We start from the raw sequence: 115,994 nt of genomic DNA, 5'->3' as shown, positions 1-115,994 counted from the left end.
CATTTTTAATGGCTTCTCTTGGTTCTGTGTGTTTTGGTTTGATTTTTAAACATCCACTTCCACCCTATCTTGGATACAATAAGTGACACACTTGAAAGAATTCTCCCTTGCCATAGGGCGTAGATGTGGGCATTCTTTCTCTCAAAGGAGAGATTTCCTCTCTTGCTCAAAGCAGCTGTTTTGTTTCCAGTGCACTGATCTCTCTCTTAGTATTCAGCTGCTTTTCAAAAACAGACCTGAAAAACCAGCCCCAAAACCCTCATCAACAAACCTAACCCTCCTCTCCTTAAGCTATGTTTACATGTAGTTGTTTCTTAGCTGTGATCAGGAGTTAGGTATGTAAGACTATTGCTACATCAAAGGTGGTTTTTTTTTTTTTTTTAAGTGTTTGCATTCTAGAGTAAGTTGAAGCCAGGTTAGAGACAATGATGCTTTCTTCTTTCCAGGAGCAGAAGGAAATATAAGAAATAGAGGAGATGGCCTTAATTCAGGTCTACTGGCAATCAAGGAACCATAGATGTGCTTACATTCCACACTTATTCTTTAAAAGGGAACTTTGAAATGAAACAGCGTAGAAGCTGATCAAGGGTTTGGGTGCATGATGTGCATTTGATTGAGTTCCTGAGCAACTTAAAGTTCAATTTTAAAGACTTTTTAAGATGACAATGCATTTTATCTGTTTTGGGATGCATGAAACAATGGGTGCGTGCTTGCAGCGGCTCAGCCTGCAGTTTACAAATTCTCAAAACTGCCAATTCATCTGTAGCACCTGATGCCTACTGTATTTTCAGCTTGAGCTGTAGCTGCTCATGCTTTATGTATTCCTGGTTAGCCAGTGAAGGAGGGAAGTGAAATGGGGATCTGTTCTGCCAGTCTGACAGAACAAATGGTTGGTTTGGTTCAGACCAAGAGCTCATCTAGCTAAATCTGTCTCCAGAGGTGCCAGATCTATGCGTTGCCCAGAAAACGAGTCAAATGTCATGATTTCTCTCAATAGCCTTCTCTAGATGAGTCATCTCAGGGCCTTTCCTGAGTACGATGTGAGTTGTCTGTATGGTGATGCCCAAAGTTCCCCTTTTATCCACAGGCTTGGACAGTTGTCTTTGGAATCCATGTAAACTTGTCTTGGTTTTGGTTGGAAAGGAATTCCTATGAGTTACCACTTGTTTCATGAACCTCTCATTTTTTGAACTTGGCTTCTGCTGATTTGGTGACCCCTCGTTCTTGTTTCAGAGAGATTAATCCCTTTCCAACATTTCTGTGCCACCTGGACTTTTGTAGACCTTTTCTCTCTCTCTTTCTCAAGACTAATTTTCCTTTCCTAGTAATCTCTATCAGCTGATTCTGCTTTTTCTGAGTGCTATTGAACTGATATTTTTTATGGAGCAATCTAGTTATGTGAGGCTGCAATCATCTTCTGGATAATTTTCTCAGAAAAAGATTCAGCTAAATTTATAGAGCTTTGGTATATAAATATATATACGTAAAAGCATAAAGAACGTCTGCCAGTACAGTTACATAAAAGACAAGATCTCAGGAGGAAGAAATTGCATCTGTAAAACTGCTCAATAATGAACTAATCTGATACTATAAAATATTTCATAGTGTATCCTGTTAACGGAAGATGGCTCAGTCACTCGTGAAGTGCTCGCAATTGGATAGATCTGTGTCTCTACCAGGGGATGACCAACTCGAACCCTTTTAATTGCAGTCAAGGACTAAGGGATGCTCAAAAAGGAAAGTAAATCTCCTTTCACTCTGAAGTTTCTTATGAGCAATAGCGTGACCTGAAATTACTTCCAAAATTAAGAAAAAAAAATTACATCTCTGATAAGGAAAAACTGCAGTTACCTGCACTGACAACCCACAAACTGCTAAGGAATTCACTGACAGAACAAGTTTGTTCTGTTGACTGGCTTGGGGTGGCTTCCCTCTTGAATGGACCAAGAAGTTGTAACACCGATTTAGGAAGTGTCAAAATGCGTCACTATATTTAGCATGTGCTATGTGCAACTGTCGCAAGTCACTTAAGTACATAACATAACCTTGCTAAACGACAAAGAAAACAGGTCTGGAAGATAATTACTGAAGACTGATGGGTAGTCAGAATTTTTGCCTGTGGAGTCTTGAGCTGATGAATGTTTCTGGACTTCCTACAGGACTGTTCATCGTTTTGTCTTTAACCAGTGCTTGCTGGGGGGAATGACAAGTGAAGTGGGACTGGGCAGGGAGAGTAGGTTGAGCTGCTAACTGCCTTTAGTGTTTCGTTATAAAAGTTGCAGAAGGTGCAGAGGGTACCAGTCAGCTAGGCTATCCAGTGTAATGGGGAGAGGAAGAGTTACCTGAAGAAGAAAGATACAATGCAAAAGAAAAGAAGAAGAAAAATACATGCAAATAAGACTATTGTAAAAGAGCATATTTGGCTTATTTACCTTTGAAAAGGAAAACGAGAGGCTAATGACTATAAAGGGGAAAGAAGGGGGTGTTGCATAGCATGGCGTGGTATAACATGAGCCGGCAGTGTGCCCAGGTGGCCAAGAAGGCCAACAGCATCCTGGCCTGTATCAGGAATAGTGTGGCCAGCAGGAGCAGGGAGGTGATCGTGCCCCTGTACTCAGCACTGGTGAGGCCGCACCTCGAATCCTGTGTTCAGTTTTGGGCCCCTCACTACAAGAAGGACATGGAGGTGCTGGAGCGCGTCCAGAGGAGGGCAACAAAGCTGGTGAAGGGCCTGGAGCACAAGTCTTGTGTGGAGCGGCTGAGGGAACTGGGGTTGTTTAGCCTGGAGAAGAGGAGGCTGAGGGGAGACCTCATCGCGCTCTACAACTACCTGAAAGGAGGTTGTAGCGAGGTGGGTGTTGGTCTCTTCTGCCAAGTAACTAGCGATAGGACAAGAGGAAATGGCCTCAAGTTGCGCCAAGGGAGGTTTAGATTGGACATTAGGAGAAATTTCTTTACTGAAAGAGTGGCCAAGCCTTGGAACAGGCTGCCCAGGGAAGTGGTGGAGTCACCATCCCTGGAGGTATTTAAAAGACGTGTAGATGAGGCCCTTAGGGACATGGTGTAGTGGGCATGGTGTGTTGGGTTGACGGTTGGACACGATGATCTTAGAGGTCTTTTCCAACCTGTATGATTCTATCATTCTATGATTCTATGATCTGCACCCCGGATACCTTGTACGTGTACGTTTCAACAGCATACTCACTGTAGGGTCTGTTGTGCTCTACACAGTGTAGGCATACCGGTATTGCTGATGGATTCATCAACTGTCTTCTCCACCTAAGGTACCAAGGGAAGTGCTGAGACCTACCTCCAGCCAAGTAAGGAGAGCAGCATAACCCACATTCTCCACATTCCTAAACACACAAAACCAGGTATGGAAATGACTCGGAGGTGCCCCCAGGTGTGTGTTTCAGAGAGTTACTTTCACAGCGTCTGCTGTGAGTAACGAATACCTGCGAGTCCCCGTCCTGTTCAGAAAGCCAGCTCAAATTTTCTCCTGCAACCGGAGATGAATACGCTTCACAGCTGATACCATCATACTGGAGATACCTGTGAAGCCACCTGCTGTTCAAGTGGATACTTGATTTGGCTTTGTCAGCAGCAGCATTAAAAAGTTTGTTAAAAAGTAAATTAGCTCAGCAAAGTGTAAATGTCGGTGTTACCCTGTCTGCTTATCGCCTCCATCAACAGGTCGGTTCTGATCAGCCCGGGGGGTGTTGTGTTGCTACAATAGGTGTTTTACATGATCATTCAGCACCCTAGTAACAAGCAGGTATTTGCAGAGTATTTTGTGCTGGTTTTCTTCTGAGAGGGTGTAAAGGATTCTTTAAATGCTTTTACTGCAAGAAATACCCTTCAGCAGAAACCGTGACAGATTTTAGTCTGCTGCCCAGCTCGTTTCAACCACAGCTTACGGCGAGGCCTTTCTGGTTCTAGTGTCAGCCGTGTGCAGCAGCCTGGTGTGACTGCCTGTGGTCCCTAGGGGGGGGCTGCCGCAGTGTGACCCCCATCCTGCTGCTAATGGAAGAGGGAAGCTCTGGAGAGGGTATCCTCTCATATGGGCTCTCAGAGCTGTGCCTTGTCGGGTTCCACATACTGGTGATTATTTTGCAGAGGCAGCGCGGCTCCCTTTGCTCACGAGCGGTCAGACAGGAGTCCTGGTCCTGCCGCCGCCAGCCTCAGCCCCTGCCGCCTTTCCCTTTGAGACTGGAGGGCTTCTCCCTGCCCGCCTTGGGACCCTGGCATGAGTGACTTGTCACTGTGCTGGGGGAAGGAAGGAGCTGCCTGCTTGTCCTGCAAGAAATTTGTATTCCTGCTCCTTCAGGTCTCTGTTTTCTTCTCTGTGAGGCCACGTGCCACAGGGCCACATAGCAGGAGAGGAGCTGAGACGCAGTTCCTCAAGCAGCAGAAATACAGGCCAGGCTGTGGAGTAATAAGAGTTTCAAGTTTGGTGTGTGGCACTTCCTAGGTCTGAAATTCAGCTTACGATAAAAACCAAAGAGTTTTTCCTCTGTCATTGCTGATGTCTTCCTAGCTGCTCAGGAAAGGACTATTTTGTCAATGAGCCTACAAGATGATGGGGAAGTATGAGCCGCACTTGGTGTGTCTCTACTTGGGGTAGTAAAAACAGAATTGCCCAGCTAGGGTTAAAATTTCAGCTATGCATAGCTAGATATTAACAACCAGAAACTAACCTACCCCTTGCAAACCCCTTCTGTAGATACTTTATTAACCCGAGACCTCACGGATGTGCGAGAGAAAGGAGAGGGCTGCCCCGGGGGAGAGGGATCTTGTGCACCGGGAACCGCTGCTCCAGGGATCCAGTTGTTGAAGCTGACGGATTATTAAATCCCTGCTCTCTCCCTTGCCTTGGGCCTCTTTTCTGCCTTAAATCTGCAATCCTACTTTGGCAGCCAGGCCCTAAATCCGTTTGGAAGCTGAGAACGGCGCAGGGCGCAGCGCGGTGCCGCAGGGCCGGGCCGCCTTCAGCGCCCCTCGGCCGGCCCCGCCGCCGCGGGCGGGCACCGCTAGGGGGCGCCCGGGGCTCGCGGGGCCCGGCGGCGGGGCTGGCCCGGCGCGGCGGGGGGGGCCCGTCGTGCATAACGGGGAGTTCGTTTTCACCTCAGGCGTTAATCACCGCAAACGGCTGCTCGGGTCGTTCGCGTTTGGCAGCCTGGGGCTCTTGTGCGTTACTGCTGACCCGCCTGTACTCCTGTGTCCCTCCCCCCCGCAAAAAAGCTGCGTTTTCTCACAGAGGCTTGCCGGCAGCCGGGCAGCAGCCGGGCCACGGTGCAGCTGTCCTGTCAGGGGGCTGAACCGGCTTTCTTCAGCGGCCAGGCGGTTCTCTTCCTTTAAACGTGTTTCCATGTTGTACAGGTCCTTCCCATGCCACAAACCTCTTCCCCATCTCTGATTTCAGAGGGTGACCACTTCACCAGGTAACAGAAAAACCGCCTTTGGCCCCCTCAGCGCCGAGCGCACAAGAACGCTAACTCCTCCTGGCCGCTGGCCCCAGCTTTCCCGATGCAGCTCAGCGGGCAGTTCGCCTCCTCCGCGCGTTGCGGCTCACACAGAGCCTCGCGTCCCCGGAACCCCGACGTCCTTTGCCGCAGGGCTGCTGCTCAGCCGCTTGGTTCCCAGTCCGCCCTGATGCATCCACCTACCCGTGAGGAGAAACCCCATGGACTTTCTTCAGGTGCAGTGTCGCTGCGGACTCCCCTGATGACCTTTATAAAGTCACTTAAATAAACCCTGCAGAACTCGTCCTTATGCTAAATACCCAACTAGCTCTACTGCTGTCATGCAGAACAACGGCCATTTGTCACAAAGAAATGCACCGGGAGCAGATCCTGTGTGTGTCCTTCTATATCACGACATGTAAAGCAGTGACTGTAAAACTATTCTATCCCACAGAGCTGCATACAATTGAATCTTGACGTTAAAATATTGTGAAAAGCTGCATATTATGTTTCTGAATAAATACCAGAATATTCTCCTAGGCATTTTCCACTCTCTATTTAAACATTTTTTTTGCAGGAAGATACTTGGAAATGTTACAAATATTCAGTATCTTTATTTGAACTGCAAAATAGCAATATAAGACGCAGAAAGTCAGACCTGTGGATTTGATAATGGTAAATCATTATCAAATCCACTCATAGGTGAAGCTTTGAGACATTTTTGTATTTTTCTCTCATTTCCAGCTGACTTGTCTCCATTGATCCACAGACACATGAGCAGCACGACAGAGGCGGGAAGAGTCATTCCTGATGAGAAATGGATTTTTTCCCCCCACGCTCATTATTGTAGAGGACTGTCAGTTTCCCTTGGCAGCCCGTACAATGGGCTTGCTCTCTAATAAATGCAGATAGCATTAAATTAATGTTTCATTCCCATGGTGACAAACAGTGGCATCCAGTTCCAGCACGGGATAATTCAATGACAATATGGCAGCAAACAAGTACCTCGCCTGTTATGGGCTAATCAGAGATGCATAGTGTTTGAATTGGACTCAAAGCATCCGTATAGCTTGGAGTGAGTTTATTAATCTGGAGACACACTGGTGAAAATGAGGTGGGAACCGGGAAATGAGAGAATGTGCATTAAAAAAAAAGCCAAAGCGCATAAAAATAAGCAGTAAAGCGTGGTCAATTCTAATAAACATTTTCCTTCTACGTTTCATCCAGCGCTAACCAGAACCTGTGCAGGAGCTGTCAGGGGAGGAGAACTGTATCTGCACCCGAGTGCAGGAGCATAAGTATGCATGGAGGTGAAAAAAAGGATCCTTGGTTCGTGTGCTTCGTTGATGAAGCTGGTAGAGATCGGGCTGCCAGCCTGGCGAACGGTGGAGTTTGGCTTTGTCGTGTTCTTTGATCAAAGTTTGGTAACCTAGGATAAGGCAAGGCTGTAGAGAACCAGACCCAGAGGTGTTTGGAAACTGTTGCATGAAGGAGCTCCAACAGACAAGAGCAGGTATCCACAGCAGAGAGACTCTAAGGGCCGTTGAAGCTGCTGAAGCCTGAAGGGTGACCCAGCACCCTGCCATGCTGCTGGGAGGGGAGCTGCTGGTCCTCGGCCAGACCTGGCTGCATGTATTTTCAGTGAGAGCAATGCTTCAGTTAGTGCTTGGGATAAAATCTTATGGGTGCTAGTTGCTTTTTTCTTTTCATCAGATTAGTTATTTAAAAGCATCTCATTTGTGTCCCCTAGAATTATTCTAAAGATTCTCATCACGCTTGTTTTTTTTATTAATGAAAGCTCTCGGAGCCACATCTGGCATCTTTTATTGATCATAATCTCATGGCTGAAAGCTCATCTTGGTAGCTATAGCAACAGAATTTTTTTTTTTCCAAATGTCAACATAACTCCACAAAAAGTGGAGTAAGGGGGAGCAGATCACTTAAATTACTGAGCAGCTAATAACTCTTTATCTGTAACCAATTCTGAGTTTTCTGATTTGATACAGTAAATAATGAATGGAAACAAAATCTTTTGACAGCTACATCTGCTGTGGAAGCTCATGAAAGAGAATAACATGGATGCACATGGTGTCTCGAGAGTCCTTTTTTGCTGGTTGTGCATTGCGGCTGTCCTCTGCTGGGCTGCAGGCATCACGGGCAGCCTGAGGGCACGGACCCCGGAGGAGCGGCACCACGGAGCACATATTCGCAGACCTCCCTCCGCCACCCAGCCAGGCAGGGGTCTCAAACACTGCTGATGGCAGCAGGGCTTGCTCCAGCTCTCAGGGGCAAGAAGCACTCCTGGAATGTGCCTAAGGGTTAAGGTGAAATGATATAGACTGAAATGATAACTTTCTACAAGTGCACTCTGATGCCTAAAGACCCCTGTGAGGTCAGCACCACCAGGTTGTTCTTATCAGAGATTTTCTCGGGAGGCACAAGTCACCTCTGAACCGGGCGACCTGGCCTGTGTTGTGGGATGGCTCTTCCCTCAGATTCCTGCTCCAATATTTGGCTCTGAGAGAATTCGGAGTGGTGTTTCTTCATCCTGCCTAATAGCAGCATCCTGCTAGCACTTGAAAATGATGATGCTGGGACAGTCAAATGAAACAGTGGGTGGATGCTGTTGCCTCCCTTGCTTTCCCTTAGGGCCTTCCAGCAAGGCAAGTGGAGAACCGCCCTCAGCCTCCAGCCGGAGCAGAAAGTCAGATCCAGCTGGGGCTGCCTGCCTTTTTCAGATCTGCAAGAAACTACATACAGGTACAAATGGTATTTCTAAAAAATTTCTAGAGATTCAGCCCTTGACATCATCTTTTCAGCAGCTGAAAAATACAGCCCTTTGGAAGTGCTGGAGAGCACAGCCCTGAGAAAATCACAGAGGGTGGAGGGCAGGCTCCTTCCCTGGGGCTCCAGGTAGGTGCTGGAAACTGTTCCCATTAGCTTCCTGATCGGTGATCAGTGCAAAATGCTTTGATGGCCTTAATGTGTTCCCCCAACTGGTGCTTGGGTTACCCAAGTCCCACTCCTGGCGTGGGAGGTTTCCCTGGGGTGCGCATCCTCGGGCAGCACCCCACAAAGTGCCTATACTTATTATTATTATTGAAATCAAGCTCACAGCTGGAAGGCAAGCGATCCAGGGGCTCTGCCACTCTAAATATCACCTATTTGACCCCCACTTCTGGGCAGTCCTTCTCCCCCACCAGCAAGGTGGCGCAAGGCTTTCCCTGCAGATGCCCTTTCCACCCAGGAAACCCAATAGATCAGCCTCTTCTTTTCATCCTGCTCAAAAAACAGGGTGGGTTGGGTTTGGTTTTTTTTTCCAACGTCTTTCCTGGATTATGTTAAATCTCCATCCATCCCAGCGCATGGCTGTGGCTGGGCGTGAGTGGCCACTGACGCCCGAGCGCAGCCCCAGCATTTTTTCCCAGTGCAGATGGTGCAGCCGCTCATGCGTGTTAATCCCAGCGCCAGGTCACTGAGCGGGAACAAGGCGAGGATTGTTCCTCCGGAGCCTGGGGGAAAGCGAGAACGCAACACAAGGGAGGGGAGAGGAAAGATGCGCCGCCCCATCCCAGACAGTGGCAGAGGGTGAATTGCATCTCCGTTTCGCTCTGGGTAATACCAAGGGCTGTTCGCTGGAAGAGATGCTGGAAGAGTTGCTAAGACCTTGTTGCTGCTGTATAAAAGGATGAGTTGGCACGCGTTGGCGCTGACTTGGTGAAACATGTTTCCCCTGTGCTGCACCCACAGAGCACCCCGGGGAAGGAGATAACCATCAGGAAAATATGTAACTATGGCGCTGCCAGGGATTTGACGCAGCAAAATACTTCTGCCGTTATCGGTTTCTGCTGGTTGAAGCGCACCTCCCTGCTGGGGCAGGTCCCTCACTGCTTTAATGCTTAGAAATTTGATGAGGCGAGGTGGTGGGTACAACGTCAGCGGGGTTAAGGATGGGCTTCGTGATGCCCTGCTTCGAGTTCAGCCAGTCGAGTGCATCGCTGTGAGTAGTTTGCAATTTCATATGGTGAGAGCAGAAATGGAAGAGTAAAGTATGTCCATAAGAGTAGACAAAACCAATGCGGCTGGAGAGAAGTTCAAAGAGAAAATAGCTCATGGCTGGGGGAAAGTCAAGGGGACTTCTTCAGAGAAATGGGTGTTGTGTTGGGCTGGAAAGGAATAAAGGTTTATAGAGCTTTTCTTTCCTCAATTTCATTTCTTCCCCTGTCCACACATTTCCTGAATGCTATCCCAGGAAAAGCTTTTCACCTTCAGCAAATATTTTATTGTATTAGCATTAGCTTAGGGCCTCTAACAGAGCAGAGCTGCAAGAGTTTGCCTGCTGCTGTTACTAGCAACGGGCAGCGTCATTGGCGGGATCATCAACACAAAATCCAGCATCCATCGGGAAGTTTTGGACTCCTATAGACCTCGGATATTTTAGAAAAGATTAATGAGACCACTTTTTGTTTTAATTCCTGTTGTCTCTTTACAGCAGTGCAGATTACACATCACCGCACACATCTAAGATGAGCCTGAGACAACTTCATAACCCAACATTTAGGTGTACTCCCAGCAGCCTCCTCTAATCCTGTAAGGATCTAGTTCTGTTACCTCCTGCTTTTCCACACCCGAAGTCATCAAAGTCCCTACATGCCTGTCGCCGCAGAAGTGCGTAACTCCCCAGCACTCACAGGCAAAGCCCGGTGCCTCCCCGCAGCCTGTGTCCTGATGGATGTCGCAATGCGGGGCACATCTGACAGGTTGTCTCACAGCTGGGGCAAGGGAAGGTGCTGACCCCTCTTACACACAGATTATGAAATCTTGGTGGCAGGAAACGTGTTGCAGGGAACATTTCAGTATTTGGTATTCAATAATTATAGGAGTGAGGATGAGAAAGGGCTTTTCCACCTCTGCTGATGAGTGGTGACCTCTAGACCAGAGACTCATACTGACTTGACACAATAAATATTTCTGGACTCTGTACAAAAAAGGGAGAGCTTTAGCAGGTGGAGCTGAGAGGGCAGCGGGAGCCTGCAACTGCCCTTGGGTGAAGGAAGGGGCTGGACCAGGGTTTCCCACATCTTGGCTGACTGTTTTAACCACTAAACCAGTGGGTGAAAGTAGCAGCAATGAAAACCAAACCCAGCCCCTAAATGAACCAAAACAGAAAGTCATGATTCATGTATGGGTCTACAGGGAGGATTCCCTACTCCCACTTCCTACATACCTTCAAAGAGCTGAAAAACCTCCCCTTTTTTTTAAAGATGGGATTAGAAAGAATATTTGCAAAGAAGTATTTAAGCCCTCGTGGGGAGCAGGGCTGGGCTCTATCCTCCCCAGCAGCTATTGCAGCCGCTGCCTGGGCCACACTGCGCTCCCTGCACTGGCTTTTCATCTTGCGGGTGGGTACCTACCTCTTCTGTGTCCACTGTGTAATTGGGATGTTATGAATGCTAGCTGAAAAGTTAAATATCACAGGGTGCTATGGCAGCCTAAATCATCCCTGTGACTCTAGTCTGTGTTTGTAGCTAGCTGTGTGTGATGATTGTAGCAGGATTGTTTTCTAGGCTTGGAGCCTGAAAATGCCAGATAGAGAAGGAGGGCAGGGCAACGCATTTAGCAGAGGAGTTAGGTTTGTCTTCTATATATATTACTGATATGATAATTTGTATTTGACTCAGTCAGCATTCATTTAATACACATGCATTAACAAATACTCATTAATGTCAGGTGGAAGCTGACTGTTGTCTAATACACCAAATACCTCAAGTTACTCACGGCACTACACAATGTATGCAGTATTTATTCAGGTATAGATATATAAAAAAATACATATGTATGTGCATATACATGTGTGTGAATGTATGCATGCATATGGATTTCTTATTCCTCGAGACAGTTCTGTTCTGCTGATCCTTTGATACAGACAGCCTTGCAGATGCTCTCTGGTTCAAATGACCTAATTCACTTTACGCCGTTAGTGTGGGGTTAGGCAGGGCTGTTCTCCGCTGCACGTGCAGCCCTAGCCCACGCAGCCTGAAGTCACCGGCAGCCCCACCAGTGCACGGGGAGCCCGGAGATCCCCCCACTCCAGGGAGCAGAGCAGCTGCAGCGGAGCATCCCTCCGGCCGGTGGGAAGGGAGCAGCTACCCTGCCTCAGCAGAGCATTAGCTGCATAAAACAACTCGGCGCAGATTGGGCCTGGTGCCAAGTATCAGAAAAGCTCACATTTTATTTAATATGGCCACTTCCAAGGCAGAGCCTTGAGTTGGCAACGGTCCTGCGTGGCGGGCTCCCTGCTGTGAACTTGCTGCCCGCTCCATGGAGCGCAGTGAGCGTTCACTAAGGAGCACACGGCGCCCTGAAAACGCAGCGTGTCATCCTAACGCTGTGGCTGGTCGTACCGCCATTGCTGGTACGAGAGCAACCCACCGGCTGCTCGTGCCGGGGCAGGCCGAGGGGGCAGCTGGCAATTCAGGCACCTCGCTGTCAGGTAGCATCGGTGCCTGCTGCCACTTCTGCCCCGGGGGGAAGGTGGTAGGAAGCTGCTTGCTGCCACCTCTCTTTCTGCACAAGCATCCACAGAGGTTCAGTAAAGTGGAATATGTTGTCCTGTACTCTGATTTACTTGGAAAAAGATATGTCACTAAATATTGACTCACTCTGCAATGAGACTAATACTTTCCAAACAGCTGCAGGTCTCTCCTACCCTCTAAAGTATTCTTGTGGGGGAGCGATGTGGAATACGTTCCCCTCTAAAATGTTCTTTTCATTTGATGTGTGTGCTAATGCGTGTGCAATACTGTCACTGAGATTACCCCAGAGTGTCACATGTTGGAAACTCTGTACGGTTTGTTTCTGTAATGACACTTCTTAATGCTAAACATTTTAAAATATCTTTAAAAATGAAAAACAGACTAACTAAAATATTGGGAAAGTCTTGCTTGAGAGAGGGAAAACAGCTCCTGGGGGAAAACCATTTTTATTGCTCTTAGTTTATGAAACACTTCACAGAGGTCAGACTTCTTTTCTGTGTAAAGATTGCACATGGGGGTACAGAATGATTTTCTGAAAGTCTCATAGTGTCTTAGTAGCAGAGGTAGAATATTTGTTACTTAGTAGGCATTAAATAATTAATGTTAATAACTAAGATGCTGATGGAGGGGATGGGGTGGTAGGGCTGTGTTCAGACTAAAGCACCTTGCTCTTAATCTGCCTCTTAAACTGCTCTGAAACAGATTTACACAACATCTTGCCTCTGCCTGCACGATTCAGCTGTGCTAGCTGAGCCGTGTCCTGGCCCTCCCTATCTCGCCTTGCAAAGGAGGGCAGGCCTTTGCCCACAGGAAAGGGAATTTAAAAGGAAAAAAAAACAACCACCCCCAAGCCCCAGGAAAGGGCATTGTGCTTTGAAGGGAGCCAGCCTGCTCACTCGCTGCCCGGTGACTCACGTCCTTGGTGGCTGTGAGCAGCGGCCACGGCACGAACCTGAATCAGGGTGTTGACGGATGCCACGGGCAGCCGTGGGCACGTTGGGACTGAACGGGAGGTTCGGGTCTCGGGTAGCAGGGCTCTGGCACATATCGCTGTTCCTGTCCCAAAACAGGCACGTACCAGACTCGACAGAGGCGCTTGGGGACACTGCGTTTGCTTTGCAGGCACTGTTTGAGCGCTCCTGGCTGTTTGCGACAGTGTCCAGGGTGTCATCTGTGCGAGAGCCATAACCTTAATTGCCCGATGGTTTGGCAACTCCAGAGGTGCCGGAGGAGGTTTGCGGGAGGAGGTGTTGAGCAGGGAGGAGCCCGTGGCACCGGGTGCTGCAGGGAGCGGTGACTCAGCGGAGCGTGCTCCGGCCCCGGGGCGCCCCGCCACCACCCAGCTGCCCCGCGGCAGGCGTGGGCGCGCGCCGCCGCCACGCTCCTTCCTGGAAGGAGTCTCTGCCACCCTTCCTCTTTAAAAATGATGAAACTAGGTTGTTCGGAGGGGTATTATTCATGGTCGTATTTCTCTAGATAAACCTTGAAGTTGGGTGTGATGCCAGCAAAGGTGCGAGGTTAACAAGTCAGGGTGTCGAAGTCCGCTCTTCCGACTTGACGGAAGCCTGTATGAATTTCACTCTCACACCATGACATGGGTATGTACCTCCAGCTGGCCCTCAGCTTTTTGCTGGTACTACTTGCCTAAGACTCATTGTAATTGTATACTTCTCGAATGACTGGCTTGGATAGATCAAATCTTTGATGTATTCCTACCAACCTGTGTGTGTGAACAGGAGGAAGCATAGAAGCACTCATCAGGACAACAGTAATTAGTTGCAACTTCCGAATTGAAATGCATAATTAATGCTGTGTCACATGCTGAGTATCAGTCATGCAATTGAGAAGGTTGTGGTGGCAATTCCAGAGTTTTAGGGCAATGGCTGTGCCAAAAATCCCGCTCAGCTTGTACAAATTATCCTGGGCAGTATTAGTCCATTCTGCAGCATCAGGTAGAGGGACTGTTTGCAACTCTCAGTAACTCTTGCAACCTGATCTCCAAAGAGATCAGGCAGTTCCTCTGTCCTGGAGCACATCTCTGGGTGATAAAGTAACCCTAAGCCCAGATGAGAGCCAGCTCTCTCGTTGCAAAACCAGTCAGTGAATACTGGAGGTCCTCCTGCTCATCTTTCCTTGCTTGACATCTTCTCCTGTACAACCTCCAAGAGCCCCCAACCTTCCTCATGAGCTTCTCCCCTTCCACAGAGCGTGGGGAGCAACAGGAGGCGCAGGGCTCCAACCCGCTGACCCATCAAAGAGGAAGAGGAGAGCGGTGGCAGTGCCCGAGCAGCACTTCCCTCCATCGCAGTCACCACCAGGTTATGTGGGTATTGCACACACTGACGGTGAGTGTGTCTCCATGATGGCACCTGGGAAAAGACGTCCTCACCTGTCCTCCAAACGTGGAGCATCGAGAGCCCCGCAGGTCCTGTGCTCTGCCGTGCCCGAGGGGCTCAAAGCCTGAGACCTTCAAAAAATCATGTTTTCTTGCTCTTGGAGTCAAACACGGCCAAGTTTACAAATGCCAACAGCCCTTACCTGCCGCCTACCAGTTTGGGGAACAGATCTTGGACTTGCCTGTGCCATTGGAGATGTATGAACAAAACTGATCTGTGCCTGCCTCAACGCCCGTGGCTCAGCGATGCTGTCCACTGAAACCGCCGGGTTACACAGTTTGTCCATGGGTATCCTACCTTCATTATTGCACATCCAAAATACCTGTCCCGGATCTGAGGCACCTTTGCAATGACTAAGCTTGTGAGTCGCCTACCAATAACATGTGCCATTGCAAATGACATCCCGAAGCACAGCACTGCCTGGCTGATGCCACCGCGTTCATTCTCTGGTCCTGTCAAAGGTTTCTGGCATCACAGGGGCGCTGCCAAACGTCTTGGATTTGGGAACCCAACCTGGGATTTCCTGGTGTTTGGGTTTTCTCAGGAATGGTGAATGTTGGGGCATTTTCATGGTCACCTCCGAATGCAGGGAAAGGCCAGACTAGCTGCCCACTGAACAAGGCGGGGACAAAAAAGTGGTGTCCCCACTGAAGCTGAAGTTTAAAAACACGCTGCTTTTAATATGCTAAGGCACTTAATAAAGGAGGGAGCTCGGTGCTGGTGCAGACAGCGCAGCGCTGTGTGCCTGTCAGAGGCAGGAGAGGGAGGGGGACGGTGAGCTCCCCAGTCTCCCTGTTAGCACCGCTCCTGCTCTTTCTTTTTGATTTTCAAGAAAGCAAACTTGTTTTTTCACCAAATGCCTCCCACCTCTATACCCCAAACTCCTCATGGCCTGTTACTGTTTTTCCTAAGCATTTTGAACTAACTGCTGCTTTCAAACCTGTCCCCAAGCCTTGCTGGTACTGCTGGATCAGCTTCCGCCTCTAGTGGTCTTCTTACAATATTTACTGCTCCCACTTTGAATAATGGGAGATTAATTTAATTCTGCATCTTTCTCACATAGTAATTGTTATTAAATCTCTGAATCCTGATGCAGTATTATCAAGCAGCTTCCACCAGCTGCTGCAGCCGTAGGGCCTGATCCACAGACAACTGATTTCTTTCCTTTTGTGGAAGTAGTACAGGACTCAAGAAGAACCAAACATTATTTTCACTGCAGACTTTCCATAGGTCACTAAACCGATGCCGGCAAGTGCCACTATTATTCTGAACAGGGAGGCAGCCCCATCCCAGCATTATGAACTGGTTTGCGAAAATTACCGATTTTTTTTCAGTTCAGCAGCTGAACCAAAATGTTAATAAAAGAAACAAAGAAACAAAGATCAGAGTGAGCAGTATGTAAAACTTGCAGGTGTTCCTTTTAGGTTAAAAAGCTTTGTTCACATAAACCATCCCCTCTGACCCAAAGCAAAACATTTTCTTTCCGTGCATTTATAAAAACAAAAATAAGGAGAGGCTCCTTACACAGATCTGTTCCTATACACATGAATTTGTCCCTCACCAATAGTACCTCACACAATAGGTGGAAAAGATGGCAAAATAAGGGAAATTTAAACCCATATCTGCCGTTTAGGGTCTGGAGTGGGCTGGCCCAGAGGGGTTGAGGACAGCCGTATATTTGGGGGCCAAATGCCTTGGGAGAGACAGTTATTCTCTGGCTCTTCTCCTCCCCCCCCAGCAGGTTTCCAGGAAATCATGTGAATAAAAAAAAGCCTTTGTAAGGAGAAAGGAGAGAGGGTCACGGAGACAAGCTGGAGAGGACGATGCCAGCCAGCGCCACGCTGACAAGTCCTCCCTCAGAAAGCAGCTGTGCCCCCATTGTGCTGGGTGAATGACAAGGCTCGGCCAGGATGTCACGCTGACCCGAAGCGTTGCTGCTGTGTCCAATTGACCAATAAATCATGTCTTGTTCGGGGATGCTCTCCTGAATAGCTGGGTAGTCGTTGCTCGTTGGCTAAATGCTCTGTAATGGGTGAGGTTTCACTTGGAGTAGATGTGAGTCTCCAATGCCTAGGAGAGAGTGTTTTCCAGTGGTGCAAACTGGAAGAGCCTCCGAGCGAGCGAGGCCAAGAGCATCCTGCAGCATCCCCCCTCTGTAGTGGGAAGAATTGTCACCAACAATTAATCATGTTTTTGTTTGGTTTTTTTTTTTCCTAGAAATAACTCTTTGGGTCAAATTTATGAACAGTTTTGGGATAACTGAATTACTTTTGGGGGAGAATTTGCAATTTCCTTCTAAGAAACTGCTGAAATCTACCTGTTAATTACTATTAGCAGCTCTGAGGATCTTTTGGGCAGGTGGAGACCATGTAGAAGAGACAGAAGTGAGACAAAACATTTTCCAAGCAAAGATATAATTAGGGATTAGGGAGACTGATCCTACTGCATAGTATAATTAGGAGATTATGGCGTGGCACTGCCCTGGATTAGACTTGACAGAAAAATCTCTACCCTGCTACATAAAACCTTCCAGGTTTTGAAATGGAAACCTGAAAACAAAAGGTCTTCACTGTATTAAACCCGTGTCCTACAGCAGCCTCGCACTGCTAAGGCTTGCATGTTGAGGAGTGAATGGAAACCTGTATGGTCTCCTGGGTTAGAGGCAGAGAAACCCCCGACAGGAGGTGACCACCAGCTCCATCTGCTGCTTCGCTTCCCTGCAGGGAATCTGATCCCAGCTGAGCCTCCTCCGGTGTCCCCAGACCCCCCAGCCAAGCCTTTCTCTGAGCCCCTCCTGGGGGTCGGCAGCATGGGGCAGTGGGCTTGAGGACCCGCTGCTCTGGCTTCTGGGCAGGTTCCTGCTGGGATCTCCCCTAGGGTTTGGGAAGAGGCTTGAAGGGCACCTGCCACCCCCCAGTCCTGGGCATCGTGTGGGAGGACAGAACCACTCCCTTACGTGGTAAGTGGGGCCAAGGAAGGCACCCTGTGGGCCAGTGGCCAGGGAGAGAGGGAGAAACCCGCCTGCCCACAGCCCTGGTATCGCAGAGTTCTGCATCAGCCAAGCCAGCCCCTAAATCAAATGTAAAATTGTGAGAATCAGCTACACGGATTACATTCCCTTACCTCCTACCCTAAAGCATTTCTAAAATAAAAAAAAAAATTAAATCATACCTCTAAATGGACCACCAGCAGGATAGGCTTGGTGTGCTCTTGGTACATTAGTTGATTAATTCTTGCTATAAGTCAATAAAACACTCCAGTGAAGCATCCCCCGAATCAAGCTGTAAGACCAACGCTGCCATTCAACCGCAGAATTTTTGTGGTGCCCCGAGCCGTAGATTCCCCGAGAAGAGGGGAGTGGGGAAGCGCAGTGCCCTCCCGCAGCTCCGAGCACGTTGCCGTGGGTTTCTTTGTCACGCAATATGGTCGCAGCAGCAAGGCTGCCCAGTTCCCACAGTTCCCCAGTTCCTTCTTCTCTTCCCGTACCACTTTTTTCTTTTATCTAATATTAATTCTTCAGCACAGAAGCCACCTTTTTACTGTGTTACATCTATTACTTGCTCACGGCAGTATAGGTTGTAAATGCGAACTCTCAGCATTTCCCTCATTATATACTCTCCAGCACACAGGTGAATAATAAAATAATAATCTGCATCTTATGGTCAATTAACAAGAATAAATCCATGGATGAAACACATGTGACAAAGGCCCGGTGTGAGAAGGCCCTGCAGCCTCCGCAGGTCCAGTTCCTGTTTCTCTTTTTGATGCTCAAAACGTCTAGTAAAGTTGCAACAGCCTTCACATGTAAGTGCCAGATAATAAGAGATGCTCTAGACCAAATCAAAGGCTTCTTTTACTTTTGGGAGCATTGATTTTAACAAGGTCATTTGTCTTTCTTTTGCTGTGCAATCACAGAATGAAAAATTGCAGAATTTACAGAAAATAGATAGTCATCAGCACATCATCTTGTCAGACTATGATTTGTCTGGAGACCAATGATTGTCAGATTTCCCCAGCCTAGGAAGCTAATCTGAACACTGTCTGTTGTCTAGTAATTTTGCTAAACTTCTCAGCACTCACACCAAGCCAAATATTCAGGATACTGAAATGAAGATATTTGAACATGTGATTTTAATTAAAAATTATTCCAAAGCAAGTGCTTGGATTCTCAGATTCGTCCTCTTTTAAGGTATTATTTGGAATTGTTCTGCAATTTTATCTATAATATGAACTAAATCTTTGTGATACACCATAGGCTTGTACAGTAAAGGTAATTGTCTCCCCTCTACATCATATTTTCGTTGGTCAGGATTATTAACCCCCTGAGTACCTTACTTAGCCTTTTGCTATCTGACAGCTCAATTAAAAAGTTCTTTGAAGTTGTAAGTGAAAAAGTAAAGGAAGACTTAGAACTATAAAAAATAATCTGTCTACTTCTATAAAGGCACCTCTCGGGGGGATATCAAATGACTGCAATGTACAGTCAGGAATAAAAGGTAACACAGCAAATTGGAGCTGTCATTTCATCTCCCATTAAGATTAATTAATTTTCCTTTGACAGGGATAGCAGTTGAGCTTCAACATAACGACACATGATACAAAAGCATAAAAGCTTCTTTTAAAAGTGCATATTGATAGCCATCTGCCTGGGATCCTACAAGGTACAGCAGATTTTTTTTCCCACATTTGGCCCAGCAGGACTATCAGGTGGTTCGTCGGAGGCCACAGAAAGGCTCAGGAGCTCCTGAAATCGGAGTGCATCCCTAGGTCTGGAGTGGTTTTTTGGCTTTGTAAGATGCTGAAGATCTTACTGTTCATAAAATACCTGCCTGCTTAGGGAACTTTAAATGTGAGTCTTCTCAATTGTGCTTGGGATTAATTAACCCTTGGGAGAAAAAAGTCGTCTTGTATATCTAACGAAATGATCTGAAAAGATCTGTATTTAAAAGAAAGCCTACCACCTGCGTGGCAGCCCAGTGCTGCGTAACAATCCTGTCACCGCTGCACGGTGGTTGCTTTGGGGTTCACCCAGAGCCCTGGGGGGAACTTGTTCCCCCAAAGATGCCCCTTGCGCTGCAGGAGCCCCAGCTCACCGCTCAGCCACCCAGTTCAAGGGGCCTGACTTTACTTCCAGGAACTGGGACGAGTTTCTCAGGCGGTCCCCCCTGGTTTTCCAGCAGATGGCAATAACCCACAACGGGTGCGCGGGAGGAGCGGGGGCTGCGCAGCGGTGGGGCAGGCGCCTCCCCACCAGCCCTGCCACATCCCGGCGGTGGGGAGAGAGGGGAAAAGCAGGGAAGAGAGAGCAAGCCAATGAATAATAGATTACTAAAATCTAGCCAGCTAGAAAGCACATACACAGGAGAGGGGAAGAGTGCATAATTCATCTATAACTGCTTGGGGGGGGATTTTAAATAAGGAAGAGAGACGGGTTGCACATTCCCTTTGTTTCTTTTTTAAGTTTTCCAGTGGTGGAAGCATGTTCTTGTTCACCCATCTGGGCCTCAGGGCTCGAAGGTGACCCAGCCACCGTCCTGCCGTCTGTCAGGTGATGTGGCTGGTCACAGATGGGATGCCAAGGCGTGACTGAAGCATGACCGAAAAATGACTGTTGCCTGTAATACTGCAGGCAAAAAGTGGTGAGCGTAGAGGATGCACCTTTAAAAAGACAGGGATAAAATCCTGGTCCTATCTTGCCGATGGCTATTTCATAGCTATATGAAAACACTGTGGAGGAATTTCTATCTTGTGATTCACAGTTAATCATCCTGCTCACTTTGCAACCCGTCGAATTTATGTTAGGTTGGCTTTTGTCAAGCAAATGGAAACCTGTTTAACTTTCTTGTGTTTCTCCAGAATAAACAAGGGAACAGGAGAGAACAACACAGGTCGGCTAACCTGGAGTCTATAAATGATGTTCCTTGGGAATAGAGCATGTTTGTGTCTAGAAGTGATGTTTTTGTGTGATAAACTTACACCCTGCATTTGTCAAGATTAAACGCCTCAAAATTCTTATCGACGTTACAGAAAGCAACAGAAATATAGACCCATGCTGCCAGCTCAGAGGTCTGTTTGTGCCAATACCCCGTCTCTCAAAGTCTGAAAAACCCAGCTCTTCTGGAGGAATAGCAAATGCGACAACATGCCCTGCTTTCCCGTTCACCGGGGGAAGCACAAAAGGCTGGTCTCTGCTCTAAAACCCGAGCATTTATAACCGCCCTTGTTCCACGGCTACCTGCGTACAGCTCCTTTTGTCTTCTCGTCTCGCTACACTCTTGGCCTCAGTTGAAGACTTTGGCAGCAAGTATCATGTTCTAGTTTGTGTGAAAAACTTTCTCAGTTTCTGCTTTGTAACATCTCTGTATCACTGAATGTTCCCTTCTTTTTTTCTTTTCTTTTTATGATAGAGTGCAATTAGAAACTTTTGATCTGCGTTCTCCTTACCATGAAGTTACATTTTTCTTATCGTGTTTCCAAAAATGAATTTTTTCAATCTTTTAAAAAAAGGCATAATAAAGTGAGAAGAATGGGCAATACCCAGTCATAAAACACGCAGAAAAATTCTGAGCTACTCTTACAAGAAAAGGAAATTCTTCCAGTTTTATGTCTCCCTTGCCCTCTTCCCAGAAGGAAATTAAAAGGGCTGAGGAAGATAATTGTTTTGGGTGGGTATGTGATTGACATCCCAATAATAACGTAATTGAAAGAGCAATAGTTGAAGACCTACATCTACTAAAAATAGTAACTTTTTATTATTTACCCACCACTGCATCAGCAGGCCTGTTTTAAGTTCTGCTGGCATGACAGCTTCTCAGCCTCCACAGCGACGACCTGTTTCATGACTATTTTTGAATTATGGTGTGTTCAGCACCTAATGAGACACTCAGTCTGTGGCATGGATGGAATATGTGGTCCAGATTACCAGCTCTGCATTTATTTTACTACTCTGTTATGACGAAGCTGATGCGGGGAGGTGAGTCCCAGCGTATCATTCACTGCCGGATGGACTGGCACAGAAAACTGCAGTTTGAGAGACCTGCTCAGAAGTAACTGCCTTGCGCTTTATTTTCTGACCAGGAGACAAGATGCCTATAAATACCATGTTCTTTTTAACGATAACTTGTGGTTTTTAATGCACTAAACAATTTCCATTAAACAAGTAAGGAGTAGGAATGGATGATATATTTCCCAGTGAATAGTAAAATCACAAAAAATACGGTCTTGTTCATTCAAAAACTTCATAAATTTGATCTGAATTCATTTGAACAATGCTGCCTAGGGAGAGCAAAGGAAAAGCAATGTCACCGTATTCCCATCACGGAGCTGGGGGAGGGAGCCGCCCCTCTTTGAACATTCACTCTCAGCCTGAAAGACGCAGGTTCAGTGTCTGCTTGAGGGGATTTAAGCCCCCTCCACCACCTCTTTCTTAGTCCTCCATCGCTAACCGCCATGCCATTAAATATTCCGGGGTGCTTGCAATCCTGTTGCTGCTGTTCCACTTAGCATTAATAATTAAATCTTCACTGGCAGAGGGACTGAGCTTCAGATATCTTCCATCCTCGAGGAGTGCTCCAGGCTGAGAAGCATTCACCTCCTTTGTTGAAATGACTGCTCATATATTTTCCACCCCCTGGAACGGAACGGTGCCAGCCAGAGGGACTGAAGGTGGCCCACTTTAGAGTGACTGTCTCATGGTTAGGATGCTAATCTGGAGGAGATGGTAAACATGATTTTAAATCCAGTTTCTGCTTCATTTGAACTGAACTACAAGGTCTTTGTTTTGCCATTAAAACTCTCACATTTAAATTTGTTTTGGCCCAAGTCAGGGCCTGTTTTTAATTTTGTTTCCCCCTTACTTTTTTTATCTCGGCAGGAAGCCTGAGAACTCTCCCTCCATTTTCATTAATTGCAAACATAATGATAACAAAACTCTGAGCCAGTGAACACCTCTCACTTGGCTTTGGAGTTTACTCATCCCTAAGGTATAGCTATTATTTCGTAATTGGAAGCACCTTCTAGGTATTCTTTTATCAGTAGTATAATAAATACTTACAGCTCTGCTATTACTTCCTCGTGAACCTGCCTTGGTGTTAACAGCTTTTATCTTGGCTCAGCTGTTTGCAACAGCTCTGGGGCTCCTCCCTCCCAGGACATAGTTTCATCCCGACCGAAACCAGCATCCTACACACCGTCACGCTGTCGTTAGGGCAGGCAGGTGCTGCACCATATTTCTTCCCACTCTGCAGGAAGAGATCACGACCTCAGTTATGTAAAACAGCAGATGGAGCTTACATATTAGGTACTGCTAAAGTCATGACCTAGTATGCACAACACTTCTAGACTTTCTAATTAGGGACTGAGCTCATTAGAACTGGCTGAAATGTCCATATATTGGACATGGTTTTATTTTCACGGGCTTCAAAGGAGATATAAGCCTCTCCCCCTTCCAAAAATGTTTATATTTGCCATCAATATTTTTACTAAAAGGTTTAGCATTTATTAAATTGAAACCTATTAAATTGCAATTTTCAAGTGAAGTCTGTGATTACATGAATCAATGGTTTTGATGAAAAATAAGAGAGTTTGGGAATTGGCTTAATGACAGCAATAAAGGTAAGAAGTTTTCACGAACACTTTAGGGAGTGTCAGCACAGTGAAAGGCTGAGGCTGAGGGAAAAGGCATTAGACAACAGCTATGGTGAAGAGGTGCAATGCAGTGCCACGGCTAACATAATCTTTCTTTTCCCCCTTTCTTTTTGATGGAGCAATCGTAAGTCATGCTATGATCTAGTCCAAACATTCCAGGACATCCTTCACATCAGCTTGGGGTGCAAACCTACGTTGGTCCAGCCAAAACACTACAAACTTCCATTCTTTCTAATGACACATCAATTTTACTATTTAAAAAACACGTAAAAATAATGGAGACCCAGCCAATTCCTTTTTATGAGTTTCTCCCATAGTTTGCTCTCCAGTGAAAAACTTGAATGACTCATTTCTGGCTAGAAGCAGCTGAGACAACAGAACCAACGGCAGCATTGACTGCGTCACCTACAGCTTTATTGCTACGCCAGCCTTAGAGCAATGAAATACCTTCTAAGGGTTTCTTTTCCTTTTTCAATGGAAAACAATTGGGCAAACAGAAAGAGCATGGAAAACCAGCAGAGAAACTTGCAGGAAAGCAAACATAAGACAAAAAGAGGACCTGGATTCCTGAAGATACCTCTATTTGAAGAAGGAGCGACAGGATTGGAAAGAGTTTGGTCCCTGAACTCCAGTGACTCCTTGGGAATGGCTACGATATGCTGAAATTACTAAGAACTCTGAGCCAGCACATAGTTTCCTTCATACCAGCCCACTCTGGGACTTGAAATAACTTTTTTGTCAGAGGCAAAACACAGAACTGAAAGCATGTCATGGAAATGTCATAACCTTCTACCTGACTCCTTCTGCAGCAGCTATTGGCACAGAAGGTTTGTTTTCTCTTTTATGAAGCAGAATTAAATAGAGAGGAGTTGGTGCAGGGGCTATAATGGAACAGAGGAACTGGAGAAGGAAGAATAAAAGGGGGCATCTCTACTAGTAAATTAAACATGGTCATAGGCATTGGAACTTGATCATCTGTACTGTGAAATTGTTAGAACAGTCCTTCCCATGGTTTTGTTCAGAGGCTACTTGCTGTCTCCCACACACGTCCTGCGATGAGACCTTTCCCAATAGGAAGTTTAGATGTGAGTGTTTAATAGCATGGCTGTGGGCCCTTCTGGGCCGGTTGGCCTCACTGTCCGAGAGATGCTCAGGCCTGTTTGACTCACTGGTACAGGCACAGCCGTAGAGAATTCTGGGACCTTCATATCCTTCTTCCTTTGACAGAAGCAACCAAGTCACATGTTTTTTCTAAATGTATCTAACAGCATCTTGAAACGAGTTAGATTTTTTCTGATTCTAGTGCTCTCTCTGAAGCCATTGAAAGTCTCCACTCTCTTGATGGCAAAGAGCTTTTTTTTTTTAAAAAAGGCCAATTTGCATCCATTCCGCTTAGAGAGAAAAGCTTCTATTGGTGTTTCATCTGATATATTTACAGAGAGGGATCAAAATCCCTCTTCACCTTTGTTACGTTCAACTAAATGCAAAATATGGAAGTGGTTAGGGACCTTGCAGAAGACGGAATGCACTGCTCACTTATTTCAAATAGTCTCTTCCATGCTGAACGATAAAAAAAATATATTTTACCCTTGCTACTACTGGCTATTCCAATTCTTATTTCTATCATGGGTAGAAAGCAGCTCCTAATTTTCAAGTCACATGTATTCACAGCTCAAACAGGAGAGCCGTCCTGCACATACAGTATTTCTTGCAGCAGTAGCTTGCCCAGTCACACAGACAGCCCTGGACACTAAAACTGTGCCTGTACTAGTCAATAAAACAGGCTAAGGCTCTCCTCTGGCCCTGGTGAACTGGCAGCATCTGTCAGCTAAACTCTTTCACCCTCAAAACCAGAGTGGATGCATCCAAGATGCCTAATGGGAACAGTCTCCAGTCCGTGCTAATTCTCAAACTGCTTGAACATGGAGAGATTCAGTTTGGCCAAAACCACATGCCCATACCATGCTAGGGAGCATGCTAACAATTACACACGGTGGATGGCCCCCTTTGTTTACCAGCACAGCCACAGCCTTAGACTGTGATTTGCAAGAATGTTACTGAGTTGAATATCACAGTTACCAGACGAAATATTTTCCTGAATCACTGGGATCCATAGAGCGAAACCTCTTCCATCAGGATTGCTCTCTAGCTCTGTTCTCTTCAAGACCAACCCCATGGCAACCAAGCAACATCTTTAAGAGAAAATATCATGCTTACAGAACAAAAGATTTCAGAGATAAACTGAAATATAACACATGCATGTCTATTTTTCTCAGGTAGGATTAAATTCACTTCAGGCAGCTGAAAATTAAAATTCTACGTCACTCAATTTTTTCTCATGAATTTGTCTAATTCTTTTTGAACATGAAAACTTTTGGCATTCACCAATTCCAGTGCCAATGATTTCTGCTCTTTAACTACATCAACAGACTCTAGAGTGCAATCAATCTGATCACGGGCGCCTACTTTAAGATGAGATAATCATTCTCCAGGCTCCTTTGTAGCAAATACAACTCCGCCGAATATCAAGGCAGTTTAGACATCTACCTTAGATGCAGATATGTACTAATAGACACCCAAAAAACTTGGGCAGGATGAATCTCTTCCCTGACTTTTAGCTATGCCTGTTAAGCAGAGACGAATCCCATCCAGCCTATCAATTTCTGCTGTTCCTCAGAAATAGCATTCCGTGTAAACCGGACAACCTCACATAACCTCATTTGACCTTCAAAAGTGGTCAAAGATGGTAGCTCAAACCACGGCTAGATCAAGACGCGACTAGTGCAGAGCTGACTAAGATGTAGCTTAGGCAAAGGTCTTAAGTCAAGGTAGCACAAAGAAATGTCCTCCTTCACCCATTGTCTGCTTTAGCGATCCTGTCAGAAAATGATTCGGTACCTTTTTCTGCTGTTAATTCCCTGCTGTGACTCAGAGGTATCCTTTCATGCTCAGCACAGAAGTGATACATTTCGGAATACTATGCTCAAGAAGAGAAAAACAATAAACAATTTAACTTCACAGGTAAGTAGTGAGCCTGGTCTTGGCAAGAGCAGAATTAAAGGATCTTTTTGACTAAAACAAATCTCACTTTGTTCTTTGGTAATGCTGACAATCAGATAGTTGTAAAAAACTGTTCTTTACTTGCAAACTGAGACTGCTAATACAAACAATAGGCACATTCGAATTTTTGTCACAGCTTCCATTGGATGACCTCAGAGAGAGAAACAAATACTGAACACCACAATGACCGTGTGGCCAATGAACAGAACAAAGTGAAAAAGCATGTGTTGGCCACAGCCCATTCTGGCTAATAGGATTTACAAAAATAATCTGCTGGCAAGATGGAAAAATCTTACAAATTCCTCCCTGATTTTTCACAGTAAAACAAATGATCTTCTCCGAACTCTGGCTAAAAGTTCCTCCTTAAGGCAGAGAACATTCCTTTGTAGTGTCACGGTGAGATAAGTTCTTCACTGAACTGAGAAGTCTGGGTTCCTTTTTCTATATTCTTTACTTTCTTTGTTCCCTTTTCAATTGATTTTCCTTAAAATGCGCAGTTATATAAATAAAAATGGCTCATCTGTTAGCTGAGTCAGGAGATGGGGAGTAAATTGACAAGTTCATGCAAAAAGCCCACAGTATCTGCACTTTGTTAAAAACTGCTTTTGTAGTAGTGAGAAAGAACAGAAAGGAGGAATTGATTGTGTGTATATATGTAGGTGGTAAAAGTACTTTTAGATAGAGGTGAGAGGCTAGAAGCTGTCAAAAAACTGAGAGTAGGAGCAGAGTAGACAGGAGATGCCCCAGGTAATGTGCTTTATATCAGGCAAGTTGAATCATTTTATAAAATACACTTGTAAGTAGTATTTGAAGTAAAATAAAAATATTTTCTATTTATATCAGAACTGCTTGCTTAATTAAGTGCATTCCTTTGTCTAAATTCAGAATGGTTTCTCTAGTGCATATCACTACCGAGGTTATAGGACCAAACACAGAGAAAAAGTCTCCGAAAAAAAGGAGGGAAAACCCAAGGAGGCAGCAAAATGAGCCAGGTGGATATCTGCAGTATCTGCCTGTTACATGTGAGAAAGCTTTTTGTGTTTGCCTTCTCAGTCATTTCCGAAAGAAAGAATCAACTTAGTTCATAATGAGATTAGTCTGTTTGGTAAGGGGGGGTGGCAAACAATGAATAAACAACCGGGATTTAATACCGCTCACGTTTTAAGCAGCACATTTCTGTTGTCACCTAACATCAGTCCTGGCATTATGAGTAACAGGACAGCAATGTCCAATCTCAGATATGCTTTTCAAATTAATTAAAACATCACACGCATCTAGAATTACTGCGACTGAGGCATAAAAAAATGGACAGCTGAACTTGTAGAGATTTGAAATAGAGGACTCAGAAGAAAATAAATAGCAAAAAAGTAAAACGGGATTTTGCCCTTCAAATTTAATAGGCTCAGATTTTTATACACATGACCCTGGTATCTCAGGACTTTGAATCTCGGGAGAGAAAGCATCCTTTCTATGTCTAATTCAAACACCAAAAACGGGTTTCTCCAAGACTGGATTTTCAAAACTATGAAACTTGTTTTCTATGGATTTGTGTTTTATGATAGATTGTTAAGTATTGGGTCAACTTTTTCTCCGCAGTTGAGGCATTTATAATGTCACTTTCTTACGTGGCTTCTCCTGAACCTCTACGTGGCTGCCTGCTTTCACAAAACTTGTGGGAGCTTAATTACCCTTGAGACAACTCCCTTTTGGCAAACATAGTTAAATTTGGACAAAGGTTTTGAAAGATATGGCGTAACAGGACAGACTGACACAGTTCAAACACTGACTTTTCATAAGGAATCAGTTTACAAAGATAGAGATTGATGTCTTTGAGTTATGATATAAAACATTCAGAATGCAATAGATATATGAATTAAGAGTCCTGTAGTTTCCACCATAGCTCACATACACTACATAAAGCAATTGTAGCTGGCAATTCTTTCAACCTGAGATTCAGGAGGTCACTACGTGTACTGGATCTTTTCACCTAACATATACATATAGTCCTATCCGAGGAGCCAATATGACAGCCATCCTACATCTCCAGGAAAAACAGGTCATGGTGACTAAAGGTTGCGAACTCTAGCTCTTTCTACTCCAGTGAAATGATAGAGAAATCCCTCATAGGCAGAATACGCAAGAGATGCTAAAACTGGAACTTGGGCTGGACAGTTTATTTGTAATGTGGAATCTTTCATGACTGCACTCGGGCGGGGACTCAAAATTACATATCTTCTGGCACCTTCAGCTCTATTATGCATGTTGATATTATGTGGGACCATTGGTTCAACACTGACTCACAGGGAAGAGTGCCTCAGACTGAATCACTAATGCCATATCCTGCAGCACTCTAGTGAAGCCTTGGCAGTAAGGAAAGATAATTACAATGTGGTTACCGTGACTGATTTTTGAGATGCTTTTATGTATACCTCAGGCATGTCAGTAGGTAAAATGCAGTCAGCTTGCTCAGAAATACCCAAGCGTCCTAAGTATATTATTTTCTGCCACAAAACTGAGCACAGAGATAGAATCCTATTAGATGAAAACATCCAACTGAACACCATACCCTGAATAACTCTGTATCTTTTTCATATACATAAAATTTACAAAAGAGTAAGTATGAATACAAAACTCTCTCCTTTTACATGTTTCTTTTGCCTTTTAATGATAAATAATGGACATCTATATACAAGATGTTATTTCCCTTACAATAGAAATACTAGCCTGTAGTCTGTTTTTCCAGATTCTGTGAATAACTGTTGAACGAGTAGGTGTGACAATGGTATCAGCCTTACTCCATCAACAGAACTTTAATAATGACAGCCCAAAGTCAAATGATCCTTGGTGTCAAGGGGACATTTTCACAAGTATTCAGGCAAAGATACACAGAAGCAAAGCTTTAAGATATTTGCAGTGTTTACTACTTGTCTTGCATGTTGTCACATACCACCTGACATGAGGCATCAAGGAAATATCGATATTGGAAATATCATTCAATATGAAAATGTGTCCACATGTTCAGTTATACCTATTGATGCTATTTTTATCTTTTCCTCAAATAGAGTCTCTTTTTCTCTCTTTCTCTTGCTTGCACTCCTCAGGTCTCTTCCCATTGCCTTTTTTTTCCTTCAGCAAACCTGTTCTTCCCACCTTCTGAGGATTTTACAGTCTTCAGTTCTTCCGAGCGTTAAAATAATCAAAGAAAAAGTTAGGGCCAACAGTAAGTCTTGATTAGGTTTAATAAAGCGCAGACAATTTACACATCTCAGTGCCATTGTTTCGAGATGTTTGCAGACTCATTCAAATACCACTGTATCAGTTACAGTCAGTTCATGCTTTCAAGGCTGTCTTTGCAACCCTGAGGACTAGATACCATTTTTTTAAAGAGAAGGATAAGATTACTTACAATTTGAAAATGCTGTGAAGGCCACATCAATGTTCCCAAACTGGATGTTTGACAACTTTTGCTAATATAATAAGAAACACCGAGGAAGTTGACTCGGAATAACTGAATAGGACTATTTCTCATTATTTCTTTGTGGTCACGCTATTTAAATATTGTGGCTTCTTCACTTATCAACTATTAAACACTCAGACAGACCCCTGGTTGCAGCGAGGAAGGGATGTAGTTTTTGTTTTCCGTCTGTTCTTTTTATTACGGACAGAAAGGCCTAGGTATTTCACATTACCATGTGAATTAGAAAATGATCTTATCACTCTGGCAGTCGCACTGGGCTACTTCAGCAGCCTGTAATAAAGATGGACGGCAGAACGGGTGGACTAACCTGTGCGCTCACCGATTTCAAATTATGAGCAACATCCCCTCCGGGGGCCAGGCCCCACTGGTCCTCAGGCTGCAGCCCCTCGAGCTTTTCCCGCGGGGGGCGGGCTGCTGAACCAGCCCTCTGGCCGGGCGGGGAGCTGGGACACTCCGGCGCGCAGCAGGCGAGGTGCGGGGCTCAGCGACTCGCCCCCACTCGCTCTGCGGGCCCCTACGGCAAGCCCGCCGTCCCCGGGCAGGCTGGGCTCTGCGCACCCCGCCGCAGGCCCGGTGCGGCGCCCACCGAGACCCCGGCCCGCGCCGCACGCCCACCGCAGCGCTCCTCGGGGCGGGGCCGGGCCGGGCCGGAGCGGCGGGAACTGGGGTGCGCGGCGACCGCCCCCCGCCACACCCCCCCACCTCCGTCTGGCCCCGCCCCGCGCGCCCCGCCCCCGGCACGTGACGGGGGAGCGGTGACGCCGCCGTGCCCCGGAGCTGACACCCGGCGCGGGGCCGCGGCTGGCGGGGAGGGGGAGCGCTGGGCGAGAGCAGCCGCCGCCGCAACCGGAGCGGGGCCTGGGCCCGGCCGCGCCGCCGAGGCAGGTGAGGGGCCGCGCCTCCCGGCCCGGCGGGGGGGAAGGAGGAGGAGGGCGGTGAGGAGCGCGGCGCCGCCGCGCGGGACAATCGGGCAGGGCAGGGTGGCCCTGCGGCGGGCGGACGGCACGTCCGCGCCCGGGCTGGGGGCGGCTCACGGCGGCAGCCCCAGCCCCCTGGCGCCGCCCTCCCTCTCCCGGGCCGCCGCCGGGGAGCGCCTCCCGCGCCAGGCGGGCGGCGGGGGGTCTGGGCGGCGCCGCCCCGCGGCGCCCCCGTTGGCGGCGGCGGCTTCGTTCCCCAGGCGCCGCCGGGAGCCCCGAGTTGGCCGCGGCGCCGGGAGGCAGCTACGCACCTGGGCGCTGCCGGTGGGCCTGCGGTGCCGGGGGCGGCGCGGAGGCCGGGCAGGGCCGCCCGACCTGCCTTGTGCAACCGCCGCTCACCTGCCGGGGCCGCGGCCGGCGGGAAACAAAGGGAGGTGGCGGGCAGCGGCGGCTGCGCGGCCCTTCCCGGGCGCCTCCGCTGACCCGGGGGGGGGGGTTTGACGCCCTTGTATCAACTTGAGCGCGGCCACCTCGGGTGGTTTGGCTGGGGTGGGTCGGTGCGGGTTTGCTGCGCTATTTATAGCCGGTCGTTGGAGTCAACAACTTAACAAAAGCCCGCAACGAGGAGTGAGTGGGCTGGCGATGCGCTGGAAGCTCGTTAAGGTGTGGGGTGCTGCAGCGTGGCTGGAAAAGTTGTCCTGACAGTTGTTTAAAGTGCATCGCTTATTCAGTACTCTGAGTCACAGGCAATTATTAAATGGTTACTTATTATGCCTTTAGTTTTTAAGGAAGTGTGAGCCCTGGGAAGCTAGTTCACTTGGGAGTAGTGCTCGATTTCTAACCTATGTTAGTAATCCCTGAGGAAACGGTAAAGGATTAAGCTGGTTTTCATAAAGCTTATAAGTTGTCTGTGTTTTGTCTATATTTGTTATTCGCATTTGCATCTTTGCATCTATTTTTATACAGCTTTTGCATGCTTTAGATGCACACTTTGCAGATGGTGGTTTTTACAGGCACCGGTGAGGGCTGGTTGTCTGCATGAAAATATCAGCTGAGGAGTTAGTTGTGCTGGATAAAGAGTGGTGCGGCTTGGGAGGGAAGTGTCAATAGGGCTGAATTCTGGCAAGGTATTGTGGGACGAGTCTCCCAAGCAGCGGTCATGCACTACGGCTTGAACCCCTAAGAAAACTGCGCAGGGAGAAGCAGAATCATAGAATCTATTGAGCTGTAGCCAGGGTATCTCATCTGGCCTGAAATGATAAGAATTTATCCTAATTTAGCTTCAGTAATTGAGTTTATTTCTGTATCAGCGCTGCGGAAGGGTTCATTTCAGTAGTGGGTGAAGTTTGATGCTGAAAATGGAAAAAGATTACACAAGTCAACTGCTGCTGCTTTGTAGGACACCGTGAACAAGGTCACATGAAGAATTTTAAGGCAATTGGTTAATATCCTTTTTTTAATAACTTATCATCTGTTTGTATTATAAAGTAAGTAACAATTCCATAACCATGGGGGGAGGTTTTTTCCCAAGAGGAAAATAAAAAATAGCAAAAAGTCTTTTTAGTATATCTCAAGTCTCAATTACCTGGTTCTAGAAGATCAGGAAAAAATACTCTGTGCCTGATAATTTCAAAAGAGAGGTATGAAACACCTATTGTGTACCTCCTGATTTTTTTTTTTTTTGGTCTTTTAGTTCTAGGATAGTGCTGAAGTTAGGGGTGATTGTACTTGATATGTTCTATGATCATATTATATACACATCATATATGATTATACCTGTATACACATGTCTGTGTGTCTTAGGACCACGTTTCTTTCAAGATCATTCGCGTGTGCTTCAAGATGGATTTAGTGAGCATCGTTCTGCAATTAGGATTGAGTGCTGTAAGGAGGCAGCCATGTTGCTGTAGGGTTTAAGTTGCCCTGGGAAAGGCCTACCTCTGAGCAAACCTAAAGCTCTCCAAACCCAACCCGTCTAAGGGTGGCTGAAGCTGTCACATTGAGGTCTAATTAGAAAAGGTCCCCATTTGTGTGGATGTACATGAAATCGAGCTAGAGGCAAATGTTAGCGTGCAAAACCCCTGATGCTCCGTTTGCAGCCCTCCGCGGGGAGAGGCTGCGGAGGGGCGCGGTGTGGGCACCGAGGGTTGCCAGCCTTGCTCAGCCTTAGCTGAGTTCCCATCGGAAGTCGGAGCCCAAAAAGATCCACGCGTGGGTATCGAGCGAAAGATCCTCTCGTCGCTCGCTTCCTGAGCGTGGCAGGTGCTGGGCAGCTCCGGGTCTCGCTCCCAGGTGGTGAGCAGCCAGCACTGTGCATGTAATCACGAATGTCCCCTCTCTTCAGGGCAGCACAAATGCTTTGTGAAAGGGTGGAATGTATTTCCACGTGGGATGTGGCTCACCTTAAATTAGTTACCCTGTAGCATTTGGGTTTTACTTTACCAGAAGAGAAGTGTGGCCTGAGTCTGTTTTTTGGTATTCATGAGTAAGTTTTTTTAGGCCTTTGCTGTCAGTGGGGCCATTCATTGTTATTAATCTTTTAATTAGGTATTGAGGCTTTATTTAAGGTATTAAAGCTTAGAGATGTTCTCTGTGAAAGTAAATAATTTTTCATGCTTATCATCCTCTAATTAGGGTTCTTCAGCCTTCTTTACCAAAGTGGGTGCCATCCAGCATTACAGGTAATGGTAAAGGTGACCACAGTGACATTACAAGGTCTGACCTGCTGTATCGCTTCTAGTATCATTGACTAGTAGCACAATGAAGTCAGTACTCCAAATGTCAATATTGTGAATTCACATGTGAATTATTTTAAGCCCCTTACAGTAGAGGTTTGGCCAAGGTTTCCATGGCTCTTTAAACAGAGTTCTATGAGACAGATACATGAACCCTGGAAAGGACATTACAATTTGCTATCCCTGGGCTGTGCATAGGGTACAGGCAGTCTACCTTCTGTGGCACAACAGCTGCATTAAAAAAATTCAAACAAAATAAAACTTAATTCATTTGGATCTGTGAAATCAAGGCCATGGTAGCTGTTTGCAGCCCTACAGGGTTAATGTTGATATTTGCTGAACTTACTGAGGAAGACTTCCCACCTATACCATAGGTATCTCTTGCTTCTCTCTGTTGAGGTGGAGAATTAGAGCCTTGCTTGATCCTGATGACGTGATCTGTTTGTAAAACTGTTTTAGTGTTCTGGCCAAACACAGAACACTGCCTGTCTCTTCTTGATCGTATGTTCAACATTACCAAATGTTTGCTATTGACTTGATAATTTTGCAGCTTGCATGAAAGAACAAAAAATTGTGCCGCTTATTTTGTTGTTTTTTTTTTTTTTTTGGAAAGGGATGAGGCTGTAAAACTGACTTCAAAAGTGGATAGAGCTATTTTTGTAGCTACTGTATTTTATTTAACTTGTATTGCTCAAAATTCTGTTATTTTTTTAAGCTTAAAATGCAACTTATTGAACCTCTCTGTCTTGAAAAAATGTTAAGCATGCATTCTCAATAAACAGTTGTATGGAACTGGTAAAAGAGAAATGAAAAATCCAAGCTTTTAAACACTTGGTAGCCCTGTGGGAAACCATAGGCTTATGTTCTCTTTTTGGTTTCTGTATGGGAGAAAGAAAACCAGTGTGAATGGGTCCTTGTCCTACATTTCAACTTCCAAGGTAGCAGACCTTGGAGGTAGACTGTAACTCGGAAACACTTGCATTTTTCTGGTGTATGACCTTGAAGCGGTGAAAGGGGTTGGTAGCAGCTTTGAAGAAGTGTTGGGAGGAGTCAGGTTTAGTAACAAGGGAAAAATAACATTTGTATGGCAGAGCTTCCAAAACTAGGAAGAGAGTGGGAACGGCTGCAATTCGTTCATGTTTACCTTCTGCTACAGTTGCTAAACAACTGCAGAGCTGCACTTAAAAATACCTATTTATGTAGAACAGCAGGTAAGCAAGTTGCTTTGTACAGAGGCTGTAAATAGGCTATAATGCTGTGAATTTCAGTGTACTATTTTATGGTAGAGAGAGTAAACACCAGAATCCTAGCATTCTTTTCTACTGCTTTGTGTTCCTACTGTCAGCTTTGTTGAATATGGTACAATCATACCTTCTGCCAAGTCCTCAATAAAATTGTAAGTCTGACTTTGTGATTCCATTTGGAGTCTTGTAAATGATGGTAGCTTTCAAGTTACCTGTAGGAAGTGCTTCCTGGAAGTAAAAGAAGATGGACTGTGGGAGAGAGAAAGACACAGTTTAAAGATGGGTACTTCTGTCTTGGTATCATATTTGAGCTTTTTAGCTGCTGCTTTTTCTACCGACTTATGTGGGAAATGTATTTCTTTTTTTTTCCCAAGGCTCAGACCAAATAGCAGAAATGATGAAAGAAAAATTGAAGAACTGTTAGGGGTTTCTGCTTCAGCTCTCCCAGAAGTCCTTTTTTGTTGTTGTTTCTGTCCTTAGTCCTGTTTAGGGTAGCTGAGTTCACTCTGTGTGTGTGTGCCTGCATGGAATTGCATTAGTTCCCCTCTGTGGCAGAGTAAACGCTACAAATCTCATCACAAAGTCTTAACTTGCAGAGCTGCAAGTTTCTACATAATTTTTCTAATTCATGAAACATGCATTTTTTTAAAAAGATTCATTTTTTAATCTTCAAATGTGATATTTAAATGATTAAATGTGGCAGCATTTTACTTGAATTCTCCTACATTCTATTTGAATGCTAGAGATCTTCCCCTTTACTAACATACTTTGATTTTCCAGATTAGGAAATCATATCTTTCATGTTAATTTACTATGTTGTGTTCAGTGTAAGTTGGCAAGACTGATGCTTATCCACTCATGAATTGTGACATTGATGCTATATGATTAAATAGGGAGAACTTGTAGTTCATGGGTGCAGATACAATTGTGGCTAAGATTATAAGATGCTAAAAGTCCTTTTCAAAATTTTCATGTATTACCCATTCATTTTTGGTTTTGGTTCATAATCCTGTTTCATTATTGTTGGGTTTTTGTTTGTATTTTCTGTTTTAGCCCTTAAACTTTTCGTTAGATCAGGCTTTCTGTAAGGTAAATACCACAAAAAGCTCTCTTAAGAGCAAAGTAAATATGCGGAATTTAAACCACTGAAACCAAAGTATCTTGGAAATGTTACATACTTTTATTTAATGCTACCATGGTTATAGATGAAATTCTATGTTGCTGTTATACTAGCAATTTAAAGAAATAAATAAAAAAGTGATTATACCACGTGTTTTATAGACAACAGCTAGATGCAGAGGCAATATGATCTGCAGCCTCAGCTGGTGTGGGTTGCGTAGCTCCCTAGTCGTCGTCTTCTCCATTAGGTGAAGGTCAGCAGGCTCTGCGGAGTGTGCAGTGCGTGTGGGTCAAGGATTGCCAGCCCGTGCTGAACTTGATGACTGGGGTGTAGCATTGGAGGAAGATTTAAGGGATTTTGTAAGGAGTTTTGAGCACTCTGAAGTAACTGTTGAACTGAAAGAGGAATCAAAGTGAGCAAATAATAATCTTCTCCTTTTGAGTATTTTGGTTAAAACCAGTGTTGTAACACAGTTCCATGAAGCAATTAAGGCTGAGTGTAAGCAAGAGATTGACTCTGACTAGTCCCCCCACCAAGCCCCTGGTGATCAGCGTTATTTAGTAATAGAAACAACAGGCTTAATGAGCAACTTGATAGCAGGAAGCTTGTGTGAATAGGAGAGTTAAGTCGGTTACTAAGTTGTTCTACTGACTTTCTGTTTTATCACTGAGAAAGGTAGCTGAACATCTTGCATTTTTCCATCAATTTATTAGTCTGAGGTTGACATAAATTGAAGAGGCAGGGTTATTTTTGAAATTATTTTCCTCTGAAGTGCTCTTAGACAATTGCTTTATTACATATATATGTTTTTTTTCTTACAGCTCTGATTATTAACAGGAAAATAATACTTCTGAAACAGAATGTGGCTTACCTTTTGCCTGAAAAGGTGAAATCTTTCCAAATAGAAATGGCTGATAAAGGTGGGAAGATCCTTCCAGGACAATTGTACATTGAAGTGGAGTACGACTATGAGTATGAGGCCAAGGACAAGAAAATTGTGATTAAGCAAGGGGAGAAATACATCTTGGTGAAAAAGACTAACGATGATTGGTGGCAAGTCAAAAGAGATGAAAATTCCAAACCCTTTTATGTGCCAGCACAGTACGTGAAGGAAATACCACGAAAAGCGCTGATGCCACCTGTTAAGCAAGCAAGCATGCTGCCAAATAACGCTTTGAAGTTGACACATGGATTACAGAGATCAACTGAAAATGTGAATAAGTCACCAGAGCTTTCTAGTTTTGGAAAATCTTCTCCAGTTCAAGTGTCTTGCTTAGTTCGAGATGCCAATCAAAATCTGGGACCGAACAATAGCCCTGGTCAAACTCTTGGTTTGAGTCTGGACCTTGCCCAAAACAATGGAAAACTAAACAATGAGTTGCAATCTCCCAAGGTTTCCAATCAGTATAGAACCATCTCCATGGGTCATTTCCCGTGTCCGGAGTTCTTGGAAATAGAGAAGACCAGCTTTTTGCATGAACAATCTTGTGATTCAGCAGGAGAAGGCTCAGAAAAAATTCACCAAGATTCAGAGTCTGGAGATGAACTCAGTAGTAGCTCAACAGAACAAGTGCAGGTAAGCTAAAAAATGGTCCCTGTAGATTTGTGTGTGGTTTTTTTTCTTTTGTTTCCTTATTGCCATAATTGCTTGCTACTGTTTTGAGATTTATTCCTAATAAATTCAGATTGTTTAAGTAAAAATGTCATACCTCAGCATGAACTGGTTATTGAAGTCTAAACAGTTGATGTGTATAGCTCTATTCCTTGCAGAAATACTTTGCTTTGGGGATTAATTCCATTTACGTTATCCTGTGATTGAATGTTACAGAAACATTTTTGTTCTTTCTTTATTACAATTGTTTTGAGGTGACACTGAATTTGGGTTATATTTTCTTCCAGAGGAAGTGAGCCTACTGCAGTAACCCCTCACTTCTTGGCTTGTTGAAATAATAGTGCTAGTTACTGTCAGCTTTTCCTAAGTATGTGTATAGATGCATCAATTTACAGATCTTATGCTATTAGTGGGTTTAATAGTTTAAAAATGGTACACTTAAGATTTATATGGAGTTTGATTTCTGGCTTGATTATTTTATTTGTAGACTCTTGTTGTAATGAGTCAGCTTTGCCAGTTCTGCTTCTCACAACTTTACTCTGGATTAAAACTCAAAACATGTGAGTTTGTTAATTAGTATGGAAGAATCTCAGGAATGATGTACTCCCACTTCAGGCTAAAACTGAGCATTGATGGCCTTTTTCCTTAGTGAAGTGGTTTCTCTCACTTTTTAATTTTTTTTTTTAACAGGCCTCCCCCACCCCCAAGAAAAAAGATTAGCACTCTGACTTAGATAATCAGGTCACTTCTGATATGGGTAACCAAGTTAATTAGTCTATTGTAATCCAGGTTTGTTCTTGAACTAATGATGTATGTGTACATACACATAATTATGTATGTGTGTATACAGATAGTTCCCCCACCTCTCCCCCCCCCCGCCCCCATCTTTCTGTAGGGGGATGTTAAATTATTTTAAAATTCTAAGGTTAAAAGCTCCCTCGTCTTGAACTTTCTTACTCTGTGATGTGAAACTGTTGTTGCTTGGGTACAAATTGATCATTATAGTAAATCCCACTTGCCAGCATGTATTCAGAGTACCAAAGGAACTCACTCAAGTGTGGTATTCAAAGAAAAGTTGATGCTAACTTTAGAAATAAAAATCTTATTATGGAGAGCTGTGAATCATACTTTGCTAATAAGACACCGTTAAGAGAAAGCTGCTTGGTTTTGAGTGAATGTGGGAAGATCTTAAAGATACAAGATTGATTGGGTGATTTATGTAGTCTTGAACTGTATGAGCTCATATATATATATTTATTGAAATGCTCAGAATCAGTAGTTTTTCAATGTCCTACTGTACTCTTGGCCTCATTCTTGAAATTCAGAGTTTCTCTAGTTACGGGACTTCATGCCTCTTACATTTGTATCTTTTACGACAATTTTATTTTAACTTCCACACACATTCTGCCCCCCCCCCCCCCCCCCCCCCCCCGCAAATAATAAGGAATAAATAGGATTACTGAATTTAATTTCTTTTTTTTAGTAATTTCTCACTTACGCAATGTGAAGATTGATCAGTTTTCTTGCACTTTCTTTACAGCAGTGTCCTAGCTCACTGTGGTTGATATGAGCCACTTAGAACTTGTAAGGATAAAATAATTACTAGATAATTATTTTAGAAGGATGCATAGTAGTCCATTTACTGCCATAGTAATTGATTGCCAAACAAATTATGAAAACACTAAGGAATGTTTAGAAAGTATCCTACTTCAAATAGTTTACCACTCTGAAGTTTATATTGTATGTTAAAACAGTTCCTTCTACTGTGTTGATTATAGTTTTATGCATCTCCTTCTCTAAAGTAGATCAAATTAATGTTACATGGGTGTCTTTTGTCAAACAATAAGAACTATATGGCCTGCTGCTCGGTTTCCACTGGACTTTGTGCCTGTTGATGCAGTGACACTTAGTCTTTTCACCTTTCTCCCCCCTCCAACCCCCCCAAATACATTTAACTCAACGCTACAACCTATTTATAAGTTTGGATTTGAGTGGGGCAGCTATGCACATATTTGTAGACCTCGCTGGGTTATGGAAGGTCTGAAGATGGGAGTTTTCACGGTGCTTAAAAACTACAAATCCTAAAAATGCTAGATTTTGGCTGTGGAAAAAGCATGGCAGTTTCTGATTGATGTTACTGAAGAACTTGCCATTATCGTGGTTTTGGGTGACAAGAATGCGGATGCTCACTGTGCCTTGCAGTTGTCGTACTTCAAAACTGTGAAGTAACTTAATCTCATCATGTGCAATCTCAAGCTCTTTAAATGCAATGAAAATGTTTGACATTTAGTAGCCATAGGGATGAAAGCAGTAGTAGCGCTGATGTCACCGTTAGCTCAGTCTAGATATTCAGAGTGCCAGCCTTCTCACTGGAACAGCCTCGCATTTTTTTTAGAATTCTTTCAATAATGAGCATTGTTTAGTAGAAATCAGCTGTGCAGAAATTAATGGCTCAGAAAGCTGTTTTTATTGCTCTTAGTCTGTAGTGAGAACATCAAGTTCCCGGCTTTCACGCACAGACAGGATTTCACTTCACAAGACTGACTGTGGTTCTCCCTCCCCTGCCTGCTGTGGAGTTCAGTTTTATGCAGTCTGCATTATAATAAACTCTAAGCTACAGATGTTTTCTCATAAATTTGTAAGATTAGATGCTAGAATGACCTTAATAATAATACCTTTGTGTAGGTGATTTTTTGGGAGGGTTGAGGTGATGGTATTCAGCCCTAGCCCAACCTTCAGTGTGTTTTCAGTATCCTGAGTACAAATGTATGAGGTGCAGAGGAATGCTTTTGTTACGAGATTCTTCTAAGAGGTGGTTACATTATTCGCTGAAGACTATCCTCCTTCTCCTTTCCAGTAAGGAAGTGCAGGTTCTGCAGCTATACAGTCTCGACCTCATAGGCTTGCTGGCTGTGGAAATACTGGAAGATCCAGAGTCTCCAAAGTACTGCATAAAGGAAGAATTTTTTTAGCAGCTGAAATATTACATGAAATGAAAGATAGAGAGGTGACAGTGTGAGCAGAAGAATTTGCTAATGAAGATGTAAGCAAATGATCTGGTCAAAAGAAAGATCAGGACTGGGTAGTGAATATTCTTGACATTTTATGCAAAGGAATTCCAACTATTGGGTGCAACTCTGGTGCATAAGGCATTGAAGAATCAGATGTTAGTTTATGGACTTGTACTGTAGGAAGGCTGGAGGTAATTAGAGGAAGTAGGACTTGAGAAGAAACAAGCTCCAATTTAACCAGATTTAAATCTCTGGTGGAGACAGTAACTGCAGGTAGAATTAGAATTGAATGAAATGGTTCAGGGGTGCACAGCTGGGCGTAAGAACCACTGACACAGTGGTGGTGCTTGAAGCTGTGAGAATCAATGAAATTCAATAAAATTTTAGCAAAATGTTGTCAGGCGTGATGTCCTGATCCCACAGGAGGGGCAGAAAAGATGCCTCAGAGAGGCCAGGGATTGAGGGGAAAAAGGAAAATTTTGAAAGAGGAGAATTCTGTAGCAGAAGACAGACAGTACTTGAAAGAAGCAGATGGGAGGTCCCAGCAGTAAGCAGTAGAGCCCTGAGTAATTGTTCTGAAGAAAAAAAATTACATGTTTAGGCATGCCTAAATGGGAAAGAAAAGTTGAAGCGAAAGTGGAAGACCTTAAAAGTGGCCTTGAAAAGGAGCTTTGGGCAGTGTTTGCAGGTAAAATCTACTACCAAGTTTTGAGAGAGGACGTGTGCAGATGGGGAAAGAGTTGGGTAAGTTCAGAGATCATGTCAAGAATGGTTAGGTGTTACCCTTATGAGGATGATACTTTGGAATAAAATCATTACAGACAGAAATTAAAATCTGCTTTCAGCAATGCTAATGCATAACCTATGTGAAATAACTTCGTTTCTGCTAAGTGTTATCTCCTCTTTTGTCATAGGAGCCGTAGAGTGTATTTAAGAGTAAAATACATACACTGTCTTAATGTTACTTTTTATGGTTATTAAAAGTTACTTTTAGTAGCAGGCTGGTTTTAATCATTATAAATATAGACAGTGACCTATTTGCAAAGATTGTTCTGTCTTTCATCCTCTTTAGTAATTGACTATTGCATAAACTGTGTAGCAGTAAAGGGGATTATCACTAGGATGGCTGTTTTGCTTTGATTAATTCTGAGTAGTAAAGATCTTACAAAGAGATCTTTGTGTCTTACCTCTGGAATTTCTGTGGGATTGCTGTAACTTTTTTTAATTGAGAAAACAAAATTTTTTGTGTTTCTATAGAAGATGTGAGAGCACGTCTTCTGGAGATCTTAGCATTCTTGACTTCGTCACTTAGTTGAAAGACCAGTGGCAAATCATTAGTGTTAGACTGCCTTGCTGGTCAAACATTAAACCTTTAAAATAAATGGCTATTACTGATTTTGTGGGGCCCAGAATTAATTTGCTTCTATTATAAGAAATTTCATGCTTTGTTTTATTTCATTCATTTGCCCAAGGAATAAAAAATTTGACAGTATGAAGGAAGCACGCTATATACAAGAGTTTTTTTTCTTAATGAAACTGAGCATGTTTGCAGATTCATGGTGGCATGTATAATGTAATATTTTGAATTACGTTTTTAAGTACCATCTTTTTAATCTCTTAACTCCTTAAAATCAGCATTTGTTATTCTAATAATGTTAAATGCTGAAATATGCCCATTATAATGAGGTGAAGAATAACGTTCAATGACAAGGAACTAAAAGCTTTATAATTTAAGGAAAACATTAAAACAATTTCTTTTTTTTTGTAATTCCAGTAACTGCTGCTAGAACTTTGTAAACAGCTTGAAATGTTTTCTGAGTTACTTCAGTAACTCTGAATGTTGTCTGTCCAGATCCTTTAAGGAATACTTTTCCTGGCTTTTTTTTTCCCCTACCCAGTGACAACAGGTCTGGATAGTTTCACTTTACAGTGGTGCTGTTTGTAAGTCAGCTAGCAGATAGAGTCGTCCCTCTCTGTCAGAGTGAGTAATTCTGGTTTAGGTGCCCTAGAATGAGAAGGCGCTGTGTCCCACTAACACTGCCTACAGCCCGTAGGCTCCACTGAACTACCCTGCTCCAAATCAGATTGACCTTCTTTAAAAAAACAAAAAAACAAAAAACCCAAACCAAAACAAAAAACCAAACACAAGTACTATCCGTGTGAGGCAACTGTTGAAAAATCATAACCTGGGAGACAAGTTAGTTTTAGTTGACTGGCTTTTTCTAATACTGGTGTCTGAACGCTCAGCTGAGTAAGCTACAGATCTGCTGGGTACACGCAGTTTCGTGTTGTGCTTTGAGAATTGAAACAAGCATCTAGACCTCTGTTAAAATTCTGCAAGTGCCAACAGAGTCTTCCGACTTTTCAGCCCTATTTACCTTAATTTCATGCAGAAAATGATAAAGTGGAACTTCCAAGGCATCAACTTACGTTAAGAAACCTGTGCCTTTCATTCTGGTAGAACAACGTAGTAGCTCAAATGAAGCTCAAGCTGCACTGCTTAAGGAATAACAGTCATAATATGGAATTGATTTTTCTTTTTTTCATCCAGAAAAGTGTAATTTCTAGTGATGGAATATGAGTTTTGGTGCCTGCTGTCCCACCTGCCTTTTCTTTTGAAGTAGTGCAAAATACCACCCTCAGCAGGGGTGATGGCAGAATCTTTAGGGATGGTGGAGTAAATGCTTTAACAGAAAAGCAGCCCTAGGAAAAGGGAACGGGTGTTTTGTCTGACTGCTGCCTGAACTGAGAGCAGCTGGAGATACCGGGGACTTGCTTGTTCTCCGTTGGCAGTGCTTCTGTCGGTTTTAAGTTGGGAACCTCCAGACGTAGAACAAACTTAAATTGCATTGTGGTAAACAAAAACCCATTTGAGAATATTTGATCATATCTTGTTCTTGCATATAATTCTGAATATAAACAATTGCATTTAGTATGTCTTTACCTAGTTACTATCTAGGCACTTCTTTAATATTGCAGTGCTTGCCTATGGAATAAATGTGCTGTTATTTTGTAGAATTCTAAGGAAAATGTCTTTTGTTTCACAGCAGTGTGACAAAACAGTAGGGAACGTATGACTCGATAGAATAAAATGCAGAACACTTTTTTTTTTTTAGGTGGCTCTCTCTGGAATAGTAGACATTTGTGCTTAAAAAAAGGAAGGTAAAATCTGTGTGTATCTAGTACCCAAACAGCTGATATTTCTCTGACGTGCCTTGCCAGATACGTTTGATTTAAAAACGATAGAGAGAAACGGCTTTTGCCCTTACGTGGGGCTTGTTCTAATGCTAAACGACAACACTTTTGGGCAAAACAATCCTTCAGGATAGTAAGAATTGACGATTTTCAAAATACTCTTGTGATGGTGAGTAATTGGGGATTACATTTAGTGTTAGATTGCATTTATCAGTTTTGAATTTAGTCTATCTTAATATGGCTTCTGAGCTAGTTCTTGGGAAAGACGGTAACTTTTTAGTAGGTTGTTTTATGCTGGGTTAATGCAGAAAAGCAATCAAACAAGCATAGAGAATGTCAGTAGTAGGAAATGGAGCAAAACAAAAATGCAGAACTCTAATTCTGTGGTATTTCTGCATTTTAAATAGCGTGCAGTTGCTGGCCTCTCTCCTCTTGAAAAGGAGATAATAGTGCTGAAAATAGCATAGAAGAGGTGAAAAGTATGAGCAGAGAGATGGAATAGTTCCTGTGTGAAGGCTTTGCAAAAAACCTCACATGCTAGCAGGTGCACATTTAGTACTGCATACAGAGGACTCCTGATTTTTAAGTTGCTATTGTAATTATTGATACTGAAATGACTGAGGGATTGTTGAAAAGTAAAGCAACCTTAATTTTGTGGTTCCCTCCCCTCTTTCAACAGTTTTTATCTGCTTGTCCTGTCCTTTCTTTTGTAAACTCTTTTGACAGAGACTTAGAGCTTGTGTACAATGATGCTCTGAAGACTGGCATAGGTGTTTGGAGTGTATATTTTAATTAATTCTAGTTCTCCATCTGATAAAACAGTTTTGTAAATGAAAGCTGAAAGTTGAGGAGCTGTCTGATTGAATTGAGCTTATTGCTTATGTTGGGTTTTGATGTCACATTATCTGGCTTCAACTTCTGTTTGTAATCAAATTCATGATTAGAACTTACTGACTCCTATCTTAAATCTGAAATAACATATTACGTTTTGAATTTAATTAACATAGTTCTAATTGTTCCCTTTTTTTAATGGTTTGTCTGGGACTTCAGTTAAATTAAGTAGTGTCCCTATATTCTGTTTAAATGCAGTGCTGAAGAGCAGAGTTTTATGTACGTTTTCTGGTGGTGTCTAGCGTACGCGGTTGCTATCTTTCTCTTGCTTTCATGGATTATCGTTCAGTTGAATCTTTGTGCTGCTGTAGTCACCACCTGGCTCTACAAATATTTATTGCCAGTACAGCACTGAGATGGAGTGGTACTGGCTTAAGCGGTATTGTCATCAAGTATGTCAATAGCCCATACACGCTCCTTTATTGCAGCTTGAATAGTCATAAATAGTCTGGTGCGAAGTCTGCGAATCTGATGGATTGGAGGACACGCTTGCCTTTTTAGTGTCACTGATGTGATGGGACTTCTGCAACCAATGTGCTAATGTAAAGACATATTCTAATAAAATACTATGTCTGATAAAAACAAAAATATGGTTAACACACTTTCTGGACTCTCAACTGGTTGTTCAACATATCTAATAGTGTTGAATACACATTTCTTTTCCAGACAGCTTGATGGATTGCCAGGATATTGTTTAGAAATGATTCATGCTACAACAGAAACTTTATACCATGTTGCACATAACCATTGTTTGTTCTTTAAGTATTTAGAAGAAGCTTTATCCTGCGGTAAAGTTTTGTAACACTAAATATGAGGTTTTTGACTGACTTTGATTTGACTGCTTTTCCTGTTGAGATTGCATAAAGGTGCTTTCCCCCCCGCCGATGATCTATCAACGTGCTTGGCACTATCCATATCAATTCCTGGTTATCTGCATCCCATTCAAAGAGCTAATAGTTGGCTGTCATGCATAACTGCATTGTGCTTTAGTCACGGGGGGCTATATATGTATGTATATATATACATATATTGTCTATTACATAATTATATATATAAAGATATAAACAATCAGGGGCCACTATTCTGTTTCTTGGTAGCACTTTGATCTTGATTTGCACCTCATATAGTGCAACTGCCAACTTTAAACTCCTTCACAAAAACTTCATGAGATTTACTCATCAGTATTGTCCTTTTTTTTTTTAATCCTCCAAGTAAATCCATTTGTCCTGGCTGTGACTTTGTCCTTATCCTCCCTCCCAGGTGCTACACTCTTAACTTTTAATGGCATCTTCATGCTACCCTGGGGCCCTGTACTTTTCATACCATAATGTGTGTTACTCCTTAGTGCTCACGCCCACAAGCTGTGCTGGAGGACTTCACCGCTTCCTCCCAGGCGTGCTTTTCACAGCCGGGCTCTGTGGCTGCCTTGCTTTAGGCGGGGAGCTGGAGCCTGAGCTCCCCGGAGAAGAGGCGGTGTGGCCCTGCCGGTGGCCCAGCTGTCGGGCAGCCCAGCTGTCGGGCAGCGTTGTCCTTCCCACCCTTCGCTCACCCACGCGCTGAGCGCAGCCGCTCGCGCTTGTGCCCGTGGCAGACCCTAACCCGTCATCCACCATAGTCTTCGCAGTAACAAGCTACAGCCTTCAGCTTTATTTGCTTTCCTTCCTCTTGCCTTTGCCAACCTGAAGGGTTATGTTCTTCATGTGACTGCCTGAGAAGAGAGGACATTTAGGGTGAGGGAAGTAAAACTTCAGAGATACTTTTTCTTGTTATTCTTCCATGCTCTTCTCACATGGAGAGCCCTGTCGCAGTTCCTTCTCTTCCCAAGTTTGAGAGCACTTGTTCCTTATGGGTTGTGATGCACCAAGGTGTAAATTTTCCTTCAAGTTTGTTTACTTTTCAGTATGTGTAAAAACTGTATTGCATCCCTTTTTGCTTTTTCCTAGTTTATAAGTTGCTATTGTAACCATCAGTTGAGCAAAACTTGCATATGTGCTTGTGCTTGATTTTTTTTTCTTTTTTTTTTCCTTTTATGGAAAACCAGAAAAACCCAAATCCCAAGTGCTTAAAATCTAACTCTAAACTATTTTATACTTCTTTTCTTGCTTTGTAAAGCTCTAAAGCCTCAGCAGATTTTGTCCAAACTTACGGTGTGATGATACCCCATACAGCATTTGTGTGGGCTGTAAGACACAGTGCTTTCTAGCTGCTGCATGTCTTTGGCATGCTGTTTATGAAAACAAATAGAGAACGTTGTGGGGTAAGAGGATGTTACATTGACAATTTCTTTCCTTGCAGTTGATTTTCTGAGGAAAGCTTTTGACTGTAGCTTGAAGGGCTGTGTCCCACTGTGTCCATAGGTGGTCTCAGGAATTCCATACACTTACCCTGCTCTCGCTTCATCTTCTCGCAGTGCCTCCTTACTGTCTGTCCAGGCACTGCTGCTTTGCTTCACCATGTATTACGACAAACTGTGATTTGAGCACTGAGGACCAGGCTTCTGTGTGTCCTTGGTATGGTTGGATCTGGGCTTGAGTGCAGCCTCAGACTTGTTGTAAAGTAAATAAAATTCCACAAATACTAAATCTTTTTGTATCTTCTTAACTGTCATCTGAAAAAAAAAAAGCTGGTTTAATGTCTAATTTTATTGAAGTAAAGCGGTAATCGCAGACTTACTTTATTTTAATATCTGTTTTAATGTTGAAACACAAAGTTAAGTGACAAAAGTATAGTTATTTACTCTGGATACTGAATTGCAGAAATAGCTGTTCTTAAAAATGAAAGAAATTCTTGCTAGTGTAAGGAAAATAAAGGGGAAGAAAGAGTGCAGAAATGCATGGCTGAGTGTTTCGTGCTTTCTGCCCTGAAACTGGGTGCCAACAAACTGTCTGCAAGTAGAGAGAAACAGACTAAGAAGTACAGTCAAAGAACAAATATGTCTATTTTTAGTTGTTGTAGGGGGGAAAAAAAATGCAACCTGATTGAAATTCCCATGAAAATTTTATTGCTTTGCTTAGTTCTGCTGTAAGCAGTATGTATAGCCTTTTGCTGAGTATTTCTGGGGTTTTGAGATGGTCTTTAACAGTAGAATTCTGTACTTGCCTTTAGCATTTTTAAAAAAAAAAAAACCAAACCTCAAAAGTGATCTTAAAAAAAAAATCTCTAACTTACTGAAGTTAGGCATGGTGGGTTGGATGTATTTCTAAAAATATTCATCCTACTATTTGGTACACTTTTGCAAAATGGAATCACAGTGTTAAAATTAGAGTGATTCTGGCCTATTCTAGCTCAGTTAAAAGTTGAGAATTAAAAAATATCTTAGAAGCACCATGGCATAATTACTTACAGGCTTTTTTGTGTGGTCTTAAAGAGCTACTAAAGGAAATATTCCTACTTTGCTCAAATCTTGAAATAACTCTTATATAAATGTGCTAACTACTAACACTTACTTTGTTCATCCTATTACATCATTTAAGGCAGAATTTTAAACTGAAGTCTTGACTTAAACTGTTATGTGTATGTCTTGTCTGGCATGAGGCTTGCCTTTCTACTTTATCCTTTATTACGAGAAAAAAATGTTATGTGTCATGTAATAGTAGATGTCCTTTGTCTTAAGTCGTTGAAATACATGAGTTCGAGGGGGTTCAACTAGTCCTAACAGAACTTCAAAGTTTTGATTGTGTGCTGGAGCATGTATATTGTGGAGGCAGCGCCTTCTGAATTTAGAAGGACTTATGACATTTTGTCTTAATTCTTCATATCTCTCTCCCTTCCAATATAAATGATGGATGCTAATATATATGGGATTTTTATGGTTTATTTGGAAACTTTAACATGCAAACTAAACAGCTGAGTAGGTGTGTATGCTGAAGGTGACAATACATAAACAGCCAGCTTCTGGTCCTGTTAAGAGCCCAACTTGTAATGGGAATTTAATTTTAAAATGCTTTTCCAGTGGAGCTGTGAACTTCATTTCCATAAGTGCCAAAATCAGAAGTATTTTTCCTGGTCAGAAGGATTTTAAGCACAAAACACATCTAAAGTATTAGAAAAACAAGAAATATATTCATTTTAATGCCAAACATTTTTCCCCTCTTTTGCTTTTTGCCTTAAGGTTTGTTTGCTTCAGGCAGGCTGGTGAATGTCCCATTCCAAGGTACTGGGAGACAGTAAGGATGTCAGAGAAATGCAGTATCCTGGAATACCAAAGACTCCTTTGGAAATTAAATTGCAGTCTGTGCTCTAAGTTGTTGTACAGTGACTTTGTCTTGCACCTTCTACAAGATCTTGCTGTCTGTCAGGGAACTCACTAATTATATTCAGTGTTACACAGTAAACGTGAGAGAATACTGGATCTGAATGCAGATTTAATAAAGGATGATCCAGTACAGGGACTGTGGTTTTTGAAGACAGGAAAGTCTAATCTGTTCACTGTTGATTGAAACCTGCCAGGTGAAAATGAGGTTTGATGATAATGAAATGAATAATGAAATTTTAGATGATCTATTTTAATAATGAGCTAAACGAATAAGTGGGAGCTTAACATCTAATTTTAATTTAACTATTTACAAGGTTATCTGTTAGTTGAAATTATGTGAAAAATGTGAAAATGGCTTTTGTATCACCTGTATGCTTCAATGATGCTTGAGAGAAGGCTTATGTGGAGAAAGAAGCCTATGGAAACAAGCTATGAAAACCATATCAAACAGCTGCTTGTTCTAAATCCTTTTCAAGTTGGGGGATATTTTCATATTAATTTATTATGCTAAGCATCTCAATAAAGGCATGCTTTCTGACGAGAGTGACTTTTTTTTTTAATTTATTTTTTTTGTAACTTCTTGCTGCTGCTAGATCCATTTTGTTATGGTATGTCAGTATGGCCAAAAGCTCTGTACTGCCTTGGCGAGAGGTGGCATAACAGTTTCTGCTCAATATAGATGATTCTATATGCTAAAATGTAAAGTATGCACATGTGTTCTTAGCAGAGTTTAGCAGTTTAACATCTTCCTGTAACTCTTGTCCTGTGTTTCTCTGAGAGGAATGATGGCTGCAAGCATCATCGTACCTTAAGGCTTTGTTGTAGGTTTTGTTATGTACTGTCGCCATGCCAGATTGTTTGGCCATCCTCTAATCCCCCATTTCAATGGCAATCTAAAAAGCACAACCATTAATACTTCCAGTAAGTGTTATTTAGAAGATACAGCTAATCGCCCTATATACTCAGTTGCCGCTCTTGTGAAGACAAAAGCATTTGGAGTAACATTAGCCTAAAGCCTATTCAGGTATTTAGTTTAAATAAGCTTTATATTTTTAATACAGCTGTTGTACTACATGTGACTGAACAACAAAGTCTTAAGTCATCAAACAGAATAAAAGCTCTATTTTTTGACAGCGGTGTTGCAGAAAGCTCCCTGGGCAGCTGGCTGATCAGCTTTCAGCACTGTTACTTTACAGACCCTCGTGGGACCTGGAACCTGGAGCTCCTACAATGCCTGCAGTTGCTGTAATTCACCTTTTTAGAGGAGCTCAATGGAAATGTCTCTAGAAAACAGCATAGAAATCAATGGCAAAGTATTCTTGTATACAGCAATTTTAAATACACTTGTTTTTCTGTCTGCTTTAATCATGGCAAATTATTGTTTTTCCAGAAATAGTAATGCTTTAAATGTCACTTTTTTGTGATACTCTGCTTTAGCTAAATGATCAAACAAATGCAACAGACATCTACAGGTGCATTATTTAATGATGACCATAGTAGAAAAATAACATGCCCTTTATGATAGTCTATGTTCTTCCTGGAGACTCCCAGAAAGTTCAGCTTCCATTCAACCTGTGTTTTCTGTCAGCTTTCAAGAACAGCTTTATGTGCTGAGCTTTGCTGTAGACTTTAGCGTAGAGATTTTTAATGCATACATGTCCTTAAAAGCATTTTTTTTTTCCATAGCTTGGTGGATAGCGCTGCAATACTTTATTATACTTTTAGTTTCAGTGAGAATGTTCTCTAAAGGCTGGTGGCTCCAGCTGATCCGCTGAATGCTGAGCACGGAATTATAATTCAGCAGCATGGGGGAGGGCCATGTTTGCTGTAGCAAGCGGCAGGGCACTGCTTACTGCATGTTGCTTAATCAGCATGAAACTATTAGCAAATTCTTGCCACCTCAGTTATAATGTACTGCTAATAGGTTTGCTTTATTGCATAGGGTAGTCAAAAAAACCTGGAATGTTTTAGTAATTTTAAGTAGCATAACATTCCTCTTAATGAAGTTTGACAGTGTTTTCTAAACTCCCCCACACTGTATAACGAGTACCATAAATGCATTCCTGTGTACTAAGTGCTGGCAACTTATTTGTGTCTTTTCCTAATGAAAGTTTTCTTACATGAAAGCTTTTGATATAATTTTAAATTCTAATGTATTATATAAAGTGGATTCCTGGCAACAAAAGCATCTGTATAATTAGTCCATTTTAACGTACTCTCTTAATTTTGTCAAAGTTTATCTTTGTCAGAAGACTTTGTAAATCTTACTTCAGTCAAAAAAAAAAAAAAAAAAACAAACAACCAAACCAACTTTTGTGAGGTGTGTGGTGTGGTGTGTTTTTTTTTTTTTTCTTTAAATTACCCCCCACCCCCGGTATTTTAGGAGGTGCTTTGTAATTTGGGGTACGCAATGCATGAGGGGTTAGTGTGGCCTCTTTCACTCAGACCATCAGCAGTAAGTTTCAGAGGGGGCTAGTGCCAGATATCTGAATCTGACTTTCTTTTTCCTCTGCCTTTTGCAGAGACAGTATTGATTTTTTTTTTTTTTAATGGCAGTTTAATAACTTCATTTTACTGATAAATTGGAATGGATCTCTGATATCTAGGGATTGGGACGATTTTCGTTTTTAGTTGACAGCAGCGAAAAATGATGTTGCATGGCAGAAAGCCAATTCAATTATGTCAGTTTATTTTACTTCTTTTAATAATTTGTGAATTTGTCTTATAATCATGGTGTTTCCCTACTTCCCACCTTGGTACTGGGCAGACTGCATGGGACGCTTCCTATTTTTATTGCAGGGTCTGGTTCACTTACAGCTGCGTTCACTCATTTCTCTCTTACATCTGAGAGTCTTATCTCACTGCTGGAGCCAGACTTTGAGAGAGGTTTTTACAGTCTTAATCCAGCAGTGCTGCTCATAGCCAGAATGGCTCTAGTTTGAATGTAGTACCATACGTGGGAAGACCAGGTGCCATCTTTATGATCAGTGCATCTTTAGCAGACCCTGTCTGGATTGATCTAACTGTGATAGCAGGCTTTTGGAGATGGAGCCTGTACTTGAAATATCGAAATACTTGATCCCCCCCTTATTTCTGGCAGGCAATACCTCTTTGCTTCAGCTCTTCATAAGATGTCTTTCATCCTATGAAAACTTTGTTTGAGAAGGACCTGCAAACAAGCAGGGGGATTTCTGTTAAACATTTAATTATGATCAGTTTTTGATACTTGTCTGAAGGAATGAAATCAGCACAGAAAGCTGGAGTAAGGGGTTTTTTTTGTGTGTGTGCTGTTACACAGTTGGCTTCTACAGCAAACACAGCATTTTATGTTGAACAGATAGTTCCAAGCCTTTAAGTGAGAAATTTCAACTTAGGATATTAAATGTTAGGTAGAGGGTTAATTTTTTTTCTTTTCTTTTTGAGTTATCAAAGAACTCAAAGGTATCACAGTCAGGGATAATTGTAGTGACTTCATAGTCATATAGTGAAAGTTGTAGAAAAAGTTAGAGTGAAACAGAGGAAATATTTCTGTTGACCATGTTAATTATTAGTCCAATCTATAATTATCAGTCCCGTCTATCAATGTTTTCACCTCAATATACCCCCCCCCCCTAAAATGGGTGCTTAAAAAAAAAAAAAAAACCCTGAGCTATGCTATGGGGAACTTGGCTGGCAAGCTGTGCTGTTTAACCTTCGTTTCAGTTTTCGTACCAGTGTACAGCTGGAAGTACTAAAGTGGAGCCACTTCCTATGAAGTAGATCTGAGGAGTCAGAAAATAAAATATGTATTTTAATTTGGTTACTTAAAGCTTGATGAGATGCTAATTCTCGAAGCACCTGACTTCTTATTTAAAATCGGGTAGCTTTTCTATGGAGTGGGCCTGTAACCTCTTGATTCTCATGGTGCTTGACCATTAATCCATGTGGCTGCCTATTCCACAGAAGTCATATTAGCCTGACAGTGGAGATACTTTCAGTGTTTTGTTTATGTTTTTTTTTTCTTTGTCATATGGATGTCATATGAATGTTAAGGTTTGATTTATTTTTATTTTTAATTTTTTTATAACTTGAATTGCTCAATAGTTCATGTAGGACATAAGGGACCCTTAAAACCTGTTCTGACACCTCTTTTGCAATGCATATCAGTGAACATCATACAATAATTTTCTGTGTGAAACCTGTAACTTATGTTTAAGGAAGATTGTTGGAGGAGGGGAGATACTCTGATTTAGTTTTGGCTTGGGAGGGTAGATGGCTGTGCGAAGCTTCTGGGGATAGGCTTAGTCTGTTGTTGAGGAACCCATTCGTTATTATTCTTTGAATATTCTGGCATATACTTTTTTTTAAAAAGTAAATTTATAGACCATGTGACACTGCCTTAGTCCCTTCACCAATCCTTTTATTTAAGATGTGATAGACATACTATAGGCTGTATGCACTGATGCTATTTTGTGGTTCTTTCTCAATTACTGTAGCATACAATCCACAGAATTTTTTTTTATCCTAATGGCCACATTGAAATTACATTTGAACTGCAAAAATTACAACTAACGGCTTCCGAACAGAAAAATATTGAAGTTTAGATTGCACTGCAGTTACTCAGAAGCTTAAAAAACCCAGGCAAAACCCCCAAAGCTCAGTTCACTTAGTTAGCAAGATTTCTATTTTGTATTACAAAATGCAGCTCGTTTCGTCATTTGCTTGAAGTTTCCTGTCAGTGCTGCAGCTGTGACAGTGAACCAGGGGGAAATGGCCACAGGTCTCGGTAAAACTGCTCTTCATTAAACATGTGGGGTTTGCCACCCAACCCGTAACACTTTGAGGTGTGTGGTTTTTTTGGTGGGTGGGTGGGTGTTTTTTTTTTTTTTTTTGCAAATTGTACCTGGGAATTGACTTACCAGCTCCATTTCTGAGGGCTGCGAAGTGATAATTCATAGTCAAGGAAGAATAACTGAAGCACAAGCATTTCCAGTTGCCTGGCACATTTCAGGGTATTGCTTTGGGTGACTTAAATTCTGTGCTGGAAAGCTTTTCAGTATAGAGATGATTTCACTGCCTTTGTGATCGCCTCCGAACACAGAAGTGGGTTTCTCCATTGTTGAACTTACCTGCTCTGAAAAATCTGTGTATTAATCCCACAAAGTATAGTGTTGTGTATATTTTCATGTCTGGTTTGTTTTGCATCTTACTAATTTTTCGTCTTAACCACCTCAGTGGACAGGACAGGAGCCACTACAGGGTTGACATGACTGAGTGAATGGGGGCATGTCCTTATTTTTCTGAAATCTGAGAAGCTTGATTGTCCAAAACTCATCTCTTGGATCTGTGGGACTGTCTGAAATCGGAAGCATGTTTAGATCCGGTGGAAACTTCCTGCTTTATCCATGTCAGTTTTGCTACAGGTTGAAGAAAGGTCCTCAGCTTTTTTTGGGGGGAAGGGAATCTCCCCTTCCCTTACTGGTATGTTTCTGAATGTTTTATAACTCTTCTGGGTTGTAACTTATTTTAAGTATTGATATACCCTGGAGGTTTGCAGAGGGGAGGAAAATATAGCATCTTTTCTTGCTTAAATTGATTAAGATATTCCCACCAAACCTGGGCCAGGTTTTTCTACTAAAAATTAATATTATTAATATGTGGGGTTTTTTTCATTTTGCAAGAAGTGACTACAAGCACTCTGAACAATGTACCATTCCTATTTTTCTTAAAGAAAAATAAAATAAAAATTGACAGACATAGCGGTCCAGCTTAGCTAAGACTATATACTAGTCCTTTGCCTCTCTACACTTTCCATTCCATCTCATTTGATGACAACTGTGGCAAAAGTATCCCTTTTCTTTCTAATTATGTAAGGTAATATATTAGATGCAGAGGGGTAGGCATTTTTTCGTGCTTGTCCATGCAGACTGGTGGAAGACCTTCAGCATTGCCAGAATTGGTGAATGCCTCACTGGTAAGCGGGCAACTCACACCTTAGTCTGTGCAACAGCCGAGTTCCCTAGATGTGCTTATTTTGCAGTTACCTTGGTTTACCTATTGCCTGAGATAGTCATAACGAGTAAAGCTTGTCATCACATTTTATTTTGTAGGTGCATCAGCCATCAGTATAATACCCTTTTTCCTGTGGTTGGAGGCGCTTGGGTGGCTGTGAGGAAAATGTTTTATTTTATACTGCATATATAAAGTATTGCATGTGTTATATTTTATGTTAAAATAGTTTTTCTCAAAATACTAACAAAACCACTTTCTTCAGAGATCAGTTTTTTCACTTCAAGTGGAGGACTTAAGCTAGTGAGCAAAATTGTATTTCTGTCTTCACTCCTATCATTGATACTACTACTGTGTTCTGTATGAGGTGACAGGAAGAGCTGTGCTTGTTCAGCTTAAAAGTATTTGTTATTCTCTGTCTGAGCTGCTTGGGGTAGCATGAGGCCTCTTCTACTTCAGGTATGTTCTTTAATGCTCCGATTGCTATGGTGCTATATTGCTTGTTCTTACAGGCTGTTGATTTTTTGTATGAAAAAACCAGGGACTTCAGCCCAACATTTCAGTGGTGCATACTTGTACAATAGAACAGCTTCTTACTGTACATTTTTAATAGCTTGCTCCATTTGTTTCTAACTTCAGATGTGAATTTGCTGCCTTTCAGGTTGAGGGTTACAAATGGGTGAAGCTATACAAAACCTTGTGAGAGTCATAAAAATGGAGAACAACCCCAACGTGGCTCTTTCTCACTGCATAGGGACAGAGGCAAGAATACCAAAAGTGCTATTGAAAGTTGTTGACTAACTCAAGGAAAGTTCCCTATTTTCCTGATTAGGCTGTTGCAAGGTTTCATTCCTTCTACCTTGCTTCTCTCCATACATAAGTAATGTTTGGTTTTTTTTTTAAATTTAGCCAGTTTTTTTTTCCTGTCCTTGGCAGAAATAGACAACTCTTTACTTATTATTGTGTCTATAACTGATTCCGTTTTAGGTGTTTGAAGATAATTCCTTCTCCCACCCACCTTTGGGGTTTAATGATGCAGCTAAACCTCCTTTAGAGCTAACAGGTTCTGAAAGAGAAGGTCCTGCTCTCCTGTCTCCTAAGTCAGTCAGACACTTCAAAGGCATCTCTGACTGACCTTGCAGTGACCTGCAAACACCTAGAGGGTCTAAATATGGGGTGGTTTTGTTTGTTTTTTTGTTTTTAAAGTCTCAGTGGGATTAATTTACTGCCATTCTAGTTTCTTCCCTCAGCTTGCTGCAGGGTCACATCAGCATCACAGGGGCTGAGGGGAAGGGAGATGGAGTTGCTCCGCTTGGTAGCCGTCGGCCGGTAGACCAGCTTAGCTGTATCTTAAAACTGTATCAGTAGTCTTTTATTTTCTGAAATAAATAAATTAGTGTTTCTTCTTGTTTTCTAAACATTGAGTTGTTGGCTGGGTCCTTTGAACTGTGTGCTTTATTAATTTGGTGACATGAACTGAATTAGCAAAAGCATTTGCTGATCTTCTGATATAAGCAGAATTGTCAGTGTGGCTTCTGCCTTTCTGCACAAAGGAAATTCTTTGCTTGTGTGCATGGGGAGTTAGGGTAACTAACTCATTGAAAACGGCAAATGACTCTTCTCTTGGCTTCCCTTTCTGCTAAGATGAGCAAACCAGTTTTCCCAAAAGGAAAAAGAGGAAAAGAGATTTTTTTCTTTTTTTTAATAGTAGATATTCTGATGTGTTAAAAAGGATAGCTATTGAAAAATTTGCCTGAAATTAGAAATATGGAAACTTTGCGTGTACAGACTTAAGAACAATTACATCTTGAGATTCATATTTCCCTAACCTAGGTCTGTTTTATGTTAGAGTATGAAAAAATTACTTGATGAACAGGTTTTGTTATAATTTTTCTAGACTTCGGGTGTATAATTTGATTTTTGGTATGTAAAGGTATAGAGCTAGCATGACGGTACATAAAATGTGGTTCTTCAAAACATGTATTTTGAAAGTGTATAGCCAGTCAGGATCCCTAGAATATACTTTCCAGATGCTGCTCTCAGTTTATAAATTGGGCAGTACTGAAACTTGTTTCTCAGGTTTTTAATACAATGTTTATGGAAGTTAATGTAAATAGCCACACTAGCTGTTTTCTGAAGGGATTGCCTATTTATTCCCAAGTGGGACATTCTAATCTCCCACTGGAGATTTGGGGCACATGAGTAGCGCAGTACCTTGGGAATAGTAGTTGCAAGTAAGAAACTCGGGGAAAGCTCTGAGAAGCAGATGTGGAGGGTAGCAGCTGCCTATTAAACTGCGTGAAGTACAGCTGCTTGGGCGTTCAGGAAAGGATAGAGCTTACCGGTTGCACAACAGAATATATTCTTGTTAATATATTAGTAAGGCAAGCCAACAGAAATCATTCCAGTATCTGATTTCATGCTATACCATGGTTGCTTCCTAGGCCAGTTAGCTGTGTTACTCACTGGGGTTTGCCGCCTTAATTTATTCCCATAACATATTTCCAGTATACCAGTAAGTGTGCTGATACATTAGCATTGCTCATACTGTTTGAATACTGGTAATGTTCTGCAGCTGCATATGTTTTTAAAAACTTCTAAGTGTTGCGGTTCATAAGCTCAAGAAGATATTTTGAAATTATTCTAACACCTAACAAAGAAATACTAGCATAACAAATGCTTGCAGAATTTGCTGCCACAAGCAACATTTAGTGAAGCAGTTTCACACAAGTGAAATCTGCTTTTACAGCAGAGGAAAAGGACAACAGCTGTAGATTGTGTGGGAGTTCTGCATTTTCTTGTCAAGTATTTGGGATTAAATACCCTTTCTGACAGAACACAGATTTGATGACTGCTGTGTTTTAGAACTCTTTCTTGCAAATTGTTCTTTTCTCTAGTTTTTTTTAAAAAAAACTTAATATTTGGAAAGTGAGCCATTAATATACACATATATAGTTTTAAAATTATTAATGGCTCTAGCTTTTTTCTTCTTTTTCAAGTAGTAGAATATTACAATTTTTGTTCTACTAAGTTATGGCTTTTTGGTAACTTGCATGGTAGCAGTTACATCTCATTCTGTTTGATCAAATGGTACTCAAGCTATCTTTTAGGCTTTTAAGCTTGCCCAGTAATACAACTTCAGTAACTTTTGAATAACTTGGGAATCTTATCAGAGGTGATGTTTACTTTCCCATCTGCACTTTCCATGGGTGCCCGGCTTTACACTGCTTTGTGTAAGCGCTGGACCCTCAAAAGTACACTTAAATGCTATGGAATCTGTACTTTTGAAAATGTAAAGTGTAGAAAAAAATTGCTATTCAGTTTGAAGTGACTTATACTAACGGAAACTTTTTCTTGGCTTCTGAGTTGTTATGAGTTCAAATAACACCATTCTAGCCCCACAATAATATTTCATAGGAGCTAACTTTTTAGACATGCGATGGTATTGTAATAGTGACAACATAGAAGTGTTCCATGAAGAGGTTAATAATCTGTCTTAAAAAATACTTTGACCTCTCTGAGGCAAATGAGATGTGTGGCTATACATTAAATCAGTTAAAACAGTAAATGGCTTGTTAAGTGAGCGCTCTCCAGCACTCCTGAAACTTTAAGAGATTATCCTGCTGTATCGGTTATTCTGCTGTAACACTTCTAAAACAACTGAAGAACTTGTTGTGCTCTTGTGATATTGCCCTTCTGAAAAGCAGTAGCTGTTGGCATATTACAGGACGGTTTTCCACTGGAGAAAGCAAGTTAGGTTTTTCTGGTGTTTTCTTAGTGTGCTATCTTAGTTTTTATAGAAAATAATCCTCGAGAGACGCCATGAATGACTCCCAACAGCTTTATTCTTCACAAATCTGCGTTCAAACATGTACTGCGGGTTCCCCAGAGGTCAAGAATTGACAGCAGTTAAATGCACAATGAACTTGGTGTTTCTACTAGTATTGTTGAAACATCCTTATTACAGAACCAACTTGATACCACTTCCATGAAGGTGGAGGAAAAATAAATGTGTAAGTCTACTACTGCATGGCATGTCCAGGTTATTTAAGATGCTCGTTAAATTTCTGAAATAGGTTACAGATACTACATTATGTCTGTTGAAAGTATCAGTGTTCTATATGGTGAAGTGGACAGGGTAAAAAGGGAGTGAAGGAAATTCACTGGCTGACTTTTCAACACTCTTCCATTTGGCCACTCTTCCCTAATTGGGGTAAGCTTGCTGTGTAAGCATGTATGAAGTAAAATGTTTCATATAGTATTTAAATTTTCTACTATAGGAAAAGCAGCTTTGTCTATACCCTTGGACAAAAGCTTTTTTATGGAAGGGAGAAGCTAGATTGTGCGAGTGGCAAAGTACAAGTACGGTAAACACTGTCATCTTTGTGCGTGTTTTACAAAGGATCCCATTGTAAGATCTTATTTCCGTTTTTTAAAATATTTGACATCACTGTTGCAATCCTTCGATCAATTATATACTTTCATTGCTATAAACTTCCTAAGTTTATATGTAATAGTTTTGCTCACTGAGATGGTCATGAGCACAACAGAAATGTGAATGAGAAATCTGTAGAGTTTGCAGGAAAAAAAGGTTTTCCATCACTTGTCTTTGACCGGCCGCTTATGATGGATGGTCTGGGAGTGGTGTCTCTGGTCCTCAGCGGCAGCCAGCGGCCCCTCTGTAGCAGGGCAGGGCGGACCAGGGCGCGAGCCCTCCTGCTGCAGCCGCTTTCCGCTTCTGTTCCTAAGAGCTTGCGAATGTGACAGAAGAAGCCACCTCTTGGCTTTCCGTGCTGCAGGGTTTTTGCAGTACAGTTTAATGAATCATTGTCTTGATGAGTATGAAAATAATTTAAGTCACTTCTTTTGGGCTACCGAGAAAAGGGATTGTATTTAGTGTTAGAGGCTTTTTCCTATGCATCTAGATTTTTTTTTTTTTAATTGATAAGGCATTACAATATCACCAGATGAAGATTTATATTTTCGGCAACTTTGGGAGTTTTTTTTTTGTTTTATGGGAGAGCTAAAGCAGAAGGGAACTTAAATGGCTGAAGTAACACAAGCGCATTCTGGCAGAACATGATGTCCTATGTACTAAGACTCTTCGTTTCATAATCTAGTTTCATAAAACAAAATATTAATAGATGTATTTATATTAAAATGAATTGTATGTAAGTATCTCCAGAAATAGAAGAAAGTAATAGCTCAGCCTGTAATTCAGTGTAAATAAAATGCAAACTTGACCAAAAGATAGAATTAGCAAAAGTAAATCAGATGCTTAATTTTACTGTTTTCAATCTGATGGAAAGTTATTGGCTAGCCATTTTCAAAAATTACTTTGAGTGTATGTGCTTAATTTTTAAATGGGACATTTTAAACATTTAACTGTTGAATGGCCTTTACTAGGCAAATACATTTGAATGATTTGTATGGGATGATTTTAATTCTGCACTGCTTTGCAATGTCATTTATTTTTTTCTTATCACTATAGCAGCAAATCAACTGAACATGAAAACTGCAATGCAGTTAAATAATACTTGCACTGCTATAGCTTGTCTGAAATTTATAGTCAAATATTAACAGGCTTATAATATTTACTGTCATCTTTTTATGCATTCCATAGACTTAGCGTGAATTATCCAGTTAAGGTTGGAGGTTAGTGCATTAAAAAAATCGTTTGGGTTCCCATTTCAATTTAGCTTATTAAATTAGTTTGCTATCTTCACCTCTGAGGTAGTAAAGGACTTGCTGGAAAATCTCCTTCATGGATTTTTGGGTATTACAGTAAGTTTTAAATGTGCCTGAATGTGTTAGAAAGAAAGTAGGGTCCAAAACAGGTTTGTAAAAACATAAGCCAAGAGCAGAAAGAGGAAGGAGGAGATGAGCTAATTATTCCAGTTGAAGCTGGAATAATTTCACTTCGTGAAAATGAAACTGTAGAGTTTTGAGATTTCTTTTATATCATTCCTGTTGAATAAAGCTGGTATTGAAGTCCCAGGCCTTACTAAAAGGACAGTGGCAATTCCTTGGCAAGAAGCTCGGTTGTTGAGGGAACTGGGATGCTTCGTTCCCTGTCTCGGGATGCTGTGGGATGTGCCTGTTCTCCTTTCTTCAGCTTGCTGCTGCAAAGAGCTGGTATTCCCTCGTTTTCCTGCAGTGTAATGCTCTTCCTTTGCATAAGTATGGACAATCTGTTGCTTGTAACTTCATAAAGAGTATTAAGATGAGATTTGCCTTTTTTTTTTTTTAATTTTTTTCATTTTTAGCAGCCAGTTCCAGCAATCCGAATGCTGCTACGGAAATGGAAGCTTTTAATTTCAAGTTCATAACACTAAGAAAAGCTGCAAACAGAGGCATGACAACTAAAGCAATTTACTTGTAAAGGAGGGAAAATCATGGGTGGTAGGTCATGTTTTGCAGGCTAGCATTGCAGTCGTTCTTTAAGCAGTTGTTATGTTCTAGAAGTTTTTGTCTTGGATTTAAGTGCTGCAAAAGGAAAAAGGTAATTGCCAATTTCAAGGAAACTTTGTTTTCTGTCTCTTAATTGCTGGCATCCTCAATGCAGTTTGTTCTCATTGCATGAAAATAAACCAAAAGCATTTTTAGGTGGTGGATAGGGAAGAGGTCTGTAGTCCTTGTTTCTCCCAGAACTGCAGTCTTACCCTGCTGGAATGCACCAAACCTTTTTTTTTAAATTTGCTTTAATTTTGAACACTTAAATACTGCCGTCTGAAAAAAGCCATTTGTATAAGGTAACATTAAAATTTAAGGTATCCTTTGAGAAGCTGATATGCATTTTGGTAATGAAAAGTACCTTGTGAAGTATAGTAAGTTTGCTTTTCATTGCACTGAGTTCAAGTGTTCAGAGGCCTGATAGCGTGTCTGCGGCCTTTGTTGAAAATGTTGACTGTTCATTCATGAATGATTAACAGGTTGTTTTATTTAAAGGCACGTATCTGCTTCCTACTGTGTCAGTATAAAAACTGTGTTCTGAAAAAGCTGTGTGTACAGTCCCTATTTAAAGAATGTTGTGTGTTGATCCTGGAAACTTTGTCCTGCCTGCATGAAACTCTCTTCCTTATCAGTTTGCAAGGATTTAGTGCTAGCAGGCTTTTCTGTGAGACTAAACTTAAATACAGCAGATTTCTGAAGTATTAAAATACAGAGCATTACTGAGCTCAGGGAGAGGTCCTTATATTCAGAAAGTTGTCGTAGTGCTTAATGGGCTGTACAATTTTCATTCAAGTTGCAGCATCATAGAATTATTTCTGCTTTCTAATTTTTACCACTTTTCTAGCAAGCATCCTTCACTGTTCTTAGCAGGAGAAAGCAACATGAAAAAGCCTGAAATCCATATCAAATAGCGAATGAATGTTGAAATATTTTGAGTATAAGGCATTTTTGTGTGCATGCACAGGCATGTTGAAGGACGTGTTCCTGTGATTCTGATAGTGAGAAGACAAGGAGTCTTTTTTTGGTAGATTTAATTCCATGTTTATGAGCATTCGGAGCTTGTTAGTGCGAAAATGAAGCTCAGAGTGAAGCTCTAGCTGGAGGTCCTGATGTACGTACAGAGCTATTTAGAGTTCAGCATATATTTAAATTTCCCTTAATGTGTATGTCTGATTTGGGGAAGACAGCCATGGAAGTGGTCAAAAACTATTTTGATCTAGGTAATGCTTTATCTATTCGGATTTATACATTGGTAATGAGTAATGGGTTTGGTAAATGAAAGTTAAATTAATACGCTTTTTGGCTTGAAACTATTAAAGGTTTTTGCAGAACCCGGTCTTGAACTTGAAGCAGTCACCGTGAATGAAACGGCGAGGTGGTGCAGGGCCTGGGAGCTCTACAGGGACATCTGGTGGGACCTGCCCCTCTGCGGGCTCTCCTTCCCACCTTGGGCGGGGGGAGGATGGACCTTCCTGCCAACACTGATGTAGAAAGTACACTAAAGTTAATTGCAGGAAAACTTTGAGCTTTCTAAAAGCTGTTTTTCTCATCAATAAATTAGAAATTCTTCACAAAATTAGCCTTGATAAGGGTCGGTGCTGTTGAACTGAGCATTATTGTAGACACAACAACATACCTCGTGTGGCTCGAGGTATGAGGAAGTATTGTTGTATGCTACGTGGTTATTTAAAATAGTTCCTGATAAGAAAGTTGTATCCCTCAAAGATGGACTTATGAGCTAAGCTGTGTGTTGTAGTTAGATTGATGGCTTTGCATTTTTTTTATGCTTCGCTGAAAGCAGTAACTTGCAGGTGCCTTCCAAAAATCTTACAGTTCTCTCAGAAGAGAGAGCAACAAGTTGGAGGCTTGGTTGGCAGCACAGTTAGCTGCCTTGTTTGTTATTCAGGACAAAAGTTCTGGCTTTCCCTTGAAAACCAGAAATCAGTATATTGAGTTTGGAAGTACTAAGCATTCAGACGAAAACCCCTCATTACGCTTTCATATCATGTTACTGTTTTAAACTTAACTAGTATGCTGCCTGAGTTATGTGGCAGTATGTTGGCTGGAGCTTCCAGTATTGGCTTAGCACATACAGGTCCCGCAGTTTCATTTGGAGTTGTTCTGGTTATAATGCTGAAACCATTGAAAACCTCAGTGTGAAACCTCTGAGCCATATTCCTATGTATTGCCTGAGAAAATGTTCTAAAAACTGTGTCATAGGCTTTCTATTTGGAAAACACTTTTATTAATACACAGAACTGTTCTTTTAATAATGGCACTTCATTGTCTTAATTAAACCAAAAAAGCATCTGGCAAATGCAGGCCAGACAGCAAAGCCTTCTTATTGCCTTGTGTGGAAGAGCAATTTTAGGAGGGCACCAGTGTTGTGCAAGCCACCGGCCTCCCGCTGCAGCAGCAGGGCATTTGATGGTGCTGCTTTTGCCATTTCCTTGAAATAGAGGAAGAACCTTGAAGGTTTGTGCATTCCCCGGTGCAGGTGTATGTTGCTTCAAATGACAAGCCCGGTGGTTTAATGGCAGCCGTGGGAAATGCAGCTCTGCAGGCCGATTGGGAAAGGAATGCAGAAACTGCGCTCCTGAATGAGGAGACCTCAAGGTTACTCTCCCAGCATCCCAGGGAATTGAGGTTCATCCCTGAAGACAGTGGGGTGATGCTTCGTTCATAGTAGTGTTCCTTATGCTGTTAGTGCTCTCAAGAGCAGCTCTACCAAAGGCAGCCATTCGACCCTCTTCCAAAAGAAAAAGCGGGGTGGGGGGGGGAGACTTGGATAGTAGAAAAATAGTCTTTTACTGTTCATCAAGTTTTGTAACAGATTTTTTTTTTCCTTTGAATTAAGTAGAGAAGGATACTAATCGGTTTTGGCACTCTGATTTTGCCAGTGCTGCAACTTTTTTTTTCCCCCTTGTGGTTTGCCTTAAACATACTGTACTTGCTATATCTAGTAAGCTGTGTTTTCTTTTAAAGGCGCACAAAACAAGTCTATGCCTGTTTTAATCTCATTAAGTTCCTCCCTAGCTGTTTCCCCTTTTGGGTGGATATTGCCCATATTTGGTTTTAGCTATGGTGCAATCAGTTTATATCTGATTGTGTGGTATAATATGCTGTCTTGCCTGCGCAAACCTCGATAATTTATGATTAGATGTGGCCTAGATTAGCAGCTTATGATTTTAATGTTTAAAAGTACATTATAAAAGATCTTTTATGTAATGCAATATGTTATTTTTTTCCTGTGAAAGATGCAACAAGAGTCACAAGGACTTGCCTGCAGCAAAGCTTCTGAATTAAAACCAAGCAGGGGGAAGGGATGGTATAAATTATATAGTTCCTTCCTTTAGAGTACCTAAATAATGTGCCCTAAAATACAGAGATAGCAGTGCATTACCAGGAAACTATTCAATTTGGTTTAATAACAAGCTGCTTTCACAATCTCATAATCACAGCTTTCATGAAAACACATGCTCTTATATTCTGCATGGTGTGTTTTGTATACTTGTATTATACTTTAAAAATTGAACATCTGAAAGTGTATTTCTTTCCTAAACACTTCAGTGGCTTATTTGAAAGTACTCATGGTTTCAGTGAGTGCCATGGACTTTTAACCTTGCTTTTTGCTGGCCTTCATGTTAGCCAAACTATTTATTAATAAGAAATTGTCATTAGTGTTTTGTTTTCTTGTAGGTATTTGTTGTTCTATTTGTGTTCATGTATATGAATAAAATTAGATGGATAAGAATATCTACTTAATTTCTGTAAGAAGAGAGTGGTAATCAGAACACTTGGTGATATTGCCCAAAATATTATTAAATAAGCATCTGTTTGGAAAGGCATACCGGTAAACCATCCAGGTGTTTTCCAGAGTTTCTTAGTCACAACATTGTGCTCGTCTTTCCAACTGAACTGTCTGTTTAGATCTTGCTGAGAAGATAGAAGTGCTGCTTTACATTCACCAGCATCTGTGTTAGCAGTGAGGGGGAAAGGTTGGGGGACCATCTTTGCCTAACAAGTGGCATCTCGGAAGTGCTACGTTCTGTCTTGAACAAGACCACATTACTTACACTTCCTGAGCAATACTTCAACTGTAAAGCTGAAGTTTTTCAACGAGGCAAGCATATAATTATTTTGATGATGATTCCAGTGTATGTCAAATCCACTGCAAGGCATAATTATCAGCTGTTATCTGGAAAAATTGTTTCAGTATTAAATAAATACAGCTTGTGATTATTATCTGCCTTATAGTTAACAATCTAATGTTTTCACGCCCCAGCATCTTGTGGCTGTCCTTTGTGCTTTTGTATTTAACAAAAAAAAGGGAGTTTGTTGGTTTGTTTTACTACTGTAACATATTCTGATTTGTAAGGGAGCATTCTAAAATTCATTTGCTCTTTAACAATACATTTCTTCTCTCAATAGCCAACTACTCCACCAAGCCAAGGGAGGCCTGATTCACCAGTTTATGCTAATTTACAAGAACTGAAAATATCTCAGTCTGCACTTCCACCACTACCTACAAGTGCTCCGGTCCAAATAAATGGGGAATGGGAAACCCATAAAGATACGACAGGACGCTGTTATTACTACAACAGAGGATCACAGGAACGAACCTGGAAACCTCCGCGGTGGGCCCGAGATGCAAGCATTAATAAAGGGGATTCCCAGAGCCATGCAGATCATGAGGTAGTTCCTTCTGAGATCACAAGCAATGAGATTGTAATGCGTATGAATGCTGTTTTGCTATGGAATTTGGTATCGCTGAGTTTTGAGGTGCCAGGGAGTGTCTTCATTTGCCTTTCGGTCATGTGTCTTGGTATGGAGTAGTAAACAATGTACCTCTTCAATCGCGTTTGTGTACAACAATGCGTACATGAACTGTGTACAAGTGTAGTAAGTTGTAAAAATGCCTTACAGTCCCTCAGCAGGTATTGCAGCTTTTCTTTTAAAGGTAAAGGAAAACTAAGGTATCTTGAAGCTAAAAGGACTAAATGACGATAGAATAAGACAGCCATCGTAACTTCTCTGACATGGAGTGTGTTCTCTTTCCTAGTGTGTTTGGCACATTTTTTGGGGAAAAGGGGGGGAAAGAAAAGGGAGTGTGACAGTGCTTCTAGAAGCAGGATTTATGGGGATGTGTTGAAAAAGGCAAGGGGAATTATTTATTTTTATCAATATCGGTTAAATACACAGTAAAACAAAGGCGGAGAATATACAGGTGCTTGCTACTGCTTGGTTAACGCTGTGGCAGTAAATTTAAATATGAGATGTTTTTCTTATAGGGGAAAATATTTTCATAGAGAGAAATAAAGATGGATTTAGAGATTAAGATGGATGTAGAGAACTCCAGAGTTCTGGAGTAAAAAACAGACTTCATGGAGTTCCACAGCACTTTCCACCTGCATCAGAAATACTGACATAATTGAAGCTTCTATCGAATAAAAATATATTGATTTTTATTTTTTTACTTAGATTTATACATACTATTAATAATTCTATATATTAAGCATAATATTCTACATAAGCATAAATTCTATATATTAAGCATTAAGCATAAATTCTATACATTAAGCATCTATGATGCTTTAAAAATGTTTATTTTTTTAAAAAGGGGCATATGTGACTGTTCAAACTCAGAATTCTATTTAATTCATGAATTCTTAAAGAAGTGGAATAATCATAGTGAATATAAAAAGCAAGTTTAGCTGGATAACTTGTTGCAGCATTTTATTTAACCATTTGCTTAGGAGATTTGAATTTACGCACCTGTCAATGATTTCTGCTTTGGGTAGCTGTAGAACGAACTAGGAGAAAGGACAGTTAAAGCAGCAATGTTTTGTTATGAAATTGTGTTAACTTTGAGAAAATCCTTCTCTTCATTCTGTGAATGATATCCTAGAGAACAGAAGATGAGCACATTAAAATTACTATGCTAGAAGCTCTGCCTAGCCAAGTGTCTAGGTCTAGAAGTAGCAAATGCTGATGGGGGAGGAAATCCACCCCAGCTTTTCACAATTAGCTTTTGACTAAATTATATTCAGGCCATATATAGATATAGATATATCAATGGATTTTTTTCACTCTGCAAACGTTTTGCTTTTGCAAAATCTTTTGGCAAAGCTTTGCCGCAGACCTTGTGTAAGAGAGTTGAAGCTACCATGAAGTTATTTGTGTTAAAAGATGATTTGGGCTAATATTTGAGGTGCAGAATATATTCTGTGCAGCCAGTCACTAGGGAGAGCCAGGCAGTGGTGTGTGTTTATCTGAACTGCAGTGGTTCAGATAAAGCAAAGGAATATCGGGAGATGGATATTACTATTTAAATATGCTTAAAATAGTGCTCGTGTGTTCAAACAGTACTTAGGTTAATCAGTGTCCTGACTCAAAGAAAAAAATCAAACATTTATCAAGAAATCTTCTACATATTTCACTTCTATATACCCTTTTCAAACATGTATCGTTTAGGTGGATTTCCTCCTGAGACTATTACAGTGTTTAGTTTTAAAATTTAATTGTGGACTGCTCAAGAGTTTTAGATTGCTGGAAGTCCTGTCACAGAAGTCTACCTCTGGGACAGTAGTGACAGAAACAGGAGAGAAAGGTAAAAGGGACCCTTTGGCAATGCCCTTCACAGCAGCCATGACATCCGCAAGCATTTAAACAGCCAAATTTTCTTGCCACAGGCTAGTGGCAGCAACAGGTAAACTGGTGAAATGTTTGTGGCTGTCACTTTGGTGTCTCTGACAGTGGTCTGTTCATTTCTCACTGGCTGTCCTTTTGCTGGATAAGACGCTGTTCTTAGTCTGGATAAGGTGATTGCTTTTTTGAGTAGTAACTCTTCTTGTAGTAAGCGTAACTGGCTTTCTATTATCATCATTCTTCTTTCTTTTCATGGAACGGCTTCCAATAATTCTTTCTCCCTCCCCATCTGCACATGATCCCTCTGACTCTTACTCATACGTCTGTACCACAACTTCACCACATGGTTGCATGTTCAGAAAGCTTGATTTTTAAAAATCTTCTTTTATTGCCCATAACTTATTTCAGCTCAGTTCTTCCGTTTATTTGTGATGCTTGAGGTATCACAGATTGGCCTTCAGACAGTTATATCTATCAAGTTTCCAGTCTTTGTAAGACCCATGGATGATGCATGTTTTGGTTGATTTTTTAACTAGACACAAGTTTGTATTTCCAGTAGCACAAGTTCCTTAAGTAATTTGTGTTCTCTCTGACTGGGTTATCAAAGTTTGAGTCTAGGGAGAGATACGTTGCAAGGCCATGTCAATCCACTTTCCAGCAGTCATGCGTTGATTTTGAAGCTGCTTACCCCCCCCTTTCTTTTCTGTTCTGCATTTGGGAGTGTACTTCACACTCCGCTGTTCATGTTCACCTTTTCGTTTATGATCTCTGAGTACTTAAACCAAAATACTTAGAGTAAAGGGTGAGATCCGAGCCTAAGCTACAGTAAAATATAGGACATCCCAAATTTTGTCTGATTATGAAGTCTTAGAGCAAATATGTCTTAATAATTAGTAAAAACAGATTTAATTTTTTATCATGAAGTTAAGTTGGGTTTTAGATACTAGTCTGAGTTATGCTTATTCCCTTCAGATTTAGTAATAAAAGAGCATATGCAGGAAGGTTAAATGCTGGTTGTATCTCTGCTACTCAGAGGAGTTTGTATTGTATTAGGTAGCAAAATGGCAAGGTGGCGTAAAAATGAGAACTGAATGATCATATATTCTAATATATGTGTAATATATTGGAACATGAAATAGCTTATAGTTGGTCTTAAAACTTCGTGATTGGGAAATTGAATTTTATTGGATAATTAAGAAGGGGCAAAACTGTACCTAATTTGTCAAAGAAATTAGTAACAAAAAGAAAGTAAGAAAACAGTTGTAGGTTATGGCAGTTATTTGGATGGGGTGTGGGGAAGCAGTGAAGTCCTATAGACAGGGCCTCTGGGAAAGTGTATAAGATTTTGGAATTACAGATAAATTTTATCAGAGGTAGTGACTTGTTAATGTATTTGAGGAAGGAGTGCTTAACAGTAACTGCGAGAAATTTGCCAGATAGTAAAGTTATTTAATTAAGGTGGACTGAAAAATGAATGAGATGTCATCATCTCAGGGAAAGGCAAACCTCTAATACCTAGCTAGGAGACCATATTGTGAAGTAGAGGCCAACAAATTAACCAGCAAGCTATAGAAAAGCAACAGGATTTCATTGAAATTGAAAACTACATTTAAAACATGTGGCCAAGATGCAGTTTTGTTCCCTGTTTTTTGTTTCAAAATAAACAGAGGGTAATAAAGGGATGGTAGCTTCTTTGGCAGTATTCTTTCTTATTTTGATTTTTAGAAGTAGTAGTAACTTTCAAAACTAGACTGGTGAGGTGATAGAAGAGAGACTGTAACTGTTCTTTTTTTATTAAATGCAGGGTGATGAACTGGTCTCTGCTGTCAAGAATTTTCCATGTAAATGGAAATAAGCCAAGAAAGACAGTAGATGTGATGATGTGGGGGACCTTTTCTGTAATTCCCTTTAGCGTCACAGCAAAGTTCTTACAAGGTGTAGGGTTGGGCAACTGTCTGCTTAAGATGGCTTTATTTAAATGAGGTATAGTATAATTGGGGATGGGACTGAGAAAGAGCATGGATGATACCTAAAAAGCATTTAGGCAGTTAATGCTAAAAAAGTGTTGAAAGTTAAATGGAAAGTTGCTGAACACGGTTTGGCCAGTGTTCTCTAACCACTGTTGATGCAGCTTTAGCCGTTGTTCGTACTAGCTGAGGGACAAGGAGTGCCTTGGCTTGTTAAACTTTGTAACAACTCAAGAATTTTGTTTAAGTTTAGGTCTGCAAAGGCTGAATTCCTGCATTGATTGGTATGTGAGATTATTCAGCCTTGAAACATCAAGACTATTATTATATGGGTGCCTTACAGATACACACATTAACTGTCATGCTAACTGAACAACAGTGGTCTTTCTAGGAGAATTTTCATTTTTAAGTCTTCTGTTCAGTTTTACATGTATAAACTGCTTCCTCTGTATCAGGCGTTGCTTGGAAGAGGCAAATACAAATGCCAGTCATAATTCTTGTTAATAGTAATAACAAAAATGTCCAAAGTCTACTACTTTGAACAAATGTCAATGCACTTAATATTTAACCATTAAAACATAATGTAAGCTTAAATATATGTATACAATATAGCTATCTTATAAAACAGTAGTTCAAATGGGGCCAATAAGCACTCTTTATCAACTCCTCAGTCTTAATTCTTCAAGTGTAAAAATGGGACTGAACACTACTTTTTTTTTTCCCCACGTGGTTAGAAGTTGGCACTTTGGGATTTCATGTTACTCCATATGCAAGAGAGGTGACATTGTTTAATCCATAGTTTAGATGCTTGCATTCTGTAGGCTGTAGAGGACGCTTACTTTTTCATGTTACTTTGACCTGAAAATTTCCCATGGTTTTTGCTGTGCTTGGTAAGCTGGCTTGTGTCAGCATAGGGAGTTTGTGTCACACAAGTGATGAGGTACTCAGAAAGGTAACACCAAAAACCTATATAATAATCATTTGGAAATGTCACTGAACACGTAGTCTCTAAAAATATTGACTTTTAAAAACTGCTGAGTTTCTGATACCTGGATATTTTTTGGTAAGATTTAAACTTTTCAGGAGAGGTTTTTTTCTAGTTTAAAATTGAAATTCTGCCTTTCTCCTGCTTTATAGTTTTCCTCAAAACCCTTATACTTGTGTTATTGAACCTTGGTCAATATTTGACTATCATAATTTCAGAATAGCAGGATGTGTTCCCTCTTAGGTGTTATGCCTCCTACTAGCTGAGGACCCAAGACAGAGTGAAAGGAAATCTGCATTGAATTCCTCAGGAGACTCTGGCATAGAGATATTGTTGTGGGAGATGAATGCAGGGAGATATTTTTTTTTTTTTTTTTTTTTTTTTTGGTGCACAGAATGGATGCTTTGAATAGTAACTACAATATGTGAGCAAGGACATGAACAAAGTGTACAAGGGAACAGAAATTGTTTGATGCGTGTGTGCAAAATCTTTTTTCTATTTTACACGTCAAACTTGTTCCTTTACATTATAATTCACTTCTACCTTCAGAAAGTAATCTTTCACCTCAGCTGGCTGTGCCTGGTAGAAAGCCTTGCTTTTGCATTGCTCGTTGTCACATGCATCAGAGTTGGAAGGAGGAGAGTGGAAATTCCTAATATTTTAGGTTGCATTGTACAAGTACTGCTGGGACCTACCAAGGTGCAACTGGAGATTCAAGTTGTCCTTAACGATTATTATCTTTCCAGATACTATTTGGGAAGGGAAGAAAAGGATTTAGTTATGAAAGCTGGGATGTTGCCAGAAAACCACGGTAGCAGGTCTCCCAAGTTTTTTGGGGTGATGCAGAACTCTCTTCATCATTCAGTAATGTAAATCTGTGGGAATAAAATTTAGACTGGCAAAAAAATTGCAGTTTAAATTTGAGTAGCTGAAATCTGGTATAGTAGAATTAAAAATAAATGTATCAATACAAACCAGTTGTTCTGAAAATATTTTAAATTGCTTAGCAATTATCAAATATTTCTGTACTGTAAAAATGCATCTCTTATTCTCTGATGTAAGATATAAAAATGTGAACTCCCTGCAATTTATTACTATTCTCTTTCTAGTCAAATAATCTTTGATCTTTCAGATTTTAAAGCGCTTTCATTCTCAAAACTGCCTTGTATGTTTCTGACTACTTGTAGCATCTTTCATCAGAAGAAAACGACCACAGTTCTTGTTACAGCCAGTCAGATAGTCAGTATGGTTCTCCTCCAAAGGGTTGGTCAGAAGAGTTGGATGAACATGGTCAAACCTTATATACCAATGACTATACTAATGAAAAGGTACTTTTTCCTTCTTCTCATCATGTGTTCTAAATCTTTTCCACTAATTCACTGTTAGACATGCACATTTCGTTTCTAGAAGTGAAAAGCATACCTCAGCAGTATCTCCTTTTGTTTTTTAAATATGCACGAAACTTCAGCAACTAAACAGACTTTTTTTTTCCTTATGTGTGTTCTTTACTATTCAAAAAAAGTTTTCTTGTTTCCAGTTGGGTATCAGATTATATTAAATGAACATATCATGTATAATTTTTTTAATTCCTGCCCTGCCCATCCTCTTGGTTACACTTCAGGAATGAACTTCATACCAATATAATGTTTTTCTTACTGTCTTTTGAGAGCTGTTCTTGTCTACATAGGCCTTCCAGTTAGGATGGTTTCGAACTGAAAATCATGCTGCTTTATCAGTTTCATCCTTTACTAGAGATTTTCATTTATATACATGCTTTCAGATGTAGACAAACTTCTTAATTAACCTACAGCCATATCAGCAGATTTATGTTCTATTCTAATTATCTCATTGCTACTGACAACTTACAGTGATTCTGGGCATGTCATAAAGCTTTCTCCCACGCAGGATAAATGACAATATTTGTTTATATTTGTAAACCAGACCATTTTTCTAATTATTCACTGAAGTTGCATTTTGGTTTTTTAACTTCAAACAGTGTTCATTGAAACAGTAGTTTCTTTACCGTAATATAGCACCACCTCTTCTCCCGTTTGATGTATGCAAGTTTTTTTGAAAGAAGTTTTTAAATAATTGAGTTTTATCTCAGTTTTGGAATTTTATCCTGCTTAGTCTATTTCTGCTAAACGTCTGTAGAGCGCATACGTATGTTTTGGCAAATATGCAATTTTTTTCTTTTTTTAAATTGCACTGGGATTGATAGAAAACAGTGTTTCCTATCACAAACAACTTATTGGAAGGCAATCTTGTGAAACCCGCTTGACCCAAGAGTCTCGCTGTGAGTGTTTCTGTGCATATTTTTGTGCGATCTTCTTGTAGAGTTTTGCTCATTACAGTTCTTTCCTTTCTGCGTAAGTAGTCACAATTGTTATAGTTTTACCTCTTCGGTTATGGGAGTTGCCTATAGAGGTTACAGAAATTATATTGTCTTCTTCATGATTTATTTAGGCATTGCATCTCATGTTCCTGTTGATGTTTTAAAAACGGACTTGTTCAACAAGTGCAATTATCTCTTAAACTATCAGCAGTTGCTGGTTGAGTTTCTTGTAATTCTGTAATTTTATGTATAAAATCCTTACACAGATCTGATGCAAAGATTGTGCCTTCTTAAACTGACACCATAATGTTGATAAGAGTGAGATACGCCGTCTTCAAAAATATTGGTTTATCCCAGTCTCTTATGTGATATTGCAGGACTATTTTCTGAGGAGTTACAGAAGGAAAAAATATTAGTGAACCCAATTCAGGAAGCTGAAAACGGTGTTGCTGTCATTGCTAACTAACCTTGGTTAGTTAATGGAGGCTGTGCAGTAGACGCTGCTGAAGTGGATGGCACTTTGTTAAAAATTAACTTTAAATCCCAAGTATCAGAGATTTACTATGTTACAACTGTCACTCTGATTACATTTCCTATCATCGCATTTCTTTCTACAGTGGATAAAACACGCAGATGAACAAGGTAGACCATACTACTACAGTGCTGATGGTTCCCGATCAGAATGGGAGTTACCTAAGGTGAGTGATGAAAAAAGAAACTTTGACAACTTGGGGCTTTCCCCTCCTCCTCAATAAACGTTCTATGGGGGCTTTAGTGGGAGTTATTCACAGCAAGAGGACTTATATATTGCACTTGGTTATTTCTTGCATTTTTGTGGAATTTCTGATTGTGAAAAGCAAAAATTATACTTGAGGGCATGAAAAATAGATGTATGAAACTATTTAGATGTCAAAGAAGATCTTGTATCTTTGCTGAACTGAGCTTTTCAGGAAAGTGACAGACCAAGGGACACTTAGTAGTCTGAGGATGTACCTAATACTTTTTAATTCTCATTTTCACTTTGAAAAACTATGGGACGTTTGTCATAATGCTATAGTTGTATATGTCTTTCCTGCTATTAGGATGTTTGCTCAATCCTATGTAGTAAGGTGACCATAAAAAAAACGCAAAGTTTCACACAGAATTGTATGCATAAGGATACGAAAGAGCATGTTTCTCAATTATTTCTTCATCAGTCCAAAAATCAATGTGCTAAGTCACTTCCACTTAGAAAGGAGCAAACTTAATAGACAGTGCTTTCATAATATTTGTGGGAAAATATTTACGTTGAAATTTATGAATGAAGCTATATACTAGACTGTTTTGTTACATCAGTAAAAGAATTTGTATCTGAGTCACTGAAGAGTTGAGTTAGCTTTGTGAATTCTCCGATGTTGGTCTGATGTGTTAGATAACTTAAATTTTGTAACATACATAAACCTAACAGTATAATCTGTAACTACTGGTTTTCAAAAGCTACTTAGCTATTGATTAGCTATTAGATTAATTAGAAGTCTGAAAATCTGCTAGACCAGGTTTTACCAGAAGCAATTGTTAGTTCAGTATCTGTAATTGAAATTAATTTTGGGGAATAATGTCTTGGGTACTTCATTCTGTGACTTCTGCAATGCTGAGAGTTTTGACTGTGAAGAAGTTGCTGTCCGCTAAAATAGATTGGGTTTGGATTTGAACTAAATAGCAAATTAAGTTGGCTTTAATCCAACTACAATAATAGTAATGTTACAAAGATAATCCAGAACTGTTACCTGAGGCATATTAGCATAAAGGGATGGGGTCTAGTATTTGTGTGTTAGTGCATGATGTTCTAATGGTTCTAAACAAACATCTGAGCTCTGTCGTATCAATAGCCACCTACAGAATGAAATATAGCCTCTGTTTTGGCGTTTGTGATCTGATATGCTTTAGTTCTTGTTTATATGAAAATCATTACATATTACTGTTACAAATTTTCCTTGAAAATTATTTCTCATTAGCCATTTGGGCAGAATGTACTCTTGAATTCCTTCTTGAAACTAGTAAATCTTAGGTGGCAGCAGATACAAGGTTAACAGAAGTAAATGAGCAATTGACTCTTGGATTCACAGTCCAAGAGCCTATGTATTTCCAGAAACCCTTAGCTTTTAACTTTAAATGCTGTGGAGTAGATTAAATATTTCAGCAAAAGATCTAGCTATTTTATGTAGCTATATATCTGAAGAACATAAAGCAGAGATGTTACACTTGTGAGTAGTTGAAGCGTGATTGAAGATTAGTCTCTCGAAAATCTTACTGAAGCTGGTTCCAAAAATGCTTAGGAATGAATGAATTGGAAAGACAATATAGACCACAGAATTGCTTTGAAGAAAAATAATCTATATTGAAAACTCTCGTGAGTGGTGAGAGAAAACTGTAGAAAAACTTCAGCATTGTAACTCTTGCTTAAATGAAAATTAAGTTACTAGGAAAAAAACCCTATTCTTGGTCAGTTTTTTTCCAGTGTATTTAGTTTAAATATTGCCTTTCAATTTTGTTGTGAATTAAAATGATGGAATAGCATGGTCATGTAATGCTGTTAAATCAGAAAAAGAAGAGAATCCTTTTGTTAGATGGTTTTCAATAATCTGGACTTCATTAGAACTAAAAATCATCTGGAGGTTTCTGGAAATAGCACATTAGCTGAGCTAATACTGTATTAAAAATCTTCATTGTTATAGCATTAACTGTAAATGTGAACATGCTCGGGAATAACACTTCCAGTATTCTTATATGTGTGTTAAAAATTGTGATGGTATATGTTGGGGGGGCGCAGTTACAAAACAAATTACTTTAGACAGTCTCATAGAAAGCCCTCCAGTCATGTATAGTTAAATAACAGCTAGGAATAGCTGAATGCCTCTGGCTACAAATGATGTCTCAGATGAAGTAGCTTTGACAACTGCTGAAAAGTCTATTAACACTCATGATGAGTGTGACCCAGCTTTTTGCAGTGGAACAGAAGAATATACTGAATTATTCTTTAAAATGGATAATAATCTTCAACCATAATTTGTACTACATCTTGCAAAAGACTTCGCATTTTCTCCTATGCATTCTGCTGCATTCAGTTGTTGGTTCTTGCCAATTATTTAAAAAAAAAAAAAAGGAAAGAAGTAAACCAGCAAATAAAAGTTCTTTTCTGCATAGTTTACTATGATAAAATATGTTCATTTCCTATGTAGTGAATGAGTAATATCTAAATCATGTTGAGAAAGGCTACAAACCTATTCTAGAAACCTAGTAGTTTTCTAATACGAATTTTATAATTCAAGCAAATAAGAAATCTCTATTAAGGGGGGAAAAAAGTTAAATTGATCTCAGGAATGAGAACTCTGTAATTTCTAAAGTTTGAAAAAGGTCATATATCAAAAAGGCGAGGAAAACGATGTAATAAATATTGAATAAGTAGCTCAAAGGGGAGGAAGAGAGGTAAACGTAATAAAAATTAGAGATACCAATGTATCTCTACATACAATGTATGTGTTCCTAGGCTGATATCTGGCATAACAGCATGAGGATTGGCCATCCTCTGACCGAGCTCTCTGATCCAAGAGCAGACTTTGAAAGAAAATGCTTCTACTATAAGCATCTGGAGTGAACTCAGAGTTTTTGTGTTAATATTTACAGACTGATACCACAATTGCACCTTCTCTTCTCAGAAGTTCCTGCAGCATTAGCTCCCCTCGCTGTGTCCAGAGAAGAGTCCATAGGTAGAGGAGCTTCATTTTTGGCTGTCTTATGAGACCAGCAGTCTGTTAATTCCCCCTGTGCACTGTCAACATCGAGTTGGAGCTCAGGGGCCTCAATTCTGATACTCGGGTGAAGAAGGATTTTCCTGCTGGAGACCTGAATGCTGTCAGAGCATGCTATATGAAAAATTACAATAAAACATGAGGCTGGAGATATCAGGAAGATATGCAATCAAATGATGAAAGAAAATAAAGATGAGAACGTGTAAATAGGGTCTGGTTGTCTTATGGTCAATGTCAACTGGTTTTGTTCCGAGCAGCGCTATTTGATTTGAGGTAACACGTTGTGTGTTGGCACTCGTATCTGCTGTAAGTCAATGCACTAAACTGTATCATTAGCAATAGTGAATGATCTTCACATTCTTGTCATAAAATTTGGGATTGCTCAGAGAAAGTTGAGACAGTCTCAGCTGATGTGAGGATCTAGAGGGTTTTTAAGGACAAAAGTGGAGGTGATACGATAAACCTGAGATACGCCTGAGAAAGTTGTCATTGATTTAGTTGATCAGAAAAGCAAAACCTGTAACAGGTGTTAAGTCAATCACAGCACCAGAAGGTTTATTCAAAGCCAGTGGCAGCCGTAGCACCAGAGAGTGGTTTTGTTCTGAGGCAACATTAATTTTTTTTTTTTTTTTTAATCTTCAATTTCAGACAGTCTATTGGAACAACTGCAAATAATATGATGGAGCATATAACGGTACTAGGATTTCAGAATATTTTTCAGGGCTGCTGTTTTAATCTCTGACTGTAAGAAGGTGGAGTAAAATGCTTAACTTCTAGTCTTTACCAAGTTTCACTCTTTTTTCCCTTCACCCACCCAGTTCCTTTCATCTGGCTGAGGATGTTGTTAATGCAAATGAAGAAGAATCTTTTTTCTGTTTCTTAAAGCTGACAGATCTGTGTCATCTCCATAAGAATGGGGACAACTGCTACAAATAACTCAGAGGCATTATATTTATTTCAGTCACAATTAGGCTAGGACAGAGCCTTGAGCTATGCCATGTATCAGGTTAAAATTAAATATAAATCACTCGGCCAGTTGAGGGGGTTAGAAATTTTTATAACCAAGGCAAAGGAGGCCTTTAAGTAGCTAGTGAAGGCATTGAGCAAATTCAGCAATGAAAATAACCCCGTGTGACCTAAATTTACACCTCCGGTGTCCTTACCCTATGCCAAGAGCTGTTATAACAAGAAGTCTGTGTTACTTGATGCGTGCAGTCAGAGTATCAACAACTTGCTCATGTCCTCCCTTCCTGATAGGAGATGCTCCCAATGAAACGGGGAGCAAACTGAGGTGATGTGCCGGAGGGGTTAATGTAATGGGACATGAGTTTGTGGAGGATTTTCAAGGAGCGGTAGTGCGCACATTTGGAGTTCTGTGCTACGTTATCAAAAGCTTTCGAATTAAGAAAACAATAGCATCTCCTTTGGGTGCAGTGTTGAGGCACGTGGTGTCGCAGAGATTGTCCTGCCGGGCAATGTGTAGTCTGGAATGGGTCGGTTTTACTGGACTGTATGGCTCTTGCATGATCTCTGTCCTCAGGATTACACCAAGGTTTAGGTACAGAAAGCCTGCTTAGAGTTATGTAAAAATATGATTTTGTGCGAGGAAAGAGAGTCCAACCTAGTTGCTTATCATTGCTGATAAACAGTGGGAAATATCATTGCAAATACCTGTAGGAGAGACAACAGCTCTGCAGGCAGGAGTCCTTTAGAGTGTCAGTAAGTTAATGTGACCTGAAACTGTTCTGCAAGGCTTTTTGAACTAGGAGGACTGGGGGGGAGATGTCGTCCTGGTGGAGCAGACCAAAGAGTAGCAGGGATGTAGGCATCTGACCTGGTCACCGAAAGCTCTGGCTACTTCTCTCTAGCCAGTGGACTCTACCCAATCTAGAGGATGGCTAGTTCAGTTGGATAATGCGGAGTCTGAAACAGTATATGTATCTCACTGTGATTCTCTTTGGGCATCACAGATCAATCCATCTATATTAAAAGTAGAGGCTTGTCTTCAGCCCAGAAATACACAAGCTTTCTCTCTTTTCCCCGTAGTAGTGTGTTCTACTATTTCTAATGAATAAAACAAACGCACTCCCAGTCCCATAAATGCTTGAGCGAAAAATGTTTACTTGACACCTCTGTTGTGAGAAAATGGGGCAAAAATGTCAAATGTTTCCTTTAAAGACTTGTTTAAAGACTAACACTGTTTGTATCACCAATGCAAATTATTTAAGCTGCTAAGGTAGGTGGCTCAGTGTTCTGAGTTGTTAGCAGTGCTTTGTTAATGAGCTCCACATACTGTTGCTTTGCTTTCTTGTTAAATGTTTTGTAAAACTAGAATTTCATATTACTTTGCAGGTCCTTTTCCCTTCAAGATGGGGTTGTGTGTTAGCTAAGTTGACTCCTGGTGGCTTGTGATGGTATCAAAGGCACCTTTTAAATATAATCACCTGTGATTAGGCTCGTACCTATATCCAAACTCTTAATATAGATTTAAATTCAAGGAAGATTACTTTAAAATAAGTCTTTGACTGTTTAAACTTAAATTCTTTGAGTTACTCAAATGGAAAGTGCAGGGAGGATTTCCATAAATAATATTTACCAGTGTCACTGAAGTGTGTATATATATATTTCTGAAATAAATGGTTCTGTTTTATAGTAAGAAATGTATTTGAATTGCTCACTTAATGCTTTAGATCTGCCGCAAGGAATGCGGTTTGTGGCAACCTTCTGCGATTTAGACATAGTTTCATTGAAAATTGTTTAGATTTTAGTTGTAATACAGGCAATTTCGCTGCATATTGCTTAGCTTGCTGACACAGGTTCAGTTGTAGGAGCATCTGCTGAATGGATACGTCTGTAGCAAGAAAGTAAGCTAGCATTAGATTCCTTGCAGCATGAATGATGGTTCAGCTTTGATTTAACAAGGGAACAAACTGAGAGTTGCTTAAACCTCACCATTGTAAGGAAGCAGTTGTCATATGAGTGTAAATGTGCTGAACCCAACACAAAGTCAGTGCAATCTCAGAAGTGAATCTGTACAGTGACAACCAATTCACTTCTGTCTGTGCATGAACTACCAAATTTTATTCTCAGTACTGCAAAATCCATTTACTTGGGAATATTTGCACTGCTGTTGTGCATATTGAAATAATTTAATGAAACACTGAAGTTATCATTTACCTTTTAAGTATCTGTTGACTTATTGGAGCATGAACTCTATTCATAGTAAAATACAAAAATGGCCTCAAGTTGCACCAAGGGAGGTTTAGATTGAACATTAGGAGAAATTTCTTTACTGAAAGAGTGGTCAGGCCTTGGAACAGACTGCCTAGGGAAGTGGTGGAGTCACCATCCCTGGAGGTATTTAAAAGATGTGTAGATGAGGCCCTTAGGGACATGGTGTAGTGGGCATGGTGTGTTGGGTTGATGGTTGGACACGATGATCTTAGAGGTCTTTTCCAACCTCTGATTCTATGATTCTTACCCAGTGGATTCTACTCCTTTACATGACTCCGCAAATGCTGCCCTGTGTTTCTTCCTATGTGCAGATTTTAGCCTTCTGACGCTGAATAGAAAGAATGAGATTTTGAATGACTTTAAAAAAAAAAAAAAAAAAAACAAAACACCAAACCATACATTAATGGTGTCTTCTCTTGTTTGTATTTTTAGTATTAAACTTTGTTTGAAATATTTTTATAATTTTTTATAATGCTACCTCAGTGTTGGTGGTGATGATTTAAAATGGCAATGCTATTAATAAGTATGCTGCGATGCTGAGAGGTAATTAAATGCTGGGTCCTTCTCATGGTCTTCACATTTTCTCAGCCTGTGCATCGTTGGATGCTCTTGAGTTATTAGAAAACCTATGTTATGAAAAATCCATTCTCGCCTTGGCTATTACAGCTCTGCTGAGTCTTAAAATTATTCCCTGCTAAAGATTTATTTTCTGTGCTTGTGTACATTCCACACCAGCAAATCCTTTTATAAGTAATTTGATGTGATTATTCTGAAAAAGCAAGTCCTCACCCCCGGGTCTCCTCTCCTAGGCTTCCCAAACCTTTGGATCAAAGAGAATTGTATCCAAGCAATCATAACTCTCAATCTAAATGCCTTACTGCAGGATAACAGGGTTTTCCTTTTCTTACACAAGAGTTGGACAGGTAGTATAGTACTGTCAGTGCAGTATGAAGAGTGAATGTTTAAATCTTGTATTTATTCTAATTCCTTGGTGGTTCTCAATATGCTCATTGGTGGCAAAACCAGCAGTAATCTGTTGCACAAGGAATCGAACATCTGGTTGCCAAGGGAAAGCATTGTATCCTGGCAGGCCAGTCTTAGTTGCTGCCTCAGAGAGGACTACAGCAGAAAGGGCAGTTCTGAAGACTAAATGCAAAATAAAACCAGGGTTATTTTCCCAACCTTGGGTGACATCAGGAATCTGAAAGTTTGCACTGTTAAGGTGTATGAATGGTATGTCCAGGTCTTGTTTGCATGAATTAGATTCTACTTACAGTTTGATTTTTCTTTTCTTTAGTATAATGCTTCACCACAGCAGCAGAGAGATATAATAAAGAGTAGGAGTCTGGACAGGAGGCTACAAGAACCAATAGTTTTAACAAAATGGAGGCACAGCACAATTGTGTTGGACACCAACGATAAGGTAGGAGCGAGTTAAGCAGCATGCCGGAATACCAACTGTTTCTGTTGTGTGAAGTATTTAATCTAACAGAAATGATTATGCGTGAATTTCTGAAATCTCATTTTTCTTATATTCTGTTGTATCGTGTATAACATTCAGTGAAACCAAGGGCTGTTTGATAACTCTCCTACTGTTACTTTGTGAGTAGTAGCTCTTTTCTTGTTATCCTTGAGTATTTTAACTAGTGTTAGTTCAGGGTTTGGTGTGTACAGCCATTTTACTTATAATTGGGAATCTCCCAATTCAGTTTAGGCTATGGAGTGTAATTAGGGTTTGAATTCAAGAATTATGGATGTGGGTGAGGTTCTCATGTAAGGTGTAGTGATATTTCACACCTGAATGTTTTAATTGTAGGAAACACCAAGTAGGAATACGCTTGAAAGATTGCAGATGAATAATTGAAATATTCATAGAATTGACATAAAAGTTGCACTTGCTAAAGTAAAAATTATGCTTTAAAGACAGAAGTAATGCTTTAAAGATAGAAGTAGTAGTATTATATAGTGGATTTATCGCTTTTGTGACTGTTCTGTTGATCTCCACTGTAATATCTCAAGTAAAGAGGAAAAGTTGTGCGTGGTTACAGCAGGGTTGTAATATTGTTACTGGAGGACAGAGGACAGTACTGAAAGTGCTGAAACGCTTGGCTTTGATCCCCTCCAGGGCTGAGCTGGGAGTTCAGTCTGCAAAGAGCTGTGGGCCAGCAACAACAAAAGCTGTTTTCTGCCCGTTCTTAGGGCACGTTCTTGATGGTCTGTTTTGGGCTGTGCAGTAACAGATGCTGTTTAGGCCAACAAGGAGACAGAGCCTCTCCCTTGCTCTCCCTTTGCCAGTCTCTTCGGTTTGGTTCTTTGTCCCAGCCGTTTCTGCTTGTGCTGGGACATTCTGCCGGTGGGTGAGGAGGATTGATGTGAGCCGAGCGGGGAGGAACTGAAACGGGTGTTGTAGGGTGGTGACTTGCTGGTTTCTGTAACTTCGCAGCCGTCCATCCCAAGATTCATGGAAACTGAAATACTTCGTAACACGGAAATCTTAGCACAGACTACTCCATGAAACACCAGGAAACGGTGTTGTAAGCTCCCTTTTTCTAAAGATATAGGGAGGAATGAAATGAAATTAATGTAGATTGGGAGTATGGAGAAAAGCCTACAAGTGAGCCTGTGTAATCGCAGATGTCAAAGACAAACTTAAATGGACAAAACATAGTAGTTGTAATGAAAATGGATCTGCTGCCCAGAATGTTACTCGCTTGACCTGTTGTTTCCGGTACATTTTAATGGCTTTCCTTGTTGAAATGGAGTGTAGGAGAGTGGGTTGTCGCGAGTTGACTTAGTTCCTCAGAATAGGATTTATTGGATTTGATCTTAAGCTTTTGAGCTGTCAGTTTAGGACATATCATATGTGGTGCTGAGGAGGCAGTGGACCGTGCTTGGCTGGAGGCTTTGCACCTGTACGCATTAGTTTAGCTCGAGCGATTCTGAGGTCCCTCTACTGCTCCTTTCTCCTCCCGACTCCTCCTTACGCATCCTTCTGTAGCGAGCGTGTTGTGGCACTGCATCAGAGACAGCCTAGACGGAGTTCTGGTAAATCAAAGCTGAGCGGACACTTCTAGCCTCGTGCAGTTTATTCTTCACAGGTATGAACAATTCTGTTGGAGATAGCTTAAAGTCTTGGCCTTGATTTTAAAGGAAGACTTACCTTTTTATTTTTTGGCATAAGATTTACTTCTGTTTTGGAACAACTTTATATAGTGCTGCACTGAATGAAGAAGCTCTTGTAAAACATTGAATAAGGGGAGCTGTTTACTTTTCTTCAAGACGCGGCGTTCAAATACCAAGACCTTAAGCCTAGTGAAGCAAATACGCAAATGTACATCTATCTAGTGTAATAACCAAAAGAAACTGTATATATGAGCCACATTTGTAAAGTCTAAGTCAGTAGCTTAAAGTTCTTTTAACAGCTTCAAAACATGCATGCATTTGTTAATGTTGAGGAGACTGTATAGTTCATATAAAGCACAATGTTAATGCTTTGAGAAAATTAAAAAATGTGTAGTGGAGCAATAAACCAGTGTTTTGTGGAAAGACAAATTTTGTTTAGTGCATTGATGTACACTCATTTTATTACCACTGGCAGGCATGCTGTTACATTATACTGCTTTAAATTAGTATGTGAAAAGGGAATAGTTCATGACCACAAATACTAGATTTCTTGTTCCAGAGCTGCTTAGTATATGAAAGCTATCTCAAGTACTGAATGAAATAGAAAGAAAAACAGCTGATATTTAGCTGGATAAGCATATCAACCCCAAGCTAGCTTTTTAGCTGAGTCCTAGGGAAGCTATTTTCTTTTTATTTTCCTTATCTGTTTTTTCTGAAAAAACAACACAACTCAATTCTATGAAAACAGGCCAGTCAAAAGAGTGCTTGAAATGTGTCAGAGTGAAAGTACGGGTTGCCGTGGCTGATGAGAATTTGATGATATCAAATGTACTTGTTAACTGTTTATTGGCTGTGGTACATACCACATATGTGTATATAGTCATCAGCTAAAAAATTTGGTAAGCAGAGGAAAAAATACCTTCCTGGGAGGGACAACGTTGATTTCCTCAATGTCAACATTTCCCCCCGCCTCCCCCCCAGGATGTCAGAAAACATGGAACATTTAGGCTGTTCTTAGGAATGCTAACATTCTCTCTTATTATGCTACTAAAAGAACTAGTGGACCACTTCTGTAGGTAGATTTACAAGTGGATTTTAAAGCACGGGTGTGCAGAGTGTTATGGAATGCTGGAAAAGCAAACTGAATTTGGGAGAGCTGTAAAGGGAATTAAAAAGAGGGAAGGAGAGAAATGTGTTAACAGTAACAGAGAACAAGTGACGTTTTTCTTTTGTTTGAAATTCTATACCAGATTTTCAAGCAGTGTATTTGTGCAAAGCAATCATTACTTCAGAGGAAACGCCCATGCCTTTTTTGTTCCAGATGGACAATTTTTCTAGTTTTCAGAGATTTAGTATTTTCTTCTTTTGATCCATAGTTAATGTCTAGTTTAAAACAAAATCCTGAATCTTTAGAAGTTTTCAGTGCTTGATTATAAGGAATTTAATGATCATGACTTACAAAAATGAATAGATCTGGTATATACTTTTCTACACGTATAACAACTTACTGTACTAATCTTATATTTACTAACCATAATCTGTTCTTTAAAATCTTGGTATTTATTACATGGTGCCCTGTAATAAGTTAGTGTTATAAATGTTCTTCATAATTCGATAGCAATGTCGTACAAAAAATCTGCCCCTTAATAAGGATGAAAGCTTTGCTTTAAGCTGATACAGTATGTATTAATATTTTTTTCAAAGGTATGTGTGCTAATTAACCCAGTTTGAGTGTTGTCTGTAAATCTTGTAAGAACACTGTTTAGTAAGCAGGTTTATAATATAACTATCTGAAAATATCATGAATGCTTAAAAAAAAGTACTTTTTTTTTATGTGTGAGTGTGTATAAATAGAGAGAAAGTGTCTTTAGGGTTAAAAAAAATCAAAATAATTGTAAGCAAGTTAATAACTTATGTTGCCTGTTTTAATTTTATAGGAATCATCAACTGCTTCTAAGGCCAGTTTTCCTGAAAATGAGTCCTCTCCTTCTTCACCAAAGCATCAAGCCACAGTCAGTATGCAAAGTGCTTAAATAGATAAGTAGATGTTGTAGAAACTGGGCTATTCATGATTAGAGAATTGAGGGTAAGCCTGCTTGTTATTGAGAAAAATAATGGGATAAAACTAGTTGAAAGCTTTACATTTTAAAAGGAATGCATTGCATCCAACTGTGCTTTCAGAAAAAATGTAAATGTCTTTGGTTTAAATACAGCTTGGCGATAGGAGATTAAGTTAAAAATTCACTGTGGAATAAAGTTATGTCAAATTATGTAGAACTCAGTTTACTTCCTCCAACAGTTATGTCTTCTCACCTAGCAACTTGGAAGGTAAAAGCAGAAACGAACTCCCCCTCTCCACAGAATCTCTCATTGTTGGTAGTCAGTAATAGTTTGTAGTATTTGATATCTTTATTTTTTTTATTTGTGCTTCAGTCTCCGTGAAAAGATTTAGAGGACCTGGCATAAATAAACTATGTCTTTTTGATTTAGTAGAATAACTACTGGGAGGAAAACTTAAGCTTGTTATGAATGTTTAACAGATTTTTTTCTTCAATTTATATTTTAAATGTGATCATTGTTTTTTAAACAGTGGGAAATAATTCAGAAAATGAAGTTTTTATCTCCTCCCCCCGCCCCCCCCCCCAATTCTGGAACTGTACTACAATAGCATTGAAATTGTGCCTTGATCAATTTTAACAGCCCTTTAGTAGATAGCTCAGGGCATTAAAGGCACAACTTCTCCTGTTTCATTCTTACTCTGCACACACAGGAATAGTTCTCTGGCTTATTCATGCTGATGCATTCTTACAACTCTTCAAACAGTTTTCCACAATAAAATAAACATTGTTTATTAAGCAAGCATAATTGATAGCCTTATACACAAGCAATTACTGCTGCATGTATTCTAATTTCTTTAAATGGCTCAGACCTTGAATTATTAAAATTGTATTTTTGTAGAAGAATTTACTGCTGCTTTAGATAATAGAAAAAATTATCTGTATTTTCTTTAGCTGTCCCCTGGCATTTAAATATTACAAAAAAAGCTGGTGAATTTTTGTGTATTTTGATCCTTAACTTGCTTTCCACTTCCTTTTCCCCGATTATATTCATTTTCTGATTAGTACCCCCTAGTGTTGGAGCCAAGTAGGGCATTATGATACTTTTTCTGAGTAATTCTTCTTTGGAGCATTCCCACCAGTTCCACCATGAGTAATTTATTAAACTCATAATTTATTTGAGCAAGTGGGCATGGGTTGCTCAGTCACTGTAAAAGATGGTGACAGGCAGTTCCACTTACTAAAGCCAAAGGTTTGTTAGAAGGATGCAATTCATAGGATTGTTAGTGGTGGTCTGCATGGATCACAAATAAAGTGATCTAAAGAATGGGCTAATTTTTTTTGGGGGGGTGGGGGAGGGAAGTGACTAATTTCTCCTATTGAAAATACCAGTTATGGAAAATAACGTATTTATCGCTGGCTTGGGAAAGCATTCCAGCCCAATGGAGATATTAGATTGAGTAAGAGTAGCAGTTACCATTGGACTTAAATAACATCTGAACCACCAACAAAACACTATTATAATTGAAAATGTCTTTTTTGTATTTTATGTGCTGTGCTTGACCCATGTAGGTAACATTTTTAAGGTTTATGAAAAACAGATCTATGTCTTTGGTTAAGAGTGTTGTCACAGTATTCCAGCAAAAAATTTCTCTTCGATATTGTATTCTGCCGTTACGGTCCACTTAAATTTGAGATTTAGAGGAGAATGCTGGAGAGAATATATCTTCTGCTTTCATTGGATCTAGAATTGAGGACACTTTTGTTATGGTGAAACCAATTTGGATCCTTTCCCTAGTTGATCATTTCAACTAATAGCTTAGTTCTTAAATTAGGAACTGTTACAAGCTGTTACTGAAAAGGAATTGATTAGAAAAATAATTTAACATTCCTTTAGCACCATTCACTGGTAGGACAAGGGTGGGGTGACAGGAGAAAATGATAGAATTTGTTACCTCATCTTGAGAATCACAAATGGTAAAAATCGATGGTTTTCCTTTTTATCCTAGAATATTTTTTCAAACATTGCTTTATATTTTATTATTTTTGCATAGAAACTAGAAATATTCATTCCAAATATTTGAAACTTGCAAATAGCCTTCTTGTTCAGCGATGTTCTTTTTCCACCATTCACTGACTGATCTCCAAATTTGTACAGAGGCATACCAATATAAATGATTTTCATCAGCAAGACATAACTAAGTAGTTTAAAATTTTAATATTTTGCTTGGGGATAGGAAGAAATAGGACATCAAAGAAATGTTTCACTCATCTGTTTTTGAAATGAATATGTTAATATTTTTATGCATTTCAACCATGTTTTATTTAAAATATGCAATTACGTTAAAATAACTTGGAATAATTTTGTCAGAGAATTTAGGCTGTTTGTTTGTCAGCCATCTCCTTTTTAAGTAAAGGACGCAAACACAAATGTGCTATCACACAAATCATTATAAATTTACGTTTAAAATTTCCACTGTGTAGTACCATCAATGATTTAGTTTGGCTTGTCCAAAGAGCCTAGGCCGTGAAGAAGGAAAGCTTTTTACCCTCTGAATGGTAATGAGTACTTTCCCAGAAGAATTTTGATTTTGCTGATCTCTGCATATTTAAATACACTTATGACAGTTGCCTGAAGTTATAACATGGGCAAAGATGGCTCATTGCCAGAAATTGATTATTTGGGGGATTGAATTCAGTGCTGTGATGGCAATAGAAGCAGATTTTCTTTTATATTTGTTATGTCTTACTCTTATCTTACAGGGTCAAGAGAAGTATGGGTTATTGAATGTGACAAAAATTACAGAAAATGGGAAGAAAGTTCGGTAAGTCTTGGACTTCTAGAAGTACATATGCATGAGGGTTTGTGTAAGGTATCTGACACTTATATTAGTACAGAGTACTGGGTTTTGCAATTTCTTGCTTTTTGCCTGGATTTGCCTTAGGGGTTTTCCTGTAGGACACAATGTTCCTTGTCCCAAAGTGTGTGTTTCTCCCAGTGAGCTAAAGATAATGGACTTCAGAGAGCCAGAGGCTCATGTATGCCAGGGCTCCACACAGGGCAGTGATTTCATGAAGGCGTACTGATGAGAGACAGCTTTTTAAAATGGGATTGATTTATTTATTTAAGAGAAAATCTGTATAGGTTATAGGCTGTCTTGTTCCTTTCATAGAATTGGTGTAGGAGTGGCTTTCAGATTTTCACTTCATCTCCTTTAATTTCCAAGGAGTGTACGTGTCATGTGCTCCCTAACTCTTCCTTCATCCTTCTTGTGAAGGGTTTGAAGCGGAATGTATTGCCCGATGTTGGTCTCCCTATAGGTGATGAATGACCTCATTTCTAACTTCCTTTCTCTGCCTCACAGGCAGGCATTTACATTATAAATCATAATGTGTAATCAAGAAACGCTGTCTAACTTACATTTCTGGTGTTCTGCAAAGAGTCAGTGTTAAATACTGCATGAGTGTGGCACATCCTCAGATTTAATTTAGGTTTACTTTTTTACTTTTTAATTTTTTTTAATTTAATCTTTTAGATATAACTGTGTTATATCTAGTTCAGTGTTTCCCAGACTTTTGATACATGAAGCGTGCTTTTCCTAAGGCTTAAATAGTCAGCACCCAGCTGATACTGCAGACCCATTCTGACCTAGTCCAGTGCAGCTGGGCAGCACATCTCACCCCCAATTTGGTTCCTCAGAGCTGCTTCTAAGAACTTGGTAGGAAAGGGTGGACAGTGGCTCATGTAAGCTGCTACTGGTACAGTATACTCTCACCATTTATGTTGCATCTGTTGGAATCATTGATCTGGATTACTGGGCTGCTGTACAGAAAGATGCAACACGGCCATCCTGTCACTTTGAGAGCTGTTGAATAATAATTCATGTTTGGGCAATGGGACTAGATTGTCAGGGCTTGTCAAGACTTTTATTTTTTTAACTTCAGGAGGACAAATACTCAGGCATAAAAGCAAATAGACAGCTGTAACAACTCATTTGTTCTTTTTCTGCATTTTTTAGATGTGTAGCAAATATTTTACTGCCAATGTAATGAGCTTATTACATAAACATGGGACACTTGCATCCCAGTTAGATGTGATCAATCAATTTCAGAATTATGCAGTACTTTGGCATAATCTACTAAGTACACAGTAGGCTGAGAGTTCCAGGTTAGCCCCTTTGAAATTATAGTTGTATGGTGTTTCTCCTGGTGAACTGCTTCCACTATTAATTAGCTTTGTTTGATTTAGACTTTGATGGTCAGGCTGGGACTGTTAACATATGTTCTCTTCTGTAAATATGATAGCAATTAAGACTTACTGGTGGCACTAATGACCACATATATGGTTAAGTATATTAACATGCAGGTCAGCTGGGCAACAATGATTGACAGTTTAAATATCTACTTTCAAAGTAAATTTATCTTATGTTTGTTTACAAATATTTACAGAAAGAATTGGATGTCATCATGGGCAGTGTTACAAGGTTCATCACTGCTGTTCACTAAAACCCAAGGAAGTGGAACTGGCTGGGTAAGCTCAGGAACAACCCCAAACCTCATTTAAATGTAAACACGTAAAGCACAATAAATTAAAGCCCCCTGATTTGTAGGGCTTAAATACCGACGCAATACCAAGAGAAAATATAAGTGTGTGTAAGGTAGCAGGAAAATGGTTTAGTGTAACAATTATGATGTAGAATGAGAAGAAAACCAGTTGTACTTTCTTATATTTTGGAAACATTTTTATATTTGATAAGTAAGACACTGATAAGGAGGTATTCAGGTGCCCTGTAAGCTTGAAGTTTTTGCTCCAGGCCAAATATTTTTGTGTTCCTTACTAATGTGTTTGTCTAAACAGTTTACTTGGTTTACCATTCTTGGATATTTTTTCATAAACTCCAGGTAATTTTAAATGTGATACAGGTAATAAAGAAAATAGTCTGACACTTGGGTTGTTGCCTTGGACTATTTGAATAATGTAGTATTGTTGCCTTATTTAGTCTTTGCCTTGCTGGATTCCATATTTTGTTTTATATCTGCGTAGTGCATGACAAGTACTTGTATCTATTTAGATGTCTGATGAAGACCTAAAGAGAAACATCACACTGAAGATGATGATTATTCAGTTTTTATATCATCTCTAGTTTAATAGCACTATAATTAAATTGGCTATATTTACCCAGCTGCATTCCTATATTAATAGGTATAGAAATGGTTCTTTATCTATGGCTTACTTACCTACTTTTGGAGGTCTGACATTAAACTGTGTGGATCTCCTATAATAACTAGAGAGGTCAGATTCAGTATTCATTATTCCAGTGTATTATCATGCGAATTCCAGCAAAATTGCATCTTACAGATATATGCTATCTTTCTGTGCTTTGCTGATCTTTCTACTTGACTCATTTTCTCTTGCTGTGCTTCTTTTTGGGTAGTGAATTAGTATTGACAATTGTTTTCTAAAGCATTGAGTTCATTTCAGAGTTGTAAGCATGATTTTTTTGCCCTTCTGTTGCTGTAGAAGGGGTGGTTGGAAAAAAATGGGTGAGGATGGATAAATAACAACATTGGGGGTAGAAGAGAATGGGAAGAGTCAAGTTGGGCAAGATTGTCAAGCAGAAGGAAAAGAGAAGGGAAAGAAAAAGAATAATGATTAAGGGCATCAAATAAGGTAAATTATGCTGTCCGGTAGGAAGCGGACTTGGTGACCTAAGGAGGTCTGTCCACACCTCCTGTATGTGGGGAGGGGAAGAGAACGTGATGTGCATCAGAGACAAAGCACAGAAAAAGGAATAGAAATGTGTATATCTGAAAGTTACTGACCTTCCCACCTGTAAACGTTGGGACACTAGGTAAATATAATTACCATTATTAATCAGTGAGAAGAATATTGCCAATAAGAAAATGAACAGAACTTGCAAATTTTTTTAAATTTTTATAACAAAGTATGTTGAAGAAACATTGAAGAACCTTAAAAGGTGAGCTTTGAAGCAGGAAGTACTGGGGTTTCGAAGGTTTTAAAACTCATTCCTTTACCTTCCTTCATCCCTTCAGTCATTGTCTATTGTTTAGTCAAGTTCAATTTCATCACCCTACTTCATAAAATGGAAAATTCCTAGCCATTCTTGAGGTGAGCTTTGATATTTAGTCTCAGTGCACAAAGAATACTATTATTTTTGCAGCACACTAATATTAATGATGGAAACTTACAACTTTTGCAATTTACTTTTATAGCTAAGGATCCAAAAAGTCCCTTAATTTTATAGGTGTAAATACACATGTTTGGAAAGTAAAACATGTAGCCTAAGTAACTAATAAAGTTCCAAAAACTTGATTACAGCTACTAATACTCTTAATCCAAATGTAGCTGTAGATCAAAAAACATTATTTTAACTATATGTTGATATCATTAAAACACACAGTGCTAAACTAAGATACTGTTTATGAATGTATGATACTGTTATGAATGAATGTGTGCCCAAATGAATTATCCATGAAAGATAGCCATGCAACTCTGCTTATTGCTTAGGGATGCTAGTATAAGTTGTGTTACACCTTTCAAATACAGTCATTTGGTGGGAAAAAAAAAAGGCATAAATTCTTTTGATAATTTAAGTGGAGCAAAAGTAACATAGTCACAGTATTCTGTGCGAGACTGTCAGATATGTGTACTGTCAAGTATTGGAGTAGGGTCAGCAAAATGAGTATCAACAGTACGAACAGAATAAAGTGAAGCTGGAAATATTAAGGGAGAACGCCTTTCAAGGACTTTATGTTGTATACCTGCATACTTGTTGGCTTTGTAAATGTGTAATTAAATATTCAGCACACGCTCTTTTTGCTCTCTGTGTTGGAAATTTTTTTGGGGGTGTTAAAAATTCCACCTCACCTCTCAAACTTTGATCTGTATCAGTATTTTAATAAGGTGAAGTCAAGTGTAACAGTTTGACACATGGTAAGAATTACATTTCTTCTTCATCTTATGAGAAGAATATTTGTTTAGCATTTGTCTGGTGATTGATATAAGCATATCTTTTTTTTTTTTTGTGCATTGTTTTGTGACTTCATCACTTTTCTTCCTTTTTCCTCATCAAGTCACTTTGCCAAGGGGGCTCAATTCCTGAGCTCTTGCTCTCGCTGCTTTCTTCTTGGAAAAATGCTCTCAGTCGTCGACCTGCTGTCACCTATGTAAACTCTGACCAAGTTTCAGCTATCACTGTATGTGTTCTTGTTGCATGCCTCTTGTCACTGTAAGGCTATTTGCCACTAATCTTGAAAGTAAATTCGAATTTTTCCGAGGTTTATATTTGTCACTTCATATAACAGCTTATATCCTCTTTGCTGTTTTCTGAAAGTCATCCAAGGTGCAAACTAACACAAGTGTATTGCATAATCCTGTAATTGTTCTAATGGAACAAAGTAGAAAGAGTATCTGGTTCATCAGTGCCAGAATTATAATCCCAAATTTGCCTACTATTTGAACCACTAGTGTCTTGACTAATAAACAGCATGATATGGTCAGTTTTTTAACAGCTACTTTATGTCTAATTCTTTCTAACACAGCCTAATTTGGGATGTTTGTAAGGTGCCTATGATGCCTTTGATACAATGATGTACATGTTGTTGGTTAATTCTAGCTATAATTGGAATACCCAAAAATGTAAATGTGATGCATAAAAAGCTGAAAGGAAAAGAGCTCAAGGATGTTCTGGCTATATGCCACATACAGAAAGCTGATGTAAATTTGTAAGCATCTGTAGTTAGTCATTTTTGAAGGATAGATGCCAAGCACCCAAGAAGTGCTGCTTATCAGGAGCTGATAAAATGTTGGTATCTAATATGGTAGCTTGTTGCTCAAGGTGGATGAGGAGGAGTTTAGATAATGATACTAGTGTTAGAAGAAACAAACAGGCTTGACTGGTTGTATAATTGTTCTTTAATATTGCTTTTTCAGCACTCTTATCAGAGTCAAACTAAAGCATTCATGGAAAAAATAATATGCTGAAGATGTTAAAAACAGTGTTTCAATAATTTGACTTCTTGAGGATTTTAAAGTGTTGGTGATGTTTAAAACTATTTTGGTATCTTGGCTTGTATTTTCTGAAGAGTGGAGAGAGAGCTATATGCTTTGAATTTAGTTAATATTCCTGAGACTTCTAGAATAACTGTTTTGATGACCAGTATCTTATTTTTTTTTTGTCCTGTAGGGGGGGAGTAACTGTAGGCTTATTCAATTAACCTTGTGCTAAAAACGATGCAACTGCCTTTTCTTTGTCTGTCAAATTCATTGCTTTGTATGTGGAAGCCTGGAACAGATAATTTGTACGCAGTTTGGTGTCCTTTAAAATGCTACTTTCTATAAGGAAATCTGTGGATTTTTTAATGTGTCTTTTCACAGAAATATAAATTTTCAGCTGCTGAAACGAGGTGTCTCTCAGCTTTTGGTGTGAGCGAGTTGTAATAGCTATTGCCAAATTTTAGCAATGGGACTTCATAAAACACAGCAAATGGTAACTGCTTAGAAGGATTAATCTGTCAGTCTTCTGTAATAGGCACATGTCCTCAGTGTCAAGTACAGTGGTGGTAGACCAAAAGTGGGTAAATTTCTCAAACATCAAGGAAATAAATGCTCTTCAGAGTTCAGCTGGGCAAACTCTTGTTTACTGTGTTATACGACTGTATTTATAGCCAAGGATGTTATATGTACATTACTACAGTTCATCAGTATTGCACAGCTGATTATACAGGAGCTCAGATGATTATCATAAAAACTATTTGGAATGCAAATACTCCTATCAGTCTGGCTTCAAAAAACTTCTATCATTTTGCTATGACAATAAAGAATATATTCATATTTTTCTTTTTTTGTTAAAGCTGTAATTTCTGAAGCTCACTTACCAGTCTCAAAGGAGCATCTGTCCCATTACCTCTATTTCTGCAGTCCATGCATGGGTGAGGAGGACTTGGAATTAAAACGTTCTACATAACTCTAATTAGAAACAGAATTACGAGAATCGGAGGTGTCGTGTACATGTAAACTCTTCCCATAAATAACATCCAGTTCTGTTTCCAAAAAATGCTGGAATATATCACAGTACAGACTGCGTGGCTTGTCCTGTGAAGGCTTGCAGGACTTGGAGAAAACTCCTGAAAAGATTGAAAAGGCCTTCTATTGATGTCAGCACACATCTTCAAGGCAGTCCTTAAGCCACACAGCATCTGCTATGTCTGAACTAACCCCCTCCACCCCACCCCTCCATTCTTTCAGAAGAGTAGAAGTGATCTCTGCCATAGAAATATCATAAGCACATCCCATGATTACACTTTTTTCCTAGAAAAAGCTGTCAGAAGTGACTCTAGGACAGCTTCATATCTAGGAGAGCTGGCAGCGCCATGTGTAGACCTCTCCCTCTTTCTGTCTCACACTGCTGTCCGTTCTAAACTTCCCAGACAGCTCAAAAGAGAAATCCAGTAGGAACAAGGTGTCTGCTCAGTAAGAATTGGATTTATCCCCCTAGTGCTGACTTGGCAGTGCACTCTGTTTTGAGAAAGCAGACTTCAGGTCTAGGTGGCAGCAGATGCTAAAGGGAAGGGTTTTCTTTTCTCGGCTCCCAGCAAAACCTACATGCTTTCAGTACAGTTGGATTGCCTTTAGCTAACCTTTGCATGCAGAGCATCTGAGCAGCACTGTACAGGACTTGCTCCTGGAAGCTTTCAAAGAGGGAAATGGCTGCTGGCATCTTGTTTTCATACATCCAGGAGCAGAAAAGAACCTTGACAGGAAAGCTCATAGGAGAGACTGAATGCTAAACTTAGAATTTCCTTGAACAAAGAAGTTAAGTTTGTGATGAGTATATAATACATTGGTATACGAGAGGAGCTTTGCAGAGAGGCTAGCTTGTTTCCATGGGTTTCCCCATCCTTGGATCTCACACAGTGGTTTGGGCACTGCTTGAGCGATGGAGCAGGGGAAGACTTCTTTTTTCCCCTCTGAGAAATTTAGCTTCTAGTTTTTTGTTTGTTCTGTGCTTCTCTGAAATGCTGAAGGGACTCAGACCAAAAACATGGGTAGAATGCAAAGGTGTTTGAGGTCTGTCAGGTGGGGAGTTCAGCAGGCTAATGTATTGGAGGGCTTTCCTTTTGATCAAAACAGCAGTGACTTACATTTTTTGCTGCTGTTTGTTGATTTCATCTGTAGCAGGTCATCTCCTCTGTTTCTCAGCATCATCTGGGCAGAGTTTTTAACGAATCCCCTCCGATCCTGCAGAGGACTTTGGCACTAATCTCCTGCTCTCGCCAGTGCCAACTCTATAAATTGATTTTTTTCTTTTTTTTTTCCGCCCCAACACGCAGCAAGATTGTTCTAGGCTGTCGAGAAGTGTGTGGCTGTGGCACTTTGGTTGTATGTGAAGCAGTTATGTGGATCTCTCTTAAATAGGCAGCTGCTGCATAGCTGCCCACAGCTGCAAGAGCCATAACGGCCCAGAGGTTGTTCCTGTTCCTGTGGACTCCACTGCTGAGCTCTCTCAAAAGCTCTACTATAACTAATAAGAAATGTTCTTGGATGAGATGTCTGAGAATTAACTTAGAAAGCAGAAGGTTGTGTTTTTTTCAAGTGCTAGTTGGCATTCGGTAAATTAGAAATATTCCCCTATTCTGATATTTCATAGGTAAAATAAAGAAGTTAAGATTCTACTTTCCATTCAACACTTAATTGCCCTTAGGACTCAAGGCGGGGAGATTTTCCAGTGGTAAACAGCCTTTCTAAGACACAATTAGCATTAATTAACATCCATGCTGGGAATTTAATCAGAAGCAGCAGATTAGTTCTGTTTTCTGAACCGTTTTTTCTCCCCTTGGATATGGCTGTTCTTGCACAGACTGGAAACCCGTGTTCGCAGCAAGGAGCTTGTCCTGGGGCTTATGTCCCCTAGAGCTGTCACACAAACAGCATTCGCACATCAAAGACTTTTTAAAGAAGTAGAAAAGAACCTTTCTGATGGATCAGATGCTACAGGCTTCCCCTAGAACTACAGCATTAAATTTCTGTGCTACAACCAAGTGATTTACAGCTTTCCCTGTTCCGAGTTTTACTTATTTTACTCACAATTAGAGCTTTTTGTTTGTGTGGGTCACTGAATTGGTTTGCTTGAGGAATGATATTTCAAAGCTATGTGGTGTAGGTTGAAACACTAGTAAAAGTACTTTACTTTAAAAAATTGTGATACCTAGCATAAATGTAAAAGTAGTAGGTAAAAATAGGTCCCTGATGTTTTCCTCCAAATTGTTTGAAGGGTTACTTGTGGGTTAAATGCTTTTTTTTATCACTTCGGTTATTTGCTGTTTGTTTAGTAGCCAGACAGTGAAATTGAGTTCTGTTTACTTGCTAGGATATGCTCCAGTATTGCAATAGAAGCACTACAGAAAAAAATAAAATAATGTGAAAAGCACACACACACATACATATATATATATGAAATATATATATTATGAAAACGTAAAAACTGCAAGTGCTCTTTCAATGCAGGAGGGATGTGATTCCTATCTAGCAAAGCTACTATTTCTGGTTTGATTTTTGGTTTCATATATAAACATCGATTAACTGACAGAATGGATTTTTTTTGTTCAGTTACTTGTTAGCCAGTTTTGTTTAAAGCTTGGGGCTATCTTGACTAAAATCAAGCTACAATCAAATGCTGTATGGACGGCTACTATTTGTGAGAGGGGAAAAAAAGCTCTGCTGGAATCTGGTTGGTATTTAAAGTTAATGGAATTTTAAGCGCTTTAAGCTGAGCAGCTTGTAATAGGCATGCTTAAAGGGTGTTTTGTGTGTGGTTTTTTGTTTGGTTTTTGTTTTCCTGGTATCAGGCCTGTTGATTTGTGGCAAAGTACTGTATTTGGGTTAAGTTGTATAGACTGTAAATAATGTATGTTATATTTAGAGGATTGCAAGACTCGACCTGTTAGGAGTGTCTTTGTTTTTCAGTTTGTCATCATTGTTCCTTTTTTTCCAGAAGTTTGGTGTCAATCAATCTAAGCCAGAATTTACAGTGGATCTCAAAGGGGCATTGATTGACTGGGCCTCAAAGGACAAATCCAGCAAAAAGAATGTTATTGAGGTGAATTATTTTATTTAAATGCAGAATTTTATGTACTTTAATTAATGACTTAAGAAATTTTCTCTAAACTTAAAATCAAAACCTTTTAATTGAGTTTTCTACATTTCTTCCTGCTCAAATGTAGACCTATCTTCGTACTTACAAGAAATGTCCATTTTTAATATGTCTGTATGGGATATGCTTTTAAATTTTAAGCAGACTGTTATTTACTGTTTTCACTGGTAAGTGTTCTTCAGTGGCTATGTATTATCTAAAAGTTATGCCAGGGAGAAGTTTAATTTGATTTAGGTAATTTCACTTTTGAATTCTAGTGTGTTTATCAATTTTGATGATATCTGTCTGTATTTCTTTAAAGCTAAAAACCCGCCAAGGAACTGAGCTCTTAATTCAATCTGATAATGACAGCTTTATTAATGAATGGTATAAAGTTCTTAACTATACCATCAACAATCAGGTATGTGTTTGAATCATGAAGGCTGTATTTTCAAGGTAACGTTATTTAGTAAAATAATTGATGTAATGACTCCTAGTACACGTACATCTTCATTTCCTGATTTTCTTGAGCATGGGCAGGAGGTTGAGGATATGGCAGTTCCTGGTGGTGACAACTGAAATGTAATTAATAGCGGCAAAGGAAGAAGGGTGGTCCACTGGATTAAGAACCGGGAGATGTGGGCTGACCTCCAGCTCAGAAATGAGCTTCCTTTTGTGGCCAAATACTTGTTCTGTCTCAGTCACTTGAAAGGTTCTGACAGAGAGGGAGTAAAGGGAGGAGGATGGCCAAAGGAGTGCTTCATGACATACATTAATCAGCATGTGATACTGCTATTCACTTAATAAGGCTGCATGAAAGTGCAAATTAAAAGCCCTGGCAAAATACTGTATTACCTCTTCTTATCAGACAGCATAATGCCAACTGTTTAATCAACAGAAAAGTGATCAAGCATTTGCTTTTGATATTGCCAAACAAGATTTGCCATCTTTGAATTCAGAAGAAGTTGGAGGAGATCTTGGAGAAAATATTCCTCTCGTATCAAGCTGATTTCATGTGTATTCTTAATTTTTATAGTTACAGGCCTGGCTGCTGCCCATAAGCTGCATTTATGTTGCTTTCAGTGTCAGTCACTGGCCTTCATTTCTCTTAGCTCTGATAGTGTTTTCCACGTATGGGTGTTTTTCCACCCAAACACAGCAGGCTAGTATGAATGGTTTAGCTTCTTTCTGAATGCTCATGGTTGAGGCTCCTAATCTGCTGCTCTCTCCTGGTCTGAAAATGACCCTCAATAACCTGGCAAGGCAGTCACTCAGTGATACCCTTCTCCTGTCTGCCCCATCTAACGCAACTGAGGCCACTTCTTCCCTTCTTAAACATAAACAAAGATGGAAAGGCTGAGATATAGCTGAGATGAGAGCGAGGTATTACATGTTAGGTTGAGGAAGTGAGTGGTGGAATAGGGAGAGTTTATCACCACTCCAGAGCAAATGGTGATGTATTATTGCTGGGAGCTGGTAGCCGAGAGACCTAAGATTACAAGGGAAAAGTTCAAAATGTGCATTATTACACTACCGATAATCTGGAGCACTGAAGCTTTGCCTACAAAAATCCATCAGATCTGAAGCAAACTTCTAATTTTGAGAACTTTATGGTAATAGTAGCTGTGAGTCTTTTTCCCAGGACAGCTATGGCTGGTTCTAAGTGATGAGATCCTCCTCAAAAGAAGGTACAGCTTGAATTCTGTTCTCTTTGCTCCTTCAGCCTGCTGTTGTGGCAATATGCTGTGCAAGAGGAATACCTATTTGTGAACGATGTGGCTGCTCTTTTTTACATACAGAAATTTCCAAGTTATTAGATTAGACTTGTTCCATAATACAAACTAGATCCCAGGTGATTTTTCCAAAGCAATTCATGCGTTTTAAATTTAGCAGTCCTAAAAAGCTTTGAGGTCTCTTGAAGAGAGCACTGTCCAAATGGTCTCAGTGGCAGAGGATCCTTAGCAGAGACATTAATCAGGCAGTTGAATATATTGATCTTTGATGTGTAAAAGGCTCTCCAAAGCTTTTGAAAAGCAACAGGGAATGAGGATTGTTTGAAGATGACATTAGCCCTTCAAGTTGAAGTGGAGCTTAGTCGATGAAGTCATGTACTTCTGCTCATTCAGTGCTCTGGAGTATGCAACCTTGCCTTATTTTTTAAAATGTCCTTCCTTGTAACAAAAGACACTGTGCTGTCAGATTCTTGTAACTGCATAGAAGTCAAGTTCACTTTAGTCGAAGTGAAGAAATACACAGTTTTGGAAGGGAGTGTGTTGCACTGAGACCAGAGGATGTTTCTTTTCGTATTTACTGATATGTCCAAATTCATGCGTGTAGCATAGGTATGAGGCTGCAGGTGGGCAGTTTCACAGACTCTGGTATCTGCCTCCAGACTCCATGATCCATATCTTCTCTTGACTGTTTGATGAGAATATGCTCAGAGAGCAATAACACAGGATAAGTATTTTAGGCCCTGGTGTATTTACTTTCTCAGAATTACTTCAGTGTATATTTTGACAGTGGTGAAATTTTCCAACTGGCAATTCTATTTTCTGTCACAGAAAATTCTAATTACAGAAATTGGAAATAGGGTAAATGCTCTAGAAGTGTTTTGTAGACGCTGATAATCAGGTGCTTCTGTAGCAGACTATGTAAATGAAATAGCTGATGTTTGTCTACTGGATTTGAAAAAACATTAATATTGTTTACTGGTTGATGTAGTGAAGCTTTATCATGAAAGGCTGATTGTACTTTTTTCAGTGTCCAGCAAAACTTTATTTGGTCTTATGATCAAATAGTGTTTCTCAAAGTTATTCACTCTGCCAGTGAGAATGGTATTATCTGTGAAGATATTTTTAGCATCTGGAGTTCAGGAAAGAACCAACTGAATATCATTATAGGGAAAAAAATGTATATTGTAGAACTGTCTACAGGAAATGTGTTTGTTAATGCTATATTCTATGAAGTGGTAAACTGACCACTTATCTTAAAGTATCTTCTTAAATCGAATAGGTAGTAGAGTCTGATGAAGCATTAGAAGATGATGTACCAGATTCCCCTGGGGTGGAAAAACAAGACAAAGAAAAAGAGAAAGAGAATAAAGACTCTAAGAAACTTCGTTGTGAGTTGAAAATTTCCCATTAATTGATTTTAGCAATGCCAGTTTTTATTTTTTGCATCTTCAGTATTATGTGTAAATAGAGAAGAATTCAAAAGGACAGTTAAAAATGAAACTACTTGAGTGTGGAAAAAAGGCTTTGATATAGTTCATTCTATGTGTTGGTGCCAGTTAGTAAGTTTTCTTCCATGTTTGATTAATCATACTTAAAAAAAGGCAAAAAAAAAGCACCAAAAGTCTTTAGCTCCTCCTATATGACACATGAAAAATAGCAGAAAATAGGCAGTAGTAAAATGGATTATTTTCAAGATATTGTCAAATGTACAGAAGTAATTAGACAGTTTTTTTTACTCTGACTTTTATAAGTGGTTTTGTATAAGGATCCTTTTGTCCTTTTACGAGTTCAAAACTGATTAGAATTGTTTCACTTGGTTTTTGTCTGTGGTACAGCATCTGTAAATATTTGCACTATTAAATTAAACTGCGATTTCACTAAGTTGCTAATGAGGTTATAGTGGCTCATTTAGAGAAACTAAATATTTTTAATTACACCTTCAAAATTTTAGAGTAAAATTTCTTTCAGCCACAGAAATTTCTTGCTATGCACAGAAATATATTAATCAGGCAGACTATTTTCTGTCTTTTACTTTTGGGCCTTATATGTAATTTGCAAGAAAGTATTTATTTCTTTTAAAATAGTTAAATTAATGAAGGGCAGGACTAGTTTTGAAACATAGCTATATTTTTTAAAATTCCACATCAATTACATATGTAAATTACCATTTAGTTAGTTTCACAGGCAAACTTGGTTTCACAAGTTTTTTGTGACAGGGTTGTCTCAGTGGTTTGAAAAATGGATGCTATTTACAAGGAGCTCCAAAAAGTTAAGGAAAAAAATTTGGATGCAATGCAAATTCAAATAGTTTTTTAAGCTCAAAATTTGAGCTTAAATTTTTTTATGTTGGTTCCTTGGCAGATAAATGCAGTGTTGGTTCTGTGGATATTCACATAAACGCATTTCTCTTTTCAGCAGTGAAAGCACCTAGCAATATAGATTCTACAGATCAGAAAAAGACCAAAACGAAGCTGAAGAAGTTTCTTACACGGCGCCCTACATTACAAGCTGTCCGTGAAAAAGGCTACATTAAGGGTAAATGAACCTTTTTAACAAAGGAAATAATTTGAAAAGCTGAATTTAGTAGTTCATGTGTAAAATGGGGTTAAAATTCTCTAGTTTTAGAGTAAAACCCATCTATATAGCTGGTTTAACAAAAGTCTTGGATGTATAGTGGAACTGGTGATTGATTGTCATTCTTTTGAGCACTGCTACTAGCCACTGAACTTCCTGGAGGATGTCCTCTCCTTCAGCTCATTACTGGCAAATCTGCAGTGAAAACTGAGGGCCCGGGACCCTGTTTGGGCTTGGAGTGCTTCTTAGCTAGAGAGTCCACTTGGTCTGCTGTTCTGAGCTGGAAACTTCAGATAGCTGATAATCATTTGTGCATACAAGGGAAAGAAAAGTCCTTTGGGTACAAAACTGAATGCATGTGCTCATCAGTTTCACAATGGTGTTTTAGTCTGGGTGGAACTAGACAATCATGTGCCATCTCGTAAGAAAAGAAATATTTAGGCAAACCAGGATGATGAGGCTAAAGGAATCTTAAACATCTTTTTTCCCTAACTTTTTTTGAAGGTATAATTTTTTTTAATTGTTCCACAAACAATGAGTCTTACAGATATTCTTGAATCAAACTTATGAAAGAATTGATTTCCGTTTGTCACACTTGTAGAAACTTTGAGAGAACAGTATTTGCACAGGTTTAAGTTAATGTGTTTGTGTAAATTATTGACTTGGTACTCACTGTAAAACTTCCTTTATTTATTTATTTGTATGCTTTAGCAGGACTTTTAGGTGGTGCTCTACTAGGGTCAAAATAGTATATGGGTAGGCAAATATCAGACCAAATCCTACTGTGATTTGCGTAACTACATACTTCAACAGGTGTGCTTCTGTTGCATGTGGTATTTGATATATTTGTGTATCTGCAAATATAATTTAACTGTAAATGATGAATTTTTTGTTTGGGATAGGAGGTATTATTCCCAGACTTTGACGTTTTGCTCTGCTTTACAGCTTGGTATTCATGTCATGGCTCAGTGACGTAACTTCTGACGTTAGCAACAGTGAACGTTAAGCCAAGTTTAATTTGTACACATGCGTGCTGATGATTGGATTTTTAATAAAGACGTTAAGGAACGGAGAGTTTGTTTTTATTTAAAAGCATGGTGTAAAGTTTAAAAGTTGGATCTGTGCTGTACAGTTTTACATTTACTGTATGAATGAAAAATAGAGAAGTCTTTATTTAAAAGCCCAGTGTGCTTTTGTGGCTGCTACAGAACAAGCTTAGTAAATGGAAAACTTGGCAAACCCAGTATGAGCAGAAAAAATAATGAAAAGTTCTAGGAAAAAAACCCACTTGAACCAGCATGCACTAAGCAGAGAAGTACCTGTTTAAAGTTTTGTTACCTGGAAAAACAAAATTACAAAAGTTACTTTAAGATGAGAGGAAAAAGTATGATTCCTGTATGTGTGGAAATTATTAAAGCAGAGGCAATTGTAGCAAATCGGTTGGTTACATGCTAGTATTTTCTTGTGCTACCTAATCTGCATTGCTTACCTGCTACAGCTGCATGCTAGCCTGGCTTTCTACTGCGTGGGCTTTTTCAATCCTTTGCTACTGATTCTGCTTATACAGCTGGCTGTGTGAGTAGCAGCAGCAGGACTGGGGTGTTTGGAGGCACTGGCCTTGTACGCACACAGCTAATATACTGTTATATGCTAATTTCCATACTGTATAATTGGTTTGGTGTGCTGTTTGGATTTCCCAAAGCAGTAGTCAGATGCAAGTGTTGTCAATGAGTCTGCTTAAATTACTAAACATGAAAAATGGGCTAGATGCTATGCATGATGCAAATGCAAGAACAGTTTCTCTCCTGCATAAACTCTGAAGTAAGATCTACTAGATACTGCGAAAACGGCCACTTACATACCTTATTTAACAGATTAAAAAAACAAACAAAAAAAGAAACCACCACAAACTTTCTTTCCTTTAAGAGTGTGAGCTTTTGCCTCTCTATCTCAAGACCCTATTTCAATCTTGTGCATCTGAATAGGGGAGGTCATCTATTATTTGGGCATCTTTGATGAAAACCATAGACATGGGTCTGAGAGGTTTTGGTGATAACATAACCCGAACAAGAGGAGTTAACATGTTGCTGAAATACACTCAGACATTACAAGAATCTGCTCTCTGCCCAAGCTGATTTTCATTTTTGCTCCAGTTTATGATAGAAAACACTCCTCCTGGATTGTGTAGTTTTGAAAACAAAAACGCAAGATAACCTTTGCCCATAAATATCTATATTTAGATTCCAACCTTGCAGCCAGGTTGTCTATGCATAGTCATACTTGCATCCATTCAAAGCTCTGTGATATAAAGTTCTGTCATTTACAAATCCACGTCAGAACTTAAAAATGTTAAAAGTTAAAGACTCTACATTAAAGTAAATTAATATGTAATGCTGGGTTAAACAGTAGGTGCAATGAAAGATGAAATTTTACAGGGTTTTTCCCCAAGCAATGCCAAAAGCTTTCACTTTGGTTAAAGTTTATTATCTCTGTTCAGATTTTTAACAAAGATTACAGTAAATATATTTTGAACTCAGAACAGGAATGGAGTGTAACAGGATATTTGAATCCATTACATTTCTCATTACGGTAATGACTATATGACTCTTACAAGTATCTCCTGATAGATTAAAACAATTTCAGTAGCAGAAGTTCCTTACTCAGAGACTCGCGTTTGGGTAACTGCTGGCGCTTTTTCTTACTGGGAGCTTTTTCTTGCTGGGAACTGCTGAGAGCTCTTTTCAAAACTTTCCTATTTTCACTCTAATACTGCGACAATTGTATCCAATAGTCTGCCCTTTGCAGAGGTTTGTTTTAACCTGAACTAGTTCTGTCACTTGAGTCCTGTTCCACTGTAAATCAGTCTCTTTACTTGGTTCCAGATCAAGTGTTTGGTTCCAATCTCACCAGCTTGTGTCAAAGAGAAAACAGCACGGTGCCAAAGTTCGTGAAGCTGTGCATTGAGCATGTTGAAGAACATGGTATGGTGAAAACTTTTTGTTTCCAAATCTCTCTTGCTCACCACGCTATCTAATTTTAAATGTTTTAATCCTTAAAATTCTGCAGAGTGCTTTGGGGAAAATGATCTGAAACCTGTACCTGCAGATAGCAATGAGTTTTCAAGAGTGGGGAGGTCGGTGGGATCCAAAATGGGGAGAGGGCATGAAATTTTATATCTGAGAAGTTGATCTGCTTCAGTATCTTTCAAGCTGAGCAGAAGGCAGGACAGCCTTCTGGCAGCAAGGCTCTAAGGAAAGAGGGCTTACAAGTGATAGAAGAGCTCAGCCCATCAATGTTTTTTTCAGATGAAAAGAGAGACTGTCAAAATGTGGCTCTTCATTTTTGGAAGGTTTAAGCATGCTAACAAAATAATTTGCATTAAAACTTCCTTGAAACAAACTTCTAGGAAAAAGTTGTGTTCCTGTGCTGTATATGGTTTGACTGCCAGAAGACAACTCTATCAGTTTGATGCCCTTCAGCCATGTGAAGTTTTGTGCGATTCTGGAGATTGAGTCAATAGGTGGACACTGATAATTTTTGTTTGCTTTCATTGAAAATAAGTCTCTCCTACCTAATAACTGAGAAAATTATGTGTTTGAAAGCTACATGTGATGTTCTGGGTTGTCTGATATAAAGGACATTTTCACATTTTTGTTGAAAATATGTTGGTTGTGACTCCTGACTTGGCTGTAGTCTGTACTGGTTTTCTTGCTTGTTTCTTGCTGTTGTCATTGCCCTATCTCTTGGAAAAGATGACTGAGAGGGGGTTATGGAAGCTCCATAATCATCATTCAAATATATACCATTCTATTAATCTGAGAACGTTCTCTTGAGAATCAGGGTAAGTGTTACACGGGAATACTACATGTGAAATTTAAGGCATTTTCCATGGGAACTTCATTTACGATTTTGTTGCAACCTGTAGTCCTTTCTCAACGCTGCTACCTTACAGCCTGGGAGGGAAAAAATAACTGCTTCCATTGCCTTATTCCAGTTCGACAAACTGCCGCCTTGCTTGTAACAGCAGGCTTTATTCCGTTCGTGATCTGCAGTTTGTGAGATAGGGGTTATTTTGCTTTGCTGTTTTTTTTTTTTTTTTTATTTCTTCTTTATTTTAAAGACAGGACTGCAGTGAAGATAGTGGTGAAGTTTTCCTTTTTTAAATACCTGAGGGGAAGCTGACAGAAATGAACAGCTTTTTTTCCCCACTTCTCCAAACTCTTCTTCCTACTGCCAATGCACTTCAGATCAGTTCTTTCTGTAAAGGAATGACTAGTGGATTATGGGGAAAAGGGATATGTCAGATGGTGCTGGTAACTGTGCTGTGTTGCATCAGACAACTCCTTGAGGAGCTACAGGGACTGCAGGTATTCTGGCAACACTCACCCTCTCAGTGGCACTGACTCACATGCTGCATTCAAGTGGCGTTTCAGTTAAATTCTTTACCTCCTAATCACTTCTGAGTAACAGCAGTAGCAACCACAGAGACACAGTTTTTTTCTTTTCTGGTTGAGTGTGCAATACTGTAAAGGCAAGGGCTACCCATTTTAGTTTTGTAGGTTGTTGGGTAGTGATGAGTGTGCATGCACATCATTCCTTTTCCATGCAAACCTGGTCACTTGACAACTTTGAGATGCTCTCTATGCATGACTTGATTTGATTTTTCTTAACCATACATTAAAAACTTGAACATCCACAAAATACTTGGTTCTTGCATGTTGGACTCCCATATACACCCTGGCCACCCACCAAGAGCATTTTAAACGAGACAGTTAGTCTCATTGGGGAAGCTTGGAGCTGTTGCCTCATTACTTCTGCTCTATCGTGTAGGAAGTTTTAAAGATTACTTTGAGCTTGATGCTACCAAACCTGTGTCAGCAGACTAAACCTCCTCTGATATGCCCTGCCTATCAAAAAAGCTAGTTTAACTTCTTTTTTTTTTTTTTTTTTTTTTTTAAGCGCGTGTTCTTTGTTACAAGGTGGCTTTCTTTTGGTTTTAATTTTGCTGAGTAGGCCTTTAAAGAAGCAGCCTAATGATTGCAGAATTCATACATATGTAAGGTATTAAAATGGATTTATCCCTTTGTTTTAGGATTAGATGTTGACGGCTTATACCGAGTTAGTGGCAATCTTGCAGTGATACAGAAGCTAAGATTTGCAGTCAATCACGGTAAGCTTCCTTCAATTATATTACAATTGCGTATATTTTCAGATTGTTGAAGTTCATAGAACGCTCAGGAAAAAGATTTTCTTAATGTATAACTGCAGTCTTTCATGAAAAATGATTGTCATCTTCAAAGTAAAATTACTTTAAAATTGCAGAATTTAGTGTGTAATATACGTTATTTGCAAAACCTAGCATCCTGGAGGTTTGGTCTTGTGTGGAGCATAGAGGCATTGCTAGAACATAATTCTAAAGAAAGATGGTAATAGAATTTGAGGGGGGAGAATTATTTCAAACCAAGTAACTTCATACCTTTCGGAAAAACAATAACCATATTAAGCTTTCATAGGCATTAAAATTGTAAGTTAATGCTTTTTAGTGAGATTTGCTAGTGCCTTTTAGTATGGGGGTGCTTAGCTCCTCTTCGCCATACTCTGTGTATTAAAACCCTGTCATGTGGTTATATCTTGGTGCTTTGTTCAGTGGGAATCAATAGGCAGCTTGCAACTAGAAAGAGGACGGTAGCCCATCTACAATCTGACCTCTCATTTCCTGATTGACAGGGTCTAACAGTAAATTTTGTGTTATGTCAGCAGCTCCTATTCCCCTCTGGAAAATGCCCTTGGTGTAAGGGAGCTGCATGTAGTGCAGTGGGCAGAGTTTGGCCATCTCCGTCTGTAGTGGTTGAGTTTTTGTATCCCCTTTTACACTGCTGCAGCTCTGTATCCCAGCAGAGAATGGGCTGAAGTGGAGTAGGAGTCTTCGCTGCTTTAAAAGCAATAACTACAGAAGAGTAATTAAGTTTATTTTTTTAAAAAAGCTTTTATAGTTAAATTATTAACATTCATTACTCATTTTTCTCTCTCAGATGAGAAACTAGACTTGAATGACAGTAAATGGGAAGATATACATGTCATCACAGGAGCTCTAAAGATGTTTTTCAGAGAATTGCCAGAGCCACTGTTCACTTATAATCACTTCAATGACTTTGTCAATGCAATTAGTAAGTCTGAAAAACATGCCTGCGCTTTTTGTATAAGTTCTGCTCAATATGTACAAATCATTTAATTATTTTGGACAGTAAAAAGAATGTTTTGGTTATGAACGTCTGTAAGGCTTACCTAAAATTGCCTGTCAGTAATGCACGGTCTGGTCAGGAGGTGGCAGTATTTTATTTAATATTAGCACTGCAAAATGTTTGCTTTTCTTCCCAGTCTGTTAAATTTTATGCTAAAGTTTTAAACAAAAATACTGAATTTTTTTCCTACACCTCATCCTTTTGCAGAACAAGAACCAAGGCAGCGTGTCCATGCTGTTAAAGATTTAATCAAACAGTTGCCAAAACCAAATCAGGACACTATGCAGGTCCTCTTTAGACACCTGAAGAGGTAAGTAGCGGATAGAAAGAAAGAAAGGCTTTGTACCGCTGATCCTCCCTTAAAGTTAAAAAAAACAATTAAAAGTACTAGGTGACTGTTCCCACTGCATTTTTCTTGCCTGTATTGGGCTTGATGAAAACAATATATCAGTCTGTATTTATACAAGCTTGCAGAGCACCAAATGGACTATAGACAGCGTGTGTCATAGTTGTGATGTTTACTGGCAAGTCCTTATGTTAGAGGGATTGTGAGAGGATCAGGAATAGCATTTCAAACCAAAACTTTTCTGTAGAGAGGGGAATCACAGCAGCTGTATGTCCTAATAACAAGACTACTCATTAAATAAATATAGTGAATAGTAATTTGCTTTGGACTATGTCTTCTTCCTGCCATCCCATTACTCTAACAGTGATAAGTCTCTTTTTGTGTATTTTTTTTCTCTTTCAGAGTTGTAGAAAATGGAGAAAAGAACCGAATGACCTATCAAAGTGTAGCAATAGTTTTTGGTCCAACCTTATTAAAACCAGAGAAAGAGACTGGTAACATAGCAGTCCACACAGTATACCAGAATCAGATTGTAGAATTAATTCTACTAGAATTGAATTCCATCTTTGGACGCTGACATTTTTCTTGGAGTAGAAACTGGAAGTGATGGGTTGGCAGCAGTACTCCATCAGAAGGAAATTCTCTCACTGGACATGATGTATTATGTTTGTGGACCAAGCAGCAACTTGTTTTTTGCACTTTTGGGGAGGGGAGAAACAGGAGAAATGTTTGACCACTTTAATGCGAATTAAAGACAACACTTTGGATTTCTTTGAAAAGTTCAATGTGAAAAGTGAATTGAAAAGTTTATAGTTTGCCTTTTTTTAAGTAGCATTGGAAAAATGTAATATAGGTTCATACACTGGATTTCTTGGAGAGTAAAGCTATTAATCTCAAACTGGATAATCTGGAATTTAATCTTAAATTTTTTCCACTTGATAGGGAAAAGTCCTACCAACTGGTATGGAAAAATTCAGTGAAGTTACATCATAAGCTTGTGTATTACAACCTACTCAGATCTGTATGATGCTTTTCCAAGGGGTTTCTGCATGCAGTGACTGTCTTAAACTTGTGCTAACAGTTTGGTTTAGTTATTCAAGTCTAATTCCTCACTTGATATCTGCTGTCCTTTTTTTCTTTTTTTTCCCCTTTTTCTTTTTTTTTTGTTTTCTTTCTTTCCTTTTTTTTTTCCCCCAGCAACCTTTCTGGAACTTCTTAGTTGCTTTATAGAACAGCACACTATTTCAAACACTGAACTTGTAAGAATATCCAGCAACGGATATTTGTCTTGTGGCATAATAGAAGTCATATTTAATAAACATGTTCATTTTTTTTCCAGGGTATTTCCTGAGCTGAGTTTTGTGTTAGACTGATTTAAAGCTAAAATCCTAAGTAAATACCAACTGTAACACTGTATTGAGTTCTTGGTATAATGCTGTGGTAGTGGAAGTTTAATGTAAATACAGACTGTCCTTTTGATTCTTGTATATAATTCAGTTCCTGTATAGTTTAAGAACATTTTAGTCACACATTTCTAATCATGGGTAGACTAGCTACAGTAGCATAATGTTTCCAGTGGATGTCTGGGTTTCAGCAGGGAAACAGGTTATGGGGAGGGAGGGGGAACCTAACTGTGTGCACTTTTAGATGTTAATTACATTTGCGGGCAAATAACTGTAATGCAAATGGTACTGGAGAAATACTGAGTGTGCTTGCTAAATTGTTAATGCACTACAAGAGGAGCCTTTTAGGTTATTTAATATGTACAGGATACATTAGAAAAATGTATTATGAATTCTAACATCTACAAATAGTGAAACTCATGTTTTGATAGATAGATGTTTGATGGAATCCATGATGCTAAATTTAAGAATTTCTTTTTACATTAATGTAGAATAATTTGTAAAATTGGTTTTGAAAGATTTTGTTACAGGGAGCATGGTCTGCTGAAGATTTTTTTAAATGTATTTTTCTAGACTAACTGCTGTATCTGACATATTTGTTATGTCTAACCTGAATAAAGAAAACCGTTAGTTCTTTTGGAGTTTGCCATTCCCGCTTCAGGCAACATGAACCCCGTGTAAACAGTAAGACTGATGTATCTTACCGCTTAGCATGGATACTACTTGTGGCAAAGACTTGTCGTGCTGGATTAAAAGACGAATCCTTACTTTATAACCTGACAATTTTAGGAACTTCCCAGTTCCGGTCTTTAACAACGTAAATTCTAACATAAGGTTCAGAGAGGGCAAAAGTAATTTGTGGATATAAATTTGCGGTCTTTAAAACTTACTTGGAACCTACTGTGCAGAAAGCAGATACCTTGGGGAAATAATTGTATTTCGCCTTTGATCTGTTGTATACCTTTCACAACACAGTTCTGGCTTACAGCAAAGGGGATGTGCGGTGAAGTACGGAGGTGTAATCAGATGAATGGTACGAGAATTTCATGAGCATAGGGCCTGCATGAAAAATCTTCGGAGATAAGAGAAGATGAGTTACCTTGTGGCTTTCTCACTGTCTTCTTGTGGTAATGGTGAAGTCTTGTGGTTTGTTGCAAAGCGACCTGAGTGAGAATTGTGATAGCTCCATCTCGGCGTTGTGTTGTCAGCCTCCTGCTGGGCTGTCAAACCGGAGCAGTGCCGAGCGGCAGGTGTGCCCCAAGCTACTAGAAAATACCAACAAAGTTGAAATCTGCTGCTGTAGATTATTCAAATCCCAACTTCAGCTGTAAAATAGAAAAGAATTCCCACTGCTAAATGAGAGGGCTTATCCACAGATCACCTTTTCTGTATGAGTGTTACGTTTATCAAAGAAAGAATGCCTTTTTAAAACAATTTGATAATGAGGATGTCACACTTTTCCTTGTATTCCCCCAAAATAAAGCATTTTGTTATTACAATATATAGTATGGTTTTGTGCAGTGAAGTTGTCATATGTTTTAATATTCTCATTTTTAGTTTGGAGAGGGGAGAGTATTCTTTTTAATTGAAAGAGGTGTAGCTAAACACTCAAAACATTCAGGAAGAGGAGGCTGTCCAAGCTGACGGTATGCTTGTTGTGACCAACTTGAAACTCTCTATGTCAGCACATGGGGTTTCTTCACTGCTTGAAATACCTTGTCTTGTTCCTGCAGTTAGCTTTCTTTTAAAAAATCAGAACAGATTTTTGCACAAACACAGTAGGGGAAAGCTATTTGTATTAGGTGAATCATAATTAAATTTATATATTCCTCAGTTTGGGCTTTAAGTCAGATTTGGTTCTGGTTTAAAATCAATTTAAAGACTGAATATAAACTTGCAGCCATAACCACTCCAAGATACTGGACCTCCAGTATTATCTATCGGTGCCAGTTGAAATTTTGTTCCAGGACTTAGAGCTGCGTTCAGCTCTATAGTTCAGCTACACAGCATTAGTACCAAGCAACTCTCAGATGTGCTTGATCTATACCAGTTATGGGTTTCTTCACTTCAAAGCTGGAGAGAGAAGTGGACACAAAAAAGACAAGGCAAATATACACAGTCATTTAATGTAAACTAATTTTTTAAAATCAGAGTTGCATGAGAATAAAGCCTGCATGCAAGTTGATAGGTCACGCTTACTGCCCAGGCCCAGACTTTCCTCCCCATCTTCACAGAAAGCTGCGATAAATTTTCTTTGTACTTGAACCCATTGTATCCTGGCAAGTGAATCCTCGACTTGCAGCGTGAGAGAGAAGGGAGTTTGTAGGTAATACAGTATCAGTTTATTCCTATGTGGAGCCCTGACTTTTTCCCCTTAAAGGGAACAGCTTTATTTAACCCCAAAGTAATGATATTTTCAGACTCAATTGGTTAATTCATAAGCCATAATGTAAACCAAGCACAGTGGGGCATTTATTCCACGATGTCTAATGAGGCCTTCTGCAACCGCCGGGGAGAGGAGAGGCTCCTCTGAAGAATCTTAATTAGCCTCCACAATTGCAAAGTTTTGTGGGCAAGCAGCTGGTAGGACTGGATCAGACCTTTACAAAAGTAGCCCTATGTGATTGTGGGGCTTAAATGAACATTCCGCCCCCCCGCCCATAACATTCTTGTAAACAGAGCACTTGTAAAACAAGATCACACTGTGTAACAAACCAACATGAAAGACATTCAGAGGCGACTTGGCCTCTTGGTCCTTCTTACTGCTTTGAGAATTAAATGGCAGCTCTAATATTAGAGTTTCCTACAACTTCCCCAAATGGATTCGAGTTTGTTAAGGTACGTAGCTACTACTTTCTTGCAAAAGAAGAAATCTCTGTTGCATTCAGCAAACTCAGAACTGTGAAGTGGAACGAGCAGGGACAGCATCAGGTTTATTTCTCATAGAACCTCATCTTGCAGCTTATTGCACTAAAATGGAGTTGGCTCGGGAAGGGGAGAGCAGGTCCTTAGTGTAAATGCAAAACACTGAAGGCAACCAAACAAAGCAGGTGTGATGGACAAGCAAGATAGCAAAGAAACAGTCACTTAGAAAATCTGCAGGAATCCAGGCCAGACACCAGGGAGGAAGCCAGGCTGCCAAGAGTGTGGGTTTGGGTTTTTTTTTCTTTCTCTCTTTTTCTTCTTTTTCCACTTCATACAATACAGATGAAGGCCTGGCTATGTTTTGTAAGGGTAAGTTGCTCTGTAAACAGGTGCAATTCAAGTGACATTGCAAAATGGCAGTGCCACCTTTCTCCAGACTTTTCCAGAGTGGCTTCTATGTGTCAGCTCCTCAGCGTTGAGCTTGTGTCCAGGTTCACTTGACACAAACACCTGAGTGGTAATGGGAGTCAAGAACTATGTTCCTTCAACGTAATCATGAATGCACAACCAGCATCTGTGCGATACAAACATAGACTTGTTCTCAGTTTGGCAGCATTATTCTGGTGGCACTGAGTGCCCCATCCAAGATCCGAACCTTGTGGCACCAGATCCTGAAGAGCATGGGTAGCCCTGTCTGTTACAATCTCAGCACACCAGAAGAAAGAAACGTATGAAGCTGAAAAGTGGGAGTATGCAGAAAAAAACAAAACCCCAAGCTAAACTATCTTCACAATCAGTTTAGATTTGCATGTATGGTACAAGTCTGCTCAGAATAGTTTGTTACTTCATAGTGCGAAAGAAACAGCTGTCCTCTAAAAAAATAAATACTGTAGTTAAAAGCTGTCATTTTTTACCTCAGGCATTCGAAGATAAATGTTAAACATTGGTCGGCTTGGCTAGTTCATCATGTGCTGCAGCCAAAAGGCTGGAATCAAAGCCCTGGTGGTGTTACCTGGCCACCGGTGTCCCAGTGCTCTCTGCCTTTTCTTTACCAAGAGGGTGATGCTGAGCTGGTGGTGGCTTGTTGGCTTTCTGCATGTGTGTGTCCTGCCTAGCTACTCGTTCCAGTAAAAGGAGGTACCTAACCTAGAAACAGAACTGAAAACCACCTTTTTCCAAGAAAAACTTTCTTATCAGCCTGGGCTGGGCAGCGCTTTGTCGGCAGGCACTTCTGCTGCACGATGCTGCCAGCAAGCTCGCCTGCCTGCTGCAGGGATGCTCTCCCCCGGGACCGAGCGAGCGCATCTTCTGTGGGTGCTGGCCTTGGCAAGGCCCCTGCCAACACACACGTGTGACCTGCTCAACTTCACAGCTTTCTTCCCTGAAGAAAAACAGAGACATGGTTGTGCAAGAGGTAGAGCCTCTCCTCTGGCACTCCCTTAAAGCATTATGTACAACGAAGGATGCCACCATATTTCCTGCTATGAAATAGCTGTTTCATAGCTGAAGTGCTGTTTTCGCTGGTATACTAGTCCTGCTCTAAGCTTTCCCTTTGAAGTTTTAAAGATAAGACTTCTTTTCCTATTAATCTTTCCTTTTCCTGCACCCACCCACCTGCTATTCCTGCTACACTCAAAGTCAATCTGACTTGGACTGTTTGCTTCCGAATTTGTACAACAGCCTGGAGCCCGGGGGCTGGAGTGTGCTGTGCTCTGCCCAGGGCGCTGCTTCGCCCGCGGAGGCTGAGGCATCGGCCACTCAGCTGTAGACACTTCGTTAAAAAGTACTCATCAATGTTAATGCTAAAAGGTAACGTAAATGGAAAAAAAAAAAAAAGGCAAAAAAAAAGCACAGACTAGAAGACTGAAAAAATGGTCCTTTCCAGGTAATCGTTGAAGCAGGCTGCGTGGTGCTCCCCTGTTTCCCGGAGTGCCCGTTCTTCTCCTGTATTGCAGAAGCAATTAGGTATTATATTTGGCACGAGACTGAGGGAAAGCAATGCAATTCCATGCAACCCTTGAATCACTATCCATATCGCTTGTGTAGGCTGAGCTGTGGCCAGCTGTCAAGAGGACTGCACAATCTTCAGGTTTGCATTAAAACTCTGCGGCTATAGGCCAGGATCATACTTGTCCCTTTCTTTTGCCTGAGCTTCCCAGCCTGCCCCATTCAAATGCATGAAAATAAATAACTTTCTGTCCCCCTTTCCTATTCGTGGAGTACAGCAGCTCTGTGCAGCAAGCCAAGTGCTCAGGTGGCCATAGGTACAGCTTCTTCCCCTGTATACACACAGTTTAGTTAAGAGGGGGAGAAGACAGTTTATTATAAACATTGAACAGTGGGCGGCATCATTAGCTCTTAAAAATCATAACTAACTCTCCAGGTGGTTGTCCTAATGCGTTCTGAGCTTTCTTCGCATCCCTGAGATAAAAAGAAAGCCTGAGCACGTGAGGGCAGAGGCAGCGCAACGAAACGTTGAGTGTCAGTGTTGCTGGCAAAGCAAACTCCATTTTGCCAGCATCAGTCTGGGATGGCAGAAGCAATGCCCGTGCTGTGCGAGCCAGCGGTGGGGACTAGTGCCTTCCCTTCCTTCCTGCTGCCTTTCTAATTTGCTAGGTCATGAGCTAAGGCCTGTGGCATGTTGCAGGCCAGACAGCACAATTACAATGGTCCTCTCTGGTTTTAAAGAATCTATGAATGAAGTTGGCATGTAGCCTTCCATTTAGCCATTGGCTTCCTTGTTCCTACTTGGCCATTCATGCCCTATAGCAAATGAAAGCGCTTCTCCTGGCCAAAGCTTCACTCCCATTTCTCTCCTAAAGTAATCCTGCTCAATTGAGCAAACCTGTCTCGTCACCCACGGCAGCACTCGCAGCCCCACTGTTCTGGAGCGTTCCTGGGGACTGGGATGGCCATGGCGGTACCAGGTACTGCCACTGTCCCCACTAGTGACCACAAGTTCAATAAGGTCCTGTTGAAGTTACTCCTTCTTTACCGCAACCTGAAACATAACAGTTGGGTGCTTGCAGCCACAAAGGCTTCCCTCTTTAAAATGCTTCGCACCAGATACAAAGAAATCCTCAAAGCCATGAGCTGCTGCCAGGTGGTGCAAACGCTCGGTTACTGCTGCTCTGCCCCCGGGCAGCAGAGCCAGGCACGAAAGGGCCCCGGCAGCCCCCACCGGCGCGGTCCTGCCATGGGACTCGGCAGGCAGCACCGCAGCCTCTCCACCAGCCCAGCAAAGGAAACCTCTATGACAAAAACCAGGTGAAAGGAGCTCGCAGGCAGCCTGCCAGAGCGCCCGGCGCTCCTGCCCATCCCTGCCCGGACACAGCCAGCACGCAGCACTCCCCGGCCATAGGCAGGGGCACCAAAGGCGACTGCAGACCCAGAAGCCAGGGCTGGGAGCCACAGAGCTGTGTTTCTCCCAGGCCCAGCAGCAGTTTGGGCTGCTCTTAAAGACCTCCACTGATGGAGATGGTAGAGTATCCCAGACAGTCTTATCTAGCATATAAGCATCTCTTCCCACTTAGAAAGTTTTTC

General features: G+C 40.3%; 1 protein-coding gene across 7 annotated transcripts; it reads left to right on the top strand.

Annotated features, from left to right (window-relative positions):
• Positions 1-30,324: 30,324 nt before the first annotated feature.
• Positions 30,325-111,085, top strand: ARHGAP12 (Rho GTPase activating protein 12). 7 transcript variants are annotated; one of them, XM_075144031.1, is made up of 18 exons: positions 30,325-30,463; positions 36,416-37,170; positions 65,431-65,694; positions 71,787-71,927; positions 73,552-73,632; positions 81,254-81,379; positions 85,017-85,091; positions 87,900-87,961; positions 89,586-89,667; positions 97,154-97,255; positions 97,611-97,709; positions 100,301-100,409; positions 101,437-101,556; positions 104,478-104,576; positions 106,688-106,765; positions 107,628-107,762; positions 108,045-108,147; positions 108,586-111,085. In XM_075144031.1, the coding sequence occupies exons 2-18, from the start codon at positions 36,502-36,504 to the stop codon at positions 108,758-108,760; spliced, it is 2,520 nt and encodes an 839-aa protein (XP_075000132.1). In that variant the 5' UTR covers positions 30,325-30,463; positions 36,416-36,501; the 3' UTR covers positions 108,761-111,085. The 7 variants fall into 7 exon arrangements, with proteins under 7 accessions (XP_075000132.1, XP_075000131.1, XP_075000134.1 ...); XM_075144030.1 differs by having other exon boundaries at positions 97,151-97,255; XM_075144027.1 differs by having other exon boundaries at positions 30,348-30,463; positions 97,151-97,255; positions 101,440-101,556.
• Positions 111,086-115,994: the final 4,909 nt, after the last annotated feature.

Source organism: Calonectris borealis, chromosome 2, assembly GCF_964195595.1.
Source record: "Calonectris borealis chromosome 2, bCalBor7.hap1.2, whole genome shotgun sequence".
Taxonomy (NCBI): domain Eukaryota; kingdom Metazoa; phylum Chordata; class Aves; order Procellariiformes; family Procellariidae; genus Calonectris; species Calonectris borealis.
The sequence above is the reverse complement of the archived record's forward strand: the minus strand, read 5'-3'. Positions and strand labels throughout refer to the sequence as shown.

What these genes read in the sequence shown, in the direction of transcription:
- ARHGAP12 (XM_075144030.1), top strand. Translation starts at nt 36,502, where the DNA reads ATGGCTGATAAAGGTGGGAAGATCCTTCCAGGACAATTGTACATTGAA. An exon ending in CACCAAAGCATCAAGCCACA is followed by an intron (nt 85,092 to 87,899) that starts GTCAGTATGCAA and finishes CTTATCTTACAG; the next exon opens with GGTCAAGAGAAGTATGGGTT. An exon ending in AGACTCTAAGAAACTTCGTT is followed by an intron (nt 100,410 to 101,436) that starts GTGAGTTGAAAA and finishes TTCTCTTTTCAG; the next exon opens with CAGTGAAAGCACCTAGCAAT.